The sequence below is a fragment of the Protomyctophum bolini genome, assembly GCF_963924005.1.
Source record: "Protomyctophum bolini genome assembly, chromosome: 8".
Classification (NCBI taxonomy): Eukaryota; Metazoa; Chordata; class Actinopteri; order Myctophiformes; family Myctophidae; genus Protomyctophum; species Protomyctophum bolini.
Genome location: NC_137869.1, coordinates 7,142,651 through 7,286,829, shown reverse-complemented (window position 1 = coordinate 7,286,829; position 144,179 = coordinate 7,142,651). Strand labels below are relative to the sequence as shown.

The 144,179-nt window shown below is 43.7% G+C and overlaps 3 protein-coding genes across 7 annotated transcripts; 1 reads left to right on the top strand and 2 right to left on the bottom strand.

Annotated features, from left to right (window-relative positions):
* Positions 1-33,749: 33,749 nt before the first annotated feature.
* On the bottom strand, positions 33,750-79,965 carry xxylt1 (xyloside xylosyltransferase 1). The gene is made up of 5 exons (XM_080770962.1): positions 79,606-79,965; positions 77,849-78,547; positions 72,217-72,364; positions 62,156-62,288; positions 33,750-35,523 (listed from the first exon to the last, which is right to left on the bottom strand). The coding sequence occupies exons 2-5, from the start codon at positions 78,398-78,400 to the stop codon at positions 35,127-35,129; spliced, it is 1,230 nt and encodes a 409-aa protein (XP_080627088.1). The 5' UTR covers positions 78,401-78,547; positions 79,606-79,965; the 3' UTR covers positions 33,750-35,126.
* Positions 79,966-80,868: 903 nt separating this feature from the next.
* On the top strand, positions 80,869-89,455 carry LOC308320500 (uncharacterized protein). Of its 5 annotated transcripts, none has more exons than XM_080770952.1 (12): positions 80,869-81,254; positions 81,954-82,087; positions 84,022-84,131; positions 84,496-84,576; positions 84,678-84,730; positions 85,028-85,152; positions 85,299-85,380; positions 86,343-86,468; positions 86,612-86,704; positions 86,992-87,066; positions 87,288-87,456; positions 88,042-89,455. In XM_080770952.1, exons 1-12 carry the CDS (start codon positions 81,133-81,135, stop codon positions 88,291-88,293), a joined length of 1,422 nt encoding a protein of 473 aa, XP_080627078.1. In that variant the 5' UTR covers positions 80,869-81,132; the 3' UTR covers positions 88,294-89,455. The 5 variants fall into 5 exon arrangements, with proteins under 5 accessions (XP_080627078.1, XP_080627077.1, XP_080627080.1 ...); XM_080770951.1 differs by having other exon boundaries at positions 84,463-84,576; XM_080770954.1 differs by lacking the exon at positions 80,869-81,254 and adding an exon at positions 81,809-81,827 and having other exon boundaries at positions 84,463-84,576.
* A 640-nt stretch (positions 89,456-90,095) lies between these two features.
* Positions 90,096-136,815, bottom strand: LOC308320545 (ankyrin repeat domain-containing protein 13C-like). The gene is made up of 13 exons (XM_080771050.1): positions 136,038-136,815; positions 133,602-133,643; positions 124,371-124,475; positions 116,633-116,718; positions 110,629-110,674; positions 108,377-108,443; positions 104,107-104,251; positions 100,634-100,765; positions 99,370-99,531; positions 95,403-95,482; positions 94,467-94,565; positions 93,546-93,646; positions 90,096-92,451 (listed from the first exon to the last, which is right to left on the bottom strand). Exons 1-13 carry the CDS (start codon positions 136,453-136,455, stop codon positions 92,321-92,323), a joined length of 1,614 nt encoding a protein of 537 aa, XP_080627176.1. The 5' UTR covers positions 136,456-136,815; the 3' UTR covers positions 90,096-92,320.
* Between the last annotated feature and the right edge of the window lie 7,364 nt (positions 136,816-144,179).

Genomic DNA, 144,179 nt, shown 5'->3' with positions numbered 1-144,179 from the left:
TGATACTTTTTCTGTTGAATACATACTCTTGAATACAGGCCCTTTTCTTATCAGAGAGTATTTCTACTGTACTATCTTGTGATAATGCTTCTTCTTCCACCACTGCCCGGCCTGCTGCCTTAATTCATGGCTGTGTTCAGCCAGACAAGGACACATTTAATAGGCCTACCTCCATTGTCCCCGTGGGCCCTCAGTGTGATTTGATTAATTAACCCAGTGCACAGCGAGCCGAGGGCATGTGAGGCAAACAGCTGGGTTGACGGTTGACGCAGGGACGCGATGGTGCGTGCGTACTTGCGTACGCGTTTGTGCATTGAATAATATAGTGATGTGAGAGACAGACACCAGTGCAGGTTTCTGATAATACCGTTTAGTTTTTTTGATTGATTGATTGATTGATTTACCAAAAAAAGGTGTGGTCACCACAGATTTATACAAAAGAATACTAAAATATTAAAACCCAGGGCTACTTTCTATTGAGGTCCTGTGTATTCAATTCATCGAGACAAATGTAAACACTTTCAATCTAGCATCCCTTTCTTGGTAGTGTCATGCCTAAATGTTCAAAGATTTTCTAAAATAACAAACAAAATGGCCGCAATGCGATACATTGTGAGCTTGTAGACTCATTCGTTTTGCTGATTTTTGTGCGACACCATTTTATGACAAACTAGAAAAAGTGCCCACACTGGGGCACAGGTCATTTCGCGTAAATTGCACGCTGCGTTCATGATTTGAGGCTTGAGACGGAAGCACGCACGGAACGGAACCTTCGGCCTGGTGGAGACAATCATTTAAATCTGCGAAGTAGTAAAATAATTATAGTGGAGTAAAAGTAACAATATTTACTCCAGTAAAGTAAAATTACCTCAAAATTCACACCACTGTATGTAACAAGCAGACAGTCGCATAACATCACAGAAATAACGTTTGCCAAATGCTACAGTGTGTTGTAGAAGCATTTCTGCACTCTTCTTTGCCAGATATGGATACTGGTATGCAAAACACACAGAACAATGTGCACCATCCATCCATGCTGTCATTCAGAAGAACAAAAGCTTTCTCAATTCTCACTCTGAAAACCTGTAGTTTACAAGTGATTGCAGAGCAGAGAAGAGACGACAGCCACAAATGTGTCATCGGTTCTTTTCTTGTCAACACAAAAGCATGTACCGGTCCGGTACACGTGTGATTGTTTAACACAGACAGAGGCACACGATGGCAGTAGGAACAACAGCATAGTCGAAGAAGTACACACAGGTACACACAGGGTCAAAATGTTTGTCAAACCAGAAACAGGATCGTGTCAAAGGTCGTGTCCAACCTAGACATATGGCAGGATCAATCTCTATAGCCAAATTCCAATACCCAACATCTCGGACACTCACTCACTACAAGCTGGTGTGTGGTGTTACAGTGAAATTGGTGACCTGTTCAAATATGTGACAATCATGTAGAGTCAAGACAATCACATAATGTCGGTGTCCGAATGTAAATCGTTTGTTTATTAACAGAGTTAAACCTAGCGGTATTTAGGCCACACGTTTAAAGACCTCCATCTCCATGCAACAACTTCTGCCTTTAGCCTTTTACGTAGCTTAGAGAGTACAGTCCAGAAAGATGAGAGTGAGTATAGTGAGTATAGAAGGTATTACATTTTGAGGCAGACCCACTTTGTGCATATTCACGCTGGTACCTGGCTGAGGCTGCCAAGCAGGAGGCAGTGACACGTAGGGTTTGAGGGATATCCACTTACAGTCAAAAGTTCACTTCATAACATAGCCTTCAACAGGGGGTCCTCAGAGTCACTACAGGGGGGGCTGCCAAATCTTTGTTTGATGAGAACCACTTATTTTATTTTAACCACTTGAAACGAAACCTAGCATCTCTATTCTGGGGGGAAAATTCACAGAAAATTCGAAGTAGATTTATGGGTTGTGAGCTTGTAGAGTAGATTGTCTATTTTTTGGCAACAAGATTGGTATAAAGAAATGTAAAGGAGGACCCATAGAATAATCTCCAACTATCCTGTATGCTGTAGTGTATTAAACACACCTACCTGGAGGAGAGATAAACTGTATTTGTGATAATGCCAGCCGATGGTCGGAGGCTCCAAGGAGTAGACAGGTCCATGAATACGTTTCAAACACTTGAAAAACTATATACAATCAAGAGACAAGCAGGAACTGGTACAGGCTTTTCCCTGGCTGGCAGTTGTCCCCTGTTGTCTCTTACCTAGCCTCAAGTGAGACTGAACTGTTGTCTCTTACCTAGCCTCAAGTGAGACTGAACTGTTGTCTCTTACCTAGCCTCAAGTGAGACTAAACTGTTTTCTCTTACCTAGCCTCAAGTGAGACTGAACTGCCTCCACCTGCAGCAATCCTGCTCTTAAACAGGTGGGGCAAACCATCCTCTAACTAAGTAAGTGGTCATTATAGTTAACTCGCCACACGGCTATCTAAGGCCTACGAGTAATTCTTCCACATTACTATCTTTTAGAGGAATATACATTCAACTACATTTCATGTATAGAGCGTAAGACAACATAATACAATGAAAATGTAACATAAAAAGGAACAAACCCCTCCTCCTCCACAGTACTTGGCACCATCCAATCTAGAGAGGAGTGCCAGCCCTGCAGAGGGGAGACAGGTGACAAACAATGCAACCTCAGTGTCAATACAAAAATAAACATATTTAAACCTCTTGCAACAATATACTGTATATAGGGCACGGGCTGCCCCGTGACAGTATTCATCTTTTTATATCTCCCCTGGGTCACTGAGAGAGGAACTATAGTCTATAACAGCGGTTATGGAAATACTGTAGTTATGCAATATTCGAAACCGTGGCCGATTGGTGGATGCGGGGAGAATGTGTTGCACTCTTGACTGTGGTGGTTATTGTGGGATGTGAGCTGGAAGCCAACCAAAGCACCGCTGCCTTCTTTGTGACAATGGGGTCTAAGTGGGAGCCAACATTATGGGAGTGAGTGATGTACTAATTACATAGGTTTGGCATGGAGACAGCCAGGCAGAGACATTTGAAGAGGTCGAGACATGCGACTGCAGGGGCGATATGGCTAAAATGACAATAATGACATACTTTTGATCAAATACTTCAAATACTATATCACTATATTGCGACGATAATATCATATTGTGATGATAACGGCGTTATAATAGCACATAATATCATCATATGTATTTTTCCATCAACAAATAGATGGAGAAGAGATGGAGAGTGTTTCTACATCTCTTCCCATCAGATATAGCCTGAAAGTACCTGAGCTTTGCTTGACATAGAGGGTGGGAATGAAAGAGGAGGGGGAGGGAGTTTGATGAAGTACATGCTGAGTGAGATTTAATGAAGTCAGGACTGTTAGCTAATGCGATGAAGAACTGGGTCTGTCTGAAGTTAACACACACGGTGCGTGCGGCGTGCGCACAACAAACACACACACACACACACACACACACACACACACACACACACACACACCGGAATAAGAGTTTTTTACCATGTCTGATCTAGACCGGATCACACCAGGCTTTCCTCTGAGGTGGAAAGTCTGGTGACATGAGGTTAAGCTCAGCTGTCTGCCAGTTAACATTGAAGGTGCTGTGGGGTGGAGAGCTGGACACACCATGCCATGGTGCCACTGCTGGAGTCTTTTCTATGTCGATGAAGAAACACACCTTTTGGTTGCACAGTGTCATGCCTCTGTACTTATTTCTAGTCGCTAATTGGGGCAGCCTAAATATCTCTTTGCTCCCCATTTCTCTCCTATCTCTTAATCTTAACGGCCCCCTCTCTCACTCACACCTTCCTACCTTGCCTCTCTCCCTCCCTTCACCTTTCTCTTCCTCAGTCAAAGCCTCTATACTGCCAGCCAGGTTTACCATATCTTTCTTTAATTTCCTTCCTCTGTTTGTATAGTTCTCCCCGCTCTCTGTTTTGCCCTCTCTCCCTTACTCTTTTTCTCTCTCTGTCCCATCTTTGGGTTCATGTGAAACCTAACCTCCCCCGGGGCAGCACACCTAAACCTAACCCCAACCCTCTCCCGACCCCCAACGCACCTCGGACCAATGCTCCTTCCAACCAATGCTCCGTCGGACCATAGTATGCCTCACCCATCTTTCACTTCCACAACTGTCAGTTCAGTTCTTCTTCTCACCCTCTCTTGTCTTTTCCTTGCCTTTTGTTAAATCTCCCTCTCTCCCTCCCTTTGCTATCCTCTCTCCCTCTCTCTCTCTCTCCCTTTGCTATCCTCTCTCCCTCCCTCTGCTATCAGCAGCAACATTCTTACTTCCCTCCTCCGTTTCTTCCTCCTCTCCTCCCTTTCTTCTTGACAGGAAGCAGGTTTTCAAAGGTAATTACAGTCGGCTCCTTTTTTGACGTTCTGGCTTTTGCAGTCTTTTTCTTTCCTTCCTGTGGCGTACAGTACAGTACAGTACAGCACAGTACATGGACCTGGTGTGAAAACAAAAGGCTGTGTGGTCATTGGTTACTCATGTGTTCAACGGGCACATCGTTGGCCATTGTTTACATTACATGACAACACGAGTGGCGCTTATGTGTTCTTTTACCGTTCTTCAAGGGACTGTAAGTGGCCATTACAGTATACAACAATTTGCACAATGAATAACGCCTAAGCTATCAGACTACGGTAGACGGCGTCAAAGGCCTGCGTGTCACGGTGGGATAATTAGAAGTGTCAACACGTCTCTATTATCTATTATGCTGTATATATACGGCTGAATTGCAATTATTAATAATGTGAACCGCATCGACCCGAATGAAATGAAGGATGTAACACTGCACTTGTCTCCATGTTCTCCATATGTTCCATCTCCTCTTTCTCTCTCCAGTCCACTTGCACTCTGACTGCCAGGGCTCTTGAACTTCAATCTCAAACATGTAACGTACGTAAGCTACTGTGTATACGTCATCCTCATCCCTCTGTTTGCTGTTTAAAGTGCAACCGTCACCAGCTACATATGTAAGATTGGACTATAGTTTCACAGACAAAACCTATTACCGTAATTTACAGGATCTGTGCAGGCCTGTCAATTTTAATTGAAAACACAAAAATAGAGGGCGGACTGCCCCGCCCCCCTGCTATTCATTTCGACTGAAGCTGCTCAGTGGCGTTTTGAAGCACCCGGAAGAACGGTCTACTTCCGCATTTCTTTCGATTAGGGCATCACATTTTGGTGTCCAAAATGCGGGAAGTGCTTAATGTTAAACCCCAGCTGCACGGGGTTTCCTCATGCCAAATGCACAGGCCCACCTGCATTCTCAACTCTGACCAGTAGCGCTCAACATGTGCTTCAACGCTGGAGAGTTTCCCTGGGGGCTAATTGGTCACCGTCACAGAAGGGGACATTTGGCAGGCCAATCAGAAGCAATGTAAACGTGCCAATAAAGCTTCTTTGTCCCGGAAAAAAATGTGCTGTGAATGACCAGTAGTCACTTCCACTTTCCCTGCGATGCAGTGGCACATGAGGTGAGGTATCTAGTCTACTGTAGGTGTTTATATCTATGCAGGTGATGGCTGATTTACCCTGTGTGCAGCCGTGCAGGGAAGCAGTCACACCTGGCCTGGATCCAAACACTGCTGCACAAAGGATTAATCAGCCGTCACCCTCACCACCTCCGACTGCTTTGAAAAAGGAGCCCCACTGTGTTGTTGCAGCTGAATTATTGATCTGTGGGTCAGAACCGGTCAGAACTATAGAACAGACTAGACGTCCAGGATAAAAAAGACTTCCATTGGAACACGTTCTTTCTTTTCCTGCAAACACAGGAATAATATGTGGACATATTATATAGGCCTACAAGGATTTCCTGACTGACATGTTTATCATTCCATTCGTAGCACTATACGATACGTCATGCAATGCACGCAAATGTCTGACCCCTGCTGACCCCCAAAAAGGGGTCAGCGGTGCATGCTTCAAGATTACGCTGCACTATTTGAAAATAGAGTCACAGTGCAACACGGTGTGAGCTTGTAGATTGCTATTTTCAAAAGATTATTTGAAATCTGTGAGACATTCTGCATAATGAAGTATTTCTACAGTATTTCTTCTGCAGTATTGATATTTGACGTAAGTCTTTTAGCCCATTTTTAGCCGAACATTTAGATGTATATTAGACATCTACTCCATTAGACAGAAAAATGCTGAGTACCGGTATACTTTTACCACCATTGCTTCAGTATTTGCACACAATGTATTTTTAGCCAGAAGGAAGGAGTGGAGAATATTGCAGCCGCCCCCACAGCCATGAGACTGACACCACCTTGGAGACCTGTGGCAAAGAGGTGACACATTCAACAGCAGCAGACGTGACAGACAGCTTTGGTGCAGTGTGATATGGATCATCTGTTCTGTGACTTTCTGATCTTCCACTTCACCTCCAAGACCTATAGGGACTGAAATGAAGGAGCAACTGAGAGAGAGAAGACAGAGAGACAGTCAGAGATGATCTCCTGAAGGGATATCTGCTGTTATGCTGCACTATCTTTAAGGCAAAGTTGTTACCATTACAAATGACTCCCAGGTAATTCCTTGCAACTTCCAACAGGTGAAAAAAATAAATCAAAAATTTGAAATGATTAGGAATTCCTGTCGCTGCGGGAGTGCAGTAGCTAAAAAGTGGGGTTTCTTTTATGCGTCATTGGATTTAAAAATCACGTGTTTGAGTGAGACTTCCATTACATCGGTTTGTCACTGGGAGATGTCACATAATGCCGGCAAGTACAGTATTTTGTATGCACTTATTGTATCAGTGAATCAGTCATTGGATCAGCAGAAGAAGTCATGCATGACAACAGTGTTCCAACCATGTTAAGTGGGCTCAAACAATCGATTGTGTTTCATGGTCTTGAATGTTGAAAGTTCCCACTTATCTGTATTGCAATGAAAATACTTTTTTTTATTTTTCAAGGCTTTAAAGAAATGTGGTTCTTTTTAGTGATACACATTACATTGGTAGTGTTTGCCAATCCTTTGTGGACCCACTATGCAACAATGCTCTCGCAGAATCAATCAACTTCCAAGTGCTTAACCCATTCTGAACGGGAACCCATTTTGGTGTTAGCATCATGTTATGCTTTAGCTATTGAAAAATAGCAGATCTACAAGCTCATAGCGCGCCACCGAGTGGCGCGCTACGAGCTTGTAGGTCTGCTATTTTTGAAAAATCGAAGAACGACTGACATTTTTAGAATCTGATCTCAGGTCAGAATGGGTTAATCAGACCAGTGTGTGTCCAGTGGAAACCTCGTATGAATCTGATCTCAGGTCAGTATAATTTGAAGTAAGGTGCAAGGATCAGTGGGAGCTATACAGTAGTGAGTCTTTTAGACTCTTGTGTCTTGTCTTGTTCATGGATTATTAAGAGAATGACGGTATATAGACTGAATAAATTAACCATATAATATCAACTCTGAAAATCCCTAAAAGAAAACCTTTTTTGTTTTCGTCCAAACATACCACATGCGCCACCTCCTCCTCCCCATGTCCTTTCCACCCGACTGTGGCTTCTAAGACACAGCTCCTGGGTATTCCTTGAGCCGGTCAGCCATAGCAGGTCATGGCTATAGCCGGACCCCCGAAGCACTGGAGCCGTGTGCTCACTGGTGCAGCTGGTATCAGCTTCCAAACACGACACATAACCCCCCCCTGTATGAGGAGCACCCCATGAGAAACATGAGCCACCTGAGAGAGAGAGAGAGAGAGAGAGACACTGAATGAGGGAAGAGAGACTGGAAGAGAGAAGAGAAGTGGACAGAGGAGAGCAAAAAAAGAAAGAAAGAGAGAAAGATGGGGGCAAAGATCAGGTACAAAATGCCACATGCACAAATGGATGTCAAGCCAATTAAGAACACGCACGCACGCACGCGCGCACACGCGCACGCACACACACACACACACACACACACACACACACACACACACACACACACACACACACACACACACACACACACACACACACACACACACACACACACACACACACACACACACACACACACACACACACACACACACACTGAGCTGGATGTTTTTTTTTTCATTTTCTGATAAATTTACATTTTGTTAGTTAGGTGGTTTCTTCCAGACATAGATCTGCACTTACTCTATGTAGTGAACAAACTAACAAACAAACAAACAAACAAACACAAGTTAGACCAAGTGAAAAAGGTAAAAAGGCGTCTATGGGTAAAGCAGGGGGTAAAGTATCTGCCCACCAGCGTGGAGACATGCAGTGTTCAGTGACTCCGGTTTGGCCAGGCACTCCGTCCGTCCGTGGGTGGGAAATTGGAATTGCTTGAGTTAGTATACTCTAAGGTGGGAGGCCAGCAGGAGCTTGTGTTCTTTGTCGTGGCGCTAGCGACTCCTACAGCAGGGAGCGGAACTGGCACACGTTACGCCCACCCAGTGGAACTGTGGGTGGGCGTAACTTTCACCGCGACTATTGGAGTAAGACGTGTGGTTGTCTGGACCCTTTCCCCTGCAAGACCAACAAGTTCACTGTTCAAGGGGGAATTGGCATAAACAACTACATTGGGAGAGAAATAACTAAATAAATTGATGAGCGGGAACACAGGAAGAGGGTGAGGGGTGGGGGTCTGGAGGCCCCCCACAGGCACGTGTCCGAGGCGAGCTGCCTGCTGTGACACATTGCTGCATTGTGGGTGGCAGCAAAAAGAGAAGGAAAGAAAAGGTTGATTGATTTTCCCAGCAGTCAATAGCAGGCAGCTCTCTCCCTCTCTCTCTCTCTCTCTCTCTCTCTGGCTCACACTCGCTCACACACACACACACACACACACACACACACACACACACACACACACAAGGTGAGATCGAGACCAAAAAGAGAAATCTAATAAAGTGCGGTCCTCAGAGCACAGATGTCCAGCAGGCTTGCATGCCTATTATACGCCAGTCTGTGTCCGTTGTGGGGTGAAGTGTCAAAGTTAGAATGTGTACGACAGGCGGTGAAACCGTATAGGCGTATATGGCCACGCCCCCAATGATTTTCTATTAAAATTAACATAACATAACTAATCCCTTTACTAATTGTATACTTTGTTCCACTCCGGTGTTACACAAAAATAGCCAACCTTCAAGCTGTCCCATCATGATGCATTGTGTGCTTGTAGATCTGTTTCGTCATTAACACTAAACAGTAATTTATAGAAGATCTACTGCAGCTATAACATCTCTGCAGCTACCTGTATAACATCTCTCTCTCTCTCTCTCTCTCTCTCCCTGTTTGTTCTTCTATTCCAATCACGTCAGGGCTAGAGGGATTCACGTGGCCACAGAAAGCACTTGCCTTCATTGATTAATCTCCACTCCCCCCCCCCCCCACTCCCCCGACTACAAACATGTCACGTTGAAAGACACTCACCCATCATGCCCATTCAGGCATAGGTGAGGGACGTGAAGAGAAGATGATGTGCTTTGTGAATGACTGGGATCTGTGAATGCAGAGAGAGAGAGAGAGAGAGAGAGAGGGTGAGAGAGAGAGAGAGAGAGCATAGAATAATAAATAGAACCGTAGCGTGAGGGTATACGTAGCTAAAGAGGGACGCACGTGGTTGCAGTAAGTACTGGTATTTATTTATTGATTACACATGCACCCCCCCTCCAGCATGTCATGTTGACAGCCCACCATGCAAGGCAGCAGGTGAGTGACTGCAAGATGATGTGTTTTTGGCTGAGAGAGAGAGGACAGACAGACGGACGGACGGACGGATGGACATGCAAAGAGAGAGAGTGGAGATGCAGAGAGAGAGAGAGAGAGAGAGAGGAGATGCAAAGAGAGAAGAGAGGTGTCAGGAAGATCGAGACAGCAAGGAACGGGGTAGGAAGTTAAGAGAGAGACAGTACACTGTATGGATAGGATTGTGGGGGTGAATGAAGGGGAAATTCCCTCTGTCCTAGGGTTAGAAGTCTGGTTTTCCACGGAGGAGACCCGGGTTCAAATCTGGATGTCAAAGGGGGTAAATAGAGCAGAGGATGACCCCTGGCCAAGGATGGATTATCCAATCCAATCCACTTTATTTATAAAGCACATTTTTATACAACAAGGTTGAAACAAAGTGCTGTACACAAAGAAATACTAAAATATCAAGAAAAAAAGCAACAACAACAGTACATAAACAGGGCAACATAAGAACACAATGCAGTGGAAGCTGCAGCAACTCTTATTAATCAGTATGTTCAAATGCTGAGGAGTACAAGTAAGTTTTCAGAAGTGATTTAAACACAGACAAGGATTGAGAAGCTCTGACATGAGGTGGAAGTTCATTCCACGGTGTGGGTGCTACAACAGAAAATGACCTATCCCCCCGGGATTTCAGCTTTGATTTAGGGATCTTGAGAAGTGACTGGTTACCTCTTGACCTCCCATCTGGGAGACTGCGGTTCACATCTCAGGTGTTACATGAGCATTATTACACACACTTCCTGTAGTACAGACACCCAAACATACAGTAGACAGTATAGTACAGAGAGTCAGGTCACCCTGCCTTACTCCATGGCATGCAGCTGTGGCTGAACACAGACACTCTCACTGAAAGGAAACTTCACCAGGGAATGCCCATAGATCCGAAGTCCCGTTAGTCCGAACATGCTGAAAGGTTGGCAAACATGTGCTGCTGGTTTGGCGAACATGCGCTAAGGTCGTCAAACATGCGCTGCTGGTTGGCGAACATGCGCTAAGGTCGTCAAACATGCGCTGCTGGTTGGCGAACATGCGCTAAGGTCGTCAAACATGCGCTGCTGGTTGGCGAACATGCGCTAAGGTCGTCAAACATGCGCCGCTGGTTGGACGAACATGCGCTAAGGTCGTCAAACATGTGCTGCCGGTTGGCGAACATGCGCTAAGGTTCGTCAAACATGCGCCGCTGGTTGGCGAACATGCGCTAAGGTCGTCAAACATGCGCTGCTGTTTGGCGAACATGCGCTAAGGTCGTCAAACATGCGCTGCTGGTTGGCGAACATGCGCTGCTCCCGTGCTTGTGGTTATGTTTAGGTATCTATTCTGTTCATGCATGCTTTATCCCATTCTGAACGGGAACCCATTTTGGTGTTTAGCATCATGTTATGCTTTAGCTATTGAAAAACAGCAGATCTACAAGCTCATAGCGCGCCACCGAGTGGCGCGCTACGAGCTTGTAGGTCTGCTATTTTTGAAAAGTCGAAGAACGACTGACATTTTTTTAATCTGATCTCAGGTCAGAAAGGGTCAATCAGACCAGTGTGTGTCCAGTGGAAAACCTCGTATGAATCTGATCTCAGGTCAGAATGGGTTATACAGTAGCATGGAGAATAACTAGAGACTAGAGGGACGCACGTGGCGGCAGAAAGTACTTTAGTTGATTACACCCCACCTCACCTACTGTACCTGTCACGTTGACAGGCTGTCAGCCATCATGCCAGGCAGAGCTGCATGTGAGTGACTGCAAGATGATGTGGTTTGTGAATGATAACCCATTCTGACCTGAGATCAGATTCATAACGAGGTTTCCACTGGACACACACTGGTCTGATTAACCCATTCTGACCTGAGATCAGATTCTAAAAATGTCAGTCGTTCTTCGATTTTTCAAAAAATAGCAGACCTACAAGCTCGTAGCGCGCCACTCGGTGGCGCGCTATGAGCTTGTAGATCTGCTATTTTTCAATAGCTAAAGCATAACATGATGCCAACACCAAAATGGGTTCCCGTTCGGAATGGGTTAAAGGCCGGGGGGGGGGGGGGGGGAGTGAGAGAGAATGTCTGTTTATAGAACAGAATATTTTAGGTATATAGGCTACTGTAGCTGAAAACACACATGGACCACTAGTCAGTGCATTGACCATTATGCTTTATATGCACCTTGTTGTGAGTCACGAGGGAATAACATTCTCTGGCAGTGTCAGATATGAATGCAGTGGTTCCCTGGCTGTGGTACACAAAGGAGACTCTTTTGTGTCTCCATAGGGAACCACTCATTGCCTTCATTGATTAATCTCCACTCCCCCTACTACGTACATGTCACGTTTAAAGACACTCACCCATCATGCCCATTCAGTCAGTAGGTGAGTGACTGCAAGATGTTGTGCTTTGTGAATGACAGAGATCTGTGAATGGAGGGAGAGAGAGAGAGAGAGAGAGAGAGAGAGAGAGAGAGAGAGAGAGAGAGAGAGAGAGAGAGAGAGAGAGAGAGAGAGAGAGAGAGAATAGAATAATGAATAAAATGAACAATGAAACTACTCCTTTATCCTAACGTAGTGTGAGGGTATCAAATTATTGGCTTATGGGACAAAAAAGATATATCCATGAAAAAGTCTGCAAGGACCTCTACACTGTGGAAACATAACTTGTCTGTCTTCTCTTTTCTGCTCAGGAAAAACTCTCTTAGCTTGCCCTGATGCTGCAGTTTTGTGTCTGTTTAATTATTTTTTGAAACTCTCATTACTCAGCACCTGACAACACGTTGCACTCCAAACCAGCCGAAATGTATTTCTGTTCCTTTCTGACATACTGTAATGGAACGATGATGATGGACCTTGAATTAGTATTCTAGAGGCAGTCAGTCAGTAGCATCACTTGCCTTCGGAGGGGAAAATAGTTGTGCACAACAGCTCTTCACCCATTTTGAAGGCAAAATACGCTCAAATGTCATGAAATTGTTCTACTCCAGTTGGCGACCGACCCATAACAGGTCAGAAACTGGCCCATTGTCCCATTTAGGATGAGAACCCCCCTTTTTTTTTATGGACGCTAGCCCCTCCTATATCCAGCTTTTGGTGTGTGTGCACAAACTTTGTCCTACACAAACATTAAACATTAATTACACTCATATCGTGAGCGTACGGACATTTGCGACGATTGCCACATTACGTGTGGAATTCATGAACTTGAACTTGGCCGTGACGTTGACGGACGGTTGTAAAATACGGTTGTAAAATACGCTCATTTCCAAGTCAGCTCAGAGGGTGGTGTATTCAATACACCACCCTCTGAGCTGACTTGGAAATGAGCGTATACAATACACTGTATTGTATAGTGTCTATTTTTTACCTCTTGATGATGTGCGATTCAAGACGGGAACAGTGGAGTGGAGTGGAGTAAAAGTATAGACAATTTGAAATCCTCCAGTAAAGTAAAAGTACTTCAAATTTGTTCTTAACTACAGTACTTGAGTAAATGAAATAAGTTACTTTACAGAACACATGGCCCTGGTGATTGACAAACAGGAAGGAGGGAGGGAGGGAGAGACCACAGTGTGAAGCCTCCGTGCTCAGGTCCATCAAATAATGATATTAATTATTTATGGAGCTGGCTTTCAGTGTGTATCATGTATCAATCTAAATGTGCGTTCAGCACCTTGCGATTCTCATTCTAAGATAGCAACTGGAGAGAAATGTGAAGTAGAATGAAGTGAGGTTTTTGCTGAAACACTGCAAGTGTACTATACTGGTTGCAAAAGGCAAGTGAACTGAGGTGGGCAGAATGGGAGATGATGATTTATGACATGACTAAAGTTGCTGCCAAGGAGAAAAGAGAACTGTGCATAAAACTGCATACCACTGCAGGGGAGGTAGGTTAATATAATGAGAAACTCAATGTTTTATGAGCTCGTGAAAAAATGATGTTTTGATTTTAACTGCCATCTGTGCTATTAAACCAAACACAGTGTGTATAGGATAGGTGTGTGTGTTCGTGTGTGTGTACGTGTGTGTGTACGTGCTCACGCTCGCGCGCATGGGTGAGTGCACCCCTTTTTTTGTAAAGTTTTTAATGGCCAGACTTTAATAGAAATTCTTTAGTTTTAATAATGTCCTATTTAATTTAATATATCGCTTCAATGAGTTTTGGTCTCTGCATGCATCATAGAAATCACACTGATTTGCATAAGTATACACCTCTCCGCAAGAAACACAATCTGTTCAAACTACTCCTGAATAACATTATGTGAGTATACTGTCAATACGTTGACAAGGCTTACATTATCATTAATTAGGCCATCCCTCAAACAACCCATTCCACAAATAACTGTCCCATCAGATGGCATAACAGACAGGCTATAGGGCTGGGCAAAAAACGGCAAAAAAAAGCCGTAACCAAATACGCTACAGTACATCTCCAGCCATGTCTCTCAGTGGGAGTGAGTGTACTCTAAATGTCCTGGCCAGGTGGCCTCCACCCAGAGCTAAAAGCCCTCCTGGTCCCCCAATAGGCCCAGCATGGCGAGTGGGTGTTGCAGGCTGTTCTGTTGCACAGGGCTCATGCCAGCCATGGCCTGGCACCACAAACCAGGGCAGACTCAGGAAGTGTTACTGCCAGGGTTGGACAAGGCCAGGGTCCTTAAAAGGTGCAAGCTTTGTGTGTGTGTGAATGTGTCTTTGGACACTTGTGTTTTTTTCTTCCCGGTGGTGTTGCCCTTTATATTAGTAGACCTCGATCCTTGCCCGACTGGTGTTGGTTTGAACAGTTTGTGGCTGGGTCGGTGCTTGTCCTTGATGACTATACACAGTACACACCCCTTCTTGTACAGTTCCAGGAGCACGTGGAGGTTGGCTCCCATGATGTGATCTGCCGACCGCAACATTCGCTGTATAGGTTTGTCTTTTCTTGGTCTGTACCAGGCCGTAACACAGCCTGAGTGAACGCCCTCACTGGGCAGTTGTAGTGCAGCCCGAGGATGCGAGGATGCTACACCGAACTTCGTCAGGTGGCGAAGAAGCCAGTACTGTCGCTGCTGAGCCTGTTTCCTCACGTGCGTGGTGTGTGTGTGTCGTATTTCAGCTCCTCCTCGACGTGTACTCTGAGGAACTGGAACTCGTTGACTCGTACCACTGCAGTTCCATCGACGATGACGAGGAGGGGCACATGCTCTCTCGTGTGGCCTCCTGACGTCCACGATCAGCTCCTTGATCTCGTCGACATTGAGTGCAAGATTGTTCTCCTGGCACCAGAGTGCAACAACTCATCCTCTGTCAACGTCATCGTTGACAGTCCGGCCTATCACTGTCGCGTCGTAGTACTCGAGAGGACGTTGTTGGAGAGACACGTGTGTCTGACAATCAGGGAGTAGAGGAGAGGGCTCAGCACACAGCGCTGGAGTGCTTAGCGTGTTGAGGATCAGGGCCGTCACGTGTGTGATGCTGCCCATTCTTGTATCCATGCAGTCGCAGCATGCGTGGATGGAAAACTGTGTCAGTCTGACATGCAGGGAACTTTTTTCTTCTTAAATTCTCTCTCTCTCTCTCTCTCTGAGTGATATGCAGCCCATACCATATTTAAAAGCCCAAGCTACACGTGAGAACAGACTTTATAGATAAATCATTGTATAATTGGGAAGACAGGTGCTGTTGTTGTATAGTGGCAGGGCATGATGTGCCTCCTAGATTGTTTTTCCATGAATTAATTGGAAATGTTCTGTGGCGATAGCACACCATCAAGGTGTTTTTCTTTGTCATATCTATTATCTGAGAAGTGTTACTGTGAGTGTGTGTTTGTGTTTGTGTTTGTGTGTGTGTGTGTGTGTGTGTGTGTGTGTGTCTGTGCGTGTGTGTGCACGTGCGGGCATGCGTGTGTGTCCGTGCGCTCATCCAAAAGGGAGTGAGTACGTGTGAGTGTGTGTCTTCTGAAAGAAATCGATCGTGTGTGTGTGTGTGTGTGTGTGTGTGTGTGTGTGTGCGTGCGTGTGTGCGTGTTTCCCAGAAGAAGACAGATAAAAGCAGTCATACCACAGCATGATGTCCTTAGAAGGACATGGCAGTGTTAAGCCCAATCCATTCTTGGTTGTGCAACTATAGGCTACACGTAGCCTAGTACGAGAGAGCAAGCAGAAAATCATGAACACCCATGACATGAGAAAATGAACACATCAACCCTCGAGTCGCTATTTTGGGATTGATTGATTGACAGTTTTTAGAATGGGTACAGTTCAGAGAAAACAAAATCTGCCATGAGGATGAAACCAGAAAATGTAGGCCGGGGTAGAGCGGCCGGATGGGAAAACCGTGAGGTTCCCAGTTAGATTCCGGGCTCCCCAGCCCCAGTTATAGTGTCGAAGTGTCCTTGAGCAAGACTCTGAACCACTAATTGCCCCCGATGTGCAGGTTGGTGCCTTAATTGCATGGACACCTCTGCCATCGGTGTGTGAGTGAGTGAGTGAATGGGTGAGTGAATGGGTGAATGTAATGCACAATCTATGTAAAGCGCTTTGGATAAAAGCGCGATATAAATGCACCATGTACCATTTTAATACAATAGATAGAGGCTTAGACAATTGGACAGTGTGCACAACACGTGCTCAGACAGGGTGCACGTGCACCTGAGGGCTAAATGGAAAGAACACGACAACGTGGACAATTTCGTGTTTGGAAGGTGACTGGAGCTATGTACATGCTTCTCTCTGTGTGTGTGTGTGTGTGTGTGTGTGTGTGTGTGTGTGTGTGTGTGTGTGTGTGTGTGTGTGTGTGTGTGTGTGTGTGTGTGCGCGCATGTGTGTGTGTGGAGGAAGGGGTCTTATGACATCTGAGGGAGTTGTACTAGATATATGGTTGCTGTGGTAGTAACATTTGCATATATTATGCAATATACATTATATTATATATTAGCGCAGCTCGGTATCTGTTCTTGAGAGATTAAAGTGGGGACGACATGGTCACGTTTCTTCGAGTGGGTTAGCAGGCTCTGGCAGCTGAGTTCTGTACTAATTGGAGACGGGATATCCGTAGCTTGTTTGCAGAGGACGGAATAAAATAAATAGTGTTGAAATAATCTATACGAGAAAAATAAAAGCATGAATGACCTTTTCTAGATCTGCAGGTGACAAGAAACCCTTTGACTCTAGGTATAGTATATTCTAGGTATAGTATATTCGGTAAGAAAACCTGAACAAGACACTTGCAGTAATATTAAGTGAGTAGAATAAAGCGGCCACTCTGCCAGCACACTGAACTAAGACTTTACATTACATCAAATGGATTCATTGGATCATGTCATTTATTCTATCACGCACGCACGCACACACACACACACACACACACATGCACGCACGCACGCATGCACGCACGCACAGTAGATAATAGAAGTATCCTGGAGAAAAGTAGCAGAAATTTTTAAGTGGTGTCAGTAATTTGCCCGAGACCCACAACTGCTTTTTCATGTGAAATGTGCATTATGTAAGCCTGTTATTCAGCATGGAAGCACTTTCATCAGTGAGGAAACTGAAGAAATCCATGTGGAGAGAGAGAGAGAGAGAGAGAGAGAGAGAGAGAGAGAGAGAGAGAGAGAGAGAGAGAGAGAGAGAGAGAGAGAGACAGACAGACAGGGCCCACTTGAGGCGAGATTTGAACAGTATACGTAACGTAGGAGCATTTGACTTTCATCTGTGCACAGAATGTGGGTCAAACTCACATCGTTTGATGGTGTCAGTGAGTTGCTCTAGCGTCTGCAAATTGGACTGGTTTCTGAGTGTCTGACTCTGTACAGTACAGTGTGTGTAGATTCCACTACACACAAACCTTCACTCACAACTTTCTGTGACCAATTAATTTGCATGAGTGTGTGTGCATGTCTATGCTGTGCGTGTGTGTATTTGTTAATTTATGTAGACCTTGTAACCGGTCTTTATGTGGGTAATATGTGGTTTTAGATATTTTAGATATTTAGCAGTGAGCCCAGTGTCTCTGATGTCATGGACAACTGGGCCCCCTTCCTTCCTGGACTACAATTCCCATAATGCTGTGGTGCACTGCTCCTCCTTGTGGATAGGGGGCCCTCCCCTACCTGTCTTACTGAGACAATATGTAGTCCAAGGTTAATTAAATAAGGTTAGGAATTGAGACCAAGGAAGCAGAAGTGTTGGCTCACTTGGCTGCATATAGCCCATTGTGCATGTTTCTTTCCTTCCAGGGAGCAACATGGAGTGCACTGTACGGTCTTCGCTACCTAACCTTATCAGAGATACTGGGCTCACTGCTTCTAAACGCCATTAACATAATTTTTTTGCAAAAAAGGGGGAAGTTTCCCTTGAATGTTTCCACAGTGGAAGACGAGGTTAATTAGCCTGGAATCCAGACTGAATCGGGCTGGATTCCAGGCTAAGAGGTGGTGGCTAGTACATAGTCCAAAAACGACCTCCAAACTTAGGCCTATAGGCAATTACTCCAAAATGACATACCGGTAGTTTAGAACTTCGGCAGCGCCTATATCAGAACAATATCAGAATGTCTGCACAAGTAACGACTTGTTATGGATAGTCAATTCATGATTTGACACACGCTATGCCAACTAATTACGTATTTCTGCGAGGCTGGATCCCAGGGAGACACCACCAGAGCAATATACTTTAGGCTGTATTTGTCACAGTCCGTGACATGTGTTGACAATTTTTTGTTATGTTTTCTGTTGTGTTCCTGTGATTTTGAAGTATGTGTTTTCCTTGGGTCTTAGTTCCAGTTTGAGTTTTCTCTACACGTGTGTAGGCTACTCTTATTTTGTAGTCCTGTTCCTGTGTCTCCTGTCTGCCTTGTTTTGTTTTTTTTTAACTTAAATTTTTATTGTTTTACAAGACAAGACAGAAAAAACCAACTTACAATACATATAACATCACAGACGTACAAAAAATAAAAAACAGGAAAATAAAAAAAATACAACAGGCATCGACATTGCGTTTTAAAAAGTTACATACATCTTTCTAGGCATCCACAGTTGTCTCTCATTCCCCTATACCCTTAAATATTGTCCATTTATACCATTTGTCCTCCATTTTTTCTTCTTGTAGCCTCAGACTGTGTGTTAGTTTCTCCATAAAATGAATCTCCTGAATCAAGTCCTCCCATTGTTCCTGTGTTGGAGGTTCCATCTGTCCCCATTTTCTTGTGATAGCTTTCTTTGCTGCCGCCAATAAAATGTTTATCAAATATCTATCCTCTCCTCGTATCTGACCCCCCATCAGGTTTCCTAAATACAAAACATCACACTTCATAGGCACCTCGTATCCCAATATCTTTTGTATCTGCTCATGTATCATTTTCCAAAACATATCCATTTTGGGACATTTCCAAAAAACATGTGAGTGATCTACATTTGCATCCCCACAACCTCTCCAACATTGTATCTGTTGCTTCAACTGTTTACTCTTGATTTTTGGTGTTATAAAAAATCTGCATAGGTTTTTCCAAGAGAATTCCCTCCATATCCGTGAATTGGTAGTTGACTGATGCATTCTCCACATATGTGTCCAATCCTTTTCTGTAATTTCTATGTTTAGTTCTGCTTCCCATTTATTTTTAATGTATTCCGTTGAATGACTGCCACTCATCAGAGTTGTATACATTGCTGATATAATTCGAATATTTTTCCCCTTGTATATATTTTTGATGATTTGGACAATACCATTCACTTCTATGGAGTGCCTCCCTTTGACTTCCTTAGTGTAATAGTCCCTTAGTTGCAAATACCTGAAGAAATCTGTCTGCCTTGTTTGATTGTCAGTTGTGTTCACCTGTGTCCTGTTTTTTCCCTGCCTTTATGTACTCCCCTGTTCTGTCAGTTCCTTGTCCGATTATTATTGTAAGTCTCGGTGTGTTCTGTTCCTGAATCTTTGTTAAATAAATGTGTTGCAGTTGAGATCTTCTGCCTCTGCCTTGCTGTCTGCACTTGGGTCCTACCCTCTTGCCCTGCACACGTGACAGTATTTAGTTTATGTAGCCTACGTCAATTCATCTTTTGCACATGTTGTGCCTCCCACTACTCTCGTCCTTTCCCTTTTCTTCTCACCTACAGTATCTCCCTCTCTACGTCATGGTTGTCGTCACCAGCCAGCAGGTGACTTCCTGCCCTACCGATTATTTCATACTCAACATAAAGGCTCAGTGTGTGAGAAACAAGCACAGCTGTCTCGTCGAGTTTGCCCTTCAATTTACAAACTGCTTGACCCACATCCACGCCCACCACACCACTATCATCATCACGATCATCATCATCGCTACCAACAGCCGCTCACAACGTGATACACTCGATAATATACTATAGAAAAGTACAGTTTGAAGTAAAACACTGACTACTTTGCATTACGTGGTTTGTCCTGAAATAATGTTTTGGCGAAAGTATATGCAACCCGTCGAGTCTCCAAGGATACTGTCTGTGACAGCTGCGGTTCTCTGTACCTGTGTCTGCCGCAGCACGCTATTACCGTATGTGTTACCGTATGTGTGGATGTCCATTTCAGAGTGACTCTCTGCTTTAAGAGATGCGATGGGAGAGTATGCCGACTAGCCGACACCAACTCAGCACTACAATTATTCATTCCCAGTGCCATATTCAGCTTGCAGATGACCGCCTGCTTGGGTGTCATGAGAGAAGCCAACTCTCAGATAATCAGACATGCCGGTCAAAGCCAGGTGTGATGGATAATGATTATACTCCCCGCGGGGTCCTTTCACTCCAGGTAAGTAATTAGTGCAGGACTGGCGAGCCATGGAGGCGGCAGGATAATAGAGACTCTTATCAGTGTATAGTGTATAGTGCCAGCGGCTGCAGCCGTGTTCCCCTGCCTGCACAGATGAGTTACGCGTCTGAATTTACTATATCTAGGTCAGCGGTTCCCAAATCTGGATCACGGGGCCCACTTGAAAGTCTTGAAAGTGTTCACGGCCCACACATGGACATGACACATCTGACCACTTAAAGGTCCCACACCATGAAATTAAATTTGTTTTGTGTTTTTGGGATGTGTCTTCTATCCCCACAAATACCCAATTTTCTTATATGGGTTTTTATGGAAATTGGTCTCAGAACAGGCCAACTGATTTGGTGGTACCAGTGATGTCATACTGTATGCTGCTCTGAAACTGCTTTGAAAGCCAGACAGTAATGACTTGAACTGGTTATATCAGAGTGGTGTTTTAGGCTCAAACCATTAGAAATACATTTGAGGGACATGAACAATATGATATTTGAGATTAAATAGTTTTACACAGCAGCCAATCAGGTGATGTGTTAAGTTGTCAGATGTGTGGGCCGTGTACATTTTAAGAACATGTTTATTTTAATGATCAATCAAACCTTTACATAGTTATATATGCAGACCTGGACTTGTCTTACGGCATAACGGCACACAAGACACCCTGCAGTAGTCCTCTGACAGACCTAGACTACGCGGATGACATCAGCCTGCTCTCCAACCACATGGAGCAAAGCACAGGAGCTCTTGAGCAGAGTGGAGTCTGAGTGTGCCAAGGTTGGCCTTCGGGCTGAATGCCGAGAAAATTGAGGTGATCACCTATAACATCCAAACGGAACATCCACCTCTCACAAACCCAGGAGGCACTGCTGTGAAGGAAGTCAATGACTTCAAGTACAAGGGCTCATGGGTCAACTCAACAGAGAAAGATCTAAAAGTGAGGAAGGCACTTGCATGGAGGGCCCTGAATGGCATGGCCAGTGTATGGAACTCCAACCTCCCCGGACAAATCAAATCTACGCGACGGTAGAATCTGTTCTCCTATATGGCAGTGAATGCTGGACCCTGAAGCCAACTCCGCAGAAGGCTCTAGACGGGTGTTAAACCACAATGTTACGTGTATACAGTGCTCAACATCAGCAAGACAGACTATACATGTTACCAACGAGAATCTGTATGCCGGGATATTCAGGGTGAGCGACAGAATAGCAGCTATAGCAGAATGAGACTCGCAGGACACTGCCACTGCCAGAGGCACCAAGAGCTCCCAGCCAGCAGACTGCTGCTGTGGGTTTCTACACATGGGCACCGGTCACGAGGACGTCCCATACTAACATAATGTGGATGTACTCAAGAAAGATGCAGGAGCGCAAAGCACCAACGAGCTGGCCGGTTGTATGGAGAACCGGGATGACTGGAGACGACCTAGAGAGAGAGAGAGTAATCATCACCGCAGCTGGGCCACTAATGTGTTGCGCCCCCTCTGTCTGTGGCCTTTTTGCAATCATCTTTCTTTTTCCTACATTAATACCCAACAGGGATTCTCCCCCACTATCTTGTTATATGTACGTAGCACACTAACCTACTTTCCGCCAGAGACAGTAATTTAACACTTCCGAAAATTGTGCATTTATGAAGGTCACATGGCAATAGGACCAGAAATGATTGGGCGATCTGACACGTGCTGAGACTGAAGCATGGTGGGGGTGTGCCATAGGAAATATAATGATAATACTACGGTAACTTTATGTATATAGTAGGCTACAGCAGTTGAAGCATAACATATATGGGCCTAAGTAAGGTAAAATAAAACATACATATTTAAAAAGCCTATTTGAGTGACAAAAAAACCGCACAATTTCATAGTTAACTGGGACCTTCGGTCACAACAAGATATCAATGTTTGTGTCAGGGAATTTGTCATCATGACATAATTATTTGCTCAGACACTATGACGTAGAATTATCCATCCATTGTCAATTGGAATTTAATGTTTGTGTAAGACAAAAATAGACACTAAGCCGATTTGCTCAGACATTATGACATAAAATTCTCCATGGGAATGTAATGTTTATGGAGGACGAATATTAACACTAAGCCGATTTGCTCAGACACTGACGTAAAATTCTCTGTTCATTGTTGATGGGAATTTAATGTTTGTGTATGACAAAATCTACACTAATAGGCACCGATTATCCTCTTAAACCCCAGGGCGGTCCAGGAGGAAAATCGGAGACCAATTGGGTCTCTTTATTGTTAATGGCATTTAATGTTTGTGGGACAAGATGACGTAAATTTCCCTTCATTGTCAATTGCGTTTTTAATACAAATATGAACTAAAAACAAACATTAAACCTGTATATAGGAGGGGCTAGCGCCCCTCAAAAAGTGTGAATAGAGGGACGCTCTTGTCATCGTACATCAATTTATGTTAGCGGATATTTGACAATGCTGGGTTAGTTTTAACCTGCCACAGGTTAGTTTTAACCTGCCACATATGTCAGGAGCCACAAGTGAGTTTTAACCGGCCACGGCTTAGTTGTAACCGGCAGCACACTGTCGGGAGTGACAGTGTTGTCGGACTAATGCCTGTCGGACTGTTAGTATGTCTTAACCAACGTACTGTATGCACCCCAACGAGGTATAGGTTACTGTTACAACAGGTCTTAAACAAGGGTTAAAATCATAACTGGTCGGGAATCGCTGACACTGTTTCAAGAAACACGAGCACAAGCAATTTGAGAATAAGATGTGACCGTACAGGAGCACTGTATGTCCACTCAACACACATGAACATGTGTCACATGACGTTCTGCGGTTGCACTCACTAGCACACTGACCTACTAGTCTAGTCTACTACAGGGCTGTCTTTGCCTTGCTGTGGGGGGGGGGGGCACGATATGGGCTGACACAGTGGTCTACTTCTAGGGAAAGTATGGACTGTTACATGCTTTCATTATCTCAGCTGCGCTTACCCCGCTGGGAAAGGTCCATCTGCAATTATGTTTATATAAGATCGGAAATACGCTCTTGTAACTTGTGTGTGGATGTGTCATACAGTTATGATGGTTCGGGGGGGGGCTACACACGTGCACATGCATTGCAGTTTCATTCAAGTCACACCAACAACATACTGCGGAAGTCACATAACCAAGAACCCGTTTACCCTAACATATTTTGTCCCCCAATGTGGCCTATGTCAGGGGCATGCACAGTTGCACACATCCACAGTCACACGCACACACACACACACACACACACACACACACACACACACAAAATGCAAAAACCTGCTGAGGAACATGACAAGGGACAGCGGTGGCCGAACGGTTTGCGGAGCGGTCTTGATATCGGAAGGTCGCTAGTTCGTATCCCCGGACCGGCACGTTAAAATTACCACCGTTGAAGTGCCCTTGAGCAAGGCATTGAACCTATACCATGAAATGTTCTATGAGCAGGGCCTGGCTGTAAACAAGTTCTTGAGCTTAGTCCAGTTACCCTGGGTAAACATGGTAACTTCGCTTTGCTTTGCTTACAACCGCTGTGGAAGGACAATGAAGTGTGTTTGTCCTTTTTTCTTTATCCCATGCGATTTTGCAACCCATTTTTTCACCCAGTGTCAATTATCTAATGTAATCCTGTGCGCTTCTATGCTTGAGGAGTCCAAGCTGCTTCTTTTCACCTGACAGGGGAGAGTTTCCCCCGGCTGGACGTAGCGCGTGGAAGGAACACGTTATTCCAACCGGTTTCTTTCCCCTCCATCAGGCTAGCCAGGGGGAGGTAGTTTAGAGACAAGGATTAATGAATGTTTTTTGTGAAGGTACCTACCCTAGGGGTCACGGGGAGACACATGCAAACTCCACACAGAAAGGCCCTTTCGCCAACCCCGCCTCGGGTATGGGCACTGACTCAATGATGGGCACTGATGACACGGAGGAGAGAACACAACCTCATACTGTAGCACTATTTGTGGATTGTTCGTGTACATATGTACATTAAATGTACGTATGTAGCCCCCCACCCCCCCCCCCCCCCCCCCCACACACACACAGATAATAGATTTCACTATCCTTGTCATAATCATCAACTTACAGTACATAACAACAGCCTCAGTGGTAATTCAATCTCATACAAAGGAAGTGAATATACATTATGTATAATACTTTGCATTACATCGCACACACACACACACACACACACACACACACACACACGATAACTTCACCTGGGGCCATATAGACTTACATCATGAATACCACCATCAATAATTCAGTTTGTACAATAACAACAACAGAAGCCCAGCGTCTATTGTGTCACACTCACACATCTGCAGCCTTTAAGCCCATAGAACACTAAACCCAGGTCAGGTGATTACATTTTTCACCCAGACAATTAGGTTCATGTGATTTTCATAATGATGAGAAATATTGCTTAATATGGAATATATTCAGGTAAAATAGTGATGGTTTGACACAAGTTGGGTTTAGTGTTCTATAGGGTTAAAACAACCTCATTCTCAAGAAAGATGAAATGTACTCTAGTCTGTATTCAGTAAGGACCCTGCAGCATCATGACAAATATTGATTTGACGGAGAATACAAAATGACACATGGTGACATTTTGCAAGTTCAATTATTTATTATGTATTCTTTTGTGCACTTAATTATTCCCCCACCTGCTCGATCTTATCAATTATATGACCTTTTTGTCGTATGGACTGTTAAACTGACTGAAGGAGGGTTTTCATAATGCTGGATTACATTGATTTAAAAAAAAACCAATCAGAGTTTATAATGAACTTGTTTGTTTTTCCTCGCTGGTTCAATATTATTTATATAAGAAAAATCTATATATTTGACAGAGCCTCAATTCACCTTTCCTGTTGTTCTGTGGTGGAAAAGGTACTACTATTTTTAAATAGCCAAAGTTTAAATAGCGCTGAAGCGGTTAATGTATGTTTCATAATAATATAGCCAATTCAAATCTTCAAAATAACTAGTATAACAGTACTACACTTTTACAAATAATTGTAGTGGAGTAAAAAGTATAATACCGTATTGTGCCGAATATAAGTCGACTCTGTTTAAAAGACGACCCCCATTTTTCAAGACTCATTTGTGGAAAAAGAACATTGAATGTCAAATAGTCTAGTCCCCAATTATAATACGACCCCGTTATTTAGGAAATAACTGCTGTGGTTCACCATGGCCCCAGTGAGTGCAGTGCCCGGTGTCGAGTCAGTCGGACCCAGAACCGCCACACAAGACCTCTGCCCGGGCTCTGGACAGGGCCCCTATAGTATAGATCTCCTTATGGAGCTGGCCTGTTCTGACATCGGAAATATGTTCTGACATCTGCATAGACTCCATATATGGGCATGAAAGGGACATAGATAATAACTGGGTGGGTCATTCATTTCCAACTTGCATCATTCCAAGTAGGCCAAATTAACTCCGCTCTGCTTTAGCAAATAAATTTAGCAGAGGAGCAATACATGTACAGTATATGAAATTAAATTACCTCGTCAGGATAGGGGATGTCTTACAGCAGAGAATGAGAAGAGCTGCGACACAAAGATCTAATTACTTGCGCAAGCAGAGCGTGCAAGTATACTGCGATTGGCTGGGTATGTATGTACGTATGTGGGCCGTATGTACAGTATGTCGGTATGTCCTCTCTTGTTTAAGACCGTAGCCCAATCAGGGACCAGCATCTCTGGCAACGTCATTAACACATTTAGTACCGGAACTGCATCAAAATAAAGGCGCTGCTTGCGCCAGAGTAATCGCCAGAGTAGTGATCGCTTCTATTTTGAAAGCCATGAACCGGAAATACTTTCTTAAAAAAGTTGACTGACAAAGTGCCATCACAATCTCCGATCATCTTAATATATTTATATACGCTCCAAAAATAGTTCATATTTTGCGGGAGAGACGGATGAGGAGCAGAAATGCAGCGCCAGCATATCGATCCATTCATCACCACGGAGAGCGCCCTGGATGAGGAGATACGAGTCATTCTTTCCGCCGCGCTAACATGGGAGTCAATGACAAGCTAATAGTTTCACAGAGCGTTAGCATACGGCAAGCGAAAAGCGAAATGCCAAAACGTCTAAGGCACCTCTCGGTTCCAATCCTTATGACGTTTCAGGACGTATTATGTACAAAATGCGTTAACAGCCAATAAGGGACCATCATTCTTGGTGACGTAACTATGGTACATTTCAACGTTGGTATAAGGTCAATAAACAGGTCTAAATTATTTAAAACAGCAGTTGTATATTAGACATTAGTCAGTAGCACTCAAAGTAGAGAGGATTTTTATACTACATCTTAGATTAACAGTGTTTTATTTACCACAATATATCATATCAGGTTTTGTTTGGATGCGGTGATGCCAGTGGTGAGCGCAGCTCATGGCGCGCTCTGCTTGCGACGGCGCCATAGATAATGTGGGTCAGTGGTTCTCACAGTGTGTCCTCTCCAAGGTCCGTATAATTATACATCTCGTAAATGGAAAGCTGTAATATGTCTAGGTGTCGCTGGCTCTTGAGCCAGTCTGTTCCTATGTTTTCGCTGTCTGTTCATTATGAGTCAACGGGTTTCCTGTGGTTTAAAAGGCGAAGCTCCTAAAGCCACCCTACGTGTCTATACCTAATCCACTGTGGCCTGGTCTTATGCCACTACTAACATGATTGAAACCCTAGGGGTGCACATATACATGGAAAATGGGTCTCAAGGGATATTTCCATACATCCGCAATGTCCGACTTCTATCACGCCAAACATTTGGACTGTGTTTTCCGAATATGAACCCAATGGAAGTACCAAGGTAGACAGAATTCATTTTATTTGCCCATTTTCCACAAGCTCATGCCAATATACCTGAATCACAATCCAGAACCACCTTCAACCATAAAAGCCTGTTCGTAAAACCCCCGGTTATCTCAGCTTTAAGCAGCTGAGATAACCTGGAGTTACCTTAACTGTCCCCCAACGTCCAAAAGTCGGTCAAGCTGGAAGCACCATATCTGGAGACACGTGACGGTAACATATTTGTCTGCCCCCCCTGCTGGGAGCATTCAGGGCCTCTCTTATGCCGTTCTCCTTGAGATTGGCTATTGCTCGCCGACCATTCATAGAAGCCTCAAGAAATGGCAACAGGGTTCAAGTGGCGTTGCGGTCGATAAAACGTGATATTTGTTCCATACAAAGAAGGAAGATGGAATTGGAGCCTTTATGTAGGCATGATAAAGGCATAAGAAGGATGCCACAAGTGGTTTATTATGTGAAGGACAAGGTATGACAGTGGAGATGGAAAAGAGTGCGGGTTAATATGAAGGACAAAAGCTTCTTCACCACTAAAGTGTTGCGACGAAGTGACCTACGGACGATGCAGACGTTAACGAATGTCTGCAAGATCAGATAAAGTTAAATCTAGGGCCACTATTATCCCTTAACCCTAAACGTCTTTGGCTGTTTTACTAAAAACATTTTTGAATAGTTCAAGTAGTCAATCTACAAGGTTACAAGGTTCCATGTAGATTGGCTAGTTGAACAATTTTTAAATGTTTTTCAAAAATGAAATTGAAATGAAATGAAATGTGGATGGCAGAAATGGCACCAAGGACAGCGAGCCTGGAGTCGGACTTATGGAGGTTTGAAAATCCTCCTCGACGTCCGTATATATATACTGTACGTGGGGAAAAAGGGAGTTAAAGAAATATGTTTTTTTCAGCGATTTTCTTAGTTTTAAGTAACTGTTGTATAATTGCAATATCACACTCGAGGGGGTGGTTTAACATCATTAATGCACTTCTGCGTTGCAGCATCGCAGGCGTGCATTAATTACGTTATACCACCCCCTCGAGTGTAATATTGCATAATTGTACATCCCCATCTACTATAGAAAGAAGAAGCTCTCAGGATGTAATATGGCCTACATTCTCTATACTGGGGCACTGGGCCAGCCGCACGCACGGTCGCACGCACACGCACACACACACACCTGCTAGATATCTCTAAAGGGACACGTGTGCCCTGCCCTCCAGAAAGAAGACATTGGTTTTGGATTAGCAGTGGCCATGGTCAGTATTTTCTGCAGAAGCACAATTTCATCCTTGCCGGCTTGAGTGCAAGCAAAAGGAAAACGGAAGGTGATAATGGGAGGCCATTACCTTGGATTTTCTTTGCAAAGAAAAAGGAATATAACTCCCATTATATTATAACACCTCTTATACAGTAGAATTTCTCTGGTGAATATAAGAATGGAGTGATACTGGGAAATGACAGGAATGAGAGTTGCGTTCCTGTCGTTTAAAATATTACACGTTCACAGTGACTTTAGGCACAAGAGGGTGCTGGGTGCCTAATGTCACTGTGAACGTGTAATTCTTTTCCTTCTTTTAACCAGCCGCTTAGAAAGTGGCTGGTTAAAGAATGACCAAGAAATGTACGCGACCAGTCACGACCTAGTCGACTCCAGGGTTGCCAAGTCCGCTTATTTCCAGCAAAACTTGGATTGTTTTTTTCCCCCCATAGTTGCTTGCCTGGTTTTTGGAGGTTGGTTAGCTTATTTCTTACTCACGACAGTTTCCAACACTGGCAACAACCCAGAACATCCCATCGTCTGCACGGCATTGGGCTAGTCGAGCAGTTCCGATTGGCTGCCTCGTCTCCAGCCATGTTGCCTCAGAATTATTTAAGGGCTACCTGAGTGTGTACAAATAGAAAGATTGACATGTTAACGTGTTCGGATGTAAATCAAAAATATGTTTATCCTTATGTTCATAACGCCATTTAGGACCGACATCATGGTATAACTTCATGTTGTGATAATAATATAGCAGCAGCATACTGTGCTATGCTACAACTTCACCATTCTATCCTTGTTTAAACATGGATCTAACTGGGAAGTTTTGAGCTGTTACAATCATGACAGTTTAACATTGTTCAACCTGTTCTCGGTGCGCAACAGAGACAACTCAGTTAACTTGCTGTGCGCGCTGAGTGGCCGGGCTGCATATCCGCGCCAGGCCAGGTTTTATACCCAGGCCGGTGGAATTCAAAGGCAGTCATAGTAGCCAATTTGAATGGATCTGCTCAAACTGACTGATATTGATACAGAACCATATATTGCTGTCAGGTGGAAACCCTAGTCTATACTACCCTGCCAATTCATCATTAATAAAAATTGACAGTGAAATTGAAATCATCCAATAAATTAATTAAAAAGCTGTGTCTCAAATGGGAGAGAGGAATAAAGAGATACTGTATACTAGTTTATTTTTTTAGCTTACATTCGTCCAGGAAGATGAGGAGTACGAGTATGAGATGAGGAGTATTTCATACTTCGTCGTACAACAGTGCTGCACAAAAGTAGTTCACAATGTGTCTCATTATGACAGATTTTTGAGTGTGTTGGTTGGATTAAAATCTTCACCTATAATGGCATGCTAAAAATGGGAATGAAAGGTTGAAAGTGCTTAAAAGGGTTGACAACAAGGTCAAAATATCTAGCTGTCTAACAGGCACACATCTGTCTGTCTGCCTCTCTTTATATCACTGTAGCAGTGACCTATATTTGTCCCATTAGTCTGGACCTAAACCGTGGAATGGCTCCATTTTCAAAGCCAGATCCAACAAAATGGTAATCTTAAAAGCACCTTATTAATGACTTTGAACCTAGCCGTCCTATTTTGGTCACAAAACAAAATAAAGAAATAAAGAAATAAATATATGGAGATGGGTGCCAGTGGGGGCAGTGTCTTGAGTTTACAGGTAGGGCCGGGCCTTAATTTTCGGGCCTGTTGAGAACTCTAGGTTTCACCAGCTGCCGGGCGTGGCTGTACAAATAACATCGGGGCGGGCCCGTCTAGAGTTTAAATGGACAGGTATCAGTCAAAAGGGAGACATCGAAGAGGAATGAATGGATGGATGGGGTAGGAATCGGATCTTAGAGTATATATGAATAGAGACGGCACCCGAGTTCTACTCCCATCCGCTTGCATTAAGTTGCTCAAAAGCGCATGAGGCGATTTCACTCCCCCTTCCGGGTAGGAAAACAGAGTGCATTCTGGGATGGATTGGACCCAAACACATTGACTATCATTGCAAATACAAGCTGAAATAGCCCATGTATACAAGCTCAAGCTTCAAGTAAGCTTGTAAACTGGCTACTTTCGTGCAACGAAAAAATTTGTCGTACTTTCGTGTACGACTAAAAGCATCCCTTATAAACAGCACATTTCCCTTATCAACACAAGTATGTTGTTTACAGTGAGTTAAACCTTAAATGTGTGCAAAAAGGATCACAAATAGTTCTGCTGTATATGATAATTTATTTATTTTTTTGCTAAATAAAATCTAATTTCATATACCGTTCTTTTACACGTCTGAAGAGTAGACAAGCCTGACACAAACAAAAGTCAGACCATTTGAAAATGATAAAATATATATTTAGAGTGTATTTACGTCATAGACCTTAAAGATTAAAGCGGCGTTCAACTGGGAGGTCAATTTGAAGTCGCCCAGTGACTGAAAGACGACTAATTATTTGGAACGCTTTCGTCACCTTGGATGATTAAGAACACGCACCTGGGACGTCTTCACATTAAATAGAGGCCTATTATTCTCTTATATTCCAGCATTCTACATCAATAATGTGTCAGTAGTAGACTATAGGTCGCACACAGACATTATCAGTTATCTAAAATTAACATTGCACATTTTGGTCAATGTGACAGACAGAGAGGTCCTCACCAACAAACAAAAGTAGTCACAAATACCACAGGGAGAAGAAAGAAAAAAAAGAGATGATGCATACAAGGTGAAACAATGAAAAATAAAGGTCTGTTAAAACACAGAAAACCTACAGAACACTTAAGAGTATCTAGTGGACAAAACCCGTTAGGATTGGAGTTCTTTTGAATCATGGTCCTTTCAAAATTGTGAAGAAATTCATTGAGGAAATGGAAGATGCACTTAAGCCCGTACGAGGGACAGCAAAAGCCCGGCGGACTCCATTATTTTCAATGAACCTATCGCACACCGGCTCCGTCCGCCGCGTCGCGCTGCCCGGCGCGCCGATAGAACACAGTTCTATTTTCCAGGCGGCGCCGCGCGGTAACGCGCCGCAGACGGTGTGCGATGGGCTTAAAAGAGCCGATCTACAAGCTCATTAGGTGTTGCACAGCTGGTCAATGTTCTCTCTGCGGTGCTTTCACGCCTCCCTGGGCAAGACCTACGCTGAAAAGACTATCAGCACAAGTTGCGGGGTTTTAGCGGAAGCATTGCCCAAGGAATTGACGTTGATGCTTTGCAAATAAGTTTACATTCTCCGCGAATGAAACAAGTGTTGTGATTGGTCGGGAAAATATATTCGTATTCTGGGGTAAATACATCTGACGGATATTCCGGAGGATACATCCGCCGATAGCTTCTCTGCCCTACGTTGTGACCAGGCTTTTCTTTTCGCAGATAAGTAAGCCTGGGACCGAGGCTACTTTCACGCCCACTTGCTGTAGTTGAGACAAGTTTCTCATTGGCTGTACTGACAACCTATAGTCCTGATTGGCTGCCTCGTCTAGGAAACCACACTCTTTTTTTTTTTGCCTCTAGCCGACCTCTCAGCCATGGGATATAAGGCAGCAGCTGGTAATATAATGTCATGACCAAAAGAGGGAACAGGGTTATGCAGTTAAACATGACTAAATCTCAAAGAAAGTGGGGTTTGGTGACCTTGAGGTCGTTTCAGGGCCCAGCAAAATTAGATAATCAAAATCTAAACGATTTTCTTCCACTTTAACCCTATATTGTCTAATGTCTGCTTATTAGGAAGAATGGGGAATCTATTTTTGAAACATTTTAAACAGCACAAATCTCATAGGGTGGTACCCTGCACAAAATATATAGCCAAGTACTTGGTATTTTGGGGATTCTGGGGAAAAGGTTTGATAACGACTGGTCTAAAAACCACAGATTCAATAAAGTGTTACTTAGAACTAGGGATGTGAATTCACAGAAACATTTTTTTGTTTTTGTCCCATTCCTAAGCAAATAATTTGATTAGTGGTTTCCTAATTGTTTGGGTGAATTATTATTACCTCTGGCTTCACTACTTCTGAATTCATCTGTGGAGTGACGTTGGGAAATACAAATGTTTTCAACGTCATCAGGATTCCTATGGACATTTAACATTGAATAAATGTTAAAATGTCCATGTGCATTCCAGTCATAATGCATTCTTTCACCGCATTTGTCATGTATTCCGAGGACTGTCTGCTGTGTCCGCTGTGTTTCTTGGAACACAGCAGACAGAATAGAGTTAAAAGGAAGAGACAGACATTTGTGTTTTTCTCTTTCTGAGAAAAAGCCAGATGAATAAAAGGTCAGTTACAGCCAGGGAAAACCTAGGGAAAATAAACACATTAGTCACTTAATGCACCCCAAATACCACAGAGGTACTAGTAGCTCTGTTATACTGTGTGTGTGTGTGTGTGTGTGTGTGTGTGTGTGTGTGTGTGTGTGTGTGTGTGTGTGTGTGTGTGTGTGTGTGTGTGTGACAGTGAGAGAGAGTATTTGCCTTTAATGTGCATCTCTCTGTGCATGCCACCACCTCCGAGGGAGACCTCGAATGAGGACTATTACATGTTGACATTTCTTTGAGAAAGGTCAGCACTGCAAACACAGTGAGAAACTCTAAAAGTAGGTCACCGTCTGCAGTCATTCTCATGGTGTCATCGACCCTGCTGTAGTGTGCCTGTGCGAGTGTGTGTGTGTCAGTGTGTGCGAGAGTGTGTGTGTGTGTGTCAGTGTGTGCGAGTGTGTGTGTGTGTCAGTGTGTGTGTGTGGCCTTCACTGAACCAACAACTTTACACATTCCTCCTCAAATCGTCCATCTATTCCAAGCATTCTCTACTATAGGACAGTGGTTTTCAACCCTTTTCATATCAAGGTCCATTATTTATTCGTCATTTGAGCCACAGACCACAATTTGATGAGCCTCTTGTCTCAGATCTACAAAAGGCTGAATATTTTGTTGTCGTTCCATGAGATTTTACCCACATTCCCATCAGAGACGCTAAGCCCCCCCCCGCCCCCCACTCCCCCAAGTTGTTTTTTTCTTTCCACTCTAAACCCAAGCGTTTAGGTTCTAAACACTTATTTGTAACACTCTTTAAACGTGTCTCACAGTGTTTAGATTATAAGAGCATGTTTGTTTAAATGCCATGATTTCAGCACTGAGTCATCTGGTAGGGCCACTACTCCTTTTCATTGTGCAGAGTAAAGTACTGTGCAGGTGAAAACAAGATTAGCATTTGAATGCCTGATCTGCATGTGTACAAGGGGACAGGCAACGCGGGCCACCCGCCCCCCAAGCCCGGACAAAAGGTGTTTTCAGACTTGGATGGTTAGAGCGGCGCGATGACATACAAAGTCAATGCAAAAACAAGAATTGTGCGAACGGGCGCGGCGCGACCTGGCGCGGTACAAACGGGACGAACCGACTAGGCGAATATTCTGTACATATTCAGGTCTAATTCATCATGGGGGCTCGAGGAGCCCCGCCGCCCCCACGGAGTCAACGTCACTGATTCCCATGCTGTATCGATGTGGTATCACATCACCAGGGTGGGAGGTGCCACCACCAGGGTGGGAGGTGACCGCTACACAGGTTTAGCACTCGCTAGGTTGTGTTGTGCTCGAGGGAGATAAGCAAACGTAAAGAGAGAGAGAAGCTGGGCGAGCAAGGGAGAACGGGATTGAGACGGACGGCATGGATGGAGTACGAGGAAAGAGAAGGGGGAGAGAGACATGTGTGTCTGCTGCAGCAAGCCCCTTTTCCCCCACAAATGCTTTACAAATACAGTGTTGAAACGTCGGAAGAAATACAAATGTCTACGGATCATTTATCAGTTCAAAAACTGCTTTGTCCGGAGTGTGACTCGTTTTTCAGTTGCCTCCAAACAATTTTGTACCAAGTGTCATATAAATATCACAATCTCCCAAAACTTACTGAAAACAAAAAAAACTATACATGAGCTACATTCTCATGGTGCAATGCTTTGACAAGATTGGTCGATATGCATTGTATCGTTAGCATTACATACCGACATATTGTATGATAATATAGTAATGGGGGCTTCACCCACATTACAAAGAGCGCTGGTTGGTTGCCCTCCTGACCAGCAGGGGGATGAGTCATGCAAAAGCATCGGAGTGGTCAAGCAAGGACAGCTGCTACACAATAGGCTCTTTATGTAACTGTAGTCGTGGTCTTCCAGAAGGTAAGCATGATATTTTCCTGTTTCCGTTCATCTCCCCCACGGCTTCGTGAATGGAATTGAATTGACAGGCTCAGCAAGCAGGAACACGTGTACCTGTGTTCCTATAGGTCAAACCTGCTGCCGAGCCAATCAGACAAAGCTACGGGACAATGAAGGAGGAAATGGCTTATGCCAGCTTCTGAAACCCTGGGAGTGCAGTTATGAACAGAGGCTAATGTCTTCATTGCACTGTGCTTGCTGCTATAGTGCATAGGAACCCGGAATCCTTAGAGAATTCCCTTCAGGTTTACTTTAGTGCTTTATGTGGACTATACTTCCTTGGTCCCGGCATCGTGACGCTCATCCCTCATTCGTCCGGTATGGGCGTGTTGCAGTTCCCGTGGTAGATATAGACGGGTCCGTCGCAGCGGTAGTACAGCTGGAACACGTCCCCGTAGCCGTGCTCCCGCCACCAGGTGCACAGCTGGCGGTTCCAGCCACAGGCCAGGGCGTGGAACAGCCCCGGGTGCTCCATGCCGATCATGGTGAAGAAGTCCTGGTCCCCGAGGTGGCCCCGGAAGCGGTACTGGTCGGCCAGCTTGGCCACGTTGCCCGGCTGCAGCAGCTGGTTGTACAGCGCCGAGGCCCGCATGCCGCCCAGGTCCAGCAGCATCACGCCGCTGTTGAAGCCCGGCAGGCCGTCCGGAGGGGGCTCGCCCACCGGGGTGTTGGGGTTCTCCTTGCGGTACTGCCAAAAGGTGTGTCTGTGAAGTGAAGGCGGGGAAAAAGTGCCAGTCTTTATTGTTCCATTAGGGCTGACAGGAAATGGGGAGATGGGGGGAGGGTTGACATGCAGTGAAGGCTGTCGGGATCGGGAGTCGAACCCGCGGCACACTGCCAGACTGGATTACCAGCCAAGGTGCCTGGACCGCTGAGCCACGGCCCAGGCCGGCAGACACCATTATGAACTGAAGTTGATAAGCCACAATAGGGCAATTTATTAAAATGCAAATGACAGCGAAATTCTACTTGCAGTCCCTGGGTCTTTTCAAAGAGAGAGAGAGAAAAAAAAAGAGAACACTATTAGTGTATTGTCAGAATTTGGAGACCGAACTATAGGCATATGAATTAATTTGGAGGGTATTCTGCATGAGGCACACGCCGTTGTCTCTTGCTGCTGTTGACTGCTAGCGGCGCTGGCCTGTCCCCGCAGTGCAGCGCTGCTGGACTGGTACACGGAGACTCCACACCAATCACCATACATTATATACTGTACATTGATTCTGTACGTGCCGTGCACGGTTCAATGACTGCGTTTTGTTGAGGCGTTGCATTGGTTTCAGCCGCGGTTGGTTTGAAGTGATCGAGGGACTTGTGAACATTGCAAACGTGTCAAATAACTGTAGTATGCGCGTTGCTCTGCACTGTCTGGCTGCAGCCTGCTTTGCTGCGTGTTGCTCTGCACGGTCTGGCTGCAGCCTGCTTCGCTGCGTGTTGCTCTGCACTGTCTGGCTGCAGCCTGCTTTGCTGCGTGTTGCTCTGCACTGTCTGGCTGCAGCCTGCTTTGCTCCGTGTTGCTCTGCACTGTCTGGCTGCAGCCTGCTTTGCTGCGTGTTGCTCTGCACCGTCTGGCTGCAGCCTGCTTTGCTGCGTGTTGCTCTGCACTGTCTGGCTGCAGCCTGCTTTGCTGCGTGTTGCTCTGCACTGTCTGGCTGCAGCCTGCTTTGCTGCGTGTTGCTCTGCAGTGTCTGGCTGCAGCCTGCTTTGCTGCGTGTTGCTCTGCACTGTCTGGCTGCAGCCTGCTTTGCTGCGCGTTGCTCTGCACTGTCTGGCTGCAGCCTGCTTTGCTGCGTGTTGCTCTGCACTGTCTGGCTGCAGCCTGCTTTGCTGCGTGTTGCTCTGCACTGTCTGGCTGCAGCCTGCTTTGCTGCATGTTGCTCTGCACTGTCTGGCTGCAGCCTGCTTTGCTGCGTGTTGCTCTGCACTGTCTGGCTGCAGCCTGCTTTGCTGCGCGTTGCTCTGCACTGTCTGGCTGCAGCCTGCTTTGCTGCGTGTTGCTCTGCACTGTCTGGCTGCAGCCTGCTTTGCTGCGTGTTGCTCTGCACTGTTAGTACAGGAAATCTAAGGAAAATACAGGATCAACCTCAAACTAATGGCAAAAAAACCCAAAACAAACGCAGCTGATTTTGTATCTTCAATATATCCTGAATAACAGCAAGAAAGTTGCCTGGAATTGTCTGAGGGGAAAGTGTTGCATGGCCACCATAGACATCCCACATAAGGCAAATATTTATCTAGACTTTAAGCAAATGGCTTTAAGTAGCTTTAAACTAGGGGGTTTTCATGATGCTGAATCCATTCCAAGCATTGGTTTTGCACAAAAAAACCCTCCTTGGGTTAAAAACGACCATATTATGGCTATGGCCAAATTTAGCCCAATGAGTGTTTTTATGCTAAACTAATGCTTGGAATGGATTCAGAATCATGAAAAGCCCCTAGTTTGACATGTCACATGCTACTTAAAGCAAATGGAAATCTTGGAACACTTTCCCCTCAGACAATTCCAGTCAACTTTTTTTCTGTTATTCAGGATATATTGAAGATACGGAATCAGCCAAGTTTGTATTTTTTGCTAATTAGTTTGAGGTCAAATTACATTATTTCTGGACTATGTCTGTCTGCAGGGTGCTTGGCTGCCAGGGATATTTGCCTTCCCATTGGCAAGAGGCAGCATTGCCGTCGCTTGTCGTCCCATTGGCTAGAAGCAACCAATCACGTCAGTAATGATTCAAGATATAAATACAACTTGATCAAATACAAAATGACCTCAGACTTTTTAAAATAAACCCCTCCACACACTGCAGGGAACTTGTAGAGCAGCAGTGAAATGTCTCATTTATGTGTGTGTTGTGGTGGGGCTGATCTCAGGTCAGCAGAGCTTCTGTTTCAGGCCAACTCTGCTGAGCAAACGGCACCTCAGACCAAAACAGGAAGAGAGCGGCTCCAGGAGCTGGACGTGGTGCCAAAGGCCCGTGCCAACTGAACTCAGCACCGTGTTCTGCCAGCACACCAAGTCCCAGGTACCAGATACACACACTCACATTATTCTATCATTAACGCTTCATCACTGTTAACATTATAGGAAGCCCGCTCAATTTGGAGGAGGCGTTGTTTCCTTTATCCATGATTAATGTCTGCTGGCCTGTGTCCGACATGTCAGCTGTACTGTATGTAACGATGCTGCCCTGTGTCCGACATGTCAGCTGTACTGTATGTAACGATGCTGCCCTGTGTCCGACATGTCAGCTGTACTGTATGTAACGATGCTGCCCTGTGTCTGACATGTCAGCTGTACTGTATGTAACGATGCTGTCCTGTGTTTTGCATGACACCATTGTGCGATACTTAAATGGTTAATGAACTTGATATGATGATAAAATGATGTCCACTGTGTGTTTTTTTAGGGTGTACACGTGATTCTGTATATTGTATCTCAATTTGTTAAGTACAGTATGCTATGTACAGTAAGTATGCCATGCCTGGCCTAGCTGTAAACCAAAAGCTATGTCCTAGTACGTAAAGTTATATCTGTACACATCAAATACAATTATTCCAATTCTGTGATACATACTGTACACAAAAAGTACTAAATGTTGTGTCCTCAAGATTGGATCTGTGACACCATGCATCTTCCACACATTCCACTTTACTTTACTTCGTATTGACATTTGAACTCCATCTCTCCTGCTCCTCACTTTTGGAAGACAACGCAAAAGAGCTATCAGGAATCAAAATAGGGGGTCTTAGGTCAGGGGAAAAAAACATGCTTTACCTACAGAACAAGGAGTTAACTATGCTATTATTGCACACAGAGATCTTTGAGGCGGAGTAGGCAAGGGGAGAATAATGTTTTTGTTGAGCTGCGTGCATTCAAGGCCAAATCGGTGCCAAAGGAACTCCTGAGACTCTTCCGACCCGAGTGAACGGGTCAGGCTGTTAAAACACTCTAGAAACCCCGCTAAGTAGCCCCTTGTGGCCGAGATGCTCCTTGTTTGAACGGATATAGAACCCCGTGCTCTAATTTTTCACTGGAAGAAGCACTAGACTAGAGGAAAGGCTGACCGATAAATGAGGTCAATGGGAAAAAAGGGAATATCCACACTCTCTTGTATAAAGTTTGAGTTTCATTATTTCATGAAAACACAATCGGCAGCCGTTCCACCTAGAGAAACGGAATGCGTTTCGGCACACAGGCCTCCCTCAGCGTTTCAAACAGTTTGAAGCGCTGAGGAATGCATTGAAACCATTGATATTAAAGAATCTGCACCAATCAGCTACAGAGACTATGAACTTGACTCCCTGAGTAGAGCGCGCCTTCACCACCTTCACCATTCTGGGGCAGCGGTGGCCTAAGGGTTAGAGGAGCGCCCTTGTTGCCGAAAGGTTGCCGGTTCGATTCCCCGGACGGGCAGGACAAATCTGGGTGGGGAAGTGATTGTCATCACTCACCCAACACCGCTGAAGTGCCCTTGAGCAAGGCACTGAACCCCCAACTGCTCCCCCTGGAGCTGCTTAGTGGCCAACAGTATAAGACTGTGGTTGTACTGGTCAGCTCCCAGGTTTTAATGTGTGTGTGTGTGTGTGTCTGTGTGTTTCTAAGTGCAAGGCGTTGCTTAAAATGAGCACCTGTGCTCAGCTACTTCCCTGGGTAAAAAAAACAAACAATAACGGTTCTGTTGTTCCAAGTTCATCATGCAGTCTTTTTAAAAAAACATGTTTTGAGGTATCTTGAGGACAGAAACCTCCCGTAGATCAGAAGGGCAAAAGCCTGCTTGATCTCTAGACTTTCAGTATGACAACATATCGCTACTTGTGTTGTTAGCTTGAATATCTGTTATGTTATCTTTCCTCCGCCTTTCATCGGCCCCTCCCCTCTTCACTCACCAAAAACAGCGAGCGCATGGTGCAACAGCTGTAGGCTGTTTGCGCAGCAGCACACAAAGCGGCATAAACAACGCTGGAAACTGCTGCGTTTGTCTGGTGAAACCGTTTAAAATGAGGGTTGCGTGACACTGCTGAAAATAGTTAATCGGCAACAATGTTTAATTGGTGCGGGTGGCGGTGGCTTCAAGAACATTTAGTTGTAACTCTGACAGCGAGAAGCTATATTATACATGGACGACCACACACACACACACACACACACACACACACACACACACACACACACACACACACACACACACACACACACACACACACACACACACACACACACACACACACACACACACACACACACACACACACACACACACACACACACACACACACACACACACACTTCTGTACCCTATGAGACTTAAATTAGTGCTGGATTAAGAAACTCCACTGGTTCTGAATGTGTCCACACACTATTGCGATCCCCGTCAAGTTAACCCATTTTGACCCGAGATCAGATTCTAAAAATATCTTCTACATCCCGACAGTTTTCTGAAAAAGCTATATTTCTATGTCAGTCGTCCTTCGGTTTTTCAAAAATAGCAGATCTACAAGCTCGTAGCGCGCCACTCGGTGGCGCGCTATGAGCTTGTAGATCTGCTATTTTTCAATAGCTAATAAAGCATAAACATAATGCTAACACCAAAAGGGGTTCCCGCACAAAATTGGTTAAAGTGTGGGCAGATGGAATCAAAGTGCACTGTGGTAGCCTGCTACAGTATGGAGTATCACATCTCGCCCGATGTGTACAGTCAGAACATAAAATAATGGCTGCCATCCGTCCGGGTGCGTCTTTCTTTTTTGTTTCATGTCGGCTACACTCAGATCTATCTTCTCGGAATGGCATTGCAGGGGTCCATTAGGGTTTGGGTCAGTCCTTTTGAACCTGTGAGAGCTCTATGCGCATAATATATCTAATCTGATATGTTCTATTTTATTCTGACTTCCTTATTACCAAGTGAGGTTTATTGACTTAATATTGCTTACAGTTAGTTATTGTAAGCAACTTTAATATTGCTTACAGTTAGTTAATTACATTCCGAGGAGTCCATTTGGTTACATTTGAGCCACACCAAAGCCGAGTGCTGAGTGGATGTCAGTCATAACGTCACGGTCCATGAGAGACCTCATGGTGAGGGTTAACCCATTCTGAACGGGAACCCGTTTTGGTGTTAGCATCATGTTATGCCTTAGCTATTGAAAAATAGCAGATCTACAAGCTCATAGCGCGCCACCGAGTGGCGCGCTACGAGCTTGTAGGTCTGCTATTTTTGAAAAATCGAAGAACGACTGACATTTTTAGAATCTGATCTCAGGTCAGAATGGGTTGATCAGACCCAGTGTGTGTCCAGTGGAAACCTCGTATGAATCTGATCTCAGGTCAGAATGGGTTAATCTACCACCATCAGCCAGATCTCAGAAGGTTTCATGGCAATCTGCCCATTCCATTTGAGATCTGGGCCAAATGGCGGAACTAGCCCATTTTGACCTGAGATCAAAATGGCGCCACTCGGTGGCGCGCTATGAGCTTGTAGATCTGCTATTTTTCAACAGATAAAGCATATCATAATGCCAACACCAAAAAGGGGTTCCCGCCCAAAATGGGTTAGAGGAAAGGCCATGGGGTCACAAAAATATGACTGTGGAATGATTTTAACATCCAACAAAACAGCTGCAACAGTGCAGCTGTTTCTGCATGGCAACAGCGCCCCTACTGGTACTCATCATAACTGGTGCTCATACATAGGTGAACACATACATAGGTGTACACGGACATTGCTGGTTGTAGGAGTGGTTGCACCACTCAAAAAAAAGAATCAAGCTACCAGTGCAGAACCATTCATCTAGAAATATATCCAAGTCATCGATCTCGGAAGAGAATTATTAAACAACAAAGATGTTTTACTCCAACTCGGTATTCCCTGCAGGAAAAGTATACAAAATGCTCTTTTCAATGTGCCGGCTGGCCAGCAGCCAATCCACTGACATTTCTACCCCAGTTGAGAATGAATGGGGGGGGGAGAAAATGAATCTCTGCCTAGCATGTATTTGTATACACAGATTACGCACACACACACCACCACTCTCTATAAGTCATTGAACCATAAAATATTCATGGAAGAATGTGCTCGTCTTTCTTAACACACACAGGGATGGAATGAATGAATGCAGGAGCGCAGTGTCTAGAGTCATAGACCGACGTCAGCACTTTAGTACTTATGTATTGTTTTGAATATGAATCACCACTTAAATCACCTGGTCGAAAGTGAACGCACGGAATGGTGAAAGTTTTGTGCAGCCGCCATGTTCAAAATGCGAATTATTTTATCGCAAGACTGTTAAGGAGGATGATGTGGTTATTAGTTATTACACATACTTTCTCACTATAATCTACCAGGACCATCAGACACTCATCTCATCATGCGGCAACTTTTAGTGCCGACCTATAAATAGCAGTAATACGCTTTGCTGTTCTCTCGGACTGCAGAACCGGAGACCCTCGCGGCCCATTCGTCTCCCTTAAGTCAAATCAAGGGCCTACGTGCTCAGAGACAAGTAATGTATTTGCGGGTGAGGCAAAGACAAGTGTATAGCGTTGGTTTCCACAGCCGTTTGGACACAAGGCCTCGTAATGACCTCCTCAAATAAGTGTGGAGTGCATTCCTCTGTTTGCATAAGGATGAGACTGGCAGCCAACACACACCGCTCACATGAGTGGCTAACTCCCTTAGGATGAGACTGGCAGCCAACACACACCGCTCACATGAGTGGCTAACTCCCTTAGGATGAGACTGGCAGCCAACACACACCGCTCACATGAGTGGCTAACTCCCTTAGGATGAGACTGGCAGCCAACACACACCGCTCACATGAGTGGCTAACTCCCTTAGGATGAGACTGGCAGCCAACACACACTGCTCACATGAGTGGCTAACTCCCTTAGGATGAGACTGGCAGCCAACACACACTGCTCACATGAGTGGCTAACTCCCTTAGGATGAGGTAATTCACATTCACACAGTGACTGGACGCAATAAAGTTCACTTAAAATGTATTCCCGTCGCACTAGCAAACTTTCCTGTTTCCAGTGTGAACACATCTTTACACAATCTATTACACATATGTAGAGATGCCTCTCGGGCGCCTCCCTAGGGAGGTCCTCGACGCATGTCCCACTGTGAGGAGACCCCGGGGCAGACCAAGGCGCAGTTGGAGGAAACACATCGACTCACTGGCCTTGGAACTTCTCGGAATCCCCCAAGGAGGAAGTCACTAATGTTTCTCTGGAGAGGGAAGTCTGGAGCACTGTGGTGGAGCTGTTGCCCCCGCGACCCGACTACAGATAAGCGGTTGAAGATGGATGGATATGTAGAGATTCATCACATTGTTTAGATGCAGACGGCTACAGCAGCAGATTCTCTCCAGGAACATTCGTATTATTCTTTGGCCATTTTTGCTTTATTTAGAATTAAAAGAGACGGACAGGAAACAGAGGGCAGAGAGAAAGGTAGACATGACCCGAGTCGGATTTGAGCTCAACAAGGAGAATGTGGCTGTGTCGAATTGTAACGAATTAATTACATTTTTATAGTTCTTTTCCAAGTGCTCAAAGCGCTTTACAACGGTTCATTCATTCATACATTGGGAGGTGATGCAGCCATGCAGGTTCTCGTAATTATGTTCAGAACTTTGTTGTCATATAACTACATTCAGCCTCCACAACGTCAATAGGGAACTCACCCGGAACATGAGCATATAAGTGATGCACTTTCTGTACACTTTGACCTCTATGCCCTGGTGTGAGTTAACTGAATAAATGATGGTGCATACAACTTGGTGACGATGGATGGACATGACCCCCCCCCCCCCCCCCCCATCCACACACACACACGAGAGAGGCTTGGTCTCTGCAGGTGTGGACCGTCTGTCATCACGCAGCATGCTGGAAACTATGCCTTGCGTCAGTTCAGGCAGTTCACTGACGTATAGCAGCTGGTGGTCATTAGGGATGGGAATTGATTTAAAAAAGTAAATTAGCAGATTCCGGTCCATTTCTTTATCGATTCCTGATACATTGCCATTATGGAAATGGAGTAGCTGGCATACACCAACAGGCTGTCAACCGTACAGTGTAGAAAAAGAACAGAGAAAATGCTTAGTTTGTATAACGTACATAAATCTGTGTCCCTCCCAACATGCATTTCACATGCGACGCGTGATCTGCGGGAAGATGGCGGGTGTATAGGAGTTGTTTGTTGTTTGAAGTAAATTAAAATAATGGAAGCCAATGGTTTGCAAGCAGCGCACATTAAGGCTGGAGGACAGGGCTGTACGTACGCCGAGGCGTTGTGAGATATGGGGCCCAAAGCGCTATGGCGTTGTGAGATATGGGGCTCAAAGCGCTGTGGTGTTGTGAGACGGGCCCCAAAGCGCTGTGGCGTTGTGAGATATGGGGCTCAAAGCGCTGTGGCGTTGTGAGACGGGCCCCAAAGCGCTGTGGCGTTGTGAGATGGGCCCCAAAGCGAGCAGCAGTCTTGCTCTGTGCTAAGGAAGGTCTTAGACAGGCGACACTTTTCTTAAATTTAGAATAGATTAGAATAGATAACATTTTAACATGTAAAAAACAAAAAGCATGAAAAAAGATGTCTTGGAGTTAACAATTCAGATTCACTAACAATTCACCGAAGAAATAAGGTCGCGAATACAAGCGGCCGAAATGAGTTGGTGGCTGGCATCTCACTTAGATAGGGTGAGAAGTTCAGTCACACGAGAGAGACTCGGAGTAGAACCGCTGCTCCTCCGCCTGGAAAGGAGCCAGCTGAGGTGGTTCGGGCATCTGGTTAGGATGCCTCTCGGGCGCCTCCCTATAGGGAGGTCCTCGATGCACGTCCCACTGGGAGGAGACCCCGGGGCAGACCAAGGCGCAGTTGGAGGAAACACATCGACTCACTGGCCTTGGAACGTCTCGGGATCCCCCAGGAGGAAGTCACTAATGTTGCTCTGGAGAGGGAAGTCTGGAGCACTCTGGTCGAGCTGTTGCCCCCGCAACCCGAAAATCCGTAGTCCAACGCGGTTGAAAATGGATGGATGGATGGACTAACAATTCAGGTTATCAATTCCCATCGCTATACTGACCGACTATCTCATTCCCCGATCACATTCAAACTGCTCTTTCTCAGCTGAGAGCACGACTCACTCTGCAAATCATTCACGCAGCTGCTGCTCCACTTATTACTGTTACATGCATGCTGTGCAGAATGGTTCTTCTTCATGTGTGACTTTGTGCGATAGTTTCATCATGTGTATAGAATGATGTGGGGTATTTTATTGTGCTTAACATACTGTAGATTATCTTGCATGCTGCTATAGGATTCATTGGGGAGCATTCTCAGGGCTGAGCCTTTGCTGCCAAATAAACTACTATAAATTTTGTTGCAATAAATCATTTGACGTGAGTGGCAGTGCTAATGCATCCGAGATGAACAATCATGAACCACTTAAGCCCTATGTACTTCATCGCATGACAAATAGCAAAATTAGGCAATTCGTTGTGATTCTTTTCACACACAAATAAAATAAATCTAATGCTACTATTCGTTGCAGCGTTCAACTGTACTGTAGGTTTCAAAACAGCCAGCAACCGTTTCAGAAATCTACTGCTGACCTTCCAAGGAATTTGGATGTGAAATCAGGCTTGCAGAAATACGTCAGCGATGTAAAATGTACATGACTCTATATTTCACGGTGAATTCCTACACGAGTATTGAACATCAGGGACTGTTTAAAGGAGATACAGTAACTGCAGGCCTGGATGCACAAGTGCATGTGTTTACAATTACCAGAACATTCCTTGTCTAACCCTCGCCATATCACAGCTTATACAATGCCGCTGCAGCTGTTTTTCTTTTTGAATTCTCAAGAGGAGAAACTTCAGCAGAGTTAGGTAACAAGACAATAAACATAACCTGTGTGATCAGTTCAGGCCAAAAAAACAATATAGTACTGGCTTTTACTATTTGCAAACCACAGCAGTATAGCTGTCAGAACCTGTCAGGACAGTTTGTCTTGATTCACAGTTGGTTGTGCAACACTGGTGCGCAAACCAAGTATAAAACTGTCTTTAAAGTACCATAGCAAGATAGACCCGTGCTGTGGCTTACAGTCCATAATGTCAAAACATTTAAAAGGAATACAATTCATATTGTAAATTTCAATACTATTGTAAAACAATGTTTTCTAGCGCGCAACCCAATTAGTCTCCTGACTAATTGGGTTGCGCGCTATAGATGTTTTCAGGAAGTTCTGGAATAGGAATGCGACACTTCCGATACCATGATGCTCATCTGAGCGGACACTGTGGACAACTGGTCCATGAAGCTCTTGACGCAGTTCAATTAATTATTTAATTGATATGACGTTGTGACCAACGGTTTGCTTTTGGCTCCCTTGTCTGTATCTGTAGCCCTTGTACTGTACAGTACTGTACATGTCTTATTTGTCTTGTCTCGCCCTTGTCTGTGTTTGTTTGTGTTCGTCTTGTACTGGTCTGTAGTGTCTGTACGTTTTGTATTTGTTGTTGTTTGTGGGGTTTTTCTATTATATTTTGCTGACTCATGAGTTTTTCAAGTTACAGTATATTTATGAATATCGATTTTGTTTTTGTCTTTAACGGTTCTTCCCTCCCCCCCACCCCCCTTTCACTGTCTTTGTTTCATTGTTTTTGCTGTCCCTGTGTAAGGCCACCTATGTGCATTGGTGATTTACATGTTTGTTTTGTTAGAAAATATAAAATAAATAAAAAATCACACCCGTGTGAACTGAGTGGTGAAACCCCCCCCCCCCCCCCCATCTCTCTCTCTCTCTCTCTCTCTCTCATTAGCAGGCAACTGCAGCACTCTCTCTCTCTGTTTCTGGCACAACAGCGCCTCTACTGGTACTCATTCTCGTGCTCATTAACGTCACAGACACACATAGGCGGACACAGACATTGTCACAGACACACATAGGCGGACACAGACATTGCTGGTTGTAGGAGTGGTTGCACCACTCAAAATTTGATACAAAAAATAAAAAAAATCATCTGCACCAATTACTGTAACAGCTGGAACACTCCATGTGCTGCCCCCCTGTACCAGTACCGGGTTAGGGTTAGTACAGCCAGAACCTCTCTCACCGTCTGAATACATAACAGCCTGCGGTCCTCACACAGTGTCTCGCTCTCTCTAAGCCTGACACTTTCACAGAAACAGTTGTCGCCCTCCTCCGCTGCTCTTTGCCAACCTCTCGAGAGGTGTTGTCTCTCTCACATTGGGGAAAGAACTGCAAGCATTTAGCAGCAGGACAGGGACACTCTGTTCTGCTTTCCCCCCTTCCAAAATGTTTTCCCTTCGCACTAACGGTCAGAACCAGGACACTAAAGGCTGCTTCAAAACAACTCCAAAGGGGGGGGGGGGGGGGGGTCATGGAGGGACTGAAAATGAAAAAATGCCTGGCCCTTTTTAACAGCTGATGGGCTCGGTAGAGCAGTGGAAGACTAGGTATACATCTAAAGGAGAGTTGCCGCACCGACAGGAAATTGAGGCCATCTAATGCCAAACGATGCCAAGGCGGTGTGTTTGCAAGGTGAATCTTGAATTTCTCAGAATCGTTGCTTTCTGCAATCTGCTATCAAATGAGAAATGTCATCCCTATACTTTCTCAGCCAAGTTGGAGTTGGAGCTACTGTAAAGTAGAAGTTGAGGATGAGTGCTTATATCCAATTTCATTAGATTAGCCCATTTAGGCCTGACGTCGAAATAAATAAAAAAAACGTTCGCTCTGAATTTCAGAGCGAACGTTTTTTTTTATTTTGAATCTTTGAATATATATTCTTTCAGAGTCTGAAAGAATATATATTCAAATATTTGTGCAGCATTTCTACGATTTTTCAAAAATAGCAGACCTACAGGCTACAAGCTCGTAGCGCCCCACTCGGTGGCGTGCTATGAGCTTGTAGATCTGCTATTTTTCAATAGCTAAAGTATAACATAATGCTTAGTTAAAACACCAAAAGCGATTCCTGCCCAGAATGGGTTAGAGTCACAATACATAATCTTTACAAATTATTGGACAAAACAAGAAAGGCTACACTTATTTAATATGTGTCGCTAAAAGTGAATTGAACCTGGTAATTAAGCAGATTAAGCATTATGTTTTATGTAAAGCTCCACAACAGCAGGGCTTCCCCTACCGTATAACTATTTTATATTTTATTTAAGGGGGGTAGGGGTTTAATACGTTTTCATACTACTCCTTTTCGGACATTGTTGGTGTAATTTTTTGTTTCAGTTTTGTTTTAATGTATTTGTTTTCAAATGATGTTCAAAATAAACTCATTCATTCATTCATCTTGACAAATAATGGGCCTGTTTAGTCTTGTCAATGGACAAGAATACAGTAGCTGGATCAGCGCTGGTAGTTGAGTCAGAGAGATGTGGGGGTGTAGGTGACAAGGTGAGCCACAACAATATTCGGTGTGTCATAGTCACACTAATAGATCAGTGAATATCCAGGGATATAAAGAGAATACATATATATATATAGACAGGGTTACCTAGGTACTGTAACCTAATGTTTTGTTGTGATGACGTGATCAAACTCTCTATATATATATATATATATATGAATTGCATTTTTATATTTATAGCGCTCAAAGTGCTCAAAGCGCTTTACAATGGTTCATTCATTCATACATTGGGAGGTGAAGCAGTGAACAGTCGACGCCAGCGTCCTCACTTCCCACATTCACACGAGCTCACACCGACCAACTAATTGGAGGCAATGTAGGGTTCAGTGTCTTGCCCAAGGACACTTCGACATGTGGACAGGAGGAGCCGGGATTCGAACCGCCGACCCAGGGATCATTGGACGACCTGCTCTACACAGCCGCCCTATATATATTGTTACAATGTTTCAGCAGTCAGTCTTAAATTATTGTATGCAATGAATGCATTCAATAAATGCTGAATAAATGTTTTATGGACCCAACAATAGTAAAGTAAGTAGCCTTGCCGAGCCATGAGGCCCATAGGGCAGGAGCCTATCTCCTGTTTCTGTAGCGTGAGGCAGCTTGATGTACAAGTACACCCCCTGGACATGACGCTAGTATGTCGCAACAATTGTCCCAACAATAGTGATTATTATTTAAGTTAAGTTTTGCCATAATCAGGTATAGCGTTAAGGTACGGCCATGACAGCAATGGTACAAAAAATAAATTCGGTTTTCGGCCAACTGTTTCCTATATTCAGTATTCGGTTATAGAGGCATGAAAGCCTCTATATAGCAGTGCTGCCAACATGCTTCATTCTGCTGTCAATTACCTAAATCACGCCTCTGTGCTTTACAAGTCACGCCGTTTGCGGTTTTAAAAGTTATGTAACTGGGTCTTGTCTGCTGTGCCGTTTAAACATTCACAGATGCTGCTGGCTGAGCGGAGGAAGGACTGCAGTGAGATTGGGCATCGTCTTGAAGAATGAACTCTCCTCTGCCAGGACGTGTTGTGCGTTGGGGCTCGTGGGAGGATGTGCTCTCCGTGCATTATATAGTCTGCCATTATCTCCCAAGGGAAGGAGTAGCAGAGAGCCCACTCTGCACCGAGCAACAATACCGTGTGCTTATGCTCGGCACGCTTTGAGTGCATAACGGATGCTGTGTGTGTGTGTGTGTGTCTGTGTGTCTGTGTGTGTGTGTGTGTGTGTGTGTGTGTGTGTGTGTGTGTGTGTGTGTGTGCGAGAGAGACAAAACCATTCTAAACTGGTGAAATATGTATTGCATGGTTTCCTCCCGCATCGGTGTGTGAATGTGTGTGTGAATGTAATGCACAATCTCTGTAAAGCGCCTTGGATAGAGGTACTAAATTAATGCACCGTTTACCATGGCATCTGCTGTGTGCTGTTAGACATGGCTGTTGAAACAACAGACTGAATCATAATTAGTGTGAAAAGGCAACAACAATATATCTTATTCTAGATCAGGGGTTCTCAACGTTTTTGGCTGCATGGGACCCGCAAAAATGCTTTGGCTATGTCTCGCGTAATTTGTGTGTATGTATGAGCACGGAATGTGCTCAGCTGATTTGCTCCATGCCATGGAATGTGATGTATGATGAAAAGAGTGGCGCTCACTTCACACAAGTCAAAGTGTAATTTTTGAGGGGCCTATATTCAGCCATTAGTGTAGATTTTCGTCCTACAAACGAATGATAGTCCCATCGACAATGAATGGCGAATTCTTCGTAATAGTGTCTGAGCAAATCTGCTTATTTCTGGCCTACACAAAATTTCCATTAACAATAAATGGAGAATTGTACGTCAGTGTCTGAGCAAATAGACATGTTACGATGATGATGGATGATGATAAGAGCGCCCCTCACTTCACACAGGTGTGATTTTTACATCGTTTTTCTCTCATTCTGTTGAATGAGTAAAAGTGATGGGCTCTCTTATCATCGTACATCATTACATTTCCTGCTCAGCCAATCAAATAATCACTATGTAGTACACTTCAGTACAACTTTGGGAAGCCCTGCTAGCTGAACTGGGAGGAGAATGCACGCTGGGCCCACTGCTCCTTCCTATACATATTATGCATAATTGATATCCGCTGCCATTTGATATTTATTCTATTTGCACAAGAGACTCTGCTCTTTCATACACGTTATACATATTTGATATCCGCCTTCATATTGTTACACTTTCACTCTATTCTTTACATAAGAAGCGCTATATAAAAGAGAAGATATTATTTTAAGTAAAAAATTCAATGTATAAAAGCTGTCATTTCATTGACCCAATTACTTCCTTTCAGTACTTTCATAAGTATATGGAAATGTTTTATTCTTAAGTTTTAAGAGTAGGACAAGGTTTTGTCTCTTAATGGTTAGAGACAAAGTGTCCATCGTACGTCGATAACCTGCTGAAAAATGACAGTTTGCTGGACTTGGCAGGGCCAACTATCCCCTAAGTCGTTACTGGATGTGTTTGCCAACAGCCCAACACTCCTGTCCCGTCCGCCCCGTCGGTTCTGATAAGAAAGGGAACAGAGCTCCTCATGACGTGGTTCTGATAGGAAAGGGAACAGAGCCCTGGTGACGTGGGCTTTCGGTGGAGTACCGTAAATGTTGTCGAGCTGCTGAGGCCGTTTGTGGTAAACGGCCGTGAGCTTATGCTTGGCTTACGCTTTGAGTGCATAACTGATTCTGTGTGTGTGTGTGTGTGTGTGTGTGTGTGTGTGTGTGTGTGTGTGTGTGTGTGTGTGTGTGTGTGTGTGTGTGTGCGTGTGTGTGTGTGTTGAGCTTAAGAATGTGCAAAGGGCCAAAAAGGGAGGCTATTTGCTTGGGCTTCCCCTGGATGGAGGTCTTGATGAGTAGCTATAGTTATGGAAAGAGGGCAGAGATAAGGATCTGCGTTTGTTTGGCATTCCTGGAGCCCTCTAGCCTCTACAGCCTGCCAGAAAAGATCAAAATGCTTCTTTTTTTTATCACCGCTTACATGAAACAACAAACCTGCAATCAGCACACATACGCAGGAAAGAAACGCTTGTTTGTTTGTAAATATGTTAGTACAGTCCACTTAAACTTCCGTTATAATTTTAAATGCATCATTTAACCCATTTAGGCCTGAAAAATTCTTCTAAATCTTTCAGTTTTCTGAAATAAATATGTTCACGATTTTTCAAAAATAGCAGACCTGGTGGCGCGCTAAGACAGACACACACACACACACACACACACACACACACACACACACACACACCTCTCTAAGTGAATATTGAATTTATTCCTGAAACTGATACATTTGCATTTTTCAGTTATAAATATATACATGGCACATCATGCACACACGTGTTACCATGCCTATTGCAATAATGAGGGTAAAAAACTACTGTGCAAAGTGGCCAACTTGGGACTCCATGCTGATGTTTCTGACACCGGTCTAGCCATTAGGCTTGAGATGGCCTTGAGGCTAACAACACACAGCGGGTAACTTCTCCAATGCCACGGTTAACAACCGTCTCTCATTTGCAATAATGCAAATGGCAGTGCAGTAGTACGCTCTCTGGAAGTTAAAACTTTATCGAACAGCAGGGCAGAGGAGCGTTCATCTTAACCCATGCCTTAACACAAAACAGAACGTTCAATGCACGACGTCCAAGATGGATGTGCAAGTCGAGCTAAACTGGATTCCTCTCTCTCTCTCTCTCTCTCTGTCCAAGTGTATTGTTTCATTTTCCTTCCTCTAAAGAAAATCCCTACAGAGATGGGGAGTTAAAGTGTGAGAACAAAGAGCTGTCAATTAACCCATTTCGACCGATTCTACAAAATGTCTTCTAAATCATGACAGTTTTCTGAAAAACCCATGTTTCTATGTCAGTGGTTCTCAAACATTTTCATGTCAAAAAATATATGAAATCGGCGACCGACTCCCATCTGAAAATGTGTTGTTCAGCGACCCTCCCTGAAGCAAAGATTTGACTTTAAAACGTTGTCTCTAAAAGAATATATTCAAAGATTTGCGCCACATTTTCACGACTTTTCAAAAATAGCAGACCTAAAAGCTCGTAGTGCGCCACTCGGTGGCACGCTATGAGCTTGTAGATCTGCTATGTTTCAATAGCTAAAGCATAACATAATGCTAACACCAAAAGGGGTTCCCGCCCAGAATGGCTTAAGGCTGGAAGTTCCCTATCTGCAGACACAGGGCAACATGATGGCCTTTGACACCTGGGCAGAGGTACTATGGGGATGTGCGGAGGGAGGTCTGTCGCTCTTTGGCAGTGTTAATTAACTATAGAATAGAGAGAGGTTTGGCACAAAAGGGACGCTGTTGGGAGTGGTGTTCGCCCTGTCTCGCCTGTCAAATAAAACCCATACTCGCATACATCTCAGGCATCCTTCTACCATCTGCCCATCTGTCTTCACTAAGGCTGTCCTTCTGGCTCTATGTTTACGCCTCTCCTCGCTCAAGTGCATGATGGTAGACGCAGAGAGGAAAGGTCGGCTGTTGATAGCATCAACACAAAGCCGCCAAATGTTGTCAATAACACACCAGGGGCGGTGCAAATAAAACATACGACAATGATTGTACACCTGTATGACTATGAATGAGGCATCACCAAACCAAACGGCTGTTCACATGAATGCAAATGAATTATCGTCCAAAATAAACGCTAGATGCTGTGCCGCTCCGCACGCCACAAGTGAACTATGCTATGACTGACCAACTGACCTGGCTATCGTTAGGACTCGCTAGCAGGGCTATCATAAAACATAACAAAAACATGGAACAAGAAAGACAGCGTTGTGAATATTAACTCCCTCCTGTGTGCCTGTTTTGAATATCAGATTCGGCATAAGCAGATCCTATGTCTCAGAGGCCAGGGACCTGTGCTGCATAGTGTGTGTGTGTGTGTGTGTGTGTGTGTGTGTGTGTGTGTGGTCCTGTTTTGATGGGAAAACATACGAGTGATGTTTGTGTTGGTACCTCAGAGTAGGACAGATGAATGAGTCAAGGAACAAAGCCGCTCTCTTGCCAATACGCACACAGGTGTACATTAGAAACACAACAACAACCTGATTCACACACACACACACGCACAGCAGGAAGCAGCTGTGGAGCAGGTCAGTAATGTGCTGTTCTCTAAAGTTCCCTTTTGGACTGGTGGTGAATGATGGGATTTGTGGTGATTGGTCTATTAGCTGACTTGAATTGGACGTACGCAATCAGACATTGGTACGAGAAGATGACGATGGGGTGAACTCAATTTGTTCACTCACAAGTACAGGAACCCCATACTCACTCATTCCCCAAATCAGATTTGAAATGTATTATTATATATATTTTTTAATGGATTTTTTTAGGCTTTCGCCTTTATTTTATATATATCGGGATCGGGAGTCGAACCCCCACCAGGGCGCCTGGACCGCTGAGCCACGACCCAGGCCTGAAAATTATTGCAGCAGATTTATTTGCAGAGCCGAAACTGTGCCAATGGTGTCAAACTTAGAGGCTGACTCAGCATTGGTTCTCAAAGCAAAATTTTTTTTTGTATCTGCTATTTTTGAAAAATCTTGAAATTGTTGAATATTAAAACAATAATAATAATAATAAACTCTTCTGGGGGTCCCTGGCACAAAATATTTTCAGATGGGGGCCCCGGAAAATATATATCAATTTGGGGGAGCCTGGCACGAAGAAATTGGAGAACTACTGATTTAGTTTTTTTTGGGGGGGGGGGGTCTCCCCCAGAGTAACAGAGTAGTACAGAGATGAAATGTCCTGTGTTCTGGTGAGTTTAATACTTTTATCAGGCTTGCTTTACTAGCATTGGAAAAATTATGGGTAGGCCCTACAGTTTCAGCCATTAAAATGCAAAACGTAGTTCTACAGAACTCAATTTGATGCCTGAAGACGTATCTTTATAACCATGAATTATGTAATGATTGCATGCACTGCCCAGACTGACCTTCTTTTGCATTCTGCATTTCCCCCAGAATGTATTTAATATAGCAGATGTAAGTTCCAGTGTTATAGTGAATTCTGGAGACTTTGATACCAAATCCAGGGGAAATCAAGGATTTTGACTGACGGTCAGTCATGGCTCCCAGTTCCCCCACCTGGTGTTTTGTGGGAGTTCTAACTGCTCCAGACCGTACTGAATAACTGCTAGCTTGCATAATGTCTTCAGACTAGGACTGAGGACGGTCCAAGACGTACAGGTTACCATTGGGTGTGGTGCCTCCAAAGATTACACGATCTTCCACAATGCAACAGCAGCCCTCTGTCATCCAAAATGGGTCATTCACCTTGGGCTTGAACTTAAGCTTAAGCTCCTTCTAGGAAACAGTCTGTGGACTGAATTTCCACACATCATTTAAGATCCAAATGTCAACCTCACTCCAGTTCGTGCCACCAAATATGTACAGCTCTCCATTGTAGGCAAAGGCTGAATGACTAAAGCATCCTTCTGGATGAAGCTGTGCGAAGGCATGGTCAGCCATGGTTGGTCTCTGTGACAAACAACACACTGATGTTGTTCTTTGTCCAGATGATGGTGGGAGAGTGACCTGACCTGATGAAGCATGTGGTGGAGTTTCTCTGGTGATAATTAAAGTCCAGACCATTGTGGTGGTGTCCAACTTGTACATGTCATTAGTGTATGCAGTCAGCTGGGTCATTCCTCCATAGATATACATGATAGATATACATGACCTTCATCACTGATCACTCGGTGCCACACTATGAGCTTGTAGATCTGCTATTTTTTTTAAATCGTGGAAATTTACCGTTTTTAATCGCACCTAATGTTAATGTTTTTTTTATTGCACTCTTGTTATTGTGGCATTAATTATCGATGTTTTTGTTTTTGTGGTATTAATTGTTGATGTTTTTGTCTCACCTGGTACAGTACTTTGATCAATTGTTTTAAATGTGCTCTATAAATAAAGTTTGATTGAGTTCGATATATATATATATTAAATGTAGAAAAAGAAAATAGGATTTTTACTCGACCAAAAAGGTCCGTAACCCACAAATGGGTCCCGACCGACTGTTTGGGAACCCCTACAGCACACCTTAAAAGCAATTGAGAGAGACTGCTTGTTCCTGCCTAATATGGCTGTAAAAAAACAGACTGTCTGATGTGAAGGACTACTAACTGGCTGGACTAGTACGTATCAAGCCCTTCACACTAGTACGCACATTGTCTGATGTGAAGAACTACTAACTCAAGGTACTGTACGTATCAAGCCCTCCACACTAGTACGCACATTGCTGAAGCATGACGGCTGCTTTTTACGCAGGATAAAAACAATGGACTGAGAATGTGTGTCTGTTTTCTTCCTCTCAAGCTGGTGCGCTACTGCAGGCTTGAGGCCGAGGGTGAGGAGAGGAGGGTTGGCAGATAGGGAGGGAGGTGAATGAGAAAGGAGGGAGGGAAGAGAGGGCTGGGGAAGGGAAAATGAGAGACAAAACAAGCCAGAATCATGGAGGAACAGGAAAAAAAAAGAGCACAGTTGGCAGCTCCACATTGCCACCTAGGGGATCATAATGATTTGGACTCTACAGTGTCAGCTTGACCGGTTGGTTGGTGTGGAGTTTTACGTGATCTGTGAACCAATTGCAGAGCAATAAATCCCCAGTGGTGTCTTAAATATAGTTTCTGATTCAATGCCTTTACTATTCCTATTCATTTATTTTGAACTATCATTTGACCGGGTGTTTATTTTGACCTGTCACAGCGAACAGGTTGTTTATCTACTCTGGCCAGCTTTGAATAAGAAACATGAATTGCTTTTGACTCCGTACCGCAGCTAAGAGCCAGACATTTCCTAACACATCGTCAAATATAACTGGCAACAATCCAGTCTGGCAGTGTGCCGCGGGTTCGACTCCCGATCCTGACGGCCTTTACTGCATGTCTTCCCCCCCCATCTCTCTCCCCATTTCCCGTCAGCCTACTGTCTGTCCCTCCATAAAATAAAGGCGAAAACCACAAAAGAAATTCAAAAATAAAACTGGCAACCGTCTTCGTCTTTCTGTAAGCTCCTTAGAAATGTGATTATATATATATGACATTTCTCTACAGTGGAAGTGGATGATGAAGTTTGGGGATTAAAACTGCTAAATTGGAAGGTGTACTAAATAATTGGGCCTCTTTTGTGGAATGTCCCGGCCTCCATGGAGAGAGCCAGCCACGTCTTAACCCATTTTGGGCAGGAACCCCTTTGTGTTTCAAGCATTATGTTACACTTTAGCTACTGAAAAATAGCAGATCTACAAGCTCATAGCGCGGCACCGAGTGCCACGCTACGAGCTTGTAGGTCTGCGATTTTTGAAAAATCGTGAAAATAATTATTTCAGAAAACTGGAGGATTTAGAAGATTTAGGTCAGGCCTAAATGGGTTAAATGACTGCCACTGCATGAGAAGCTCGCCTGCTGAGCTCAATCATTAAAGCCGTCACTACAAACTAATCACATCACGTCAAGTCATTTGTTGCCTGGGGATGAGGTGGGACTCTGAACTGTAGCCATTTAATTATGCATGACGGGTATTTATCTTAGCTGTTAAAAGAGGGAAATGCAGGTCAATTTCACGCTGGCTTCATGAGATGATATATTTTTTCCCTTTAGTGTAGAGACAGGAAATGTAGTGATGATGACAGAGAGGGGAAACAACACAACGCAACACAACAGTCTCCTGAATCTGAATGGACTGGGTGGATGTTACATGCTCTCTGAATGGACTGGGTGGATGTTACATGCTCTCTGAATGGACTGGGTGGATGTTACATGCTCTCTGAATGGACTGGGTGGATGTTACATGCTCTCTGAATGGACTGGGTGGATGTTACATGCTCTCTGAATGGACTGGGTGGATGTTACATGCTCTCTTGAACACACTCATATTCTCTTAAATTAAAACTGTGTTGTACTGTGCAGTGTGCACCAAGGAAGTCCTGGCAGGATCAGACCGTGGCCAGCACACTATCATGGTATGGGCTGCACACATATTTACTGATCTCAAACCCTTAGATCTCCATATACTGTATGGAGCTGACCTGTTCTGACATTCCATATGTTGATCCATCCCCACCCATCTTTCCTTTTAGATGTCTCCATTTTGACTGATACCTGTCCATTCAAACTCTAGACGGGCCCGCCCCAAAGTTATTAGTGCAGCCGTGCCCGGCAGCCGGCGGAAACTAGAGTTCTCAACAGGCCCGAAAATTAAGGCCCGGCCCTACTTGGGCCCTCATCAAACCCTGTACATTCAAGACACTGCCCCCGCTGCCACCCTTAGATCTCCATATATGGAGCTGACCTGTTCTGACATTCCATATGTTGGATCTGACCTCATCAAACCCTATACACTGACTCAAGACACGCTCCATATATGGCCAGTACAGAATTCATTCCATTATGTTGATCTGACCCCCCATGCCAAAGTGCTAGCGCTTGCCCAACAGTCACCCAGGCGGATGCAAGGTCAATGTTGCACCTTGGATCCATGGAATCTACGTAGTATAATTTAAGTTCTTCTTATATATTGATATGAATTGTTTATATTAATGTTATATTATCATTTAACACTTAGTGTTTTGCCAATTATTTGGGGGCCCAGGTGTTTTAAAGTGATGTAAAGTGAGGTAGAACCATAGGTTGAATATCTACTAGGCCATGATATAGTTCTAAAACATCAAAATACAAAATGATCCACACACCAGATAGCCTCTATTGGAAGGAATTAATTGTGGAGCTACTGTAGTAGTAACATTTTGAGAAAAAAAATCAAACTCTTCCTCAGACTTCACAAGGAGGTTTTTCTATTTTGCTACACATTGAACCCATCAAAAAGCTCCCATAAAACAATGACACATTCCCAATTTCCCCAAGGACCGCACATTTACACTATTTACAATATTATATGATGAATGGAAAGTCAAGTCAGCTGTGAGACAAAGGGAGAGAGAGAAGGGGAGGGTGTGAAAGCAAAAGTGACAGGAGAGAAACAGAATAAGGAAGCTAATAGTGATAGACAGGTGGCCAAACGGAAAGCTAGAGACGGAGAGGCCGAGACAGCTATAGAGACAGAGAGAGAGAGGGAGAGTGAATGAGAATATCCCATTTTGACCTGAGATCAGATTCTAAAAATGTCTTCTACATCCTGACAGTTTTCTGAAAAAGCTATGTTTCTATGTCAGTCGTTCTTCGATTTAAAAAAAAATATCAGACCTACAAGCTCGTAGCGCGCCACTCGGTGGCGCGCTATGAGCTTGTAGATCTGATATTTTTCAATAGCTAAAGCATAACGTAATGCTAACACCAAAAGGGGTTCCTGCCTAAAATGGGATATTTGAGAGAGAGAGACAGAGAGAGAAAGAGAGAGAGAGAGAGAATGAGCAACAGGCTTCCTGTTGTTGTGCCTCAGGAAAAACTCCACAATGACCTTCAGAATGTCACAATACTCACATGAAAGTTTCCTAAACCCCCTCGGCTACAAATAACGTAATTTATCCTGTCCCTCCATTCAGACACGTATGCAATCACATGCATTCACTCACATACACCTTGTCCACCCACACCGCCTTCCCCCCCCGACTAGACAGACTGTCCTTGTTACCAACTCCCTGATGTGATCGCTCACCTTAATATTAAAAGGTTTTGACAGCACCTGCCCAGCGCGTACACACACACACACACACACACACACACACACACACACACACACACACACACACACACACACACACACACACACACACACACACACACACACACACACACACACACACACACACACACACACACACACACACACACACACACACACACACACACACACACACACACACACACACACACACACACACACACACACACACACACACACCTTTCGCCTCGAATAAGATTGCTGAACGATTATAAAAATAAATGACCCCTAAATATACAGAAATTAACAGGCACCAAGGAATGAAATAGAATATAGGCAATATTTGAATAGAGGAAGGGAGCGCTGCCGTGGTCCTTTGTTTGTTGAACTGAATACAGGTGCTCGGTGGCGAGGTTACATCATAACATTAAAGAAGAGGATCCAAGGCACTCTGTTCCAGACAGTGAGGTGAAAAAAAGCCTTTTTTATTTCAGAGTTTAGCCATGGCAAAGAAAATTACACGAAGGCTGAGTGCCAAAACGCGCAGGTCCTTCTGTTTGTAATGTTCGCGGCGATTTCCATGCTGACCCAACTGACAGTGACAACCATGTGTCCGCACTAATAAAACCGTGAGAGCTTCTACGCCACATCTTTAAACAACAAGAAGGAACCCTTGTTTCCTTTTACTGGACAAACAGTAAAAAGGCAAACATTTGGTGAAAACAGGCAAACATTTGGCAAACATCCTTTGAAAATAGCAGATCTACAGAGTCTCAACACCTCTTAATTAGATTGACCCATTTTGGCTACTGACACACAAAGAAGTATATGCAGTTTAAGTGGTTCAAAGCCATGCATGCCTCAATAATATCACATGGTCAGCATTACAGGGAGAAGGCATTTACCCCCCCCCCCACACACACACACACACACTCCCTCAAAAATTAAATAGCATTTAGCTAATTGCATGCACTGTGTGTCCCATGCCCATTAGAATTAAAACCAGCTGGACTACCACAGCAGCACTCTTCATGACCACAGTGGGAAACCTGTTTGGAAATTCTGCATGCGGTGAATAAATTATGAACTAAGTTCCCCAGGCACTCAGAGCATGTGCAAGTTAAGCATAAAATCAAACTTTTTGCCCTCTGATTTAAGGACATCCACCAGCAGGTGAAAACGGCTCAGATACCCGCTGGATTTTCTTCCCCAGCTTTGCTTTAGCCTTTAGTGAAAATGAAGAGGTAGGAAGTAGGAACGGCCAGGACAAGGTGGCCCGATTAGCCAAACCCTGGTCAATAATACCAGGCTGCAACAAGGTATTGAACTGCATAGATTCACTCAATAACAAGAGCTGTGTGTATACAGCTGCATTTCAGAAGGCAAAGCAATGTGATATTCATTCCTTTTTTTTTACCCTCCTTTGAAGGATTAGAAGCAATGGAAGCCAGTTACATGAAGCTACAAACTGATGTCTGACACCTGAATAAATCAACTCGGATGATTTGAGCCCTTTTCTTTAATAGAACAGGGTGCAAGGCTAGAACGACAACTTTTCAATGTCCATTACATCTCCGTCGTGCCTCACACTTGGGTGTGACACGCTACAAAAAAGAAAGCGACAGCTGAGCTGGCTTTATTTTCTTTCAGCGTCCAGCAGTGAGCATGTTTTTGTTTCACCATTCCATTCCCACTGTACTTCTCCCTCCGTTCGGTCAATGGAATTAAAAACCCTGGCCAGTGGTCACGCTTGGTCATTTTAGAGATTTGTCGCTGCCAATGCGAACGCAGTAGAGCAGAACCCAAATCAAACACAAAGTCTGTACAGTCTGTACAGTAGGTATTAGAATCATGGAACAGTTCAATGCCCTGACACTAGTTCTGTACCTAAAATTAGTATCAGCCTAAAAGGAGAACTTACTACATCTAAAGAACATAACTGTCATTGCCTTAATGTAGTACCATGCATACGTTTCTCTTCAGCATATAACTACAGTTAGTCATTGTATCATATATACTCTACAATGTAGAGTACTATCTTTATTGTATATTTCTTGTTCTACCCATCAACCAGAGAACTTTACTGAACTTATACATCAATGAACAGCCTCATATCCATTTCCTGTTTATATCTTTAAAAGAGCAACATTGCCAGTTTTGAACCTGAATCTTAAAATCTATGTTAAGGAGTGCATGTAAAAATGGTGTTTTTGCGTTCAGAAAAACGCAGCTCAAACAATGTAAAATGGCAGTGAATTTTTATCGCTGTATAATTGAAAGTGTCTTAACTGGCTGTATCACAGTGTGGTACGGTAACACGACCGCTCAGGATTGCAATAGGTTGCAGAGGACCATTAAAACAGCAGCTAAAATCATCTGCACTACAGAATTACCCAGTCTCCATAACATCTACACCACTCGCTGTATGAAAAAAGCCCATAACATCATGGAAGACACCAGCCACCCCGCAAATACCCTGTTCAAACTACTCCCTTCCAAAAAACGCTACCAGAGCATCAAATCTCGTACCACCCGTCTCAGTAACAGTTTTTACCCCCAGGCAGTCAGGCTGCTGAACAGCTGACCTCGAACTGTATTGCACTTCACTTCACTTCACTTGCACTTTTCTTTTCCTGTTTTTTGTCTTTTTCTTGCACTATAGATGTTTGTTTATGTCCTGTGTATGTAAGACTGAGAGTGCTCTGAGCAAAACAATTTTCATTGTATGTATACTCTGTATCTATACAAATGACAAATAAACCTGAACCTGAACCTGAGATGTTCCAGCATCAAGTCTCTTTTAGTGTAACATCACAATAACGACAACATAGTGCCATGCCATATCAGATGAACTCACAGGTGAATAAGTAGTTGCTGCATCCCTACTTTATTTAAGTGGTGCAACCACTTCCTTAAGTGACTGCGTGTGTGGGTGTGTGGGTGGATGGGTAGCTGGGTGTCTGGTAGTGGGTATAAGCACGAAAACAGCATGGTTGTTTTTCACCATCTGTGCGCAACCTAACGCACACACAAACACACATGCACGTATTAACTGTATATATGCTTTCGGGGGCGCCAGTACATTACAGTGACAGTACAGTAGAGAGGGTACAGTAGAAGGACCGGCACACGGTAACTGTCATTTCTCAACCGTTTTCGGAGTTGCACCACTTACTTAATTTTTCTTTTTTACCGAACAACCTACCTGTAGACTGGCTGCATCTCTCGGGCGATGCCCAGGACAGCTCCGGGAGAGAAGCGGTCAAACTCCTCGAAGAGATCCCTGATGTTGGTCCTGTACTTCAGGTCCAGGTCCAGCTGAACGATGCGCGTCAGACCTGAAAGAAGCCAAGTCAGATTTAAGAACAAACACATAATAGTTCAAGGTGCAAGGTTACTTAATTTAGTCTCCCAGGGGATAATACAAGACAAAAAGGTACACAGTGACTACATAAATTAAACACCAAAGCCAACATACCTATAGTGCAAGCGGAGCAGCACCTTAGCACCACCTCAAAATCTTCTACCCCTAGTCCCCGACTCCCCTACCCTGGCTGCCCTCTGCGAGGACTCGGTTAAGGAGTGTGCTTGACAGAGGGACACATTCATGCTTGTATCCATTATATTTGCACGCATTGACCTCGTACCTTCTACCTGATGGCATTAACCTATACTCTTTGATACCTTGCACAACAAGTCTGAAAAATGATGTTTTGGGAACTTTTGTGAAGTTTGAAACGATTGCAAATTTTTAACAACTTTTGCTATTTGCCAGAATCTGTGACATAAAAAGGTACAAGAATAAATCAAGTGCTCAAAAAAGGTATCATAAGAAATAAGTTTTTTTAACCTCAAGTCATTCTGCAAATTAATCCATGCCGAGGTGACAGGATATTTGAATGCCTTTTACTCAGCTCAGTCCGAGCACATAGAATGGCCAAGGTTGAGACATCCCTGCTGGCAAAGGCTGTAATGGCCACAGGATTATAAAATATGTTCAGTGTAGAAAAATGCATATTGCATCATGAGCAAGCCATGTCCATCATTTCTTTATCGTCTCCACCAGCCGAGGGCATGGGGAGAGTATGTTTTGCACTCCGTCCGTGTGTGCGTCTGTCCGTCCTTCCTTCTGTGTGTGTATATGTGTGTGTGTGTGTGTGTGTGTGTGTGTGTGTGTGTGTGTGTGTGTGCACGTCCGTCCGTGTACAGCTAATCTCCGGCACCGTTGGCCTGGTCGATGCCAAACTTGGCAACCAGGGAGTGTGTGCGCACACATTCCCTGGATGCCAACGACGCCACCATGAGGCAGACTTTTGCAAAACACATTTCTTTATATTACTCGTTATCCATACATCACACACACCACTTTTCAATTAGGGTAGATTATAACAATATATTTAGGGCAGATTCACACTATGATCACGGATGCGCACTCGGGACCACTTTGCAGATCTTGTGGTAGTGTGAATGCTGTGGAGTGGATCACCCAACCCAACCATTCCCGGGGCCACACGGAGGTAATCTCGGGACCGATTGAAGTGTACTCGGATACGGATCACTGCAATGTGAAAGCATTGAATACAGTTGAATGAAGTGTACTCGGGAGCCAGCGGGGGATATTCGGGAACAGTTTGAATCAAACTGACTCAGTGTCAATCCGCCCTTAATTGAATTAAACCCAGCGGGCGTATGTGGTCTGCAAGTAACTGAGGTGCTGTCGATAGTATAACTCAGTTCACTGTGTTTTACACATCAGCCTAGCCCTAGAAGAATACACTGAGAAAAGCTTATTAAACAACACATTCCACATTTTCCTGTTATTGCTGTACTCAGGGAAGTTGTGTAGTGGTTAAAAAAAAAGCACTGTCTCTGTCATCATGAAACCCACACACACTCACAAGCACACGCACGCACGCGCACACACACAATATCAATAAGAGTTAGATGTGGGTCACGCACTGCTGCTCACTGCCCAATTCGGGGTGCAAATTGAGTTGCTCTTTGGAAGCGAGCCCAGAAGACAATGTGGCCAAAGATTATGTAAGTGGCCAACAAAAGGTCTAAAACTGAAAAATCCTAAGAACAAATATAACTGAAGGCCATGTCATTGTGAATGCCAAGTTGCCAACTACAAGCCCTGTAAAACCCAGGGGGTGGACAATTGTTATGTCCTTCATTTTCAAATCACATTTAAGTTACATTTAAATGTTGCAGATCTGCATAATCTGCAGATTCTCTCCATAACGCCTGAAAGCTGTAGTATATAGACCAGTAAAGACGCCTTGAATGGACAGGTATCAGTCAAAAGGGAGACATCGAAGAGGAAGGATGGATGGGGAAGGATCAACATAATTATGGAATGTCAGAACAGGTCAGCTCCATATTTGGAGATCTAACGGTTTGAGGTCAGATGTACAGTAGAGTTGCTGGCCAATATTGATGACATCAGGGATCTCCCTATATGGGCTTAATATTGATGACATCAATATTATGTCACGTGCTCCATCCCTGATGTCACGTGCTCCATCCCTGATGTCACGTGCCCGACCAACACACAAACTGACGGGAAATGCACGATTCCGTAGTTAACTGAGACAAGGGGGTTTATAAAGAGTATACTGTACTGTACATGTTGTATTGGGTTTGTATTGCTGACCTCACACAAGGACATTTCAATGGAAATGTATAAATAAATACCATGCATTATTTAACGATTAGGCAGGCCAGGCATGCATCTGTACGCCTGTGTACAGCACGTCTATGATTGGTACCTTGTTCTTTGTGAATGAATCATAACACCAGTATCCAGGAAATAAAGACCCTCATCTGTTCATTGTTCTACTTCCTCTGTTTTGCTAGTTGGCATGGCGTTGAAAGGTCGGGAAATAGTCTGGACGCTGTACTGGCGTACCATGGACCCGACAGTAATCGCTGCACGGCTGAAAGAGTTGCTAATGCCGGCCTCGAGAGTGACGTCAAAATTGATAAACAAGGTCTGTCTGTGATTTAACCACTTAACCACAAACGAATACAAAGTTACTTTGTCATTAAAAGTAAAAAATGGCATCACAATTTGTTGAAATGCGACACGCTCTGAGATTTTAGAATTTTAGTTTCTGCATATTAATGATATAACCAAAAATTACTAGTAGTCAGCACCTGGGTGGAGTTGACTATGGAGTTCATGTCTCATGATGGTGGACTGACAGCAGCATAGTCTGCAGGTGACTTGCTTGCATAGTAAAAATCCTCTGTCATGTGGTGAAGAGGAACAAATTAGGAAGGAAGAGGTGGTACAAGTACAGACTTTTCTTCTGTTGTTGTTCCACGCTTCACAAACATGGCAGCATGTCACTCACAGTTTACAGAGAAGATTGTGTGCACATCTCAATGCCTATATTCAGGTCAGGTGCTGGATGACAGGCATCAAGGCAAACATACCCCCCTCCGAGTGATTTATTTGTATTTAGATGTTTTGGTACTTACACCTGTAAATAGTTTTCACGTTTTTGAGGTATCTCGATTACTGTCATCGTTGTGTTGTGAATGAAGGCATGATGGGACCCGAATGGAAACAAGATCGCAAGGTCTTTTTTCAGGTGCTATCCTTTTGGATAAATGGCAAATGCGCTTTGACTGTACCATGTACTGTTTTGCATTTGTTATTGTCTAATAAAATAATCAATCAATAAATCAAGGAAGAGGAAGAACATCCGCACACCAGTTTGTAGAGCTCATAGACTTACTTTATTTTAAGGCAACAAAAATGCAACGTTTCTACGGACTAGGTCTTCAGGTTTTTGCCTGATGAAGACCTAGCCGGTCGAAACGTTGCATTTTTGTTTCCATGACTAGTGGGCATGGGCTAGTGGAGCACATTGGATGTAAAGGGGCCACATTATATTAGAGACAAAAAGGGCGCCTGCACTTGGAAAAGAATGCAAACAGGACCGTGGCCTTGGCTAAGCTGGTTGAAGTGAACAACAATACGGTCTGAGGGCCAAAAGCGCTTTGGGCTGGAGGGATATTTCAGAGCATAGGTTTCTGTTCAAACAAGTGACGGAAAAAGAAAAAGTCAGCGCGGCAGCGTCAGCCCGTTTTCTGTCCTCTCCAAACAAGGAAGTGGCCCTTCACAATGCCTTCATGTGCAGTGCCAACAGAGGCCTGTTGTGGTCAGCCAGTTTGTTTGTTTTAATTGGGATTAGCCAGCGGTCGTACGGCAGGAAGAGGGTCTTCGGTTAAAATAACACTGCAGTGTAGTGGGTTTGATGTTGTATTGATGACTCGACACCAGGTCCCACGGGAGTTGAGGGAGTTGGAGGATCAGAAACTCCCCGATCACTCTCCGTGACATCTGTTGTGACACCACATAATTCGGTTGGTCAAAGCTGGAATGCCCTTTACAAACGGATACGCTGTTGCATAACAGCAGCATCCTAAAGGTTCGCGTAAAAGGGATTTATGGCTGTAAACGTGACCCCATTGGCTGTGAACTTCCTGGCAGAGGAAAAATTAATGACCAACACTCTCCCCGTTCCTCCACAACACAAACTGCTTTTGAGCAAGGCACCCAGATGACTACAGTCAGAGGAGCGCTAGGCCCTCCTATGTCTAGCTTTGAGGGTGTGTAAACACATTGTCCTAACACAAACATTAAATGCCATTGATAGTTTTACATTATTGTCCCAGACTCCCAACACAAACATTAAATGCCATTTTTGGTAATTTTTGTGTTTGAGTAAACACAGACATTACGTAAACTCAACTACGTAACCTCACTTGTGTGATTTTCTTTTTTTACACAATAACATTTTAACCTTATGGCCGAGGAACTTTGACTGGTGTTTTCCGTGTCTCAGGACAATATTATGGTCTGCAGGCCAGGGTAATAAAAGGAGTGTAACATAGACAAGTGGAAAGACTAGGCTACACAAACTAATAGATGAGAGCACAATTCTGACAGTATCCTGATCCCAGGTGCATCGCATGGATGCACCTGGGACTTATCCTCAGTGATGTATCCTGAGGTCAACAGGGTTTCGGGTCTCTCAACATCATATACCCCTCACTCAGGCGATCCAGCCAGTGAATAGAGTAATAGTGACAAACATGTAGTAGAAATTGACAGAGTAACATTCTATCCAAGATAGATACAGAGACACGCAGACAGACACAAGAACAAAGATAGAATGCATCATTGAAATATGGACATTGTGCATCAAAGGAAGTCAGTATCAGAGGGAGATGTTTTCCTAGCAGTCTGTTGGAGGGGTGCTGGATATTAGCAGGGGAAAACACAACACACAGTTGATTTTGTTTCAATACTACCTTCAGGTAAGGTTGTATCTAGCCAACACTAAGTCAGAAATATTGGTGTAATTATATATAATCTCAACATCTAGAGAATTACAGGATTTACTCACCCCTTGGAAACTATACAAACTTACTATACATCTACTTCTTTATTTCCAGCAGGTTAGACTAGTAAGTAATGGTCTTCCTCTCAGGTCAGCTACAGCTAGTCTGAAATTATCTATTTTCATTTTCTGATTAATGTAACAATTGAGAAATAAATGTTTATATTTTTCCAGGGCACCGGTCTAGTAGTTGTTAGAAGTTCTTAACATTGTTTTACAACCACGGTGTAATGTATCCATGTAAGTGATGTCGCAATCTTTTTCAGGGTTGTCCCGTTCTGATCGGGTGATCGGCAATCGGTGCCGATCACGTCATTTTCAAATGATCGGAATCATCATGCATGTGACATCCATTAAAGTTTAAACTATAGTAGTTAACGTCCTATAGCCTACAAGGCCAGATTTTCATGATGCTTTATGTAGCCTGTGACATGTCAAACTAGGGGGTTTACATGATTCTGAATTCATTCCAAGCATTAGTTTTGCACAAAAAACACTCCTTGGGCTATAAACGGCCATAGCCACTTGCCCAAATGTGCCCAAAATGTGTTGACCTCATAACATTTGTGATGACGGCTATGGCCGTTTTTTGTAGGAGCAGCAAGCGTGTCCTACTTAGTAACAGTAACGGGGGAGTGGGGTGGCGCTGACCGAAAGGTCCATTGTTTTGTTGGTTTTCTTACCTCACCTTCCCCGTCATCAACATCAACTACTACCATTTGCAATTATGCCTCCCCATTCACAACTGCTCAGGTGACCTTGACCAGTACCAAGAATCGTGTCTTAAGTCAATATGTTTCTCATGCCATAGAGGCCACAGGCCATGTGGGTGTGATGGAAGACATATTATACATTGTTAGGTTGAGTTTGCCTGAGGCACTGTGAGCACCTCATGCCACCGCAACAAAAACAACAGAGACATTACCTGACATCACGACCTTATCTCAGAGAGAAAGTGGGTCAACCTTGTTTCGGTGAGTAGTTACGTCGTTTTGGTTATTTTCAGGGAATTCTAAAGCCTCGCATGGCAGTGGGAAAATTGCTACAGAGCAGTGAATGGGTGTGTGGCCGGGCGTCAGTGAGAGACTCACTGACGCACTGGACCAGGGCCTGAGGCACCCGAGGCTTGGTCAAATTACATTGGCCAGAGCTATGAGCCAATCAATGAATTTCGCCCAATAGCTGCACGTGCACGGACAAGCGTAATATATCCCAGGAAATCTATTGGCAATTACTGGCAATCTATTACTATCAGTGTGATCAGTTAGGTCTGCATATAGATTATGTAGCTACATAATACAATCAAATATTTGTATTTCTACAATTAGTTTAATGGTTTCATTGCTTAATGCTTACTTTGATTTATTATGTGAACACCAACCAGCAGAGCCAAATTCCAGGAACAGCATGTGCAAACCTACAGTACATATAATGGATTTATATTTTTGCAAAGTAGGCAACAGAGAATGGGATGATCAACACAAATCAAAATGTTTCAAATTGCTTATCTCAAAGTACATGATCCCATTAGCGGTTTAGTGCACCGTCTAGAACAGTGTGTAATTTCTGTGGCAGATTTAATAATTCAAGGCCTGAGGCCGATTATACAAATGCCTTCTAAACACAGAAAAAAAATAGCACACGTATACAAGCTTTCAGTGCGGCATTAACCCATTCTGACCGGGAACCCATTTTGGTGTTTAGCATCATGTTATGCTTTAGCTATTGAAAAACAGCAGATCTACAAGCTCATAGCGCGCCACCGAGTGGCGCGCTACGAGCTTGTAGGTCTGCTATTTTTGAAAAATCGAAGAACGACTTGACATTTTTAGAATCTGATCTCAGGTCAGAATGGGTTAATCAGACCAGTGTGTCCCCAGTGGAAACCTCGTATGAATCTGATCTCAGGTCAGAATGGGTTAAGTGGCCCCTTCGCCAACCCCGCCTCGGGTATGGGCACTGATGACGCGGAGGAGAGAACACAATGTCGCTGTATGTGAATGTCATTCCTGTTGATTATTGTGTTCTGTATCTTGGCTACATTGAAAATGAGGGCCTGGCCATCAAATGTACTCCAAACTGAAATAATGGTTATGATTCAACTGTGGATGACTAAAGAAGGGAAGATTGCGGTTAAAAATAAGTCAGTACCATGGCTCAGTGGTCCAGGCACCTTGGCTGGTAATCCAGTCTGGCAGTGTGCCGCGGGTTCGACTCCCGATCCCGACTGCATACTGCATGTCCTCCCCCCCATTTCCTGTCAGCCTACTGTCTGTCCCTCCATAAAAAATATAAAATAAAGGCGAAAGCCACAAAAAAAAACATTAAAAAAATAAATAATAAGTCAGTAAGTAAGTCAGAGAGGCTTAATGTTGGTATCAGAAAGGTTGCGGGAGTCTATCCCCGTTTAAATGCACTAGACCTCTGGGATGCAGCGCCACACCTACCATCAGCTCCCAGTACTTAGTTACCGCACAAGCCGTGCTACTCATACACTGAGTTGGTAATGCCCGGGATCGAACCCATGACCTTGCGGTCGAAAGGCAAGTGCTCTACAGACTCAGCTACCCGGACAAAAATACATTCCCCCCCCCCGGGTGACAGATAGAGAACCTCGTCCCCTGCTAATATTACAACTTTATGAACAGACCTGACCTCACTAGGAAATTGTCACTTACCGATAATTGGACAATACAGCCTATTGTAGCTCTTTCTACAGAGGGAAGGTTATAACATAACATATATATATATAACATATAACCCATTTTTTTCTGGCAGGTGCCAGGTGGAAAATGACGTCTGTTGGTTGGATAATCATGCCACAGCATGTTAATATCTCTTGGGGAACAGCAATGTACTCTCGTACAATCAGCAGAAGACTTTTTCTCTGGAAAAACAACGTGTCACTAAGGGAGTTTTAATCAGGAATATACTAATGAGATAATTAATTACTGTAGAATGTTTCCATTGTGCAAGTTCATATGCACTCCATCAAGGACAGATGGTGTAATAATTGGGCACTTTTTCAAGCTGTTTATCCAATGTGAATGTTTTCATGAGCTAGCTCATTAATTTTTTAGCCATACAAATGCTCAGAATGATAAAGATTACCATTTGCATTATTCCGGCGAGCCGCCCCACGTCTGAAACGGTACAGAAATGAGAGTTGCCATGTGGGGGTCTCTGGGGGTCTCTGGGGGTCCCCGGGGGGGTCACCGGAACATCCAGGCCCCCAGAAACGCGCCCAAGGGGCCGGGGCCGATTCCGGCGAGCCGCCCCACGTCCGAAACGGTTGAGAAATGAGTTACTGTGTGGGGGTCCCTCTACTGCAGTGTTTCCCAACCTGTGCTACGCGGAGCTATGGTGCTCCTCTTGATGTCTCCAAGTGTTCCGCCTGATTTTAACTAAATTAACACTATCCCTCCCCCGAAAGCAAAAGCTATTGAGCTGCAGGCTTCCTATTGTTGCGTCGTTGTTGTCACACGTCTAACCATTAGACATGCGATAACTACAACACGGAACAATAGACTCTAACGACCCTCGGCCATTGAAATGTTAATGCTTAGATGCATGCAGAAGACGCTACATTTCGCTCCCTCCAGAAAGACTGGAGCGCGCAGAGTGCATATGCACGTAGACGGCAGACACACACAGTCCCGACCCAAACACTGAGGAGGTAAAGTAAACGTGACGTTGTTGTGATTAAACATAATGTGCCACGAAAAATAGCTGTCCAAAATAGCTTTCCATAGATGTCCAAACATGATCGCCTCGTTCGGCCAACAAAATATATCTCCCTCCCTTCACAGAAGCGCAGCGATGCCTGATTTATTCTTCGTCGTACACGTGTTATGCTTGCATGCTGAAAATGGCTGATCTACAAGCTCACAGCGCGTTGCGGACGCAACGCGTTGTGAGCTTGTCGATCAGCTATTTTCAGCACGTGGAAATAAGCAGGCTGTGAGAACTGAGACCCTTCACAATAAAAGCATGCAGCATTCACAAGTTGGCTCATAATAAAGAAAGGAAAAGGATTAGGTGGCATTTCACATTTCATATGAGCAATTTTTTTGAAACTGAGGCTCTGTCTCTGTCCTTTTCTTTCTCTTTGAAGTTATTTGATGAGTGCTGTCATGTGTGTTTTTAAAAGTATATTTACTTTTACGTTTTACTATATATTTAATATATATATATTTAATATATATATATATATATATATATATATATATATATATATATATATATATATACACCCCCCCCCCAGGTGTTCCCCGAGATTTTAGGGCTATGAAAAGTGTTCCCTGGGACAAAAAAGGTTGGGAAACACTGCTCTACTGTACTGTACTGTACTGTACTGTACTGGCACACCCGAAATCATCACATATACAGTTAATATGTGCATGTGTGTTTGTGTGTGTGTGTGTGTGTGTGTGTGGTAAATGGTGCATTTATATAGCGCCTTTATCCAAGGCGCTTTACATAGATTGTGCATTACATTCACCCATTCATACACCGATGGCAGCGGAAACCATGCAAGGCACCAACTAGCACATCGGGAGCAATTAGGGGTTCAGTGTCTTGCTCAAGGACACTTCGACAGTAACTCTGGGGGAGCCCGGGTTCGAACTGGCAACCTTGCGGTTCCCATCCAGGCACTCTACCCCTGAGCCACCGCCGCCCCCGTGTGTGTGTGTTAGGTTGCACACAGGTGGTGAAAAACAACCATGCTATTTTCATGCTCCTACCCACCCAGCCAGCCACCCACACAGCTCCCTAAGGGAGTGGTTGCACCACTCAAAAAATATATGCTATGCAGGTTAGTTGTGAGTGAGGTGGATACGAGTCTTACTTTCAGGCATGATGTGGTGCATGGCAACAGACAGGAAGAAGATGGCGTCACTGTAGTAGGCCCCAGAGCCGGCGCTGAAGTGCTTCTGCATGGCTTCCACGATGGGGAAGAGTTTCTGGGTGAGGGCCACAACGTCATGGAACACCACCTACAGTACACAGGACATTAAGACAGTGTGAACATGTGATGGAAATATGTAGTTATTATGCAAATAATATGTATGATGAACCCTTTGGGTTAACAGTCAAGAGGCGCTTTGTACTTGCAGTTAAGTTATTGTTGACCAAACGATACTTAAAGCATAGCTGGGCGGGAACCCCTTTTTTGGTGTTTTACCCCTTCAGGCCAGGAACACATTTTGGGGTTCTGTACTGTACAGTATGTACAGTATTCAAAATTTTAAAAAAAAGAATTGATGCTGCTATATAAATATTTTAAGTTTTTCAGGAAATCCCCAGCTAAATGACTGATAGTTAGGAATCTAATTGGACCTTTATGGGTCTGTAACTCAGAATGTACTCCTTTTGTACACCTCTCCCCGAGACCCCCCGTCCCACAGACGGATGGGGGGGTCCGTTCCTGGTGTCTGTACAGTGGCCTTAAATAGTTAGGCATACAAATTTGGGGGTCCTCAAACAGAATAGGTTTGAGAACCACTTTGAGCCGAATGCGAACAAAAATGAAAGCCTGGGTAACGAGGCTAGAGAACCACTGCTCCAGAGAACTCCAGGGCTGCTCTCTCATGCACCTTCTTGTCTGCAGGTTAAGGTGGTTGCACACCCGCCGCGTTTTTCGGAAAACCGATGGAGAAACGCAGCTAAAAATCAGAATTCGCATTCCGGATTTCCGGTGTGCGCCCTTTACTGTGATACCTCCCGTTCGTTACCGTGACCCCTGCCTAATCCCACGATGCACTACTTTTGGCCTGATCATGTGAATCTCTTGCCAGATTACTGAGAGAGGATTGAGAGAGAAAAATAAAGTAACCACTGAATTCCCCGTGAAAGCCTTCATCCCTGCATGCAGAAAAGTCAACAAATATGCCCAGGAACACATAGATTAGGCCTAACATGCAGTGCTTTTAGAGATTAGAATGGAGAGAGAGGGGCAAGTGATGAGAATGTTTGGATTCATTCTGCTCAATAGGGATGCCATATTTTAAAGATCACTCCCACGCGCCTGCGATGGGTAATAATCATTTAATGTAATCTAAAGGATTATAGTAAACCCCTGGCTTGTATGGAAATCAGTGCTGCCCAGGTCTACTGCCAACATTGTGGGATAAGGAGAGGCAAGGTAACGTAGGGTATGGTGCATTTTATTTTATTTTTTAAGTGGTGCAACCACTTCCTTAAGTAACTTTGTGTGCACCTGGGTGGCTGGCTGGCTACCTGTGTCTGAGCACCAAAATTGCATTTGGTTGGTTTTCAAAACCAAGTGTCACTGTTGTGCAGTAACACACACAATAAGTTAATAACATACATATTAACTGTATATATATGATGCTTTCAGGTGTATCAGTACAGTACAGGGACGCCCTGGGGACCCCCACATGGTATTGGTAACTGTCATTTCTCAACAGTTTCGGACGCGGGGCGGCTCGCCGGAAACGGCCCGGCCCCCTGGGCGCGTTCCTGGGGGTCTGAAAGTTCCGGGGACCCGCACACCGAGTTGCACCACTTCACACGGGTGTGATTTTTTATATAAAGAGCTAGATCAAAACAGCCCCTGGTAAAATGTTACCAACATTTTGTTTAGAAGATACACTTGCAGAGAAACTAACAGTATGTAGAAGAGACGCGTGCAACTGCACAAATAGAGCAGAATAAGGTCAAGCATACATACGGTATGCAAAAGACTTAGTTGTCGTATTCTAAAGCAATGTTTATACCCAGACTTTCACTGCCTAACGGTAACCTGTGGCCTTCCACATTTTTATATGTAGCCACCAATGGTCAGAATATGTTGTAATTTCCCCCAGGCTCGTGCCTACAGGGAACCCAAATTCAACATTTATAACGGACATGTATTTCAGGATTATACCTTGTACATTTTATAGCAAGACATGATGCCTTTTAAGAGCTTCCCTTGAATAATTCAGAAACTAACCATGAGAAAAACAAATGTTTGCTACTTAAGTTGCAACAACCTTGACAACATAAATAATGTATTGAAGGCTTAGGAAATCTCAAGTCTAATAGCAGTACAGTACAGTACAGGACAGGTTCAGGCAGAACATAAGGTTAAAAGAAAGTTACTCCAGGAAAGCTGGTACAAGAAAAGGTGAGCAACCACCATGCAGTAAAAAGTAATGCAATGGGCCTAAGACATGTTTCCCTTTATGGTATCGTCTTGCCATTTTTTGTAGGCATGACACAACAATGTCATTCTTCATTAAGTATAATAATATATAGCGCCTTGCACACAAGTAGGCCATGTATGGTTGTTTTCGCCCCTGTTCGCCAGTGTGTTCATCCATTTATGAACAGCTAGTTGTACCGATCGGTGTGAAACACTCCATGTAGGCCAGGGAAAGGAACCTCTGCCTACATTTTTCGAATCGGCCTCATGGTGGCGCTATAACAAGCCACATTATGTGTTGTCTAGATTAGAACTCTTGAAACGCAAGTCATACAATCAAAATGCACTTTCTTCAAAGCATACTTTTTGCTACTACTAAGATTTTGTCCCAAATCGATCTGTGGTCACATGACCAAGATGCATCCATCAAGAGTTTTCATTCCGATTGGCTTTCAAAGGTTGCGGAGGTGCCCTATTGGCACAAATGATGAATGCAGCGTCTGATTGCCATTAACCTTTCCATGCAGTGTGCACACTCCTTGTGATCAATAAGTCATAACCCCAAAAATACCCAAGGCACACTGCTTTGCAAAATCATGAGACAAAATAAAATAGAGGTCTGACTTTTACTTTACTTTGTGATCAATAAGTCATAACCTGCCACTCAGGTGGAAGAGCGCATCACTGCATGCCTGGCTGACATCTCACAGTGGATGTCCTCCAACCACCTCAAGCTGAACCCAGACAAGACTGAGCTTCTCTTCTTTCCAGCTAAGTCCTGCCCTATGCGGGAGCTAACTATTTCCGTAGACAACGCCCTGGTAACGTCTGTCCCAACAGCCAGGAACCTTGGTGTTGTCCTGGACAGTCAGTCAGCTCTCGTTCAAAACTCACATCACAGCTGTCACTCGATCCTGTAGTTCACGCTCTAGTCTATAACATACGACAAATTAGACCGTTCCTCACCCAGGAATCAGCCCAGCTCCTAATCCAGACAACAGTCTTGTCAAAACTCGACTATTGCAACTCCCTCCTTACTGGCCTACTGGCATGTGCACTTGAGCCTCTCCAACTGATCCAAAATGCAGCAGCTCGCTTGGTCTTCAACCAGCCAAAATTCTCATGTCTCCCCCCTGCTCCGCTCCCTGCACTGGCTCCCGGTCGCTGCCCGCACAGAATACAAAACTCTGATGCTGGCATTCAAAGCAACCAAAGGTATGGCTCCCCCATATCTTGCAAGCATGATTGAACCCTACAAACCCTCCCGCGCACTCATATCAGCCAACGCAGGAAAGCTGGAAGTACCCTCACTAAAAACGCAGGGACAACGCTCCACACGTCCCAAACTCTTCTCCCTTCTGGCCCCAAAACTGTGGAATGCACTTCCCGTTGCAATCAGAACTGCAGCATCACTCCCAATCTTCCGCCGTAGTCTGAAAACCCACCTTTTCAGACTCCATCATGGCCCATAGCACTTACCCTAACCCCTTAGATAGCACTTTTTAGACTTAGAAAGCATTTGAAACAGACTAATAGCATGTCATGTAGAGTAGACACAGACAGCACAATAATTGCATTGTATGTAGTCATAGCACTTCATAGTACATATGTATAGTTTATATGTATAGTGTCATTATATAGATATGTTCTAGTTACGTTCTTAGCTTACGCACGTTTCATGATAAATGCATTTTATATTTGTGATGTATTCCCATGCCTTTTTGTTCTTGCTTAATGTAAATCGCTCTGGATTAAGAGCGTCTGCTAAATGCCTAAATTGTAAATTGTCTCAAGATAGTCATAACCGAGGGCGAGGCACACTTCTTGGCAAAAGCAGCGTGCCTCTGTATTTTCTGGGTTATGACTTATTGATCACAAGGCAAAGCACAACTCTTAACCGCTTACCTCTGTCTGGTCTTAAGATTTTAGATTGTTTGCAGGAGTGAGAATAATACTTGCTGCATCTAAACCACTAAATGCATAAAACATTAATAGGGACACTGGTGGGGACACTGGTACAGTTCTAAAATTAACTGCTTGAATGTGGAAGTTTCCAAGTGCATCGTGCCATAATAAATGTGGAGTGATGTCCAGCAGTAATGACCCATGGGCAACGTGTCACTCAATAGACGTTCTGTCCCCACTCCCATGAGGGTAATTATGCCAGGCTCTGGCATAATTACCATCTTGTCTTCTTGCTTGTTTGAGATGAATACTGCAATTCAAGGACTCAGTTGGGTATCGGCAGATGAGATTTCTTTATTCTTCATTTTTGAAAGTGTATTCAACTATTCATGCAAAACCGAAATAGGGGGGGGGGGGGGGGGGAGGGGTATCAGTTTCAGCACTGATCCTCCCTGTGCTGCGACTTTCTGCCAGAAAGAGGGAGGGAGGCCAAAGGAGGGGGATTTGGGCAGTTATATGCAAGTTGTAAACAAGTTTGTTATCTTGTGCTCTGTGAGACATATAAAAGAAAGGAAGGCAAGCCAGGACACCACAGCAAACAGACAGCAAGAGAGCACCTTGGGCAATAGGAACAACCTGGTGGGATGGCTCCAATACAACTCCAACACTGGATTGTGGAAGACCAACACTGCCCCCATGTGTCTCAACAGACGCATTCAAAATGTGCCTTTGCCCATCTCTTGTTATTATGCATTTATTCATAGAGCCCTGGCCCCTGTGCTCATCTTTTCTTTCCTTTCTTATTGCTTTCAAATTGAATTTCAGCTTCACCCAGCTGATGGTTGCTCAGATGGGCATGATGAGCGCTTGCAGTAAGGCAGGTAGGGAGACGAATCGGTGAACATCTGATTACCAGATGGACTCTGTACCCACTAAACTAGGGTGGGAATGCTAGCTACCGTCCTTTACGTCCTGTCACACACAGTGCAGTGTGCGGATTCAACTCCAACTGGTGCGCAATCTCATTTGGTATAGTATTGGAGAGGAAGGAACTAGCTAAATTGTACCATGAAAAGTTGTTTAATGCTTACTGTCCTACAAAGCTGTTTTTTATTATTATTTGTGTAAGCAATAGGTCAAATTAGCCTTCTGTGATTTGGGGGGATAAACAATTAACTCAAGAATATATTTATAATTATTGTAATATCACTAAAATGCCGACCAGTTGATTGCTTTTAAACCCAATATCAGCCAATGTTTCCGTAGTTACTGCACTTTGGCTTTGCAAGGCAGTTTATAAATCAAACCTTTGACTTAATCCACACATTAAAAAATAAACATGCAAGAGTTAGGGGACTTGATGAACCTTAAAATCAGCAGGGGGTGCAAGTGCAATACATCAAGACATCTACAACAGCAGACCTACCTCATACTTAAACGTTGCATCCAGGAGAAATTCCTGGAGCATCCTTTGGCCCAGTTCTTGGCTGGCCTGGTCACTCACAAAATGAAGGACGAGCACCTCGCCTTCCAGGAAGTGGCCATGTTTCACCATGGACAACATGGCCACCTTGAACTTGTCCTGCAGGCTCCTGCTCTTGTCCACCTTGGTGAACATCATGAGCACGTGGTAGTGCCGAGTACTGCCCGAGGCCCCCGGGCCGTTCTCTCTCCGCGGCCGGCTCTCCTCCTCGCTCCCCTGTCGCTCCTCCCCGCCTTCCTCCTCCTCCTCCTCCTCGGCCCTATCTTCGTGCGACAGCCGGGTGTCCAGAGACAGGTCGGCGTCGTTCCTGTTGGCATTGTGGCTGGCCTGCGTCTGCTTGATCCGCTTAGTGGTGCTGGAGAAGTTCTGCTTCTCGGCGCCAAAGTAGTAAAAGGCCACGACAGCGAGGGCCGCGGCCAGCAGGAGCACCAGCTGATAGGACCTGAAGGTGCTGAGCCTTCCCATGGTGCTGGCTACCACTCGTAGGAAGCCCATATCTCCCCACAGAAGCGCTGCTGCGATTTCCTGTTCATGGCAGGGAAAGGGCGGCTTTACATGACAGCCCAGGCGACATCCCCGTAGTACCTCGATGTGAGAGTTCAGGAGGAAGCTTCTTATCAACACACAGAGATAAGCCTATTCCTGCAAGAAAGAACATGTTCTGTCACCGTTGAGCCTGTTTTTTTTTTGGCAGACATTTGCATCTTGAATAGTCACACAAATACCAGATCTATAAGCTCACATCACATTCGTGACATGATATGTTGTGAGTTGTGAGCATGACAGCTCTGTTTTGTTCAGCAGTATGCTCACTATAGTAACATAAAATGACACAGCCAATGTGAATTGGTAGAAAAAATTCATTTTATAGAACGGATTTACTACTGCTAATGAGTTTGTTAAATTAGCAGTACTTTATTACTAGCCCCATATGTGCCCTCTCCCTACGCTCGTAGGGAGAGGGCACATATGGGGCTACTTTATTACTAGCCCCGCAAGCAGAACCCGAATGTAGTAAAGTTTCTGACACTTTTATGACTCAGCCCGGTTCGGTTCGGATTGGGCTGACCCAGGGGGTTCCGAGAGGGGCTACTTTATTACATGACCTGGTGAATGGAAAATGGTGGACCCTGGCTGCAGTTTAAACAAGTGCAATGCATTATCATGGTGTCGTCCACAGTAAAGATTGTGTTGAGTTGTGCTTTAGTTTGAAATGTACCCATTCTGCAATAAATACTTCAATCAATCAAAATATTGTAGAGAATAGTGGGTTTGTATAGAGCAGCAGGTTCAATTGGGTCCAGGGAGGGACTTTGGTGGAGAGTTGTTTTTGTTATTGCTTTCCAATAAAGCATTCTATTTATAATTAAAAACCACGTATTAAAGACCCTGTTCAATTTTTTTCGGCTATTCTAAACTAGCCCATGCATGACGTGTGAGCTTGCTTGCAGAGCTGCCATTTTCCAAATACATATTGAGTCTGACAAATGTTGACAACTCTTCTGAGTCTTCTCGAACTGTGGTCCCTTCCCTGGTACAAAACCTTTTCAAACGGGGGTCCGCGGCCATGCAACATATCAAATGTATGAGAACCAACACTGTAGCTCTGGTCCATGGAGTTGGAAGGAAGGAGCTAGAATCCTTCATCTCCTTCTAACGCCATATGGACCAGATGAATATGGGAGTGGTGTTTTACTTACAGCTCTGTTGTCAGAGTTCGTAGCTTTCCTCGTTCCAACGTGATGATGACAGCTTGTTCAGGCTTTGAGTCAAACCAGCAGCTTCTTTGAGGAACAACACATTTCGCTGGGACTACGTTATAATGCATTTCATAGCAAGTAAACACGCAAGTCGCAGATTGACACACACTCCAGCAGCCACTGCGAGGCTGCCGCTGAATAACAGAACTCAATGTTGACAAGCTGGCTTAGCCACAATGCTAATCACCCAGCACTGCCAATGATGCGCTTATGCGTCGCTTATTTGTCACATCCCCCAACTCTTAAGTAGTATTATTGTAGTACGATAGCGTGGACGTTATTGTGAGACAATGCGCTATATGTGACTGTGTGCCTGTTGTGAATGTGCGGTATCTTAATAAACACGTCAAAACACAACATGGTTTTGAGCGGTGAAACGTGATAAGACTTTTTTCTTCGTTGACTTTTATTGGCGGGTTGCGCTCGCAGTGAAAGGCAGCCTCCGCCACCTTCTGGAGCTATGCATAAAACAAAGTACTAGTATCTAATGTAAAGTGCGGTAACCAACCGGACATTGGAATTGTAACTGTTTCTTATGCTGAACAATACCGGGACTCCCTCTTTCGTCCATGGACGCACATACTTTCCTCAAAATGTCGTAAAGAGTGTGTCACATTAAAATGTCTACCGTATGTAAACAACTCCCCCGCAAAGAGCAGCGCTTTGAACAATAAACATGTGTGCGTCAAGTAACCCACTGACCACACAACACGACCAGAAGTGCGTTGATGTTGTTGCTTCGAAATAAAATTGAGAGGCACAAAACGAATCACAGAGGGCTACAATTATGAACGTTTTTTGTATTAAATACAAACTAAATAAATAACAATAATGTAGATTGATGAATTGTGGTGAAATGTTTTCCTGTGTATATCCGTACGTCTCTAAATGTTTTAATGCTTTATGGTGTCGTCCACTCACAGTTAACAGTTTTTGTATTGAGTTGTACTTGTGTAATTCTGAAAACTGTTAACCTTCTATCAAAAACGGATTAAAATATTTCCAACTCCTAGATAATTAGAATATAAAACACGTCTCCACTGCTAATTTCTATTTTTTTAAATGAATAAATAAATCAATCAATTTCATTTAATTTTATTTTTAGGGGCGGTTCTCTTTTATTCTGAAGTAAAAAAACGGAACTTGCAGTTGTGTTTACGTGTGACGTAATGCTGCTTACCTTTCCATTGTTGAATTTGTTGTGTGTGTATGTGTGTCTGGTCGCGCGGCGGTAGAGTTACTGCTAGTCATCTCTACTACACCGTTCACACAACATGTTGGTTTTCGCTCGTGCTTGACGACCAGCGCGCATCTATTTTCTTGGAATAGTGCATTTTTACACCACTGGGTATTTTTTTTTAAATCAACCCTCGTGTTATTATTAGGTTTAAATAAACCGCACCGCCGTACAGGCTAGCACTTTAGCTAGCTGGGCTACCTTGCTAACAATCGGCAGCAGCACCAAAAATGAGTGTCCACACGAACGTGATCCAGGTGACCAACGTGTCCCCCAGCACCACCTCGGAGCAGATGAGGACTCTGTTCGGGTTCCTGGGGAACATCGAGGAGCTCAAGTTGTTTCCCCCAGAGTGAGTAGTAGTAATTTGAGTTTTTGGTCTGCAGCCCAGGCGTTAATTTAACACTGCAGGCCCTGTGTTGTGTTGTATCCCGGAGGAGGGAGGCCTGGCGCGGGTTAAACTCGCCCCGGCGGCTGAAAGGAACCATAGAAAGGAACAGATAAGCTAATGTACCGTTAACTTGTAGATCTGTTTTTTTTACTCTGTCAGGCAAATATAAGATACTGGTACATATGCTACTATGTTATAACGTTATTGATTGTAGCTAATTTAATGTTAACCTAAATCTATGCCGCGGAGATGCTAACTAAAAAGAGGAGATCCATTTTGTTCAACCGGATTTATGAATCCTCATACGTGCATTCACTGTAACGGGAAGTCCATTAGCTGATGCCAAATTTCAATGATCCTCCTCCAGACCCTAGTAGTTTAGAAGCTAAGCCACTTGACCTGAAACGCCATGTTCATTGTAGCAGAAGCTAATTGATTGAATTGTCTGTGCTTTGTCGTTTTTCACTCTTCAAATTACACCTGGCGTCGGTACAGGTAGGAAATGTAAGACACACTGTCCATTTCTGTCCCCAGGTAGAGATTAGAATGATATCTACAAGGGAGAGACAAACCCAACATTTAAATTCCACTTCAGAGAGAAGGCATGTCGGAAACCCTTTGTTTGTATTCTTTGCACAACATGTTTGTATTTTCTTCCAGTGACTCTCCCTTGCCTGTGACTTCACGTGTCTGTTTTGTAAAGTTCCATGAGTCCGAATCAGTGGGTGTGTCCCAGCATCTGACGAACACGGTCTTCGTGGACAGGGCCCTAATTGTCGTCCCATTTGCTGAAGGTGGGTTTCTGTTTTCATTTTTGCCTCTCCTTTACTGTATAGGAAAGGTGCAACACGATGTCTAGAGTTAGACACATTTTGATAGGGCCACAGACACTGCCACTTGTGAATTAGTCTCACTGATCAAAGTTGGAATGCAAATCTATCAAAGCTTCACATTGCTTGATCGCTGTAGGGATATAATGGGGAAATGTATGTGTTCCCATGTCATACAACCTAGCCTTTTTTGTAAACCTCTCTCTCTGTGATTTGTGTTGTGGTTTTCGTAGTGGACAAGGCATTTGCAGAGAGCCCCTTCCTTGCTGGCTGAAATGGTCCTCTGCTGCCGTCAGGAGATAATAAAATAATCGCACCCAGGCTCGCAAGCCCCTTCTCACTGTTGTTATGCCGTAAAATATTAACTCTCTTTTCTCTCTCTCTCTCTTTGTTCAAGGCATCTTTTCATTAAAAGATTAGCCATACAATTACCTTTAAAAAAGATGCAGGAATCTGGAATGAAGACGTTTTGAAAACAAACTATTTGTTCCAAATTTGACTTGCTTAAATCAGTGGGTATGTAAAGAAAACTGCAAAAGCATGTAAGTTAGATAAACTGATTGGTTATGCATGCTAGATGTGGAAGTCATTGCCAGCAGATGCTCTGGAAAGTTATCAGCAGCACACACTTTAGCTACTGATGACATCCACTCATGCTAAGCTCTCTTCCATTTATAGCCACAACAAATTCACCCTAGCCATATTTTAACACTGTACACAGAGTCAGTGCTTCTGTTCCTAAATTTGCGCTAACACATCAGAGGTAGCCTCTGCTTGATGTTGCAGTGAATTATGCTTTTTATTGTTCCTCTCCAGACATAACTCTCAAAGGGTTGAGTGAATTTGACATTTAACGGTGGTGTTTCTTTTTGTTGTTGTGTTTTACAGTTCTTTTTCCTGGTTCAGCCAGCCCTATATACCAGGCCCTGCTGAAAATGCCACCAACAGTTTTGTCTTCTGCAGCCTTATCCTGTTTCTCAAGTGTTGTCTGTTGTGTACGAGTGTATGTTTGTTTTTGTTGGTATGTGTGTGTGTGTGTGTGTGTGTGTGTCTCTCTCTCTCTCTCTGTCTCTCTCCATGGAAATATAAGTTGTTAGATTTAAAATTAGACTATTTTCAGATTGCTCAACCATGGATCATCATCTCCATAAGATTTTCCCTTTTTATTTGTACTGTTTTTGTGTTTTATTTCTCAGCATTGGCCACATTGTTCACGATTCTATCAAGGCTTTTGGTGGCAATAGCCCTTACTTGATATGATCTCCTCAATGCTATGTATCCCCAAATGTAACGGTAACATGGATAGCACTACTACTATATTGTGGCTAATCTAAGCGCTATGGTGAGCTCCTAAAAATGTAGCCCCTGGTAAAAGCCCAGAGATATAGTTCCACTTTGTCTGTATGGTAATGGTAAGTGATGCACCATAAGTGATTGAATGTACCCTACTTGTCTACACCCAAACTATGAACTTTGTTTTTTTGTATCTCGATGTTCTTTGTGTGCTTTATAGCGAAGCAGCCAACGCGAGTCGCTTGTTCATAAAACATTGAGAGCACACCCCACTGGACAACCGGCTGTGCTTGCTTACGTTTGGTTCATGACTTAAAAAACAAGTACAGGTGATAAAATCTTGGCAGTGTGTATTGTGACTTATGAAAATCATAGCTGCTACTTTCTGAAATGATTACTATTTTGGAAGGAGAAAAAATGTTAGGGAGCAACATTTACAGACAAGACAAAAAGTGGAATGTATTTTCTTTTGTTGCATCTCTCTTTTTCTCTCTGCTGGGTAAGAGTAGTTAAACTCAGGTGGCCTGTCTGTACAATAAGTCTTGTCTGAGTGTTGTGAATAAGGGTTTTAGATATTTCCTTATTTATGTGTTCTCTTTCTCCAGGAGTTATTCCTGATGAGACTAAAGCTCTGTCGCTGCTAGCTCCAGCCAATGCTGTGGCAGGAATGATGCCAGGTGGAGGCCTTCTTCCAACGCCAAATCCTATGGCATCGGTGAGTGTTTGTTGGACTGTCTACTACTTAAGCCATATGTACTTTGTCGTACTTTTGACTCGTCTCCTAATCCAGGGCGCTCTCCGTGGTTTTGAACGGATCTATATACTGGCGCTTAATTTCTGCTCCTCATCCGCCTCTCCCGCAAAATATGAACGCCTTTTGGATCATATATCGTATAAATTAAAACGATCGCAATGTAAGCTAGCAATGTAAAGTAAACTTTTTTTTGTGGATTGTTTCCGGATCGTGGGTTTCAGAGTAAACAGAGCTCCTATTTTGAAGAACTTCCAGCACTGATTGTGTTAACCTTTTCCTTCATTCAATCAAGACTCAGAGTAACTATGACTGCCTGATGTTCCAGATGGGAGGGACGCCTTTCGGAGGTCCCAATATGGAACAAATGGCCGCCATGGGAATGGGAGGACATAACATGAACCCCCAGGTAAGGACTTGAATTAACTGCGTTCTGTCACTAGTGTATTTATTTGTTCAATCTTGTTTCAAATCGATAACATCCCAAAATGGACTCATCTCTCTCCTCAGGCATTTTCAGCCGACTTCCTGAAGCTCATGCAATCCATGGATCCATCCATGAAGTAAGAAAACAGTTCCCCAACAGAACCGTCTCTTATTAACCCATTCTGAGATCAGATTCTAAAAATGTCTTCTACATCCTGGCAGTTTTCTGAAAAAGCTATGTTTCTATGTCAGTGGTTCTTCGATTTTTCGTAGCGCGGTGGCGCGCTATGAGCTTGTAGATCTGCTATTTTTCAATAGCTAAATTATAACAATGTTTAAAACACCAAAAGGAGTTCCCGCCCAAAATGGGTTAAGGAGATACTGCACTCGGCTATCTGTGATTTGAATAATTTAATCCATTCATGTCCTTGCAGGATGAATCAAATGGCAGCTGGACTACACATGAACCAGGGAATAAAAAATGAAAACAAGGAGATTGAGGAGGCCATGAAGAGAGTCCGTGAGGCGCAGTCGCTCATCTCTGCAGCTATTGAACCAGGTAGTTTGTTTTGCTGTGTATTTAATTTCTGTACCAAAGCATGAGGTATTTGAACTGTCTGTTCTGCAGGTTAGGGAGACAACCCTGCAGCATGATATATTCCATCATCTCATTACATCAACTTGTCCTGTCCTTGATATTTGCAGAAAAGAAGGACGATAAGCGCAAACATTCACGCTCCCGGTCAAAGTCGAGGCGCAGGAGGTCAAGGTCTCGCTCCAAACACAGGTAAACAAGCAATGGGCATTAGTTCTGTTAGTTAAAATGCACAGAACACACTGGTACATATTACAATCTTGTCAGCTCCCAAGTGCTTTGCATGTTCTTTAGCACTGGGGGTTTCAAATATGTTGGTAATTTAATTCAGAGCAGGAGAGCCATGTTTAGAAGTGTATTTGTGTGTCTGTTAGCAACAAGAGCACAACCAAGCAATTTATCCAAGCATCTACTGACTAACCCTGGCATCCTGATTCATTATAGACCAGCGAAAATGTATTAAATATACATACACACACACGTTAAATAAAGGGGATTATGGGGTTGACAACAGCTGACGGACAGGTCAAATATTTTTCCTAACTGCAATGAAAGGAATAATGTATGCAATATTTTAGTGTGAGCATTTTGAAAATGGAGGGGCTAATATAAGAGGTGAACACTGGGCGTTAAGTAGTGCTGCTCACTGGGAATGGCTGTGGTTCATCAACAATGCAAGGAATGTTGTCCACAAATGTCTGGAGTGAACACACAATGTGTTTAAATGTGGTCACGGAGCTATGTCTAATAGTCTGTAGGACCAGACGGATGACATTAGTATCTGTGTGCAGTCAGTGTCCAAAATTCTTTACCCACCTTTTTCAACCTGCCATATTATTTTGGGCGTGTAATTGTAAAAGTTTTCTTCTACAAACTCACGTCTCGTACATTGTGAGCTTGTAGATCAGTGCTTTAATCCGATTAGTTTTACGTGGCTAAATAAAATTCTTATTCTTTTGGCTAATCCCCAACATTGATAACATTTAGTTATTAGTGTGCATTTTTGTTAAGAATAAAATACATTTTCATCGATTAGAACCTTGATTAGTCACATTGCCTGCACTGGTAAAATATCGCCAACACATCGGTAATCGGTGGCCTAGGACCGTCCAAAAGGGGGATCAGCTTTACTTACCTGTCCTCCTTGTGTCCAGGCGGTCAAAGAGCCGGTCCCGCCGAAGGTCCCACTCCAGGAGCAGGAGAAGGTCCAAGAGCCCGCGGGGGGCAGGGCGGAGGAGGACGGACTCCAGAGACAGACCCGCCCGCCGCAGCAGATCCAGGTCAGCGACGGTCCTCTGTTGTCCTGCTTCTAGCACTGAAACCATTACTTGACAAACCTGCCCAACTATTAGGCGACAGAAAAACTGTGTACTGTTACTTTAAGACACTCATTTTATTTTCCCCCATCTCTTCTACCGTTTAGGGACAAACCGAGGAAGGAGGAGAAGTCTAAGAAACGCTCAAAAACACCCCCCAAGAGTTATAGCAGTGCCCGGAGGTCTCGAAGCATCAGCCGGTAACGATCTCTTAATGATTAATGCACACTACTTTACTCCACGGAAGCTATGTTGTCCATTTGAAAATACATCACTTCTTTTGCAATTACATTCTTTTGCCAAAAGGGTTGTCGAAGTATAAATTAGCCCAAGGTGATAGATACTGTAAATGCAGTGGTGGAAAGTAACTTAGATGTTTTACCACACTATAAAATGTACTAAGTACTTCTTCTGCTATGTAAATGTGAACATGGGGGGGGGAAAGTGATGCCCATAATGCTAATTCTTTTAATACCCTCTACAACAGGAGACGCAAGCGAAGCCGCACTGCATCGCGATCCCCAAAGAGGAAGTTGTCCAGATCTCCCTCTCCTAATAAACGGTGAGAACAGGACACTCCCCTCCGTCCTTTATAGCTCCCAGGAATAGAAGGGAGACATGCTTGTTGTGCATGACACAACTTTATTGAACTCTAATTAATTATTCTTAATGGAGGTTGGGTTTTAAAATGTAATTATAAAAACGGCAATGTGAACAAGTAATAATGGAAGGAAAGCCATTAAGTTGATTCTAATCGTTTTTTTTCCCCCATCACATCCAAAGTCACAAGAAGGAGAAGAAGAAGGACAAGGAGAGAGAGAAGGAACGTGGAGGAAGGAAGGAGGACAGGGACCGCAGCAGAGATGAACGAGAACGCTCCACCAGTAAGAAGAAGAAAGAGAAGGAGAGAGACCGCGACCGCAAGTCTGACAGCGAGAAAGGAGACGTGAAGGTCAGTTGTTGTTTTTTTTCACAGATTCCCTGAAAAGTAACCGCTTTGGACATGTGCAGTTAAAGCCCACCACACACCGGCTGCGTCCGCCGCGCGGCGGACGCAGCCGCCTCCATTATTTTCAATGAACCTATCGCACACCGGCGCCGATAGAACACAGTTCTATTTTCCAGGCGGCGCCGCGCCGCAGACGGTCACAGACGGTGTGCGATGGGCTTAAGTTACCAACTCTGTCTCTGTAGGTAACCAGGGACTATGATGAAGAGGAGCAGGGCTACGACAGTGAAAACTAACTAACTAACTGTCTCTGTAGGTGACCAGGGACTATGATGAAGAGGAGCAGGGCTACGACAGTGAAAACTAACTGTGTCTCTGTAGGTGACCAGGGACTATGATGAAGAGGAGCAGGGCTACGACAGTGAAAACTAACTAACTGTGTCTCTGTAGGTGACCAGGGACTATGATGAAGAGGAGCAGGGCTACGACAGTGAAAACTAACTAACTGTGTCTCTGTAGGTGACCAGGGACTATGATGAAGAGGAGCAGGGCTACGACAGTGAAAACTAACTAACTGTGTCTCTGTAGGTGACCAGGGACTATGATGAAGAGGAGCAGGGCTACGACAGTGAAAAGGAGCGACAGGCAGCAGCCGCAGCAGCAGCGGCGGCGTTGGAGCAGGACGACGATGACGACCAGAAGAGTGACTCTGGGGACTCTGCCTCGTCCGCGCAGAACCAGGAGGAGCCGGAGAGGCCTGAGGTAGACCCAGTCCCCAAGAAGTCTAAGCAGAATGGTTCAGACGACCACCACCAAGAGGACATGGAGATGAGCGACTGACCAGTATATAGTACTCATACTCAACAACACGAGCTACACTGTCCCTTTTGTCATTTTTAAGATTTAACGTTAGGCTACATCAGTGGTTCTCACTAAAAACCTTTTAATTAAAAGACCCCCGTAAATCTGAGCGAGTACCAATGGAATTTGGTTGTTTGTACTCAGAGTTAACCTGTAAGGGTCCATTTGGGAACCCCTCAAGAAACCCTGGCCTGAGGGTCCTGCTGGACCCCACTTTGAGAACCATTGGGCTACATGCTTTCTGTAGTGCCTGGTCCCAGGAAGTGAGAATGATTTGTAGTCTTACTGTACAGTATTCTTTTTTTTTTGCATTTTAAACTTTCTATCCCTTTCTTCCCCCCCCCCCCCCCCCCGTTTCTCATAAGCCCGAGTTATTACTTAGTCGCGTGTGGGTAATGTGCAACAAAAATTGCCAATCCACAAGATGTCAGCGTGTCCGTGCATGACAGGCACAATGCTAAGTGTAAACCAGGCATTACAAAGAAATGGCACTGTTTGGGGGATAGTCAAATGACCTCTGTATTGGACAGAGAATCTAGCAAGCATGTGTAGGAAAGAACGGTAAACATTTTTTTTTAAGGAAAGGGGGTTTAACGAGTATAGGAGAAAAAAAAATCTGAAAACTTCTTTTCATGTATTAAATTGTCCCATTGTTGTGCTTTACATTGAAGAGCTTGTTGAATGTTTTCTTTGAATATTTTTAGTCATGCTGGCATTAGAAGTATGTTCTGCCTTTTGAAATGGTGTACATTATATTTTAAGCATTTCAGCGGCCAGGTTTTGCATCTAAATTGTACAGTCAGACTGTTAACTACATAATGTTGACTACATAATGCCTAATTTATACTTGTAAGTTGTCACACGACGGTGTTGCTCGCTGAAAATAAGAATGCGATGCTGTCCTGCAACATAACAATGGATCATCAATGAGCACCATTTTTCATTTGGTGCGGTTCAGCTTGTTTTCTTCTGGTTTCTGCTCTGTTTGGGGGCTTGTTCAATTGGTATGGAACTGTAACCTTTTCATTTCCGTCCTGCTGTAACACTCCAGCCCTTCTCATATCCCTGTAGATTGAATCAAGTGTTAGTGGATCACAACATGTTTTACAAAGGAAAGTCTGTAATAAAATGGGTCAAATGAGCTTTGCTTCTACGTTTTGTACAACATTCCACTGACTGAAGCATATTGGGAGAATTCCAAATGTTTGGGTGGCGCTACACGCCTTTAGCAGTGTTGCTCATTCCATGATTGCACAATCCTTACACGTTATACCTCGTAAAGGTGACTAATAAGACATTACGTACAATGCCAATTTGCATTATTGAAGGGGAGAATTAAAGAGGTTAAGTTCTAAACTTCTTTGAGGAGTTTAAGGAGCAGTGGGTCACTTGGTGGGCAAGGGTCAAAATGGCAACCTGTTTCAATTCCGCAATTACCATTTCAGCAATTTCCGCAATATCCGCAATTGCAATTTCCGCAATTTCCAAAATTACAATTTCCGCAATGTTTCTCATCCTCCGCAACATTCCGCAATTTGCTAATGTTTCTCATCCTCCAACACTCAATTCTTCCGGTAAATACAACACATTGAGCAGGGCACTGCAGGGAGTTGAACCCCGTTCCGGTAAACCAGAAGTACGACACCAGTGTACTTTTTTTCCCAAAATTTCAAAAAACATGGGCTATAATAACCCATCGTTTTTTTCATCAGTAATGTCCAAAGAATATTTCACTTTCTGATGTAATCCATAAAAGGAAAGCCAATGTCAATTTAGGTATGTTTTTTTATTTTAGTACATTTTTATATGAAAATAGTGTGGCAGGCTTATACAAGGGTTCTTGCTGTACAAGTGTAATGATGTCGATGCATTAAAACAATATGTAAAATGTCCAAGCAGTTCAAGTCATAACCTGTAGTGTAGGTCGTACACAGGAGAGGAGGAACACTTCCATTGGTTGCACCAACAAGTAGAGGGGGGGGGGGGGGGAGAAAACTACTGTATTTGGCTACTTTTTATATTTAACAAAGCACATTGTTCGACACTGACGGTCTGGCACCAGGAAGAAACAGCACCACATCCTAACCGACAGCCAGGTTTAATGACGTTCAGCATAATACCTTTTTTTAGTAGATCTAGATCAAAACCAAATAAATAATAATGAGCCCATGGCGTAGTTGGCCAATAATAACGACGCAATCTTAAGCGATATAAAGAAGCTCTACCTGCAAGAACAGCACTACGTGCAGCATTCCCAGTGGACCTCTGTGCATTGCACTCTGTTTCCCTGTGGAAAATTAATCGCTCCATACATCTGAGGGGGAAGGCTATAGCTCTGGGTCCATAGCCCTAATGCCCTTTGCTGCCGTTGCATTAAGAGGCAGTAGAGCTAGGGGAAGGCTACTAAATGAGGTGGAAAAACTGATGGAGAAATTAGGTTATTATTTCATTTTAGTTTGTTTTACCAGCACATAACTATGTACAAACCAATGATACCTATCCAGTGACCTGTTCTCTTTGTGGGATCAACTTCCACAAAGCATTCCACTTTTTTTCTTTTTACAGAGGACACCATAGTCCTGTCAACAAAAAAAGAATAAGAAAAAAATCAAAAGACAAAAATTAAATTAAAACAGATAAAAACTCATAAAACGGATGTATTTACACAGCGCAAAGGGAGGGAAACAAGTTATTTTTTGTTAACGTGTAAAAATGGCAAAACGTTGTACTTTAACATACATTCATTCACTCACTCACTAACCCCCTAGACCTAGGTTTAGGGGTTTCATTTTAGATAGATTGTACAGTTTCTTGCATGGTTTACAAAGGTTGGATAAGAAAAAGGGGGGAAAAAAGGCTTAAACACGTATTAACTTATAATTCCAAACATACATATACAGTCTCACAGAGTCACACACACACACACACACACACACACACACACAATGAGAAGACTTTCTTGCTGTACCTTTCATTTCCGTAGTGTTTCTATTGTAAGTGGCTTCAGCCCAACACACACCGGGGACACGGCAACGCCTGGAAAATAGAACAGTGGCGTATCGGAGCGTCAGGCGAGGCGTGAACGCGCGTCGGACGCCGCCGGTGTGGGATAGGTTAATTGGAAATAACGGAGGCGGCTGTTTTGACGTGCGGCGTTCGCTGACGGTGTGTGTTGGGCTTTCCATGAAAACGTCTCTGATAACAATACGAGTTCAAATGCAGCACTTGGTGATGTTTTATCAAGTGGCAGCACAGGTCCCACCCGTTCGGCCTACGTCGGCTCCGACACGGGGTCGCTGTAGTGACTCTAGTTAGTGCCCAGTTCAGGATAGTACTCCGTACACATAGAAAACACAAGTATTTGTTATACTCGTTGATATTAAAGAGGATTGACCATTAGGCATTGTCAACTTCAATGGAATCCCTTTTTAAATGCTAAAAACCCTGGTGTCCCTGATTTGGGGAAAAAAAGAATACATTTTCAAAGATAGTGAAAATAGCAGATCTACAAGGTAAGCTATTTTCGCTATTTGTCGTAGAATTAAGTCAATAGGGTTCAAGTGGTTAACATCCCAGACACGGTAACTTTACAGTGCTTTACTACATGTCAGCTCAACACAATCCCTTTATAAACATTACATACATACCTACAGACCACAGAAATCCATTCTCTTTTCATTTAAAACCCTCATGCTTTCCTCTCGTTTCCCTCTGTTCGTCCATATAACCCGTGTTTAACATCAATGCCCTTTCCGAGGTGAGATCTTCAGATTCCAAGATGCCCAAATGGGATGTAGTCATCCGCCCCCCCCGCCCTGCCCCGGGGCTTGAGAGAAATCCAAAGTGAATATAGCAATATTACGCAGCTCCAAAAAAGACGTTGTATGCAATATAAAATGACAACGTTTCCAGCCCCAGTGGGACTTCATGCCGTGTTAAACATTGCCATTTTACATTAGATATAATTAGTTTCGGGGCATAGCGGCAGCTTGCCTTTAGCAAGAGTTTAAAGGTCAGGGAAGCGGCCGGGGTCCTCTTTGTATTCGTTGGGGACGGTGAAAATGGACTCGTCAAACTCGTCGTAGCGGAACTCTTGAAATGTCACCGTGGCCGTGATTGTGGGAAACACTGGGATGTCTGCAGGAGGACGAGGAGAAGCATCAGAAACATTGTGAGAACAAGGTTTTGATATTTGGTCAAAGGAGGATAGCCCCTTGGCCCCGTACCTGGCACAACAATATGTTTCTTTTCCCTTTTTGCTTCCTTTATGATGAATTCCTGTTCTGTTCTTTGACTATATGGAAGTGTCTATTTGTACGTCTCTAAATGTTTTGATGAATTGAACATGGTGGACCCTCTTGTAAACAAGTGTAATGCTTAATTGAGTCGTCCACTCACAGTTAACAGTCTTTGAAATGTACTGTAATTCTGCAAACTGTTAATAAATGTTTCAATCAATCAAAAAGTAGAGAGAAATCATTCATTCACTTGTTGAATCGTAACTCGTAACAAAGATCAGTTTAAGGTCTTTGTCACCCAATGTGAGAGGAGTTAGAACCAGAAATAGAACTAGCATTTTAACTACATGAACCCTAGCATTCTTATTCTGGGCAGGTTATATATTAGCTTGTGCCTTGTAGCTAGATTATTTAAGAGATTTGGTTTGTAGAGAGCGTGTAATGTAAAACAGTCACTGGTACTAGTATATACACATCCCCATACCCACTTAGAAATACTCAACATCCCTACTTTGCTATTCCCAGAAGAATATTCTCTGAATCCGGACGCAGGTCATTCCATTACAAAGCTCCATTTGACTGGAACAACCTTCCCCTTTCTCTCAGATCTGTGACCTCTCCCGGCCGCTTCAGGCCTTCCCTGTATTCACACCTCAAAACAACCTGTTCAACCTGTTCATGCTACTAACACTGCCCGTTCTGCTGTTTACTTCTGACCCCTGTTTCAAGTCACTGTACTCTCAATATGCTTGTCCAGCTTGCGTTGGGGGGATGGGGGAGTGGGTGGGAGAGGATGAGCAAGTTAACTGTATCTCTACATGTCTGTATTGTCTATTTGTGTAACTGCACTGTACTGTATGTAATGTTTTTCCCTGGGACCCCCTCTAAAATGCTGCATCTCAAGGGGCCATCCTATCAATACAATTCTGACCAAATTCTAATGACGATGTCCATGTGTACTCAAACAAGCATGCAGAGTAGCTGGCTACTTACCGAGTTTGACAGGAAAGCCAGGGGGCAGCTTCATCTGCACAAACTCCCTGAGTTTGTTAAAGTGCTTGAAGGGCGCAATCACCTCCAGAACGTTTAATAACCTGAGCAGGAACACGTCCAACAGGGAATACACACACATTAATATTATACTGGTATACTGGTCTGGTCTCTGCCGGAAGCTTCCAGTTTAACAACCTTCGTCCTGATATCTCTATTCTTTTTGTTCCAAAATCCAACAAGATTTTAAAAACAAAGCCAAATTTGTATTTGTATTATTTCTTTAAAGGATCTATAATGCGTTGCATTACAACCTATGATCGCAACATGTTGTGATGTTATAGAACTTGTAGACAGGACATAGAATAAAATATACATTTTTAAATGTTCAAATGAATGTTATCACTGCTGTGTGAATGGAAGATATAATAATAATATAAATAACAATTCGCAGGCACCCCAACCTTCCTAATAAAATTAAAACAGAGACTTGTGGAAGCTAAGATTCTGGCCGTCTATGTCAAAAAGAACTCTATGAACTTTACCAAAGCCAGTGGCGTTTCCAGGAATTACATTTTGGGCAGGCAACAATTACATTTTGGGCAGGCAAAATGTGTTAATTGTCGTCTCCCCGCGCACAATCGTAGCACTAAAGGTTTTCAAAGAGATATACCTGCCAGACGAGTATAGGATACAAATGCATTTACATTCCAATGGGTGATTGAGGGTCGCGCTCTACCGCAACGGCCAATCAGCTGTCCACTAATAGTTCTCAGGTCTTGTTTTTTTCCTCTCTCTTTTCTCATTGTATGGATTTTGGCCATGAGGCCAGAAATGGATTTGGACAGGCGGACTCCTGCCCTCGCCTTATTGTAGATACGCCTCTGACTAAAGCAAAGAGATAATAGTAAACAGAACACTCACGATTCGATGCTCAAAGGGAAGTCTTGACTCATGGCTACGGTGGCCTTGAAGTTTTTCTTGCTCTCTTTGCATACCAGCTCTCTTCCTAGATGTGGTGCTCTGACAAGAAACACAAAACTCAATACAATAAATTCCTAATTTGTCTTTGTCATTTTATTATTTTATCCTGCAGCCATTTCTAACATTCATATACTGTATATACACACATATTTGGGGGGATTTCTCTTTCGTGAAGTGTTGGCATTAGTAATTTCTATTAATTTCAAACTTCAAATGATATTGGTGCAGTTATTTCAGGTAAACAGTAAATCGAAAAAAGGATTGCAAATGGATGGCACAATTAGGTTAAGTGATTTAGTTTTTTTGTTAAAAGGTTTCCGATGGTAATCATTGATGTAGAGTGTTTGTTCACTTCAGTCACAGGGGGCTCTTTAATATACACAAAATATGGTGATGCCTCATTCATAAAGGTGGATGATTGAAAACTCATTGTTTAACTGTTTTTTCATGTTTATCACATTTATGTCTTTTTTATTATGTATTGTATGTGGAACATTTACATTGCCTGTTATTTTTTTCATTTGATTTAACTGAACTACTCATTATCATTGTCGATAATATTCTGATGTCATACAAAAAATGCCCAAAAAAAACAGTATTAAAAAAAAATAAAGGTGGATGATTGCATCCGCGGTGAACAATAGACTTTGTTTAGAAAAATAAATATGTTGCTTTATCGCTGTAGTTTGTGCGTTATTATAATTCGAATTCTGTATGGATGTACTCATTCATTTAAACAGCAGTTTAAATTAATGTGAAAATAGACGTTTTTTGTGAACCTCTCTCATTGTATAAATAATATAGTTATATAATGAATGATAAACAGTTAATTATGTTGATTCATATTCGTATTATTATATGAATGAAGACACATACTTTCCATTCTCAGCAGAGATGTATTCTTCCCAGGAGATGGTGTTGGGTGACGGCGCGGTTAGCGACTGCCTCCTTACGGGCTGAAAGGAGCACAAAACATTAGATTTTATTAGTTTCAAAAGAGTTTCATAAATGGTTTTGATTGATTTAAAAATTAATTTCATTTTTATAGCGCTTTTCTATGCACTACATGCCTACTCAAAGCGCTTACAATGGTTCATTCATTCATACATTGGGAGGTGAAGCAGCGAACAGTCGACGCCAGCGTCCTCACTTCCCACCCCCAATCCAACCCTTTGATTGAAATATTTATTAACAGTTTGCAGAATTACAGTACATTTCAAGCACAAACTCAATACAAAGACTGTTAACTTGTGAGTGGACGACCCAATTAAGCATTACACTTGTTTACAAGAGGGTCCACCTGGTTCAATTCATCACAACATTTAGAGACGTACTACAAAGACACTTCTATATAGTCAAAGAACAGAACAGGAATTCATCATAAAGGGCACACACAATTGCAGACCTACTTTTATCATGAGCATGTAGATTGGCTATTTTTATGAAAAGAGCTTTAGTAGTTAAGAGTTATCCCTTGAACATTTTACCTCTGTTGACAGGATGCACAACAGAATCATGCCTCACCACTAGATGGCCCCAACACACCACTGAAGTGAATGACCTGATTAATGCTTTTACACAAAAGGACTTCACCACCAGTGTTGCGGCTCTCACAGTTCTGTATCCTAATGACCATCCTCTGAAGTAAAGTCTGGAAGCCTTTCAGCAGGGCCTGGCCTTTGAACCAGAGTCAACTCACATTCACTCTGCCTGCCATGCCAGTGTCTGCGTCCTTGAACCCAGAGACACTCTTTAAACAATGACTACAGTAAAGCAGATGGAACTCAGGGCAGACGTGACAGTGATTTATAATTGGCGCTTCAAGCTTAACCCATTTAGGCCTGAAAATAGTTTTCTGAAATACCTATGTTTCTAGGCCTATATCACTAAATATTTCATGTCAAGGACCCCAAAAATGATCTGTAATTGGCCTCCGACCCCCCATCTGAAAATATGTTGTTCTAGGGACCTCACCAGAAGCAAAGATTTGAGTTAAAAACATTTGTTCTGAAAAAATATATTCCAAATTTGAGGCACATTTTCATGATTTTTCTAAAATAGCAGACATACAAGCTTGTAGCGCGAGCTTGTAGATCTGCTATTTTTCAATAGCTAAAGCATAACATAATGCCAACACCAAAAGGGGTTCTCGCCCAAAATGGGTTAATACGATAGCCATGGAAATGGTTGTTGTTTAACCTCAATTACAGGTTTCTTGTTTTCCAACCCTTATTTACCTGGGCAAGTTGACTAATAGCACTTTATTTATAGCGACGCCCCCCGGGGTAACCACGCGCCCGGGAGCTGCTCTTTTACCTCTGCAGTTTTCCAACGGGGGGTTTAGTGCCTTGATCAAGGGCACTTTGACGATAGTTGTCGAGGGGAGGTGAGAGTTTTAACTTGTTACCCCCAACATTGATCTCCCCAGCTCATCACAGCTTTTTAACCAAATAGCCCACAGTTAAAAACCCATTTCCTCTGCACTGACCTCACCTTCTGCATAATAAAGAACTGTATGCTAGAATTGTGTATTGAGAACATTACTCTTAACACACACACACAGTCACCTACGGTACGTAGATTAGATTGGCTGGGGACCCCCGGAAATGCTTTGGCTATGTCTCGCAACCCCCGCCCTCAGTATTCATCTAACTCTGAGTGTACAGATGGAACCAACTCATTTATATGTATATGGCTAGAACCAACTCATTTATATGTATATGGCTAGAACCAACTCATTTATATGTATATGGCTAGAACCAACTCATTTATATGTATATGACTAGAACCACCTCATTTATATGTATATGGCTAGTATAGAGTAGACACACATCAGCATACATTTGGAGCGACCTGGTGCTCCGCAGTCGCTTCTGATTGATTGAAAATGTTACTCGGTTAGTAGAATGGGAAAAGGAAAGGTACCATGTTTACCCAGGGTAACTGGACTAGGCTCAAGAACTTGTTTACAGCCAGGAACTGCTCATAGAACATTTCATGGTAGGGGTTCAATGCCTTGTCCAAGGGCACTTCAGCGGTGGTCATTTTAACATGCCGGTCCGGGGATACGAACTAGCGACCTTCCGATATCAAGACCGCTCCGCAAACCGTTCGGCCACCGCTGACCGCTGGGTACAGTTCAAACGAAAGTACAAGTAAGTCCATACAAAAAAAAAATGCTAAGAGGATGAACCCAGAAAAAGCACTAAGACTTGTTTACATCAGGGTCCTCCATTTTCAATTAAATCAGAACATTTAAAGACGTACAAATATACACTTCTATGAAGTGAGAACCAATGCCTTATATTACAGCACCGTGTTCCGTCACACAATATGTTGATGTTTTCACTCTTCACAAGCACCAGCTCTCACGCTGCGTGTGTGTGTGTGTGTGTGTGTGAGTGTGTGTGTGTCAGCCATGTCCTCTGTTGTGATTGGGAGAATACACAGCCTGGGGGGGGGGGGGGGGGGGGGGCTGATCTCCCGGAATGCCAGCCGCTGCCGTCTGGCATTCCCCCCCCCCCTCCATGGGTTTTAGCGGTCCTCTATCTGATCAATAGTGCCGGGTTCTGTCATAAAGCCCTTGTGTCCACAGATGCAGAGGCTGACCTGCTAAAACCCCCTGGGCTGTCCGAGGGGGGCTCGGCTACCATCGCCGTCGTAAACAGACCTACGTCACAGGGAACAGGGAACCCGCCTGCCTGGCTATTTTCCTCCATCCGACATCCATGTATCTGTCTGGTTTCACCACTGCCGTGTCAGCACTCGGTTACACAAAACAAACGTGCAGGTGGCACGCATCGTTTGACATCATTTTCTAGCTTCTTTTTTCTCCCTATAAAACAGTCGATGGGCATTTACTCAAGTCCTACATGGCCTGTGAAGAGTCTGACACAAAAACAAGAGGACACATTGATGAAACAAAGCCGAGCGCCGAACAACAGGGACTTGACAATACGAGCGAGCAGATAGAGGGCATCTATTGAGTGTCGTGCGGCTTTGTCTTTGGTGTGTGACTGGCTTTATGTGCAGTGTTTAGACGAGGGCTTGTTGTTGAGCAAACTCTGGAACATACTAGAGTCGAGTGGTGACAAGTAGGGTTATGAATGTAGCCGTGTTAATATAGGTGTAGACCGTCGATGTCACCAGCAGGTGGCGACGTGAGGCCTCAGAATACATGCTGAACAGGTGCAGTTTGTGGGCAGGGATGGGGTGGGGGGAATTCTGTTCCCCGCAGACAAAACAAGGTGACTGGGTCCAAGTTTTCATTCTAGAGTTATGTACGAAACAAACAAGACTTCAAAGAACCTACAGACAGGAGTCAGACTGAGGTATTTCTCCATAAGCCATGCAAAGATGATTACTTCTAATGCTAAAGAGTCTGGAGTTGACGGTGCAGGAGAAGTCCATGCAGTTCTAGAAGGGTTTGTCAGAGTATAGTTTAGGGGCTAACCTAAACGTAATAGGGCCACTTTGCAGGAAGATGTGAACATCTGACATAGCATTCCCAAAGTGTTCTGTGTGGCTAAAGGGCAGTTTATCACACCAGCCTCAGGCAGCCTGCATAAAACACATTTGTTTTTTTTATGATGTCAATTATACCCGTCCTGTATAGTGTATACAACTAGTACAATAGTATTTTGGTATTTAATAGTAATAGTATTTTGTGTTTTGTGATCATTTCCATATAAACAAACCAGAGCTACACTCACCCTTAGCTAAACTGTATTGTGTATTGCTCTTTTCTGGTTTTGTTGTAGTTTGTTGTGTGTATTATAAATAATTTTGTATTTTATGTGATCATGTGTACTACCGTATATTTTTTTTAATCTTCAACCATCACCTCAAAGTTCTGCTCGATGAGGTTGGCTCCTTTGCTCAGGCTCTCCATGATGGCTTTGTTCCTCAAGATGTCCTCCTCGCTCAGGTGCTCCCTCCTCTTCCTGGACTCCAGCACCAGGCCGTTGACCGAGTAGAAGTCTGCCAAGAAGTTCCCCACGCGCTCCTGGTGGGAGATGAAGAAGACACAGCGATGTGATGTCAAACCCACACAGACACAGACACACCGAGACACATAGAAACACACAAGCTGAGTGATTGAGTTTCAATACATCTCAAAGAGCACGACAAGAAAGACAAGGGGGGGTGATATCAGACATGAACTACTGTGTGTATATATACGTCATCGTATGACAAATAGCTAGAATAACTACACTCTCACAACACGTCGCAATGGCCAGAATAGGGACGACAGGGTCAATGTGGTTAATAGATTATCCAAGCATACCCATTTACACGCACCTCGACAGTGGGTGCAGGGCCAATAATAAGGCAATTATGGAAGGAGGTAGGGCCCACACACCATTCTTTTGGTAAAGAATTACTTTATTGAATAAATAAATGGCGACGTTAATGTCAGCAGTCCGTTAATAGATTATCCTCCATTGCCTCCGTCTAATACAGTTTGTGCTTTGTTCAGCCACAGAGAGCATCACCGGTAGCCATCTCCTGGGCTTGTGTCTACACAGCTGGTATGCTTTCTTAACTCTCGCGCCTCCTTTTGAACTTCTTTTTTTTCCCCCCAAGACGTTGGATATGGTTCAAGAAATATGATCGCAGATGCGGACATTCTGTACTGTATTACAATGTCTTGAATAACAGAACGACTATTGTTACTGGAGTCGGACAAGGGTCACGGGAAGAGGAGCCTGATGTATTTGATAAGTGGGGAGAGAACATTCGTACCAGTGAAGGATAATTGTGATAACATTTTCCTGAAAAGAGAGGAGATATCATTTTAACCCATTCTGTACGGGAACCCCTTTTGGTGTTTTAACTAAGCATCACGTTATACTTTAGCTATTGCGCACCACCGAGTGGCGCGCTTACGAGGTTGTAGGTCTGAAAAATCTTAAAAACGCACAAATCATTGAATATATATTCTTTCAGAGCTAAATTTTTATTTAATTTCGACGTCAGGTCTAAATGGGTTAAAGGATAGGTTTTATATAAGACCTTATGAAAAGCACTATTTTGAAAATAAAAACAGATACAAACTGCAGCAATAAGAATAGTCCATTGTATGAATTGTATATTGTAGTAAGTACCGTCTTGTCCTCTCTGAACAGCCAGCCAGTCTGAGCCCTGGAGAAAGAGATGGACTTGGTGGACAGTGTGGCGGAGTAGACGTCACTGCTCATCAGGATGTCCACTTCCTCCTCTGTCTCCATCTCAGACTCCTGAAAGTACAGGCCAGAGATGGTCAGCTACTGGACCATGGTGGGGGGATAATGATGAAATGCATTTTTATGGCCCTTTTCCAAGTGCTCAAAGCGCTTTACAATGGTTCATTCATTCATACATTGGGAGGTGAAGCGTCGAACAGTCGACACCAGCGTCCTCACTTCACACATTCACACACCAATGGTGGCAAGCTAACACCGACCAACTAATTGGAGGCAATGAAGGGTTCAGTGTCTTGCCCAAGGACACTTCGACATGTGGACAGGAGGAGCCGGGATTCGAACCGCCGACCCAGGGATCATTGGACGACCTGCTCTACCTCCTGAGACACAGCCACCCCACGAGAGATCCTGCACGCTGTCTACAGAAGTAGCTTATTACAAAGTTTCAGGTCTGAACGACCTTCATCGGGTACCGTGGCTACCGGAGCATCAAAACACAAGCTGACAAGACACAAGCTGACAAGACACAAGCTGACAAGACACAAACTTGACACTTTTTGAAACTATAAGGAACACTGTGACATTTTGCTTGACATTCAGCAGGTTATTTCTTTGGCCTCGAATATGTTGCATTATATATAGTGTTAGAAAAGTAAAAATGGAATGGCAGCATGTAGGTTCCCTCCCCATTGGTTTGAACAGGGGAATGCTAACAAAAATAAGTCCAACACCTCTCCCCTTCTCATGCTCGTCAAGTAATTGACAATATCATAAAAAAAGTCACAATACCAACTTTGATGAGGCAGTATTGCTTTGTTTAGTTAGGTGGTTTCTTCCTGATAGTAGAGATATGCTAGCCTCAGGCAGGGGTGCTCACAACTTTTTGACTTGAGAGCTACTTTAAAAATGAACAGCTCAACAAGATCTACCCACCAAAAGAAGTTATCCCATTTCTGAAAATAGTTAAAATTTTAACCCGAGGTGGGCTTTGGAGTTTGGAATAGCGGTGTTGTCGTTGATATATTACAGCCAGGGAATGTATGGGAAATAAGAGGGGAAAAATGGAATTGCTAGATTTATTTTGTATATAACTTTGTAATGCTACTGATGTTTGCGCAACACTCTTGAAAACAAAGTATTGTATTGTGGGTTTGAGCTGACAGGCATTTGTTTTATGTCAATCAAGTCAGTTAATTAAAGTGGCAGATGCCAAAATACTATTTATTTCTATGTCATGTGGTCTACCTGCATAGTGCATACCCCTTGTGATCTACTGGTAGATCACGATCTACCTTTTGGGCACCCCTGTCAGAGACTTATACCTACATACAGGTGTCTGAGTGAACACGAACAGCTGAATGTGGAATAAACAGTAGGGCATTGTTGCACGAGCACGACACTTCTGGAAGCTCCCATGTAGACGTTTCCTTTGTTGTGCATGCATCAATGCAGCCATGCGTCTCTCACAGGCCTCATGGTGCAGGTGAACTGCGTATAGGTATTTCTCAGACCTCGTGGTGAATTAGTGTAATAGTACAGTGGTTTTCAAACCTTTTCATATCAAGGTCCATTATTTATTCTGCATTTAACCCATTCTGACCTGAGATCAGATTCATACGAGGTTTCCACTGGACACACACTGGTCTGATGAACCCATTCTGTCCCAGTCAGTCGTTCTTCGATTTTTCAAAAATAGCAGACCTACAAGCTCGTAGCGCGCCACTCGGTGGCGCGCTATGAGCTTGTAGATCTGCTATTTTTCAATAGCTAAAAGCACAACATGATGCTAACACCAAAATGGGTTGCCGTTCAGAATGGGTTAAGCCACGGACCACAATGTGATGATATTTAGCCTCTCAGACGCAAAACTTGTCTTAGAAGTTAGAAGAACATTTTGTTGTCGTTGAATAAGATGTCCACAATTCCATGCTGTATTGATGTGGTACCAGTAAGAGAGAGAACAGGCAAACGTTGATCAAAATAACAACCCTTCTACATTCTCTTTACATTTTACGCTCTCAAGAGTTAAAGATCTACAGGCTAGATTGTCCATTTGGTTACCAACTCTCCATTTAAGTGGTTGAAAACCAGATAATAGTTATCTTAAGTAAAAGTATCAATACTGCAATATAGAAATAATAGTCGGGAATCCAAAATGTAAATGTTAAGTAAGTGTACTTAATTACTTTCCAGTTTGCACCACTGGTAAATAGGTATTTCAGACCTAATGGTATTGTGTGTAGGCATCTCAACAGACCTCGTGGTGTATTCTTGGTGTATTTTGTGTAGGCATCTCAACAGACCTCGTGGTGTATTCTTGGTGTATTTTGTGCAGGCATCTCAACAGACCTCGTGGTGTATTCTTGGTGTATTTTGTGCAGGCATCTCAACAGACCTCGTGGTGTATTCTTGGTGTATTTTGTGCAGGCATCTCAACAGACCTCGTGGTGTATTCTTGGTGTATTCTGTGCAGGCATCTCAACAGACCTCGTGGTGTATTCTTGGTGTATTTTGTGCAGGCATCTCAACAGACCTCGTGGTGTATTCTTGGTGGATTTTGTGCAGGCATCTCAACAGACCTCGTGGTGTATTCTTGGTGTATTTTGTGCAGGCATCTCAACAGACCTCGTGGTGTATTGTGTAAATAGGTATTTCAGACCTAACGGTATTGTGTGTAGGCATCTCAACAGACCTCGTGGTGTATTGTGTAAATAGGTATTTCAGACCTAATGGTATTGTGTGTAGGCATCTCAACAGACCTCGTGGTGTATTGTGTAAATAGGTATTTCAGACCTAATGGTATTGTGTGTAGGCATCTCAACAGACCTCGTGGTGTATTGTGTAAATAGGTATTTCAGACCTAATGGTATTGTGTGTAGGCATCTCAACAGACCTCGTGGTGTATTGTGTAAATAGGTATTTCAGACCTAATGGTATTGTGTGTAGGCATCTCAACAGACCTTGTGGTGTATTGTGTAAATAGGTATTTCAGACCTAATGGTATTTTGTGTAGGCATCTCAACAGACCTCGTGGTGTATTCTTGGTGTATTTTGTGCAGGCATCTCAACAGACCTCGTGGTGTATTCTTGGTGTATTTTGTGCAGGCATCTCAACAGACCTCGTGGTGTATTCTTGGTGTATTTTGTGCAGGCATCTCAACAGACCTCGTGGTGTATTCTTGGTGTATTTTGTGCAGGCATCTCAACAGACCTCGTGGTGTATTCTTGGTGTATTTTGTGCAGGCATCTCAACAGACCTCGTGGTGTATTCTTGGTGTATTTTGTGCAGGCATCTCAACAGACCTCGTGGTGTATTCTTGGTGTATTTTGTGCAGGCATCTCAACAGACCTCGTGGTGTATTCTTGGTGTATTTTGTTCAAGCATCTCAACAGACCTCGTGGTGTATTCTCTGGTAGACCTTCTGCTCGTTGTCCAGCACCACGAAGGACTCGGAGGGGATGGCGTCTCCGGTGAAGATGAAGCTGAGATCACCGCGTTGGCACTTCATGTCTGTGAAGTCTATCAAGGTGGTGTCTAGTCTGTATGGAGAGAGACACACACACGTTGCTTTTAGCATCTTTGTGGGGACATCAAAACTAATCTTTCATTACTCGAGCAGCGACTGACCAAACGGATCCTAACCACAGCCGTATTATACGGTGTATGTGTGGATTAGCGTTAAAGGATTAGTGTAATGGCCACACATTTTGTTTTACACGCAACAAAGCAAAAAGCATTTCATAATACCGGTAATAACATGACGCAAAACAAATGACCCATTGATTGCGTGCTGGACAAACCCACTATCAGTTCTCAAGTCCGTGAGAATGTGCAGTGGTCAGGAAACACAGACTCTAAACTTGTTTGGCTTGTGGGATAAAATTATAGGCAGGGCAGTTCAGTATGTGCAAAAAAATAATAAGACACAGCAATGGGAGCTGCTCAACACAAAATGGATGGAGCATCAACAACAGATGCTATTAGTTCAATGTTGAACTTTCCCCTTCTTTCAGGTCAAATTCCTATTGGGTCTGCTTGTCGTTTTCAACTTGGAATGACCATGACATTCCATCGTCATGATGTAACAGTACCATTATTGTTGTAATCCCACCATTTATTAGGACTGTGCATAGGTGGGGAAATACTGGTGGGGAAATGCTGTTTTGCTTTTATGACTATTGTATTACTACTTTGAAAAAATGTGGGGAAATGCTGTTTTGCTTTTAGGACTATTTTATTACTACTTTGATCTTCTTAATTAGGAGAGTACAAGTCTTTCACTACCTGCAATGCTGCCCAAGGCTGTATTGAAAGTGCACGTGACAAAGAGAAAACTTTTTTTCATAACATAATAACCAATAGGGCCAGAACGAAATGTCCCACACACAGTCTGGGTTTCGGAATTGCGTTATGTGGCAGCCAAACAAGTCTATGGCTTTTTAAATGTTTGTCTGGAGCACCTTTTGCCCGGTAATGTTTGTTTAGTGCACTTTAACAGCTTCCCTGCGTGACTCGCTATATACATATTTTTATTCCATTGTCTTTGCCTGCGTAACACGCTATACGTATACCCGCCATTTGTTTTCTAGGTTTAATTTGCCGTTTTGTAATAACTTTAATGAAAAAAAACGGCTTTGTCGCAGAGAACGTGACGAGGCCGACGCATTATGATGACGTAACCGGGAATCGACTGGCTGCTGGGGAAATGAGTTCAATGCAAGTGAACAGGGTTTTACACTGAGATCCATCCAACCTTACCGTTTGTTGTTCTTCTGTATCGCAACAGTGGATTATTTTTCGGCTAGGCAACAAACCCTGAGACTATTTTCAAGGATTAAAGGCGCAAATAATTTGGCGTATGCTCCAAAGGTAATTAAACAACAATACTGGCAGTGACCGTGGCATGTTATATTAGGCTATAATAAGGCACGGAATGTGCGTTATAGTCGTTATAAACAAAGATAGAGTGGCAGCGAAGTCTATGGACTTTTAATGTTTGTTCAGAGCACTGGTCACAAAACATGACCAGGTTGATTATACTATCCTTGGGCCGACCAAAAAGTCCACACAAGGATAGTAAAACAAAATCACAAACAAACTCATGTGCCTACTGCACACAGATATAGGTCATAAACATGAAGTGGTTATAGATCTCCCATGGCAACAATTAATGCACATTAATCATTTAAGATCCACGTTCTGTATTCACATTCCCTACGATGAAAGCACTTGTGTTAATGCCTGTGTATGCAGACACAAACACACACAATTGGGTTGAAGGAGAAGGCATTAAGAAGAACAGTGGAAGAGGAGATACGACAGTTCCAGGAAACTGAGAGACGGAACAGGAGGGAAGGGAGGAGGACGTGATAATGAAAGATACGGTACAAGAGCAACACAAAATGTCAAAACGGTCCAACTCAAGGCCACGTCCTCTCTCCAGGCCAATGCTTCTCAAAGTGGGGTCCGGGGACCCCCCAGGGATCCTTGAGGGGGGTTCCAGGGGGTCCCCAGATAAATTAGTTAGCCCATTAACACCCAGTTTTCTGTAAAAAACCTAATGTTTCTATGTCAGTGGTTCTCAAACTATTTCATGTCAAGGACCCCAAAATGTATTATGTATGTATTCACCTACCGACTCCCATCTGAAAATATTTTGTTCCAGGGACCCCCCCCAGAAGCAAACACATTCGCTGAGAAAGAATGTATATTCAAAGATTTGCAAAGAGTTCACAATCTTTCTAAAATAGCAGATCTCAACAAGCTCATAGCGTGGCACTTGGTGCCGCGCTATGAGCTTGTAGATTATACACACATTGGCTTGAGACGATTTACACTGGCAATTGCAAACTTGTAGATCTGCTATTGTTTATTTGATGACCAGTCAGTCTCACACAAATGTGGCTGTAGAGGTTCTCACACACCACCACTCTTTGGTTCCATCTCTCACACACCACCACAAGGATCTCTCTGGTTACATCTCTATCTCCTCTACACTCATCCATTTGCGTATTCCCTGTGTGTCACATTTTGAATACTAACTTTCACAGCCAAGGACTAGTGGAGAATAACGATGAGTGAAACAGCCTGAAACTCACCAAGTGCATGACTACACTCGCACAGGCACATAGATTCAGTTCGATACCGTGTATGCAAGTGTGCCTTTGGTGAACTAGTGTGTGTGTGTGTGTGTGTGTGTGTGTGTGTGTGTGTGTGTGTGTGTTAATAGAAGTTAGAATGGGCACCTAGAGAGGACAGTGTTGTGATCATCAGATGTGCACCTATCAACAGCTCTGAGTTATTTTGTGGGTGAGCAGCATTAACATTATGTGTGCATGTGTATTGTATAGGCAGTGTGCTACAGCATTAACATGATGTGTGTTTATTGTACAGTATAGGCAGTGTGCCATAGCATTAACATGATGTGTGTGTTATTGTATAGGCAGTGTGCCACAGCATTAACATGATGTGTGTGTTATTGTATAGGCAGTGTGCCACAGCTGTAGCGCACCATGAGGTAAACCTTGACAATTTAATTTGAACTTTCCACATCTCGGTGCATCGGTGCCGACGTCCGTGCAGCTCGGCACATATTAGCATTTAACGAGGGCCAGGTAAAATGGATTTGGATTCCACACTGGTATGACGCCCGGTAGCGGAAATTGATAATGACGTCTTATGGCCCATTACGAGGGGGCGCAGGGAAGCGAGGTGGATGCTATATGCTACAGGGACTCTCCCTCTGCAGTGGTGGAAAGTAAGTACATTTACTTAAGTACTGTACTTCAGTACAATTTGGAGGTATTTGTACTTTACTACATTTAAGTGAAAACTTTAGTTACTAGAGAGATTTGGTGTGGAGGGAAAAAGGAGTGGATCAAGTATAGGGCCCTGGTGCACCCCGGTCAGTCAACTAAGTATACGGTTTAAGAGTTAAAAAGTACCTTTTAAAGACGCTTCCTTAAGGAAAACTAAAACAGGCTTGTAATGTGATAATATTGGTGAAGCTTTTTTCCACTTCAGGGCATTATAATTCAAGAGACATACAATACTGCAATAGTGGATTGAACAGAGTTTCTTCTTATGAAATCAAAGACAGGAGTATCAGCCTGTGTAATAGGAGAGGTGGATACGATATCACTCAGGACAAACTATAGTAGTTCAAATGCAACATCACTTTCACACAGGGTAAAAAGTCAGGCATCAGGAGAGCCTGGTAAATCAGTAAGTAAGAGGCGCAAACCACATGAATAAGGTTATTGCCCGCAACTGACCCTCGTCAAAATACGACCCAAGGCTCTTTACTGCACGTTAGCTCAACTCTCTCCACCTTTCCTGTCTCTGGTCACTGTCCTATCTTAATAAAGTATAATGCTTAAGATGATCCTTTTGAAACTTCTCAAAGGAACTTTCAAGGCCAATTTTAGTCTGAACTGCAAGGTCATTCCACGCCCAGGGGCCAAAGAAAGCAAGACACTCCCCCCCCCCCCCCCCCCCCCCCCCCCCCCCCCCCCCCCCCCCCCCCCCATCAGGTTTGAAGGCTGGCACTACACCATTTTTTACCAAATTAAATTTGGAGGAAATGTAAGGAGGAAGATCACCAAGAATGTCTTCATGAATGAAAATATATGATTATATATTATACTGTATGGTTATGGACTCACCTGATGTTGAGGCCTTGCTTGTAGATCTTACATGCGTCTGATGGCAGGATTCTGGAGAGCAGGGGCACTGCAACACAAGGAAGAACATTTCATTTCATCACTTATTTTTACTATTTTGCAAAACAAAAAATGTAATAGTTAAAATGGCCAGTCTACAAGCTCACAACATGTCAATGTAGATTGGCTAGTTGAACTATTCAAAAATGTTTTTACAAATAGTAAAAAAAAAAGGCAAAGAAGTTTAGGGATAAGGGGTTTAGCGGTGACGAAAATAGAGCCCCATATCTGCTATTTTCACTAGCAAACATCTAATCTCCAAAACCAAACATCTCGAGGCTTCGGTTTAGGGACAGTAAGCCTGACACCAGAGTTGGACAAATTACAAACAGCCACAAGCAAAATGCTGGTCGGTTTGAGGCGTTCCTACTACAGTAACTTTGCCTGTGCTACTGTACTGACCAGCTGATACCAGGCAGGGAACAAAACCTATTTGCATTCGATAGAAATCTCCCCTCTGAATAATGAAACCGGCTTTAACCACTTCCCTATGATGTGCTTGGTATGACAAATAGCAAAGCATCATCTATTCTACAATCTGAGAGTGCCTTGGATCGTGACACATTGTGAGCTTGTACTGTAGGCCTGCTATTTTTGTGCCCCTCATGCAGGTAGGGGTCGTCTACAGCAGGGGGTTTCAACCTTTTTATACCAAGTACCACCACAGAATATATCTGTACCACCAACTGATTATTATACAAATACAGGAGCGTAGACCTGCCCCATCCTATTCGGCTATTAACACAGGAGGAAAATGTAATTTATTCTTTGATTATTATTTCTTTGTTCCATTCTCAAGCCAATTTTATGACGAAACTCTGTCTAATCAGCACAACTGATAATGTGATTAATCCGTTCCATTAAGCCTATTTCAACCCATTGCTTGGTTAGAAGAACTTACCTATAAATATTTCATTCTACATTAGTCTTTTTTTTTTGTCTTTTTTGGGGCGACTCCTCTGAGTACCGCCAGAGGGGGGCTCAAGTACCACTAGTGGTACTAGTACCACTAGTGGTACTAGTACCACTAGTGGTACTAGTACCACTAGTGGTACTAGTACCACTAGTGGTACTAGTACCACTAGTGGTACTAGTACCGGTGGTTGGGAACCCCTGATCCACAGCGTAGTCCATGGCCTTATGCATCTGGCAAGCATTGTGAAAACAGCTGTGCATAAAACAACTAGGGAACGAAGTGACGACAAATCTAATTCCTTTCAGTGCTTATAGTTCAGCCCCTTGGCCATATGGTTTCATTTCATTTCTTCCTATAACACCATGATTACAATACTATATACAACACCTCTGTGGCTCTGTGTGATCCCCCCTAAACAAAATGTGCCGTTACACAACCTCCCAACATGCCTTCACCATCATGTGTCCATTATGTAAACTTACAAAAACGTGTCAATAATTAACAACAGACACGTGCACAGCACTCAGTCCCCCCAGCTCACAACTCCAGTGCCAACAAGCGTTTAGGTCCACAAACAGCATTCTGATTACAAAGGCCGTAGTAACGACTGAATATACTTTTGTTTGCGCCACATGGGATACCAAGAATGGTGAGAAATGGTAGACATTTGTCTGGACACAGCACTGAAAAATCTCAATATATACATTGGTATGGTGCGGTGCAGAGCAAGCAGCACAACGGACACGTTGCGGCAGTCAAGCCTTCATCAGCATTTTATGTATGCTGCAGACAACAGAAGTGTCACATTCATAGTGTCCAAGACAACGTCCTCATCCTGACCGTGGCGTGCACCCGGTCAGGAATGCTCCGGGGGATTGAGACGACGCTTGCTTCCTTGATGTAAAGATGGACACAGCACTGAACACTGGTAGTAATTCCTTGAGGCAATATAATCCATGGCCACCAGGGGGGTGCCTTTCAACATGTACCCCGGCAGGCAGCACAGTGTAAAACCATCTGTCATCATTGTTGTCTTGACTCACCAGATGATCCACTAACAGCAGCACATAGCTAGACAACGTGACAGTACACCACATTACTCTAATCTATAACACCCTTTGTTTGACGACGGCTCAGAGTAAACTCCAATCGAAGTCATACGGCACACGTTATTATTATTCGGTGGGATAATGTCCGATTTAAATTGTGTTCGGGAGAGCATTTTTTCCCCCAAAATTCCAAGTAGGCCAGTAAAACAGTAAAACAAAACCTGACTCACCCCAGCTTTGGAAGTCCCAGTGAAGCTCCAAGTAGAAGTCCCCAAGCTGTAATAGGCAAATAGAGTAAGAACATTTATAAGTCCAAATAAAGAGAGAGAGTAATGCATCATTAACCCATTCTGACCGGGCACCCATTTTGGTGTTAGCATCATGTTATGCTTTAGCTATTGAAAAATAGCAGATCTACAAGCTCATATCGCGCCACCGAGTGGCGCGATACGAGCTTGTAGGTCTGCTATTTTTGAAAATTCGAAGAGCGACTGACATTTTTAGAATCTGATCTCAGATCAGAATGGGTTAATCAGACCAGTGTGTGTCCCAGTGGAAACCTCGTACGAATCTGATCTCAGGTCAGAATGGGTTAACTAGAAACATGCACTCAGTAGAGTGCAAAGGGGGACAGGAGGCACATCCTACCTCCCTCCCTCCGTCCGTTGGTCTATCTGGGCCATGTGTTGTCAGTGTTTTGGGGTTGTGCACAAGCACGTGTATGATGGGGCAACCGGGGGAAGGGATATCACTGCAATTATGTAATTGCAGTGAGACCAGAGTGACCGGCTGAACGGACACATCTTCAGAAAGTGAACAGTATAAGGGCCAGTAAGGCTTTTTAAAGCAATGTGGTCAAGCACTCGTTGTGTTCGTCTACGGAGCGGCCAAGTGACCACATCTTATCGTGTTGCATTATTAAAATGTTATTCCATTTGCCTGATGAAGACCTAAACAAAGGGTCGAAACATTGCACCAGTAATACAGTACTTTTTAAAAACAGTGTGCGGGATGTTTTCTCCTCTCCTTAATGTCCAGCACCTGCCCTGGCCTCATGGCCTCATGGCCTAAATACAGACATGAGATGTGCACACAATCTTCTCTGTGACCCGACGTCAAAAAATAAATTAAAAATAAAGTATTCTGAAATAATATATAAGATTTGTGCCGCTTTTTTTAACGATTTTTCAAAAATAGCAGACCTACAAGCTCGTAGTCGTGCACCACTCGGTGGCGCGCTATGAGCTTGTAGATCTGCTAATTTTCAATAGCTAAAGTATAACATAATGCTTAAAACACCAAAAAGGGTTCCTCCCACCCAGAATGGATTAATATGAACCTGCTAGTTCATCCACAACAAATAAGGCAAAATGGCTGAGACTTAAATCTAATCTCATTTTAGTCCCGTTGACTAATCCCACTTTGTGGCACATTTCCAACGCAGCCTGTAAACTATATGTCCTGATCTGGTCGTCCTCAATCCCCCTTCGGCAGATTATGTAATGTTTGTGGGGAATCATCATTTGTTTGTCATAGAGTTGTATAATCCCCAGGATGATAATGATGGGTCTGGTCCACAAGATTAGATACACCACCAAGATACCCATGTACCTGTCTAAATACTTCCTTAATGTAAACGAAGTCCACACCCACAACACCAGAGGGAGTGCAACAAACCATGTACAACCCAGATTCGGCACAAACAAGGGACTAAATTCTTTTCGCTCCTATGCGACCAAAATGTGGAACGCCCTACCAACAGTCATTAAGACATGTGAATCCCTTGGCTCCTTCAAAACTGCTCTCAAAGGGCACCTACGGATGGCTGCAATTCGAAACTGGCCTCTGTAAAAGCTGAATTTGTATCTGGATTGTACTATGTTTTTGTGTGGACGTGGTGTTGGGTGCCTGCACATATGCACACATGGCATCAACGCATGGTGTTGTGTGCAGGCGCCCTACACTCTGTCTTTGTACTATGGATTGTACTATGTTTTTGTATGGACGTGGTGTTGGGTGCCTGCACATATGCACACATGGCATCAACGCATGGTGTTGTGTGCAGGCGCCCTACACTCTGTCTTTCGTTTTCTTTTCTTTTATCCCCCTGTTCCCCTCACTGTATATATACTTTTTTTCCCTTTTCGCTTCCTATATGATGAATTCCTGTTCTGTTCTTTAACTACATAGAAGTGTCTATTTGTTTGTCTCTAAATGTTTTGATGAATTGAACAATGTGGACCCTGTTGTAAACAAGTGTAAGGCTTAATTGGGTCGTCCACTCACAGTTAACAGTCTTTGTATTGAGTTTGTGCTTGAAATGTACTGTAATTCTGCAAACTGTTAATAAAGATTTCAATCAATCAATCAATGATGCTGATGATGATGATGCTAGTGAAAAAGAAATAAAAAAACAATGTGACATTGAGGCTGGCGCTGCATCACTTTGGGAAGGCTCAGAATACAGCCGATCTATTGGAGCTGTGCAGGCCGATTGTCAAGCCATGACGTCTAGTTCAGAGGTAACCAAACTAAGGACCCCCCACACATACACACACACACACCATCTTATCTTTGATAATTGGAGTACTTCTGACCCCCTTTTCTTTTTAAACCTTTTTGAAAGATTTTGACAACTACATGGCTCAAATAGGGACGCCAGATTTAAAGTGGTTGAACAATAATCGTATGAACTGAATTTGAAATTAACTGGGAAAAAAAGGTTAAAGGTCAAAGATGATCCGATTTCTGTCACCCTTGTCCCCAGCCAGGGGAGCTTAGTCTGGTATAATTGTCATAATTTGAAAAAACACGTTGCTATTTACAGGCACGATGGTCTATAGATTGCTTGCTTACTTGATTGATTGATTGACTCCATTAGGATTCATATATTTCTCTAGGTAATGATTGTATCATCTGTAAACAATTCACTTTCCCCCCCCCTGTGTAACATTGAATGCACTTTGGCAAATAAAGTGATTCATTCCCCTGGAAATAAAATATGAACAGAGTAACCAAGAGGATTATATATGAATAAAGCTTATTGTTACTGCAGTCTCTCCTCTCTCTCTCTCTCTTTCTTGTTCTCTCTCCCTCCCAGAGGACGAGGCAGGTGCAGCTGACCTGGCAGTGCTCTGCCCTCCCTCGCGTAGCCAGGTGATTATGACCACAGAGTGCCCGCCAGACTTCACAGTACCATGCCCTGTGCAGCCAGCAAAGCACAGTAAGGCTCCTTGCATGTGTGGCTGTGGTTTGTGCATGTACTGTACTGTATGTAGATGACATTTAAACCTGTGTGTGCAGACTGTGCATGTGCACTGTGCACCAGCTAAGTGCAAGTTCAAACACTGAATTACAATCGTAATCGTAAAAAGTCTAGGGTTATAACCTTTGTGCCAAACTAACAAGCTACAATGTTAGATTTAGTGTTGACGTCACGTTACACACAACTTACGATCCATCATAGCTAATGTTTTTTGTTGTCGTTTTGTTTTTATTTCAAATTATGTCATTATGGAGTGTCAGGAAATAAAGGGCGGTGATAAATAAGAGAGACATGCAACACAAGACTGGGTTGGATCCGAACCTGGTTCCTCGCGCTTACTAAAGCCCGGTTCACACCAAAGATTCGCAATGCAACGAATTGCAACTTGTAAACCACTTGCGACATAGTCCCAAAAAAATGCACCGGCCTGCAATGGAAACGTTTGTCCGTTATTGGTCAAAGTTGAAATAAACTATTTGAACTGCAGTCTTGGTACTGTGTGCGACCCACTAACGTTATTTTGATATGTTTTGAACGGGTAGCGCACCATATAGTCAGAGAGCGGTGGTCATATGCAGAGCAATTCAGACCGCTGCAATTTGTCTTTGCAACATATTGCAACGGTTTTTGTTGCATCATTGATGTGGACTGGGCTTAAGAGCATTATGGTCTACTGTGCACCAAGTGGCTGAGCCATCAGGCAGCCCAGGGCTGCAGGGGGTGTACAGTGTACATACGCACCCAGGTGGCTGTGTGTCTCTTCAAGTGGAAGAACCTGATCTAGCCGAGTGCAAGCAAGCAACAGAATTACTTTTTTTCCACACAGCAAATGCTCATTCCCTCTTCTGAAGTGCTCCCCAGCTCTCTCCGTCTCTCTCTCTCTCTGTCTGTCTGTCTGTCTGTCTCTCTCTCTCTGTGTGTGTGTGTCTCTCTCTCTCTCTCTCTCTCTCTCTGTGTCTCTCTCTCTCTCTCTCTGTGTCTCTCTCTCTCTCTGGATTGAGGTGGCAAGAGAGTCGCCACCTCCATCCCTCTCCTCTCCTCATTTCTCCTCAGCCCCAGTTAAGAGCCTTCTCTAATGTCACCCCTAGGCTTTTGAATAGTTTATTAGGTCTTCCCCCTCCACTGACTCTTTTGTCTCTATGTCAGTCGTTTTTTCAAAAATAGCAGACCTACAAGCTCGTAGCGCGCCACTCGGTGGTGTGCTATGAGCTTGTAGATCTGCTATTTTTCAATAGCTAAAGCATAACATAATGCTAACACCAAAAGGGGTTCCAGCCCCAAAATGGGTTAAGATGCACCTTTTCTCATTGCCGTGTTAGAGCATTACAACTACCGGTATACGTTTTTATCACCGTCATTGTTATAGTTGTGGTGTGGACTCTACCTTTCACTGGAGTTGGAGCCATTTAAAAAACAATATTTTCCACTTAGACAGCCCACTATTGCACTGTTTCCCTGGGGGGGGCAAAGATCACAAAGATCACAGGAGGGCGGCATGAGGCCTTGTTTGTTTGGAGATAGTCCGTGTTACACAAAATCATAACTTGCTTTCATCAAACTGTTCTCAATGTGATAGAGTCCAGCTTGGGATACAATATATGCTATCCTGTAACTTTAACACATCTTTAACAATAACATTGTTAAAGATATGTACCCACTTTCAACCTGGCTTCTCCATTTTGGGCATGTCATTATGTTGAACATATATCGAACATAGTCAACATTAGCAGATCTACAAGTTCGCAACACGTTGTGAGCAGTTTACATTTAATATTTTTGGTATTTGTTGTATGAGAAGTATAGGGCTTAAGCAGGTAACATGTCTGAAATTGAAGAGACAGAGAGGGGGGGGGGGGGGGGTGCAGGCATATTTAAAAATGTTCATCGTCTTTGCTGAAGTTATTAAATCAACAATTGTTATCCATCTTCCCTTCATTCTGTCCCTTCGCTTCTCTGTTTCATCCTCTACCTTGGACATTTTGTCATTTTGACATTTGGCTGACGTTGCGTGACAGCCGATGAGTCAGCAGGAAAGGAGCATCAGTATCTCTCTCAAGGACGCGTTGTTGACGAGTTTGAACCCGAGACCTTCAGGTTACTGACCCATTAGGCCAACACGCCGCGGCCATGATATCTCCCACAATGCTTCCTGCCTCCCTCCTCTTAGCCCCACTTCCTTCTTTCATTTCACCATAATATCTCCCTCAGATGCGTAATTTATGCTCCCGTCATATGGTGGTGTGGCGGCCAAAAATAGATGTACAAGATCACAACACGGCACAACCACAACGCATCGAGAGCTTGCCCAGCGGCTATTTTTGACACCGACATACTACGAAGCATAAGTCAGCCTTAAACTCCCAGGGCACCCCCATACTACAAAGTATGAGTCAGGCTTAAGCTCCCATCCATCCCGACGCTCCCTTCATGTGTCTGACAGCAGGCGGTGAAGGCAGGCGGGTGGGAGATGGGGTGGGTGGGAGATGGGGTGGGTGGGAGCTGCTGCTGGTCATATACCGAAGATGAAGGTCCCTGCCTTGGCTGGCTGTGTTGTGGTGACAGTAATTAGAGAGAGACACTGACCTACTGACACCGAGAGGGAGGGGTGTGTTTGTATTGTGTCTGGAAGAGAACCGGACACACACACTAGACTCTGTGAGTGTGTGTGTGTGTGTGTGTGTGTGTGTGTGCGTGCGTGTTCTGTAGGCGGATCAGGACGACTGCTGAACACTTCACATGGAGAGGAGAGGAGAGGAGAGGAGAGGAGAGGAGAGGAGAGGAGAGGAGAGGAGAGGAGAGGAGAGGAGAGGAGAGGAGAGGAGAGGAGAGGAGAGGAGACAGGACACTAACAATACAAGGATTAGAGCAGACTGGATGGAAGGGCTGTGGGCTAGAATGTCAGGAAGAAGCCTGGTTTGAAACGAGGATCAGAGAGCAGATGATGGACAGAAGGGAGGGACCTTGTGTACCTCTTTGAGAGCCTTGAGCAGCTTAGGCCTTTTGTCCTCCACGCTCTCCCTGGACTGCTGCTTCAGCTTCCGCAGCAGCGCTGTGACTGGAGGGAGGACAGAAGAGAAACGGAGGAAAGGTTAGCATGCATAGACATGCTAGCGTTTAATGCAGTGATTCCCAAACTTCTTCATGTCAAGGACCCCCCAAATTGACATTAATTAGCCTGCAGACACCCAATTTGAAAAGATATGGGGGACCCCCATAAGAGAAGATTTTTACAGCTCTAGCTATTAAATAGCTCGACCCAGTGCTGGTTATTTAGTTAGGACCCGCTACAGTGGTGTTCGATATACGAACTTAACCGGGATGTAGAAACCTCTACTTCAATGCTCTACGAGTTGCTTAGCCATTAGCCAGATAATCTGTCTCATCTAGACGACTCGTGCCAAAGGTAATAGAAGCTATTCAGGGTATCTGAGTTGTAAAGCCTTGACACCTTGGTTCGTATGTGTCGACATGTTCTTGATCTTTGATCCTATGTCTTGCTTGAGTGCTGTAGATTCTGAGGATTTGGGATCGTTGGAGATACCGCGTGCGTTGCTTGGTATCTGAGGTTTAGAGGCTGGGATCTTTTATGAGTGCAAGTCTAGTGTCACGATGATATCACCACTGTGTATATCCATCTCTGGGGTTTCTACATTAATCTGGATATCAATGTTATGGGACTATAGGTTATCCCCATATATGGAGCTCTACATAAAAGCTTTTGCAACACTAGCAGTGATTTTCAACTATTTTCATTTCAAGGACCCCCCCCCCCCCCCCCCCCCAGTGTGATATGCAACAGGCTACGAACTCCCATTTAATGGCATTTCTATCTCGGAGACCACAATTTATAGTAGTGTACAAATGGAACCAAATGGGACCAGTTAGGGTCAATTTGGTTCCATTTGTACACTCTCTGAGTTACAGACCCATAAGGGTCCTATCCGATTGTATTAAACAACGTCAAACTCACCAACATTGCAGCTGTACCAAAAGCTTGAATTATCCTCTTTCTATCTTCAAAGTGTTAGACGTGTTATGCGCTCCTTTCTGTCAATAAATTCCTTGCAGGTGATTTATTTTGTAAGTGCTGGAGTTTGTCAATGAGTTGCGTTGGTGTCCTACCCGACATTAAGAGAATAAATATACTTTATAAAATAAAATAAACATACTTTACTGTGTGTGCGTGTGTGTGTGTGTGTGTGTGTGTGTGTGTGTGTGTGTGTGCGTGCGTGCGTGTAGTTCAACTTCAGTCAGTTGAGTGAGTGTTATATGACTAACCCCTATGTCAAAACATCAGCCTACGCAGAAATGTGAGGCGTGCACACCAACACACCCAGTGACAGGCAGCAGAGACTTCCTGCAGGCAGATATACTGTAACGTAGGCGACTCTACAGTAGCTGCGTGGTGGTTGAAACGGAGAGCTCCCACCTCGCCGCCCGCCCGCCTGCGGGGCTCAGCATATCCCAGGAAGTTCAAAGGGAATGAGTCCAAGAGAGGAACGTATAAAAACTGCTCACTGCTAATGAGGTGCGCCTATAAGCTCCTTAATGACCTGGGGGAGGCAAATACCCACACAGGAGACTTTCACCCATGACCGTCCAGTTTAACAGCGCTTTCACAGGGCTGCACGCCCCACATGCCATTGGCTCGCTATTACACAGTACATGTCCCTTTGCTTTGCTCACTTTCACAAACGGGTTCTGATATTTAAAGAAACAACAACAACTGAGCCACGCCCTAGCATTTACTGGAACGTTGGGAAGCATTTTACAAGGGTGGGGGGGGGGGGGGGGGGGGGGGGGGAGTGCCAGTTGTACATCACAGATAGCGAACGATGCTTTGCTGTCAAAGAGGCAGAGGATTTAACGACAACATGACGAGGCCAATTATAGAGCAATGGAAAATGTGGAAAATATATTGGGCTTTCATGTCACCAAGACATTCTAACCATGTGAGTGAGATGCAGATAGCTAGTCTCTCTCTCTCTCTCTCTCTCTCTCTCTCTCTCTGCACCTCTCTCTCTCTCTCTCCCTAATATGGTATATCTGGTGTGCACCATAGCACCACAAGGCTCAGGGGATCTCAAAGAGGGCTGGGGAGTAACTGCTGGTGCCGGTGTTAAAAAGTAGGCCAAATGAGAGCACGCACTCTCCGAGGGTATCTCTGAAGCGTGGCTGGCTGATGAATCTGGACACTCTCAGTCAGGATAAGGGGCTCCCCCCTTATCCCCCCCCCCTCCCCCGATCCATGGCGTTCCTCTGCTGGTCAGAGGAGGGAGACAGCTTCACGTTCTGCCAACGGGCCACCCCCAGCATTACAACATTATGACTTACTGTACTATGAGCAGAGATGCCGACTGCGTATGACCTTTTAACCGGTGATGTGACAATAAAGCTTTTAGCACAGTCTCTCATCAGCAGCTCACCCGACACTATAGTGGCTGTTGTGTGCCTTAAGTGGCAGCTCTTAGCAATTCACATCCACGCACTAATAGGTAAAGACGCCAAGGCGAGCATATGGCATTGCTGGCTAAGCACGTCGTCTACAATGGCACACAGCTCAGCCACTTGACAACAACGCCTGGGGACACTTGATAACTGCTGCTGGCCACTTTCCAGGGAATAGCGGTTAGTCAATATTGACAGGTAAGCAGCAGTACAATAGTAAAGTTGCCACATATAGGCAGACATTGGTATACTAGTTTATTATGGTCTAACAGAGTTAAATACCATGTGAAGGCAGGTAGTTCTTCATGTTTTATCAAGGCATTGAACTGTTATTTTCCATTCAGATCAGACAGACAGACTTGAGTTTGAGCTTCGGTTCCATTCCGAGGACAAATAATGTCCTCACTGCACTGCCATTATCTGCCTTGTGAAACCCGAGTTGCAACTGTACTTACCCTTTTTATCCAGTCTACTAAAGAAAACCCTTTTTATGCAGTCTACTACACAAAACCCGAGCTAGCATGAACATAGCCGAACTACAAGCTCACAGTGCAACGTGTTGTGAGCTTGTACTACAGTCTGTAGGTCAGAATAGGCATAATGCTGGGGTTCAAGTGGTTAAGAGGAAAATGACTGGAAAAAGTACTTTTGAACTTCAGAGACAGAAATAGGTTTGCAAAAATGTTGGGAATGTTAAAAGGCGGAAACATTTCATGGGAAAGGGAACACAGTGACAGTATATGGGAATTAATGTGAATATACTGGGAATGAAAGGGAACAGAGTGACAGTATATGGGAATTAATGTGAATATACTGTATCAGGAATAGAACTAGGCGGGAACTCATTAAAAGGGGGTTGAAAGTAAACCCTAGGCTGATTCTGTAGTTTGTTTTCCAATCCAGGTGAAAAACTACAGCAGGGCAAAAGACACAATACATTATAATTATTATTATTATTATAATAATGTAGCTAATAAATCAATACATTATTATAAGGGTAATAATAATAATAGATTTGGGTGTGTCTTGGGAGAAATCACAATACTGTCGACTGCTGTCTGTGATTATACGATATCAGTGGTGCGATTTGGCACACCCAGCTGTGGGCACACCTCAATCAAACACAGATTAGGAGTCGGACATATCCTGATGTTTCTTTGAAGATTTTGTTTAGGGTTTGTGCTACCATGTGGGTGTGGGGGGAAAATATATATATAAATAATTGCTTTGAAAATACTATGTTGTAAAGAAAAATCAATAAACATATGTTTAAAAAAAAGAAAATCTAACAAGAGGTTCTCAAACGTTTCAGGCTTCACCTGGGAGCCACCACAGGGAGGACATGCAGCCTTCGTCCTACTCCTCCTACCCAACAGTCCCTGCTGACAGGCGCCCCCCCCCCCCCCCGCGTCCCCCGTCCCCCCCCGTCCCCCGTCCCCCGTCCCCTAATAATTCTGCAAACTGTTAATAAATATTTCAATCAATCAAACAAACATAGGCCAATTGTATTCATAAAGGCGCTCGCCTATAGGGATGGAGATCGTTAATCTTTATTACTAACGAGCACCTTATCGATCAGGCTTATCGAGCCGGGTTCTTATCGAGCCCACTATCGAGCATTTTCTATTGTTTTGTGGAAAGACGGAAGACAGATTCTGAACAGAACCAGTATATTTTACTAGGGCCTTCGAATACAGACGGAAGGCAATTTACCTTTTAACCAATAACATAATATTAATATTAAAGAAACTGTTAACTGCTTAATATGTGTACTGTCACTTTTAAAAGTGTAATTTAGTTTACCCGGACAGCGCTGGTTGGCAGGTATCAATACACTTTTAGACCGACATGTTTGTGCCAGCATGGGCGCTTAGATTTATTTCTTGATCGCCTCTTGTCTTGATTAAACAGGCTTGAATAAGTCCAAAGCTTATTGGTATAACAGGTACTCAATAAGCTTGCCATCGGGTTTTTTCGGGTATCGGTTATCGCTACCCCTTGACAAAGCCTTCGCGGTGGTGTTTACCACTGTGCCACCCCGAAAAAACATATCTGCTTTACTTTTTAACCTGAACTGTAAAACGAACTACTGGTTCAGGGTTTCAACGTGCCCCTTGAATATGCAGCTCAACACAGCAACGCAGACGGTGTACAGTCGTGCATCTGGTCTCCAGAGTCCATAGCACCGCATCGTGTGCAGAATGCTGAGAATCATCTGTATATGGTTTACATGAGATGGAAGCATGCTCTGCACAACAGGAGAATGCACCTGTTCATGAGGGGTGGCTGGAATTCAGTGCTGGGATGCTTGCAAATCATCTGTACATGATGAGCACATTACATGCATGATCAGATTATAAAAATGTCTTCTAAATCCTGACAGTTTTCTGAAAAAGCTATGTTTCCGTGTCAGTCGTTCTTCGATTTTTCAAAAATAGCAGAGCTACAAACTCGTAGCGCGCCACTCGGTGGCACGCTATGAGCTTGTAGATCTACAAAAGCCTTCTAAATCAATAGTTCTTCTTGCACTTTCAAGATTTGTCAAAAATCTAAAAATGCTTCACATTTGGTCACGGCAGGCCAGGGTTGGGTACACTATAGCACCAAAAATAAATAAAATAATGAAAGTCTTAATAAATTAGCCATTTATTAACCGTTATCAACCAGTTACAAATGTCTTAGAGGTTAATAGTTAAACTGCAAAGCAGTGCCACCTGCTTAAATTCAGGCTGCCTCATACTTAATATTTTGAGCACCAGGCAGCCATGGGTCTTGTCCCATATTTGAAAACGGAGCACCAAGGCAGCACGTTGCTGTCTGAAGCCCACATGGAAAAACACTCCCCTGCTCAATAAACGCCAACAGAACTGTGACGGCCTCAAAATGTGCCCTGCTCTTAAAGTCGACAGCCCGGCTGTGTTTGGAGAAAGCAATTGGGGACAATAAATGTCTCTTCCTGAACAAAACACATGCCAGTCTACTTTCCGAGCACATTCTGTCTTCTTGTGCAGACAGACGTTCAGTCATCAGTCAACAGTGACAAGCAGAGTTGACAGACGTCGCATTAGAGCACATGTTGGCTGACAATAACAACTGACGTCTGAACCACTTCAACCCGCCACCCTGTTTTGGGCACGTTGTCGTAGGCAAATACTTCCACAATGTCACAAAATAGATAAATAAAAAGGTTCAATATCTTTAAAAAAATAATAATGAGGATAGCCGATTTACAAGCTTACATTAAATGAGTTGCATCTCGACAGGTTGTGAGCTTGTAGATCGCCAGCGATTTTATAGGAAGTATTCAGGGCTAAAGTGGTTACCCCCAGTCATTTAGCAAAACTGCTAATAATACTATTAGTGTAAACAAATGTTTTTTAATCAACTAATTAAATAATAAAAAGCTATAGAATGCATAGATCATGTATAGAGCTAAAACGTCACAGTACCAGAACTCTACTAAAAATAGTGTAAACAAAACAGGTTTGTTTAATAATCAACAGATTAAAAATAGCTATTTAGACTACAGTGGTGACTGTGGTGACTGTGTAACTGTGTATAGAGCTGATGTACTTCACAGTACTGGGAATCTTCTGAAAGATGAACACAGTTAGGCTGTTAGCAGCTTTTTAATTTAATCTGTAGAACGAAGCAAGGCACGGATTCACTTCCCGTACTTGCTTCTTAAACTCTTAAAAAAGTGCTGAGTTGCATGCAGTGCTTTGCTAGGCTAACCCCACAAGCAGCAAACTATGTTGATTGCGCTGAATAGGGGGAAATAGGCACAGTTTCTTCTCAGCAGGCCTCTCCTCTCCTTCCGTGCCTCCATCACAACTGTCAGGTAAAACTAAATAAAAAAAGGTCAGGCCAGGTGCAATCATTTAATATTTAGCAAGATCAGCTGTTTCTCAGTCAAATGCTGAGTAGTGATCCAGTGTTGCAGTAGAATGGACCACGGTAGACAAACGGATCCTTGCCAACCACCAACCACCTCAAATGCTACTTTCTTGCAAAGCCGGAATTTGCAAACGGTCATTCTGTTAAAAAAAAACAGACCCATCTGAACATACACAAACGTGTATGTTCGGTTAGAGTAGACCCACAAGAAGCAAAAAACCCCAAACGTCCGTCCGTCCGTCCGTCCGTCCATCCGTCCAGTATGCACCAAGTCTCTCTGTGTTTGGAAGGGGTATGTGCAGCCCGGCTTCCTTAAACGGCCAACCCGACATGTCTGCTTAACTTAATGTATGAGAAAATGTGAGATAGCCTGAGATTCCTTGAGTTTCCAACACAACGATTATCGATTAGTTTCCACTTTCCACCCACTCACTCACTAAACAACCATGTAAAAGAATGGACGCCAGTTGCTTCAAATGGCCATCTTGGAATCTCAATCACACAACCCTCAATTCTTGAACTAGCGGTTCTAGTATGACTGTGGGAGGCAACCGGGCGAGAGAGGGGGCTTGTCCAGCACCGGCCTATGAGGAGTGAGAAACATCTAATGAATTGCCTTTCATCGCAGCACAAAAGCCCAGAGTGCATTGAGGAATGTCCCCTCTCTCTCAGTCTGTCCAGTGGACAAAAGGGGGGCAACCTTGCCTCATGCCCCCACAGGGAGGCAGTGCCATGGAGGAATGCATGGACACATACGTTGATCCTTCCGGTTCTCCCTGCTAGCTGTTCTCACACAAGCAGTGGATCAAACTGAAAACTGAACCGAGGACACATTGTTTGCTCGCTAAGCTTTAGTGTGGACTTCTAAGGGCCGATTCATACTCCTATTTTAGAGCCGAATAAAAGTCGGTTCGGCTCTATAGAGGCTACAATGTGACGTCATTTGAGGTTCGGGTTTGGGGGGCGGGTACCGTCCTAAAGTCTACTCTTCGGTGCTGCTGAAAATTCCTGACGAGCCGAAATCATTTCGGCACTACAGCGCCGAAACAGCGGTAAAATAGGTGTATTAATGGGCCTTAGTCAGTGGTTCTCAACCCTTTTCCATGGCATGGACCGCCAAACTGATATACATTTGCCCGCATCCCCCCATCTGAAAATATGTTGTGCCAATATTTTGAAAATAGAATATCTACAAGCTCACAGTGCATCACATCGCATTGTGAGACTGTAAACGGGCTATTTTTAAATAGCCGATAACTGGCCTACAGCCAGGATCCCCCTGAAGGACACCACTTTGAGAACCAGGGTACAGTAGGAAGTACATTTCAGTGGGTAAAGTTTCAGTCAATCACGGATGCTTACTCATCTGTCTGTCTCCGTAGCTGATTGCTTCGGCGAGGGGACTCCATCCCTGAGCGTTCTTCACTTTCACCGGTGCATTGTGGGCCAGTAGCAGATGGGCACACTCTGTGAGAGAGAGAGAGAAGGAAAGACAAATAAACTGAGTGAAGAAGGGAAGAGAAATGTTCAAAGCAGATTCTAAAAATGTCTTCTAGATCCTATGTATTTATATAGCACATTCCATATGTTATGACAGACTCAATACCTAAAACTAGGAACATATAAAAGGGGTTCAAACATCAGAATTAATTAGACTCGGAGTAAAGCAACAGTAAAAGGAAGATAACCACAACACACACTTAAAACCTAGCCAAAAGCTTGTTAAATAATTAGTCTTTAATAACAGTCACCGTGGTGACTGAACTTAAGACCGCCCACAATAATGACATGCCCATAGGGATGCCAATTGCCAAATTGTTGGGAAAATGGTAAAATGTAAAAAATGTTAGGTAAAACGTTGCACAGAGCTAGAGAAAGTGGACATGGGGACAGCATGTCTTCTCACTTCTTGGCTTCAATGGCTTATTCGATTTGCACAACATGCATCCATCAAGCCTGTCTGTTATGCTGAGGACACTGGAAAAACTAAAGTCAAAGTGGAGCCACCGAAATGACTTCAACATCCCATCATGGAAACTTGGTTATTATGGGCCTTGGTTATTATTCAGTTCAAATAACTAGAATAATAACCCGTGGCCTGGACGACTGGCGTAGATTCCAGGGCACCGAGGCTGCTAATCCAGGCTGACATCGTGTCGCGGGTTCGAGTCCCGATCCTGACGACCTTTGCTGCGTGTCACTCCCCATTTCCTGTCAGACTACTTTACACTATCAAATAAAGGCAGGAGAAAAACTAATACTTGCAATAATTTGTAGGGGCATAACAGTTTATCGAATTTCTTCTTAGCAAAAATAGCTACTCTACAAGCTTCACGTCTACATGCTGTCAGGTGCTTAAGAAAGCACCCGACAGTGTCAGGTGCTTAAGAAAGCCAAGTCCATTTGTACGGACAACTCCCGTCCACTCAGCTCTGAGTTCAAGCTGCTTCCCTCTGGCCTTCGCCTAAAAGTTCCAGGGGCCAAAAGCAATAGGTATAAGTTCTCCTTCGTGCCTGTAGCTATCCAGGTTCTAAATGCCGATAGGAGGAGGAGGTAACTTGTCACCTGACTCGCTTGTATGAATTATTTATACAACTGTTCTGAAAATATTATGAATTATAATGTTACACGGATACCTGAACTGCCATCCTGTTTTATTGTTCTATGTGTACTATGTGCCTTTTTACTGTGTTTTTGTGTTTCATGTTACCTGCCTGTGTTATGCTTGCTGTAAACCAAATCGCTTCACGGGGACAAACAAATAAATGAACCTGAACCCGAACCTGCTGTGACACATTGTGAGCCTGTAAACGGTTAAAATAAACCTCTCGGTCATTCCAAAAAGTAATTGACGGTATAATCACTAAGAAAATAATGTGTAGCAGCCCTAACAGTGTAACACAGAACACAAGTACATCATCAAAAAAAGTATTTCTGTCACTTTTCAGTCTTCAGAGCCTGGGGCCTCAAAACGAGTTTGAAAGGAGTCAACATCCCATGTTTCCCTGGGGTTACTTCCTGTCAGCCCCACATTGCCATGGTAACACAAGCATTGAATTCAAACTTGAAGCTCAGTTCAGCTCTCCTGTAAAACAGAGGGAAGCTAATTTTAGTGCACCGTTGACACTGCGTTTAAGGAAAAAAGAAAAAAAGAAAGACTGGCTCTAATTTAGCATTCCAACTCTCTCAAGGGAACACAACAAAAATGAAAGGACTGCTACTACGTTAGTGTTGTTGTACTGATCAGTTCTGCACAGACAGAGCCGTGAGTGTTGTCACGACTCACAACAGAATGATGCTTTTGATGCACTCCGTTTCTCAATCCGAAGTCCATGGACCACTTGTGTGCCATGGTGTAATTGTAGGTGGTTCATGAGAAAATGTTTTAAATGTGTTTAAATGTTGAACACCCTTAGTTTACGTCTGTGTGGTGATTATAAAAAAATATTGAACGTTTTCGGCAAAAACCTCCTAACTCTACTTGAGCTGGATGTTTTTTTTTTCATTTCCTGAAAAGATTCTTACATGCTCAAAATATAAATCAATTAGTTCACTTGACTGTTGCACCCCTAAGGGGAAGCGACGACAGCCTTGGTATCAATACAATCTTATCAATCCCTACTTGTTCCTGATAAGTCAGCAGCAGTGAATACAATACAATACAATACATGTATGATCCTTCTTCCTGCTGGGCAGCTCGTCAACAAAACAAACCCGCCATGTGGAGCCTGCTGTTCCTGTACGGCTGCCAAAGCCTGTGATGATGACAAACACCGCCAATAGAATGGTACTGTATACTGTACTGTACTGTACTGTACTGTACTGTACTGTACTGTACTGTACCTTCTATATCAAGCTCTATCTCAGCATTGGGAGGAAGTAGTCACACTCCTACGGTGCCCAACACACTTATGTCAATATGTTTTGGCAGCAGTCCATCATACTAGGCCTAGACTGGTGTTGACTCATCCAGTGGGGCAGGACCCAAAAAAGACAAAGACCCACTTCAAAAGAGAACACGTGTTATTCAATGTATTGCTGAGTAGGGCTGCACTGTAGCCTGGCCCACAGTGGCCCAGCCAGTGTGATTTCCGACCCGCTATAGAGGGGCGGGTGCCGGCTGGATCAGCCGTTGGATCCTATCGATTCACCGATCTGAGTGCCTGCTCAAATTATTTGTATTTTGTAAGCTTCATTTATATCAACTGACCGATTAAACACTACGTTATACTTCATCACACAACGCTGTCGTGCAAAAGAAATTAAAATTGTCGTTCAAAACTCACACCGCCTATTTTCTGAAAATGTTTTCAATAACATGCCCAAAATAGGGATCAGTTTTAAAACCTTCATTTTATTAAATTAAATGTATTATTGAGGAGCTCTTGCACCCCTATTTTTGGGTCCACATTTACAGTGCAGTGCAGTTGAGGAGCAGGTTGCGTGCAGACTAAGTGAAAGTGGTAGACTTGATCCATTGAGTGGATAACTAGGGCAGCCACTTGATAACAGCCCAACCCTTGATCATCATCACGGCCTGGTTGGTGACATTTCAATAGATGACTCTTGTCGTTTTAAGCTAACAAAAGCCATATACAATTTAGGCATTCAGTGTATGAGTGGCTCGTGTGGACTACTGAACAATATGGTCTTTTATCTCTAGCTCACTGGGTCAGGGTCAAGTACTATTAGGTTGTCTGAATAAATTCAATACAAAAACCACTTGTCTCAAGTTCAGAGTAGACTTGTTGCTCTGCAAAACATCAGTGGCCGTACTACTACAAAAACAGAGTGAGAACCTTCGTCCTACTACTCCTACCCAACACTCCCTCCTGACAGGTGCCGCCCCAGCGTGTAGGAGTACCTGCAGTGACACCCTCCCCAGGCCCGTGACACCCTCCCCAGGCCCGGACACAGGCCAATTGTGTTCGTATAATTGCTCGACAAAGCCCGGATGCACCGGGGTGGATTCGAACCCACCACCTCCACAGTCAGATATTTTAACCACTGCGCCACCAGAGGGCCTTCCGTCCAATCCAGGTCTTTATTCAGACCGACGGGTTCAGAAAGCTTAGTTGCAACTGCTGAAATGTTTAAGCACTTTAAGCAGGGAAAGCATTGATGGGATTCAATTGTAGAAAAGAAAGCTAGGCCTACACACTGGATGATGCTACAAAAAAACAAAACAGAAAAACTTTTATTTTTTAATGGTTCACCAAGGATGTATTCAATTGTAGACCAGCAGGTCAAGTGTGAATGTATGTCCAGGCCAGGGGCACTGGTTTTAATGATGGAATCATTAACATGCACAGTCAGAAATGCTACTATTAATCAACATAAGAGGGCATAAAGGGCGTTCTCGCCCACATAGCTAAGAGCACATCCATCACACGGCTAGAATGTCACCCTCTCAATCTAGTGTACCTGCTCACCCGTGTCCATGTTTTATTAATGTCTACCGGCCAGAGGTCTCATGCATTCTTTATAACAATGCAAGAATATATTTTCAAACACGTCGTCCTAATTAAAACATATTAACCGCACAACACAGAGCAGGAGCTGTGTCCCAGGAGTGTAATTAAGAGCTAATAAAAAAGATACGATTAGCGATGGTGAACGCAGAGAGCAGTTACACTTAAAATGAATTACAAGTCTAACGTCCGCGTCAACCAATGGCATCAAGTGGTTCAATTGAGAGAGCAGTGGTGGTCTCATTGCCAACATGGGAATGAAATATGGAAAAGAGGTCGAGAAATGTTAATTCACTTGCGTTTAGCCCCGGGGAGCAGCCATTGAAAGCCACCTATAAATGTCATACTTCAATTTCAGGCCAATAGACCTTTTTCACAGCACACATTTGACATGATTCCATTTAAGTACATGCTTACTGTAATGGAACAGAACCAGAATTAGTCATTACTGCATTTAACCACCTACATATTTGAACTGGACTGCATGTTGAATGCTGAGTATCGTATTGTGCACCAATTCAATTAACCACTTACGTCCCATATTTGCTGCCCTGATAAATAATGAAAATAGCCGATCTTCAAGCTCACAACGCACTGTGACAAATGATCACAGTGATTTTTGCCAGGGTTAGGCACTATAATGTCCACCAAGGCCTTTTAAATATGTTTTCAATGGGAACACGGCAGCAGTGAGATGAGGCTAGTACCGCCTATTCTGCGTTGCATGTTGTTCATATCTGGTGTTTTTATCTGGTCCGCCCAGAGTGTCAATATTTTCAACTCTAGGCGTTTGGACGAGAGCGCCTTGCATTTTCAGCTGGGAAACACATGGCCTTAACGTGGTTATATAAAGCAGAGCAGGTGATGGACAGGACACTAGGGTTTGTTTCAGCTATGTACATCGAGCAAATTAAATTACATTTTACAATGTATTGGCCAACACAATGCATGCACAGGCATTATTCAAGGCCATGTGGCTGCTGGTATAGACTGGCTATTGTGGAGGTTTTTATTTGTGACCTTTTGGTTACAGGACAGCCTGTGCCACATTTTCACGATTTTTCAAAAATCACTCTGTGGAGCGCTATGAGCTTGTAGATCTTCTATTTTTCAATAACTAAATTATAAACATAATGTTTAAAACACCAATAGAGGGTGCATATGCTTAAAGTGAATGGCACATTGAGTGGAAAATCAAGTGGCAAAGCCACATGCAAAGTGATGCAATAGGGATGCAAGGTTCAAATGCTTAAAAAAAATATATATATATATATTAAATTGCAACCTTTTTGGCAAGTGGTCCCCAAATCGTTCAGCCCTCATGGAAGCAAGAAGAAGCCTTACAGATTAGCATTGCACTAGCGAGCCCAATTGCTAGTTGAAGCTTAACCAATGCCACTAAGCCCAAAATTTCAAATTTTAAAGAAATGTACAAGCAGCTTAGCAAATCACATCGTGAGCTACCGTATGTCCGGTGATTTCTTGTACTCCAAGTCTTTGGAAAATGTTTGCATAGGATTAGGATAACATGTTCGAAATAGAAACAGGGGTTAAAGTGGTTAATGTAGAGCAGTGATTCTCAATCATTTTCATGTCAAGTACCCCCCCATTTGAAAACATTGTGTCAGGGACCCGGACCCTCATAAGAGAATATTTGTCAGCATGTCTATTATTTACAAGATCACAACACGTGTTGCGAGCTTGTAGAGAGGCAAAAACAAATGGGGCTTAAATGTTTAAACTATTCCTCATTTTGCTGGGGACCACGTGGAAACCCCTCAAGGACCCCTAGGGGTCCCCAGACCCCACTCTGAGACCGTTTGCCCGCTGCTCCACAGGAGCAAGTGCAACTGCATTCTGCTGCCTGAGTGCCTGACCCATTCACCCAGCTGATTTCTGTGATTGTGTAATAATAACAACAACATTTAGCAGATATATACGTTACATAATCTGTAATGGCTGGGACATGATGTGTGCATGGCTACACACCAGGCCGACATGTGTTCAATCCAGGCTTCAAAAGTTCAAATCAAGTCATCTTTACAACAGAAGTTGACCCCAAATGTTTTCCAATGTAGGATTCAAAACACAAACACATGATATCAATAATAAATCAGTCCCCTCCACAAAAACAAGACTAATAGACTGTTAATGTAAAACACATACATTATAGTACAATAGATAATGTAAAATGAAACTATATAAAGAGACAGAAAGAGGAGCAGTGTTTACCCTAGGATGAAGTTTTAGCAGACGCAGTGAATATTTCTCTTGATCGCTAAAGGTATCTATTATCTGAATTTTTAGAATTATTTGTAGTTGTCCCTGGCAAATATAACTAAACTATAACTAAATAACTGTGGGGCGTTCATTTGAATTAAGAATCAAACCCAACTACCCCTAATAGTTGCACATATAACTCAGTAGCCATGATAGTTCAATTTCAGTGTGCTGAATATAATGTGCAGTGGTTGTATGAGGGAACCAAGACAAATGCCTCTATGACAGGGCAGGGCGAGAGGGACGGAGGGAAAGTGGAAGGGAGGAATGGAGAAGCGCTGTGGCTAATCTAATGCCCCTCACGCTACACTACGTGCATTGGCTGCAGATGGGCCACTTGTCAGAGGCTCCGCAGGCTGTTAAGTTCAGCCAACCTCCGGTCCCACGGACGCCGGGCACATCCACAAATGGCTTTTCTCATTCACTTACCTGCTATATAGATCATCTCCGACACCAAATCACAAGATAGGGACACAGGGAAATACTTTGATCTTCTGGGACATACTGCAGCACATATATATATATGCAAACTCTTTCTTTGGATAGGAGAATAATAAGTCAGTTTAATCTGTGCTATTGTTATCTTTCACACTACTGTTATCTTTCACTACATAAAAATAAATGCTTTTGATCAATAAACGTGCAGAATACTGTTAGGAATCATCTTCCAAGTAGCTCTCACTTCACAGGTTTCTATTTCCATTCAGAGATTTTAGCTATCCTTTCTCTGCTTTGCACAAGCTGCTTTTTCTAGTGCCAATCTGATGGAAGATCATCACTGGTTGTATGAAACTTAACTTTGCCGCAAGGCACACTGGTTGCAATCACTCGCCATCCTCTCTGTCTCTCAAATCCCATCTTAGATAACTCAACGATTGCATCTGCAAGACCAAGACCGCTGGCCAAGTAAGCATTGCCGCAGGGAAAAGTTATTATCTCTATACTGTTACGGTACATTTGTGCACCGGTGGAAACATTGATACAAAACGGCCTCCAGTCCAGAAGACAATTGTTCTCATCTTGTGCCCTTTGGCAGCAATGGTGACAAATGACAAAGGCTGCAAACTGTGTGTCAGATCAGATATGGTGTAGAGTATTAACTGCAAAGAATCACTAGTCGCAAGGTTGGCACTGTGCTCGGACAGTCTGACTGTCCAGTGCATTAGCCTTTGAGCTGCATAATCAAAAAAATCCCCCAAACTTCTGCTCAATCCTCAGTGGAAGGAATGTGCCACATACTGTTGTACAGCACTCCTGCAGAACAGCTGTCATTAAGTCAAGAGTCAAAGAGTGCCTGGCTGCTCATCGTCACAAACTAGGGCGATGCATCACCGTTGAGCTGCTGTACGACTGTACACACTGTACACACAGGCACAGCTTGCCATTCCCCTCCCATCACAATAGGACTGCCACACCCAATCTATGACCTCATGCTTACTGTCGTTGAGTGTTGTCATTCCAGGGCATCCCTGGAGGATGAGGCAACGACATCACATCAGCCACACAGCAAGGATGAGCCAACGACATCAGCCACACAGCAAGGCCAAGTCATTAGTACAATCAATTCCACATCGCCCACTGGGCTTCCTCACTCTTATAACAGTTTGCGATAAGCAGTGACAGGGCCAATATACTCCTGCAAGCGAGGATTGGATTTTGTGACTACGAAATCAATTGGAAACACTCGAAATTCATGGCCCAGCGACGGGAGCTCAACAAAATGCCAGCCGGGTAGCAGAGGTAACCCTATGCTGGAGGCATTCACTGAAAGCCCTCTGCAAAAAAAGGCATGCATTTTTCACTAGCATGTTCTGAAGAGACTCCCAGCTAAATTAAATGTAGGCATCGACTCACAAAGGACCAGCACCATTAATATTGTATGCACAGGCATGCTTTCAGTTGAGCTCATGCAACTCAAGTGAAAGCCGACTACAGGGGCTTGAAAGTGGACATAATACGTTCATCCTGTGTTCTAGTCTGTGTGTGTTATTCTAGGATGTGTTGCATAATACAGCTTGTGTAAAAAAAAAGAATCACTTTTCACAATGTCACATTTTCAAGATTAATGGGTCTTCCACTAAGGGACTTTCACCTCCTTGTACACTCAGATGATAACTGACAGAAACTGAGTGCTACTGTGTGCACATTGTGGAAGTTGGAAATTACCCCTCTTACCTCAACTAATTATCTTCTTCGCCGGTCTCAATCTGTTACAGTGTTTGAGCCAACAGTGCTGCATCAATTTCATGCAATATAATCATTGTCTAATAATCCTGTACTAATCAAGAGGCTGTGTATCCATCTCCTCCATGCTGAGGCATCAGATGTACTGATATTATGTCCATTAAAAAAAGAAAACCAAAAAGGTCTTTCCATGGCCAGTTCCCATCTTTTGATTAGGGTGGAGATCCGGCGTAAACTCAATCTCTCAGTGTATTTATAAATGCATGAGCATATTATTGTCTTTGGGGATTTCTTTTGTGATCTGTGACAAATGTCTGGTAGTGGTTGTGTTACTCTGTCAGTGAAATACACAGATCAAAACAACAAAGAAGGCAATCAATTAGACAGATTACACAGAGACATACAGTACATAAACAAGACAAATATAAATGCACTGACAAACGCAGAGATATATTAATCTCTGACAAAGACAGACAAGGAAAGACAAGATACTGTAGGTTCACACTTTTCTGATAAACAAAAGCAAACGACACATAATTATCTATGTCGACCTTTCCCACACACACTAAGAAAGGCCGGGAATAACAACACAGACAGGCAGACAATGGCAAACACACAACACAGCACACACAGACATCTGTAATCAGTCATTACCCACCTTTGTGTCCCATCATGACGGCCAGATGCAACGGTGTGTTCCCTGTGGGTAAAAATAAAGATAAAATGATTAGAGGCTGCCCTTGACACCATAGGAAACTAAAATAATATCTCTGTGACAGGCGCTGCTGCATTTCATGGCACCACAATCTAACACTACTGTCATCAATTGAAAAGGCACAATCCTTCAAAGTGTGATGTGAAAGGCATGGAGGAGAAAGAGACGGGCTATTATAACAACTACATCAACTACTTCTAAAAGTCATACATTGAGCAAGATGGCATGGCTTGCTGAGAGGTACGAAGAAACAAAAAACACCAATATGTTTCAAAGCAATGAGGGCAGATGCTACGAAATGTAATACATTTGGGGAAATAAAAAGGCCGCCGGTAATAACACAAGCTCTCCTCTTTCTTTCCAGGTGGCAAAAGTGCCACGTTAGCCTCGGAAGAATCCCTCCACAGGAAGCCGATATCTCCCACATCATCAGCGCTACCCATCACTGTCACTCTGTCAGCCATGCTTCTCCTTCCACCACTCAGATCTCTGGTGGGAGAGAGTAGAGAGGAGAGCACAGAAGTGTCCAGAGCTACACAGAAGTGCCCTGTTTGGCACCTAGGCTGCTAATCCATCTTGACAGCACGTCGCAGGTTCGACTCCCAATCGCGACAACCTTTCCTGTCAACCTACTTTCAATCTATCACAAACAGAAAAGGCCCAAAAACAGTGCCCTGTTGGAAACCCTGATGTGGTGACAATACAACCCTAGTGTCTGCCCTGTTGGAAACCCTGATGTGGTGACAATACACCCCTGTCTGCGATTTAGCTTGCCGTTTCACTGGCTGTTGTGATGAACGGCATGGAGAGGGCATTGGCTACGGTACAACAAGGCACAGTCCGTTTCATGCCACAAGAATGTGGAGTAGGCCTGTGGTGGCCAGCTTTAACCACTCCAACCCAAGCATCCCTATTCTGGGATGGGAAACAGTCGCAGAAAATAGCAGATCTACAATTTGTGAGCTAAGCCTGTTGACCAAGTACAGAGCCATCTCAGGTCAAGTTTAAGTATAGAACAATGTGTTAAAGAGGCTGTCCAGTAAATGAAAGGTCTCAAATTTGATTCTTCCTACCATCAACACACACCTTTCCTGCTTACACACTGTAGCTACAGTACAGTACATGTTAGTTAAGTAGGTCAACTCATCTGCTAAATATGTATTAACAATATTTATTGTCTTCTTAGCACTACAATTAGGCGACCACTTACTTTGTTGTTGGTTAACTAGCCCACTGAGCATTCTTTTTGTCTAATATGTCTAAAGGGCTGTCTAAAAAGTAAAAATGGGTACTTAAAATGGTCAAAGTAGTGTTTTGCAGTCTAGGGCTCTAGGCTTATATTAGATGTTTAAACAACATTGTTTCAACTTTCAACAGCTCTATATATAGACGTCACGTCACACGTCACAGTCTATTATAGACGTTTAAAACTTTCATTTTAGACCAATTATAACCCATTTTTAGACGGACTATTGCTCAGTGGGAGGATTGATGCCACACTCCAACCTTGGCTCTGGATAAGAGTGTACTGTACCTAACAATGTTATAATGAATCCATGCCAACTCCTGTACAACCCCTCATCAAGGTTGAACAAACTAAAGTTTGAGAATTAGAGGCTCAAGTTCCAAGACTTCCGACACAATGTTATGGCAACGACTCACGAGTGTGCTGAAGAAACCTGACTGCATCACAGATTGTATTTCAAATACAATCTCACTCACAGTTTGCTACACAAGACAACATACACACTGAGGAGAGTACAGCAGTGCTGAACAAAACAACCTTGTTTAAAGGGTATATTTCCAACAACATCATTGAGACAAATCTGACAGGACAGGAGTCCAACATAAGACACAACTTGGCATGAATGGTTAGCCTATACCACTGGTTCTCATGTGTGGGGTCCGGGGACCCCAACAAAAGAGTCTGTCCTTGAGAGTATGACAGAATTGATGTTGACCGGAACTAGGAACCAATTGGATTGGTGTGTGTGTGTGTGTGTGTGTGTGTGTGTGTGTGTGTGTGTGTGTGTGTGTGTGTGTGTGTGTGTGTGTGTGTGTGTGTGTGTGTGTACACACTACTACACTCATAATGTATATAACTGGTGGTGGTGGTCCTTGAAATTTAAAAGCTTGAGAATCATTGTTCTACTTAGCCCCATATACTTATGTTCTACTTAGCCCCTCTATGTTCTACTAAGCCAAGGTGTTGGCCCAAGCAGGAAAAGCTTAAGCTAACCATAGTAAAGGCTCGTGTGTATTTGGTTCTGTTCTCCATAAAACAGGTGGACTGTGGTAGGTTTTTAGGACTTACAGTAGGAGTTCTGTCCTTTAAGAGAGCTTTATGACTACTAAACAGCTTCTGAAGACTTAACTCACCGTGGACGTCTTTCTGTGCGATATTCTGGGTCCGGATGAGGGAGGACAGACGTCGCACATCTCCTTTGAACACACATTCGTGCACCGGGAACTCTTCCCCACCGGTTCTGATGATGATGGGGTTTTTGTTATTGTCGGCATCGACGACCACCACGTCCGCTACGTCCGTTGCCGGTGACAGCGACGTGTTCGTTGTGTTTGCATTGATCTGCGACTGCTGCTGCTGTACAGACGTAGATTTGACCAACTTGTGATTGCTGAAGATTTTACTTGCTCGGCTTTTGTTGTTCGCCTTGTTGGCGGTGCTGCCGGTGGTGAACGTCCCACCGGTCGCAGCCTCCTCGTCCGGTTCGAGTAAATCCTCCTCCTTGCTGGGTTTGGGGTCCTTGCGAAGGGAGCGGATCTTCTCTCCGGTCATTTTCTAATGAAACACTCGTCGGGTCGGTGGAGCAGAGGGTTGGTGGAGTCGACGGACGGACGGTGACCCTCCGGACCGGGACCGGCCGAACAGATGCGATTCGCTGCTGGCTGGTAGGAACGCCAGTGGTTCTACTTCACACAAACACTGTAAACAGCACAACATGAACACAATACACCTCGATCCCCCCACCGCACAAAAACACAAGTTGGCAGCTGTTGTTGGGGGGGGACAAACAACAAGTATAGCCTCCGCCGCTCGCCTCGCAGGTCCTAAATAAACACACAAGTGTCGCTGGCTGACAGGCTGCACAACATAAGCGGCTCCTCCGGCATCATTTGACTAGTACGGAAGACTCGTCTCTACTCTCTCGTATGTCGTCGTCTTCTTCCGCCAACAACATCGCGAGAGTTCGCAGAGGTTACCATCGGTCATGACTCATGTTCAAAATGCGATCATATCCATATCTACTGTACTGTCCAGTGTCCTGCTGCTGCGCACCAATTAACATCTCGTGTGTGTGTGTGTGTGTGTGTGTGTGTGTGTGTGTGTGTGTGTGTGTGTGTGTGCGTGGCTGCGTGCGTGCGTTTGTGATATTAGTTATTGAGTATAATAGCACTTTCATTAAGAAAGAGTTAATTCATTGACAGAGTCGCAGTCCCCTGAGGGGCAGGGGCGGGGGTCCCTATTTGTGTGAGCGTGCGCGTGCCGCGTGCGTGCGTCTTCCCATATTTTCACAGATTTCTTGCATCTTCACAGATGCAAGAAATCTAAAGTCTACACACTCTACACAGAATTGATTTCTCACACTGTTCACAGTCAGCCACAGACTGAATGAATATTTTTCTGAAAAGATTGTGTCAGTCTGTCTATCATACATGCATGCAACTATTGGTTATTTATTTATACAGAGTTAAGAAAAGACAATAAAAGTAATAGAAAGCGAATCAAAAGGGAAAAAGAAGAAATGTCAAGATACTGGTCAACTCGGATGATTATTTTCAGTGGAGAAAACAGAACTAAAATACATCACTTGGATGCACCTGGGACGTATCCTCAGTGATGTATCCAAAGGTCATCAGGGTTTCGGGTCTCGCAAACATCATACCCCTCACTCGGGTGACCCAGCCGGGGTGATCAAGTCCCGACTTACGTCCCAGTAGCTACCTCGGCCTCTATCAGACCCACTAGGGAAAGACCAGGTCCACACAATCCGTTGGATCCACTCCGGAACTACTCTGTCGGGACTGGGAGGTACAATTCTAGCATGTGGAAGGTCTAGCGTACGATATTGGCTATAGCCCATGGTCCAAAATGATGAGAAACGAGGATAACTTTTTTTTTCAAAATTTCAAAAAACATGGGCTATAACCCATCGTTTTTTTTTTCATTTTGGTCAAATCGTCAAAAATGATGAAAAACGGCGTGCTATAGTATGCCGTACCATATGGGCTATAGCCCATGGTCCAAAATCAAAAATCAAAAAACATGGGCTAGCCTATAACCCATCGTTTTTTCCGCAATTTTCCGCAACACTCCGCAATACTCCGCAATTCGCAATTTAAAAAATAAAAATAAAAAACGATTGGCTATAACCCATCGTTTCTTTTTTCAATTTTGTTTTTCCTCCGCAACACTCCGCAATTTGCTAATGTTTCTCATCCTCCGTAACACTCCGCAATTTTCTAATGTTTCTCATCCTCCGCAACACTCTTTTTTCCTCGATTTTCACCTTTTTTAAATCCTCAACAATGATGAAGACTATAGCGATCTCTGAGACCATGGACCAATGGGCACTGCAGGGAGTTGCACCCCGTTCCGGTAAACCAGAAGTACGACACCAGTGCCTTAGTTTTTGTGTTGTCATTTACAGGTCCTTTCGTTAAAATGTAAATTTTACATTTCAACAGTAAAGTAATATATAAAGAAGAGAAACACAAAAGTACAAAAGAAATTGTGTCATTTTTTTTCATTTTGTCATTTTTGTCATTTTGTCATTTTTGATGAAAAACGTCGTGCTATAGTATGCCGTACGTCAGGCTCTGTGGAGTGTGGGTTGACTTCTGTCCACACTCACCAGGTCCACCCCTGCCCTCACCAGGAGTACCGCCAGGATCTGTGTGTTGCACCAGACTCCCAGCACCAGACACACAGGAGTGGTGTTTTCTTGAGCTGCAATGGCTCTGCAGGCTCCACCTGGGCAACGGTGTTACTGCAGGCTCTGCTTGCGGCTCGAATGGCCCTCCTAAAGGCCTCATCGAAGGTTTTTGGGATTCCTCTTCACGGAGGATGCAGGCTGGGGCACCAACCCATACTGCTCCCGGGGTGCCGTCTACATTCCGGCTGTCACCCGTCTCTCCGGTGGTCACCATGGTTGTCACATAGTCTATTCCTATGAGTCACTATAAATGGAATACCTCAGAACGAATGGCTTGGATGCACCTGGGACGTATCCTCAGTGATGTATCCCAAGGTCATCGGGTTTCGGGTCTCGCGAACATCATATACCGCTCACTCGGGTGACCCAGCCGGGGTGATCAAACAAAACATTGTGCCGTGCCATACGTATGCTCTTTTCAGCTGGCCTCTACTGTGGTGCTCCTACATGCAAGGCAATGCCTTCCTGGGAAGCCTCTATATCAGTGGTTTTCAACCAGTGGTCCTTCAGGGGGTTCCAGGTGGTCCCCAGCTAAATGGTGGAGTAGGTAACATATCCTCTTTTTACACTCTCTTTGAAACATCTGCATTACTTAATTTACAAGAAGACACACAATTAGAGAATGTAGAAGAATTGCTGTTTTGTTGTTTGCCTGCCAGACCGTACCATCAATACATGCGTGGACTTGTGGACAAAATCTTATCCAATGACAACAAAATATTCTTTAGTTTTGGATCTGGGAGACCTTGCTATGAAAAAGGTTGCTCTAGGGCACAAGGGAAAAATGCTCTCCCTCTTCCTCTAATGCTGCATAATTCCACTTCATTTTTCATTCATGTTTTTTTGCACTCATCCTGATAGTTTTGAAAATCAAGGTTCAAGGTTAGCTTTATTGTCCCTTGCGGGAAATTGGTTTGCAGCCAGATCATAGTAAAAATACACACAAAATACACACAACAACAACATTCAATACAAGACTAAGAAGAGGGCCCTAGAGACAGAGAATTCATGACATACAGTAGTAGCAAAGTCAGCAAAAGTGCATTAGTGGGCAGTATGTGCAAAAGGGCAAGAATAAAGTGCTATTTGCTGTTCAGTTGAATAGCAGCTGGGACAAAGGATAGTTTGAACCGATTCGTCTTTGTGGCGGGCACCCTACGCCGACGACCTGAGGGCAACAGTTCAAACTCAGACCGAAGTGGGTGATCCGATACCTCCAGGAGGGAGGAGGTTCTCTTAAGCATCTGCCTCTTGTACAGATCTATAAGTTGGGCGTGGGTTCTCCCAGAAATCGTACTTTTTTCTTTCTTTTTTTAAGGTTCAAATGTTTACACGTCTGTAATAAAACAACAATAATACACAGGGAACTATAAACTATTTAACAATTTATTTCACGCACACACGTACGCACGCACGCATGCACGCACACACACACACACACACACACACACACACACACATCATTAGCTATAGCACATAGCTATAAAAAACATATTGGTTCCAAAATGAGGTAGAATAAACTGTTGGGAGGAGTGCCTCTCTATTTTTGGTACAATCCTGAATCCTCACATACACCCGGGTTTATTTAGTCTGAGCTGTCCTACTAATGTCTTGACATCGTACTACTGTGTGTATTTTACTTTTCTTAGCATCGTCTCCAAGTAACTAAACCAAAGATTCAAGGGGAAGAATGACACCCCAAATGGAGCAATCTTATCGGGTCCTCACTGCCTTACCACCTCAAGTCACTGGAAAGGCATGACAGATGACAGAGCTGCTCTAGAAATGTTTGCAGGTTTCGTGACGTGGATAACCATGTCACTGGGATCGAGGTGTTCCACTCTTCCAACCATCATTGCAATGATTTAACCCATTTTGCGCGTGAACCCTAGCATTATGTTATGCTTTAGCTATTGAAAAATAGCAGATCTTCAAGCTCATTGCACTCCACCGAGTGGCACGCTACGAGCTTGTAGGTCTGCTATTTTGGAAAAATCGAAGAACGACTGACATAGCTTTTTCAGAAAACTGTCAGGATGTAGAAGACATTTTTAGAATCTGATCTCAGGTCAAAATGGGAACTATGTGGACCATTTTCTCTGCCCTGACCACACCAAGTATGTGCCAATGATAACCACTGCAGTAGAGTAGCGTCATATTTTCCAGCTGAAGCTGGGAAAGGCAGCGGCTTTCAGGTCTTCTGCTGTCCAGAGGGACATACATACCAACTGACCCAAACAAGGTGATATTTACAGACGGCTATAGTCTTGCAATGCCAAAGAATCGAAGACCATCGCCTACCGATCATCTACCTGCCACGTACAGTAGTTGCTAGTACGGCGCGGGAGCAGCTGCTAAGAAAGATACGCCTACTGCAGGAAACCAATCACATCATCGCCCCAATACAGTTAAAGGCAGCAGATTACTTGTATACAGTATTTTGTCCAGACTATAGCAATGATGACCTTGGATATAAATGTGTATAAAACAGAGATGATAGAAACTCGCTCTATTGTTCATGCTGTTATTCATGGCCAGGCTGTTGAGAGTACTTCAATAACTGATGATTAAGTGAAGTTATGAGCCAAATGCCGTTTCTGCTCCTGCAGAAAAGCAGCTTAGACTTTTAATGTTGACGTCACCTTTTTGAGAATGCTTTATACTTGTTTTTATTTAGTCCCATCTAACCTCTGTTATTTGCTGTTTTGCGTCAAAGAGTCAGATTAGTAGGAACTGTCCAGTGAAATTGCAGGCATACATTTAAATGACCTCTCCAAAATGTACAAAGTCAGAGCCTGCACAAAGAAGGCTCAGTCAATCCTTGCTGACGCTAGTGGCCCCCTGTTATGGTCAGTGAGTTTAGGTTATGTAATCTGTCAAGACCAATAGGTTTATGAATGAATGTGTCTCACTGCTATTGGGCTTTTACAACTATCACATAAATAAGGCTATAGTCCTTCCCACAGCTGACCCCGGTTGGGAATCCAATTACTGAGGCACTTCACTTCACATCTATCACTCGTCTGTACACTTACCTGTCAAAATAAAGGAGAATTGTCAAGGAAATAACAACATTTCAATTCAACAAAGGTTTCTTGTGTGAATGCTTTGTGTGTTGACTTTCTGGGAATAATTTCCTTGACCATGACCTTGAAATAATTTTGATTAGTTTATTTATTCATCTAATTGTTTCTACCCAGTTTTACTAATGATAGCTGCATGGGGAAAGAAAAGTATTTTAATTGACTATCATCCCAAGCTATATACAACTCATTCTCAGTGACATCATCACGTGTGTGTGTGTGTGTGTGTGTGTGTGTGTGTGTGTGTGTGTGTGTGTGTGAGAGAGCGTGGAGCTTCTTTTCCATCCACCAGCTGTCTAAAAAGCCGGAGTGACGTCGGGCGTCAGCTTCCTCTGTCCGCGGCTGTGCGCTAAGGTCACGGTGTGCCCCCGGCCCATGTCAACTTTATGGTTGACACCAAAGAGACCCTGAGCCTACAAATGAAATGTATCCACTGTTGCACCCTAGTGCAGGTATTCTACTGGTACACTCCCTCCATGTCAGTTTGCTGTCAAAAGAGTCTATATTTCTGCTACCAGCTTAACCTGTACCTGAAAATAAATAGCTTACTCTGAACCCATAAATAAAGTTATTATTATTATTATTATGATGTTATCAAGTGTGTGACAATAGCAAAACCGGAGAATGTTGACAGGCAAACGGGACCACATTACTGTCTACAACCTTACATAATATACAGTGTTATTGATCTGTCAGTCTCTTAATCAAGGGCACTTTAAAGATGATGTGCACTGTCCCATTGAAGTAATCATATTATAATGTGACACTAATGTAATGTACTGTGAACATCTTTTAGGGGGGGGGGGGGGGATATAGTTCTCATTGTGTTATGGTGTTATTAATGTGAGACTGAGACATGGTCAAATGTGTAAATGAACTGATCCTGACAGTAACAGACTTGTATGGAAGAAACTTCCAGCCACACATATTATACATGTAAATTGTGACAAAAAAACTTCAGATATCCTACTTTTTATTTTCTTCCCATAACCCCAGATATCATCGCAATATTTTATTTGTGTTTACCCCCTGCACCCCCCCTCCACTGACAGTGTATTGTTGTGTATGTGTACGGTGCTGGGACTTCTGTCTGTAAAACTAATTGCCCGGCCTTTGCCCTTGGTGGTCATTAATGTTAACTTAACCTTAACCTTGCAGTTCTGCTGAGATGAAGACCGCGTATGCCCCCTATGGATCGGAAATAGAATGACTTTAGCCTGTGAGTTTGAGATTTCTGCAGCTTGCTCTCTCTTGTACTTTTTGTGCCATGTATTGACAGAGAACTGAGAGAAGTCAAGTCTGCACCTTCTTAATTGAGGATTTGAGGTTGTAAACTTGTTACCATAGATAGATAGAACGGCGTAAAGATGAAGTCCAACGAGATACGATGTGTAACCGACTAACCAGTGTCACCACCAGGAACAAAGTAGCCTATAGAGTAATTAAACAAGTACACATTTGTATTCAGACAACTTCATCAGTGTCACACGACAGATAATTTAATAAATTACAGTGAGCTGTCTTCAAAATGGCCGTTTGCAAAGTTTGCTGGACTTGTAGCTGGGGCAAACTCATCACCAAGATTTGACTTAAAGGTGTGATGTTAGCTACGGTATACGGTTATAAAGTTTTCAAAAAGATGATTGCGAATGCAGTGAGCACTTACTATGAGACCTAGCAGATCATGTCTGTCTGTCTGTCTGTCTGTGTGTGTGTCCGTGTGTCCCCCCTTTGTGCCCATATATGGAGCTGGTGTCTGTGTGTCACGCTTTTGTGCCCATATATGGAGCTGCTTTGGGGACTCCTTATATGGTTATGGCTGAGTCATGGTGACAACTTAAATATGTACGAGCTGCGTTCGCTTCCCGCGTTTGCGCGTCTTACTGGTTCTGTTACTATTGGGTGTGCTAAAAAACATACTAAAAGTTTAGGAGAAACAAACAACCAGAAAGGCATCGTTTTCAAGATAACGGTGGCTTAAATGAGCTAAAATGCCTATAAACTGGGATTTAATATGTAAAAAATCACGACAATTAGGCCTATCGCCTATGCACTTGGTAGGTGGAATTTTGGCATGCATGGTGTATAGGCATAAGGTTTTCAAAAACTATCACAAACTAATTTGGCTCGCTCCCTATGGTCGGTTCAACCCCAGATAATTGATAGAAGAGATTTTTCAATGGATTCTATTCTGTTACTATTGGGTATGCTGCTAAAACATACTACATTTTTACGAAAAACTAACTAGAAAGGCATTGTTTTCAAGATGGCGTCCACGATGGCTTCCGGGAGCTTAAAATAAGTTCAGTAAAAATGTAGCCTATGTTATTTAGCACACCCACAGAATCCATTGAAAAATCTCTTCTATCAATTATTTGGAGTTTCAACCATAATAGGCTACTCAACTGACATATCTAATAGAGGTTTCATTGCAAACCGACCACTAGGGGGTGAGCCAAATTAGTTTTTTTGTTTGTTTAAAA

Excerpts from the sequence above, each read along its gene's own strand:
- xxylt1 (XM_080770962.1), bottom strand. The coding sequence starts at position 78,400 with ATGGGCTTCCTACGAGTGGTAGCCAGCACCATGGGAAGGCTCAGCACC. Across the intron at positions 62,289-72,216 it reads GCACCACATCATGCCTGAAA|GTCTGACGCGCATCGTTCAG; the intron begins GTAAGACTCGTA and ends GGCTTCTTTCAG. Across the intron at positions 35,524-62,155 it reads GAGATGCAGCCAGTCTACAG|ACACACCTTTTGGCAGTACC; the intron begins GTAGGTTGTTCG and ends TTCACTTCACAG.
- LOC308320500 (XM_080770951.1), top strand. The coding sequence starts at position 81,133 with ATGAGTGTCCACACGAACGTGATCCAGGTGACCAACGTGTCCCCCAGC. Across the intron at positions 84,132-84,462 it reads CGCCAAATCCTATGGCATCG|ACTCAGAGTAACTATGACTG; the intron begins GTGAGTGTTTGT and ends CATTCAATCAAG. Across the intron at positions 84,731-85,027 it reads TCCATGGATCCATCCATGAA|GATGAATCAAATGGCAGCTG; the intron begins GTAAGAAAACAG and ends ATGTCCTTGCAG.
- LOC308320545 (XM_080771050.1), bottom strand. The coding sequence starts at position 136,455 with ATGACCGGAGAGAAGATCCGCTCCCTTCGCAAGGACCCCAAACCCAGC. Across the intron at positions 116,719-124,370 it reads CTACGGAGACAGACAGATGA|TCACAGCGCTGCTGCGGAAG; the intron begins GTAAGCATCCGT and ends TCCTCCCTCCAG. Across the intron at positions 94,566-95,402 it reads ATCTCTGCTGAGAATGGAAA|AGCACCACATCTAGGAAGAG; the intron begins GTATGTGTCTTC and ends GTTTCTTGTCAG.